At 49.3% G+C, this 101,291-nt stretch overlaps 1 protein-coding gene across 11 annotated transcripts; it reads left to right on the top strand.

Annotated features, from left to right (window-relative positions):
- Window positions 1-4,254: 4,254 nt before the first annotated feature.
- LOC149332447 (uncharacterized) lies at window positions 4,255-86,772 on the top strand. Of its 11 annotated transcripts, XM_089558054.1 has the most exons (17): window positions 4,260-4,536; window positions 8,318-8,616; window positions 27,701-27,847; window positions 28,951-29,150; window positions 31,245-31,303; window positions 33,559-33,758; window positions 37,041-37,192; window positions 42,548-42,647; window positions 46,908-47,584; window positions 47,722-47,778; window positions 64,482-64,779; window positions 68,148-68,319; window positions 70,733-70,907; window positions 76,645-76,843; window positions 80,254-80,402; window positions 84,927-84,983; window positions 86,614-86,772. In XM_089558054.1, the coding sequence occupies exons 2-6, from the start codon at window positions 8,515-8,517 to the stop codon at window positions 33,567-33,569; spliced, it is 519 nt and encodes a 172-aa protein (XP_089414180.1). In that variant the 5' UTR covers window positions 4,260-4,536; window positions 8,318-8,514; the 3' UTR covers window positions 33,570-33,758; window positions 37,041-37,192; window positions 42,548-42,647; window positions 46,908-47,584; window positions 47,722-47,778; window positions 64,482-64,779; window positions 68,148-68,319; window positions 70,733-70,907; window positions 76,645-76,843; window positions 80,254-80,402; window positions 84,927-84,983; window positions 86,614-86,772. The 11 variants fall into 11 exon arrangements, with proteins under 11 accessions (XP_089414172.1, XP_089414171.1, XP_089414173.1 ...); XM_089558046.1 differs by having other exon boundaries at window positions 4,255-4,536; window positions 31,245-33,758; window positions 47,491-47,584; XM_089558045.1 differs by having other exon boundaries at window positions 4,255-4,536; window positions 31,245-33,758.
- The last annotated feature ends 14,519 nt before the right edge of the window (window positions 86,773-101,291 follow it).

Below are 101,291 nucleotides of genomic sequence, written 5' to 3'. Positions count from 1 at the left end.
ACTGTATTCGGCGAAGAATGCGAGCTTCACGGATGGATAAAAACGGGTGTGGTGGTGGTAAATCAGCTGAGTTCAATTTTTGCTGCGTGTAGTATTCGTCGACAGTCTGTCTGTAAGCCCTGACCGCCTGCTCCGTCGGTGGGCTCGTCCATGCGATCCCCGGCGCCCGGTGTATAGTATCGCAGGCAACCTGGTGAGCCAGCTCATTGCCTTGGATGCCCATGGGACTAGGGATCCACCGAAGGGTCACCGGTCGTGGGCTTAATGCTATGGGGGTGGCGTCTAAGCCCGATCGGGTAGGGAAAGGAAGGGCTTTTTCATGGAAGGCACGCAGAGCTGCCTGCGGGTCTGTATAGACAACATATGCGGGGGCGGGGGATAGGGTGGCAAAGTGTGTGATGGCATCGGCAATCTCGTGTATTTATAGGGCGAGCGTGGAGGGTGGGGAGGTGTATAGACCGGTGTTGTGAGTGCTGGTTGTAGAGAGGCAAGGGTGGAGGAAGAAGGCTGCTGTGGAGCCTGCGGTTTCCGTGAGACAGGCGTCTGTGTAGGCCACCGCCGCAGAGTCCAAGGGTGGCTTGTGGTTGTATGCGTGTGCTTGGCGGCGGCCTGCGTGTGTGTGGGCGGACATGTTGCGTGGAATGGGTGCGAGGCGGAGGTTAGGGGGGTAGATGTCTTTCTACAACCCCTAACCTCCGCCTCGGACTCATTGCACGCAACATGTCAGCGCACACACGCAGTCCGCCGCCAAGCACACGCATACAACCACAAGCCACCCTTGGACGCTGCGGCGGTGGCCGACACAGACGCCTGTCTCACGGAAACCGCGGGCTCCACAGCAGCCTTCTTCCCCCACCCTTGCCTCTCTACAACCACCACTGACACAACCGGTCCATACACATCCCCACCCTCCACCCAGAATATCTTAGCACGCAGGTTAGTCCTGGCAGCGCGATGAGCTATCAGTTTTTCAGCCAAAATCTTCTCTCAGACCGTTTCGCATGCGTGGTCGTATTTGGATGGAGGCAAAATGCTAGAGGCCTGTGTACTGTGCGATTTCAGAGCACGTCGAAAAACCGCTGGCGGTGGAACATTCCGGAGCACTTCAGTACGGCGACCCTCTAAGTCTGAGTCGCTTTGGCACGTTGAACCCCACAAAACCAAAACTTTTGAATGTGAGTGCACGTTAAAGATTCACAGGTGGTCGAAATTATTCCGAAGACCTCCACTACGGCACCTCTTTCTTCGAGAGACGTGTGTATTGGTTGGTCAAGTGAGCTTCCCGGAGCTCCCGAAATGTGTTCACCATGCCCAGCCCCAGGAGGCGCTTGTTGGAGGTGGTCACGGGGAGGTCCAGAGCCCGCTTAATAATTTTGCGGAGGATGACTTCGAGTGAATCCTCGTCTTGCTTCCGCAGGTGGAGGTATGGAGTCGAATATAGAATTCGACTGGTTACAAATGCATGCGCCAGCCGCAAGGTGTCCTTACATCGTAACCCCCCGCGCTTGTTAGAAACCCGGCGGACTAAGCGGCCCACCTGGTCCCCCACCTGACGGAGTTTGGCCAATGTTGTTCCTGACCGTCTGTCTTGATGTATAAAGAGCCCCAGTACCCGGACTTCGATTTTTTCAGGGATTGGACCTGTCTTAAGAGACAATGAAATTTTGGCTGTGCACTTTGGTGAGGGGCGTATGTGCACAAATTCAGACTTTTGGGTGGAGCATTGGAGGCCGCAGCGGCGAGCATAACGGTCCACTATGGTCGCCGCCTCCTGCAGGTTGGCCTCAATGTCTCCAAGGCAACCCTGTGTGGCCCACAGGGTGATGTCATCGGCGTACAGCGCATGCTGTACACCGTTGACAGCGCGCATCTGGGCCGGTAGGCGCATCATAGCCAGATTGAATAAAAAGGGAGAGAGCACCGCGCCCTGTGGTGTACCCCTGGTTCCTAAATGAAAAGGGCCATGTTCCTTATCCTGGATTCGAATGTAAGAGTGTCTGTCTGTCAAAAATTGCCGAATGTATTGAAAGGCGTTTCTGCCGCAGTTAGTTTGAGAGAGGTGGGTGAGAATGATCTTGTGGGTAACGTTGTCGAATGCTCCCATCAAATCCAAGGCGAGTACGACCTTGTCATTGTGAGCCCATTCGACGGGGTCAAGGACAGCCCGATTGAGTTGTAGCAGGACATCCTGTGCAGATCTCTGTGGGCGAAACCCGAACATGGTGTCTGCGAAAAGATGTTTGGATTCCATGAACTCGGACAGCCTGTCGCGTACCATCGTCTCCATGAGTTTGCCCACACAAGAAGTCAGAGAGATGGGGCGGAGGTTGTCCGTGTTGATGGCCTTTCCAGGTTTAGGAATGAAAGTGACCAGGGCGGTCTTCCAGTCGATGGGGAGTGGTACTTCCCCAAGCCAGATTGAGTTAATGTAATTCAGTAAAGACAAGTATGTCGGGTCGGGGAGGTTGGCTAACAATTTGACTGTAATTTTGTCCCGACCCGGAGCGGTGCCACGTTTCATTTTTGCCAGGGCCGCCCTCAGGTCATGGAGCTGGAAAGGTTGATCCAGCTCAATGTTCTCAGAACCTGCATAAGAGTACGCCGGCCCGCGGGGGTCCTGGGTGGTGCACAAGTACTGGTCCCGGAGCTTGTGTGCCAACTGAGTTTGTTGCCCTGAAAGCTGTGTATGGCTCTTTGGAGGTGTTTTTGAGTTTCCGTGCGTGTTTGCGTGGGGTCAATTAGTGCGCGAAAAAGTCGACGGTCGCCGCCTTCTTGCCCGACTATACATCCAACCCACCACTCTCATGGAAGAGCGCGTACGTATTCCATCCCAGTGGAGATGCGCCCTCCACGTGCGCCCTCTTCCCGCGAACATGAACCGTGAGGACCATAATGGCCGGCGCCTGGCGCGGGCGGAAGCCCTGGCCCGCCACTATGGATCGAAACCCGGCGTATTCTACGTGGATGCCTCCGGCCCCCACCATGGGGGATGGTTCACGGCCGCAGTCGTCCACGAATCCAAAACAGTAAACGGCCTTACTTTCCGAGCCCGTGACATAACACACGCGGAGGAGGTCGCCATTGCTTTGGCTGCATCTCATTCCAATTCAAAAACAATTATTTCCGACTCGCGAGGGGCATGTCGGAACGTCGAGCAGGGCTGGGTACCGTATCTAGCCTACCGCATTCTCCAAAACAGCGTCTATACCGGGGACCCCGCTCACCGGCGTATAGTTTGGGCTCCTGCTCACATGAGCCTTGAGGGAAATGAGGCAGCTGACGCCGCCGCCCGCGCGCTCTCTCACCGGACATTCCCCTCCGACCCCGACGATCAGCAACTCGAATTCACTCCAGCTTACTCGTTTAGACATTTCTTTATCAATCTGGCCATAGTCTTTATCCCCGCCCGTGTAAAGGTCTCTCAAAGGCGGAGGAGCGGCTTCTGCTTCGCCTATATACAAATACTTTGCTGTGCCCGGCAGCTCTAAAACACTTTGACCCTTCTTTCTCTGGCAGCTGTCCGCACTGTGCGGAGAAGTCTTCGGACATCTACCACATGGTGTGGGCCTGCCCCTCCAACCCTGCTATCCCCCCTCACCCCAACCCAACCCGGGAGGACTGGGAGGCGACCCTGCTCGCCTGCTCTGACCTGCAGGCCCAACGGGCCTTGGTCGCGCGAGCCCGGGCAGCGGCCGACGCCACTGGGGTCCCGAACTAGGGACCTCCACCTAGTACTTGTGAGGGCTGGCCCCCTTTGGGTCAGCTCATACCTCACCTCCCGAAGTTTATCTGTAAATAAATGTTTTCCACCACCACCACCACCTCTTTCTTCCTTTCTTCTTTCACTCGCTCCTTTATTCCCTCCCTTACGGCGCGATTCGGGTGTCCATCGAGATGTGAGACAGTTACTGCGTAATTTCCTTTCCTCAAAAAAAAAAAAAAATCCGCTCCGCATCTAGTAGCGGACACGTGCTGTTACAAAGCCTTCCCCTCTGCATTCAATGTCCATCGGGTTCTCATTAATAGACATGCTCTTTGTGCGAAGTACGTCCGTTAGGGCGTCGGTGTTCGTTGGGTTGGGTGGTTTTTGAGGACAGGAAATGGCGCAGTATCACGCATCTCAATGGACACCTGAACCACGCCGTAAGGGAAGGAAGGAAGGTGGGAGTGAAAAAAGAAAGAGACTCTTTCAGTGAAAAACGGATCTGCTTTGCACCCTGGCCATTAAGCCTGAGGACATCATCATCATCAAAAAACGGATGCTTTCATCAGCGCTATGTTAGCAGCTTCCTAGCACCCTCTACAGGCAGAATCTTGTGGGTGTGTGCCAGTGAAATGCCTGGAGGGTACTTAGGGCTTTGCTGGAAGCAATAAAAACGCAGTTGGTTGCGAGCGGCATTGTCGTGCAGCCGCGTTTCTGTATCGTTCTTCCGACAAGCGTTGCAAGTTGGTGACGAGGGCGGAGAAATACCGACTTTCGGACGCATCGAGGCCTTCGAAGGAGATGGCGAAGGGCGGCCTGCTTTTGTGGGACAGGTGAGAGAATTTTTGGTGCGTAGCACTTGCAGCTGCAATCACGGATTTCTTCGATGTCAGTCCGAAGCCGGGGCTGCGCAATCTAAAACCTCTCTCGGTTTTGAGATAAGGAAAAGAGCATAGCTAGGTCCACGTCAAGCGAACCATGAACGCTGACTAAAAGTTTGGTAACAGTGTTTCATGGCTTATGGAGGTTAGGCGTCCCAAAACGACTCTAGCTATGAGGGACGCTGTAGTGAAGGGCTCCGGAAATTTCGACCACCTGGGGTTCTTTAATGCGCACTGACATCGCACAGTACACGGGCCTCTAGAATTTCGCCCCCATCGAAATTCTTCTGCTACGGCCGGGATCGAACCCGCGTCTTTCGGGGTAACAGTGTTTTAGTCGGCGTTCGTGGTGCACTTGAGGCGTTCACGGACAATGTGAACTAGCTCTGGGCATTTCCTTTTCCCAAAACCGAGATAGGTGTTTTACACCGTGACTATTAGACTGGGTTTTGCGAAAAGGAAAGGCGCGTAGCTAGTTCACTTTGTCGGTGGACACCTCAATCGCTCCACGAACGCCGACCGAAAGCTTGGTAACCCAGCGTTTTAGTCGGCGTTCGCGACGCGCTTGAGGCGTCCACCGGCAAAATAGCTATGCGCCTTCCGTCCCAAAGCGACTCTGGCTATGAGGGACGCCGTAGTGAAGGGCTCCAGAAATTTCGACCACCTGGGGTTGTTTAACGTGCACTGACATCGCAAAGTACGCGGGCCTCCAGAATTTCGCCTCCATCGAAATACGACAGCCGCGGCCGTGATCGAGCCCGCGTCTTTCGGGGGTAACGGTGTTTTAGACGGTGTTCGTGGTGCGCTTGAAGCGTTCACCGACAAAGTGAACTAGTCCATTTCTCAAAACCGAGATAGGGGTTTTAAACGGCGACTATTAGAGTGGGTTTAGCGAAAAAGAAAGGCGTATAGATCACTTTGTCGGTGGACACCTCAAGCGCTCCACGAACGCCGACTGGAAGCTTCGTAACAGTGTTTAGTCGGCGCTCGCGACGCGCTTTAGGCGTCCGCCGACAAACTAGCTATGCGCCTTCTCTGTTCTCAAAACCGAGAGATGGTTTACTGTTCATGGGGTTTAACGTTCCAAAGCGACTCTGGCTATGAGGGACGCCGTAGTGAAGGGCTCCAGAACTTTCGACCACCTGGGGTTCTAACGTGCAATCGCAAAGTGCGCGGGCCTCTAGAATTTCGCCTCCATGGAAATACAGCCGCCACGGCCGTGATCGAACCCGCGTCTTTCGGGGGTAACAATGTTTAAGACGGCGTTCGTGGTGCGCCTGAGGCGTTCACCGACAAAGGGAACTAGTCTATTTCTGTTTTACACCGTGACTGTTACACTGGGTTTTGCGAAAAGGAAAGGCGCATAGCTAGTTCTAACGGTAGACACCTCAAGTGCACCATGAACGCCGACTGCAAGCTTGGTAGCCCAGCGTTTTAGTCGGCGTTCGCGACACGCTTGAGGCGTCCACCGACCAACTAGCTATGTACCTTCCCTTTTATCAAAACCGTGAGGTTTATTGTTTAGGGGCGTTTAACGTCATAAAGCGACTCCGCTATGAGTGAAGGGCTCCGAAAATTTCGACCCTGGGTCTTTTTACGAGCACTGACATCGCAGAGTAGGCGGGCCCCTAGAATTTCGCCTCCATCGAAATACGACCGCCACGGCCGTGGTCGAGCCCGCATCTCTCGGCGGTAACAGTGTTTTAGGCGGCGTTCGTGGTGCGCTTGAGGCGTTCACCGACAAAGTGAACTAGTCTATTTCTCAAAAACGAGATGTTTTACACCGCGGCTATTAGAATGAGTTTAGCGATGAGGAAAGGCGTATAGCTTGTTCACTTTGTCAGTGGACACCTCAAGCGCTCCACGAACGCCGACTGAATGCTTGGTAACAGTGTTTTAGTCGGTGTTCGCGACGCGCTTGAGGCGTCCGCCGACAAACTAGCTATGCCCCTTTTTCTTTTCTCAAAATCGAGATATGGTTTGTTTATGGGGGTATAAATTTCTAAAGCGACTCCGGCTATGAGGGACGCCGTACTGAAGGGTTCCAGTAATTTCGACCACCTGGGGTTCTTTAACGTGCACTGTCATCGCACAGTACGCGGGTCACTAGAATTTATGGCGTTCCAGATCACCGTGGGCCTCTTCGGAAAGCCGACAACGATGGAGATTCACAGGAGCAAGCGTTTCAGTAATTTCGTTCGCAAGTTTCAGGCTGCGTTTTCGGACGCGAGTCTCGAACCATCAAGCGTTTCCTTAAGCTTTTCGAGTGACGAGTCAGTGAAACGAAAAGCAAACGTAGCAGTACAGTACCGAGGCCGCAAGGAGGACCTACTACTATTATTTACTTCATGAGCTGCGCCAACGCTTTTCGGACGCAATTGGTGTCATGCGTTGTGCATGGGACTGTCCACAATGTAGTCGACTGCTGCTGTCACGATTTGGAGGCCAGATAAGTCTTGAAGGAATTTTAGGAGCGTGATAAGAATGACAGACGCGGGTTCGATCCCGGCCGTGGCGGTCGAATTTATTCCAGCGACCCTCCGCGGTGGCTCAGTGGTTGTAAGGTGTTTTCTACTGGGTCGGAATACCCGGGTTCGAACCCGACTGCGACGGCGGCGTTTCGATGGCGGCGAAACGCAAAAAGCGCGAGGCGCCCATGTGCTGTGCGATGTCAGGCTTTTACTCCCTCCTCTATCCCTTCTGTTACGGAGCGTTTCGGGTGTCCACCGAGATAGGCAGTTGCTGCATCATTTCTTTATGTTAAAGAACCCCAGGTGGTCAAAATTCCCGGAGCCCTCCACTACGGCGTCTCACATAGCCTTAGTCGCTTTGGGACGTTAAACCCCATAAACCAAACTAAACCATTTCTTTTCCTTTCCTCAGAACACATTTTTCATTTTTTTTTCAGAGGCCCGTGTACTAGAACCGTGTGTAGAACCGCAGGTGGTCGAAATTTCCGGAGCGCTTCACTACGGCGTCCATCGTGGCCTCGGTCGCTTTGGGATATTAGACCCCCATAAAACAGCATTCACCTTCGCAGCTTAGGTATTCCCGTATGCCCACAATTTGGCGATCACGTGCACCGGCCGTTAACACTAACGAAAACGAAGCTGGTCGCGTCGCAGGAGAGCGGATAATGCACGCGGTCCAATCAATTTTTTTTTGCTCCCAATCCATTTTTCATTATTTTTTTAAAATCTATAATTCCATCTTTAATTCCTCGGAATTCTTACACAAAGTTAAATCATTAGTTTGGCAGCAAAGGTTAATAAATTAGCTTGGCACCAATTTACCTTCTTTGGGCTCTCCTCACTCTACCCTGGCCAATCCCGCGTCGTGGGTATGTGCCATGCCACCAAGGCAACAACAACAACAGCAATGCACGCGGCGTTCCGAATGTGGCTTGGTTTAGTTAGGTTTATGGAGTTTAACGTCCCAAAGCGACTCAAGCTATGGTAGACGCCGTAGTGAAGGGCTCCAGAAATTTCGACCACCTGGGGTTCTTGAACGTGCACTGGCATCGCACACAACACGGGCCTCTATAATTTCCTCCAAAGCAATTCTGCCGCCGCGGCCGGTATCGAACCCGCATCTTTTGGGCCGAATGTGGCATGCGACACCGCCGCAGCGGCAGCAATGGCGCGCGCGAACCGGGCGTGCAGACCGGGCAGCAGCAGCCGAAGCTTCAGAAGCAGCTCAGTCGTGATCTCTCACTCGGGCACTTTCACCACAGCTCCACAGCGATGGCCGTACCTGCCGACGGCGTGGTCAGAGACGGGAACGCAGGGGCGGCCGAGGTGAGCCCTTCCTGCCGCAGCACCACGAGCAGAACCTCCCATCCGGATCTCTCCGAGCGTGCCAGCGACGGCAGGCGCGTTGCCTACCCACCAAGGCGTCCCGGTTTTCAAATGACTGCGCGGCTTCAGCGAGATGTCCGAGCTACGCGAGATGAGGCGTGCAGCTCAGCGGGCATTCGCTGCCAGGGACGTGACCACGACGACGGAGCTGCCAGAAGTGGGAACGGGGCCACAGGTATGTGGCCGCACGGCCGATGTTCCTCGTGCACTTGAAGCATGCAATGGTCTCTGTCGAGACACTCATGGAAGCGTCGCGAGAACGCTGCACTAATAGTTCTTGTTCATGGGGTTTAGCGTCCCAATGTGACTCGGGCTGTGAGGGGCGCTGTAGTGGAGGGCTCCGGCAGTTTTGACTAAGTCTGGGACGAACTTACCGAGAGGTTTGTGTCCGGGTCTTGATAATAAGGCGGAAGCCTTTAATGCCTCATCGTTGTGAGCAGGAGTGTCGACAGAAATGTCACGCTTTTTAATTGGTCGAAATGGTCGTGACGTCACAGTGCGCGAATTTCGAACGGGGCCAATTGCACTTTGGCTAGTAACCATGCAACCAATTAAAGGGATGGTATAGTCATGCTCGAAGTGAAATAAATAAATAAAACCGAGTAGCAAACTGGTGGAGTTGGGAAATCGAACCAGGGTCTACGCAATGCGAGACGAGCACGCTAACCACTCCGTCATGCATGCTCGATGGTTTCGAATGAACAAACGCGCGTCTAGTGCGTACGGTGTCTTCGTTCAGTCTCATATTCCTCGCTTCCCTGACGTGAAGTTAAAAAAAAATCAAAATGAAGAAAACATAAAAGACGAAAAAAACGTCAATGCAAACCAGTGCGCAAGGAAAGGCTTTCGCCTTGCAGCACTTTAGGGAGCCAAAATGCCCCTTGAATTTTTTTTTTGTCCTCCTAGAGGTATTCTCAATCGGCCGAGGTCAACTTGGGTCTACTCCGGTTTTGTGGTACAGCATAGACGTACACAGATCGAGGGGGGGCGGGGGGGGGGGGGGGGTTGGGGGAGGGCAGAGGTCTCCCTGATAGACATGAAGGGGTGTGCAGTTTTGTACCACACTGTTCTTTGCTGCACAGAAGAAGTAAATGGGCGCTGCCATTGTGCTCCCTCCCCCTTATAGACAGGCCTGTGCACGCTTGTGGCACTAACAACTCCTTTAGCTTTGTCTCTCTGTCTGTTGATGCAGAATAGGGCAGGCCTTATTGCTTATACTTCGTGTTTGACCCGCTGCAGTGGCTCAGCGGTTGAGGCGCTCGTCTACCCAGCCGGACTACACGGGTTCGAACCCGGCCGCGGTGGCCGCGTTTCGATGGAAGCGGAACGCAAACGGCGCCCGGGTGCTGTGCGATGTTAGTGCAGGTTAAAGATCGCCAGTGGGAGTGAAATTGGATTGTAAAACATTTATTGCGTCGAGAGCAGGTTGCGGAGGCACGTACTAGATGGCCGCTGCTAGCCCATGGCTAGCGGCGACCTCGTTGGCCCGCTCGATTGCCCGCACTTGGAGCTTGGGGTCCGAGCTGACCAGCACGGCCTCCCACCGCTCGGGAGAAGGGAGCTGTATCAACTCCGCCGGAGGCGGATCATCTGCGCAATTCCACAGAATGTGGTCGTAGGTGGCCCTTTCACCACATTTATGGCAGTTTGGATCGTACTGGCCAGGGTACATGAGGGCAAGCAGAGCCGGATTGAGAAGGGAGCGTGTTTGAAGACGGCGCCAGGTGACTTCCTGCGCTTTTGTTAACGACTTGTGGGGAGGGGGATATGCGCGCCTCTCCAGCCTAAAGTGATGGGTGATGTCATGAAATGAGATTAGCCCGTCCCTCGTGAAATTCGGGTATTTATGTTTACAATGAGTAATTACTCACTGGCATCCACCCGAGCGCAGCCAATGGATGCCAATGAGTAATTACTCCCTTATTACAAATCTACTCCACCTTGGGGGATTCCCCTAAACATTTGACCAACACTGTTCCCACTTCGAGATATTGATCAATTCGATCTCGCCCTACTATAAGCTTGCCGTCCCGGTTAGCTCAATTGGTAGAGCGACTGCTCCGGTGTAGCGGTGGTCCCGGGTTCCGACCCCGGACCAGGACGAATTTTTCTTTAACTACGAAGTTTCTGAGAAAGCTGTACAGCTTTCCTTTGTGGCCGTATGGCTGCGCTCGGGTGGATGTCAATGAGTAATTACTCCCTTATTATAAGTGCAAGGTTAAAGAGGAAAGGCGAGAGCACCGAGCCTTGTGGCGTGCCTCGGCTGCCAAGAGGTATGGGCTCCGATTTGAGGCCACCTAACACAAGCTCTGCGGTCCGCTCGGATAGGAATGAGCGGACGTAATTGAATGTCCGTTCTCCCGGGTCTATTTTAGAGAGGTTCGTGAGAATGGCCTCATGCGAAACGTTATCGAAGGCCTTGTTCAGGTGTAGCCCGAGCACTGCCTTCGTCCCAGTTCCGCGTGGAGGGTCTAGCACCTCGCCATCTTAAGCTGGAGCATCACGTCCTGCGTGGATAAGCTAGCCCTAAAGCCAAACATTGTGGGAGGAAGTAGGTCGCGATCTTCCGCGTAATTTTGCAGTCGGTTAAGGATGACATGCTCCATAAATTTTCCGATGCAAGACGTGAGGGAGATGGGCCGCAGATTCTCGATCGAGAGTTTCTTTCCCGGTTTGGGGATGAAGGTCACCCGTGCATGCCTCCATTCCTGGGGGATCTCGCCTTCCCTCCAGTAGGTGTTCATTAGGTCTGTCAGAGCCGCGACAGACTTAGGGTCCAGGTTTCTGAGCGTCTTGTTCGACACTCCGTCCGGTCCCGCTGCGGAGGTGGTACGGAGCTTACCCAGAGCAAACCAGACCTCGGCGTCCACTATGTCTGCGTCCAGGGTCTCATTGGGGAGGCCCTCGTATGCGGGTAGGGGGTCCGTATGCGACGTGTTCAGGTAGCGTTTTTGCAGTTCGGCGAATAGCTCTGTGTCTGTACCCTGATACTGGTGAATTAGTTTCGTGAGGTGGTCTCGCGTTGTGGGTTTTGTGTGTGTTGGGTCGAGCAGGTGGCGGAGCAAGAGCCATATCCTTTTGCATCCCATCTTCCCATTCATATTATCACAAATTTGGCCCCATTCTTGTTCTTGTAGTTCTAATGTGTATTTTTCGATTTGGCGCTCGAGTTGCGCAATACGCTTCCGTAAGTTTGGAGCAAAATGGTGGTTTGAGCTAGTTGGTACATCTTTAAAATTTCACCAGCGCTGCGACTAAAAACAAGAACAGAGAAGGAAGACAAGGACAGCGCTAGCGCTTGTCCTTGTCTTCCTTCTCTGTTCTTGTTCCTAGTCGGAGCGCTGGTGAAATTTTAAAAATTCCGTAAGTTTCTGTTGTGTCTCTGTTTCTTCCAGCGATTCAGCAGGCTGGCGTGCGCTTCCCACATGTGTAGGAGTTTAGAGTCGGTCGTTTGATGCGGCTCGTCTATAGGCGTCTCGACCGTAGTGGTCTTGACATCGTCTTTGAGTGCAGCGATCCACTCCCTTAGGTTGTTGATCTGGCCGGGGGCAGTCTGCTCTCGTAAGCGCCTGAACCTATCCCAGTCGGTAATGCGAGTGCGCATGAGGTGCAGTTTGTGCAGTTTCGTGTCAAATGTCGTGGATATTATATAATGGTCGCTTCCCAGCGTTTGTTTCGTGTTCGACCAGCGGGCGTCGCGAATGTTTTTGGATAGTGTGAGATCCGGCGAGGTATCTACGCTAACGCTATTTCCGACCCGCGTGTTTTCTTGGGGATCGTTAAGAATTGTGAGGCCCAGGTTTTGGATCGTTTGCCACAGCTTGGTGCCCTTGGGGTTGTTTTTGCGATAGCCCCAAGCCGAATGTTGGGCGTTAAAGTCGCCTACCACAAGGAGTTGTGTCCTGGCGGCCAGGCGCGTGGCTTTAAGCAGTAGGTCTAGAATTCCTGACCCTTTGTCTTTTGGGGAACTGTATAACTTCAGAATAAAGAGATTGGCGTCTCCCTTTTTCCTCGGCACAATTTCTAGTAACGTGTATTGTTCGTTACAACTGTCTATAGTGTGTTGTATAGCCGTAATGTTGCGTTGCACAAAGGTAGCGGTAAACGGGGTCGTCGTCATCGTCACTGAGTTTGAGGGTGGAATGAATGATTTATAGCCTGGTAATTTCGCCGGGCCGCTAGCTTCTTTAAGGGCTATCACGTCCGGTTGTCTACCTAGGTTTTGGATGTGAAACTGCAGGTTTCCCCGTTTGTTGCGGAATCCCCTGCAGTTCCATTGCCATACCTCAATTTGTTGGCGAGGGGCCATGGTGGGATATCGGAGGGATTATTACGGGCAAGGTCGCGGCTGGTGGCATAACGTTACGGCTTGCCTCCAAGGCCGCGAGGCGCTACTTGATGGAAAAATGCAGCGATGTTTGTACCCAGGTGGGCTACTTCCCTCGTAAGATGGTTAACTTTTTCCTCGAGACCGCTAAATTTGTTCTCGAGGGCATTCACTTCGGCTCTTATCTTGTCTGAAGCCTTAGGTTTGATTGTCGGTTGCCGGTTGTCCTCTTTGGACGCTTCCGCAGCGCGTTTCGATTCGGAGCCCTCGTCTGAAGGAGCTGGCCTTTTGAGGTTAATGCGGAGGTTAATGCGGCTATCCGTCTCCATCGCATTACTGGTGGAAGGTGTAGCGCTGAGCGCGGGAGAGGGGGGCGTGCGAGATGCGTTCGGCATGGCTGTTGCGGGGGGCTGTATCGATTTAAACAGCCTTTTCATTTCGGCCATCTCTCGCTGCATTTGCGCAATGGTTTCGTCTCTGGACGGTATTTTAGCTATGAGCTCCTTCTCGCGAGCGGTGTAGTTATGGGAGGTCGTATCCGGCCAGCTCACCTGCTTTGTCGAGCAGCTTCCTCTCCTGCTCCTGCTCGCACTCCTCCGTCTGTCCTTGCTCCCCTGCCTCGAACTGGCACCCTGGCTCGACGACAGTGGTGGGAAGGAGGTGGATCTGTCGCGGGAATTGCTGCCACGACACTGGCTGGACGATCGGCTGCCGGCCTTGTCTCTGGAACGCGACTTGTGTCCGGACTGCTGGTCGCTTTCTTCGCTGGTCGCTTTCTTTTGTTGTTGGTTGTATCGGGGGCGGCGGTCGATGAAGCGATGCTTGCAGTTCCTGCTGCCGGTGTTATGGGCGCCTTTGCACACAATGCACTTTGGCGTGCAGGTGTGCTCTTCCCCCTCGGCTGGGGGAGGGTGTTCTTCGCAGCATCTGCGGCACAGCTGGTTCCTGGGTCTGTAGCAGACGTCTGCCCGATGACCGACTCTTCTGCAGTTGAAACAGGTTTCGACCTGCTCCCTGTACGGGTGCACACGGAAAGGACTCTCCCAATAGTAGATGGTGTCTGGAGCCTTCTTGCCGGCGAAAGTCACCAGGATAGACATTGATTGTCCGAGGCGGCGAGCATCCACCACCGGAATCCCGTGGTTGCGCTTCAGGAATCCCTGTCGGACCTCATCAGGTGTCCCGCCATCGTATGCATAATAAATGACGCCTCGCGTGGAGTCGTCCGGCGCTGACACGTACGATGACACTTCGTACTCTTTGTCGCCCATCTTGAGCAGTCTCAGATTGCTGTACACCGAAGCCCTGAGCTTGTTCGGTGTGCTAATAGTGAATGTGTTGTTAATGGTGTTAACACGAAGGCTGTCTTCAGTCACCACCTCTTCAAGCGGTAGGTCGAACGCTACGCAGGTAACTCTGAGAATGCGCCGCGGCGCGACGGTGCGCAAGTCCATGCCTCGCGGCCTGACGACGACTTCGTAGTCGTTTGCTGGTAGACGTGGCAGCGGTGCCTGCCTACGTCGGGCGGGTGGTTTTTTCCGAAGAGCGGAGTTGGACTTGCCTTCGTTACGGGGAACGCCGGTAGCGGTGCCGTGTTCCTTCCCCGGCGTCGCCGGCGCGTTCGTCGGGTCTGCGTTCCCATGAATGGCGTTCTTCGCTCCGGGGCGCCGGTAGCGTTCTTGCAGGTTGAGAACGGTCTTCCATCCTCCTTCGGCAAGCTTAGCCGGAGTAATGTCTTCGCCTTCTACGGCATATTCCATGATGCGATCGTTATGGGTGGTCCGCGTGGCGAGCGGGTCCCACCGGCACGGCACCGGCGTTCGGCCTAGCGTTAGGCCAAACGCGGTTCACCAAGTGTTGACACTTGCACTTGAAGTCCCGCAAAATGGGCAAGCAGTGGTCGTACCTGGCGAAATCCGGTATCGGCTGGCATGGAGGACCTTTCCGAATCCTTTGCACAATTCACGGGAACAGCAGTCAATGAAATTTGCCAAAAAATGGACACGAGGCCAGAGGCCATGCGGAGCACGTCCGCAGTGCTCGGAACCTCAGGTGGAATCCGGAGTGAGATTTCTTTCTTTCACTCCCACCTTCCTCCCTTCCCTTACGGCGCGGTTCAGGTGTCCACCGTGATGTGTGAGACAGATACTGCGCCATTTCCGTTTCAGTTAAATCTTCCTATTGCGCCCTCTGCAGGCAGAAGAGAATGTGCAGCAGTGAACAGCCTGGGGACTGCCTTGATTTCTGACGGAAGCAATAAAGCGCGCAGTTGGTTGTGAGTGGCTTTGACGTGCAGTTGCGTCTCTGCTTCCTTCTTCCAACAAGAATTGTGACACTCTTTCGCCCTTGCTGCCTTTGTATGTGCTACTCTTCCTCTCCTTCATTTATAGTTTTTACCTTGATCTCTCAGACGAATTAAAAGCTCTTTCGAAGAGACGAGAATGCGACCAATGAGAAGTGTTCAGCTTTGGTATAATGTCTTTAAACCAAACAAGATTTATTTGAGGCGGGCAGCTGAAAACTTGCGGTGCAGTTAAAAGGCCAAAATCTCTTATAATTGGGGGTCAATTCTTTTTATCGTTTGGGATATTCAGGGGTGCCATAGAGTGCCTGATACACGACCGGAAAGCAGACCGTTTGGCGTGATGAATTTGGACCAATGCTGTGCTTAAGTTTTGGCGCATTAACATTGTTTTCTGGACAGTTATCTTTCTGAGGATATAGGCGCGATTCACAAACCTTCGTCTGTTGCTGTCAATTCCTTCGTACGTTGTACATCGGCTAGTACGATCTGCGACGTACTCGTATGTCAGCTAGCAAAATAACAGTCTCATCTTTGAGAACCGATTAGCGAATTTTGTGGCAGACGTGATGAGGGGTCTCGGAGGAGGAATAATGGACTGTGTGGTTAGCGTTGCCTTTTATTAACCTACGTCGGCCAAGCAACGACAATAGCTTGTAAACTGAAGAGCTGCTTGTGAGCGAATCCATAAATAACACGTGGTCGCATTCACTGCTTCGGGGACTTCGGCAGCACAGCCGGAAAAATTCATGAAGTTCGACGTATACGCGGTATTTTTCCTTTTATCGAGAATTGCGTGTTGTGTTAAAGCAGCCAAGCAGAACTACTTTGCTTCTATTTACGGCGAGGCGTCCAGGAACCTACCGTCTGTCTCTCGCTCCCTCACAGGCTGCAGGTTCTCTAGTGCTGGAAGCTGCTCTCGAAGTGCAGCGATAGCCCAGGTGCGGCTAAGCGATTTGGGAGCACCTGCTCATTCAACACGCCTCCGACGCACCCCTTCGTCATCGTATCGGGGGATATGGCATTTATGAGGCGTTGGAGTTTTCGCAAGAATGTAAGGTGAGTTGGCGACATTTTAAGCAACACAGCGTCGAGCCCGGCGCCGACAGTGCGCGGATGCTCACACGGGTCCAGTTGCTGGTCAGCAAGTCAAGGGTGGGATGAGAGACCTGGGGGCAAAAAAACTGGGCCTGTAACTTGTGATTCGATTGATTACGCCAATGATATTGGGATACGGCAGCAGACTGACTCGACAGTGACAGCAACGCTGACACTGTCTCCAGCTCCTACTAAACGCGGTCTTAAAGACGTCGGGTTAACAAGGCTATAATTTATGCAACTCAGGAACCGTGCCATAAGGAAAGGGAGGAAGGTGGGAGTGAATGAAGAGAGAAAGGGGGTCCTAACCAAGGAACTCAAAATTAGATTTGAGAAAAGGAAATGACGCAGTAACTGTCTCACACATCGTCCCCCCCCCCTCCCTTTGTTTATAAGTCACTAGTTGGAATTCCTGCTGTTAGGTATTCTAACTTGACTAGTACGTTTATGCTGCACAAAGCGCTGAATCGTATGACAGCATCGAGATCATTGTGCGGCAGACGGTTGGCATGATAAATTTCTTCCGACGCGCGGCGCCGAACTACAACTACGACGCCGACGGCTGAATACTTCACTCCGGCATTGCACAGAGGCCTGCTGTGTGCACGGTGTCTTAATGCGAATACAGCGAAGTTTTCGTGCCATTCCTAGTGGATAAGTCATGTTGCCCTCTTAAATCGCTCGTTCTGACCTGGGATGCAGAAAAGCTTACTTTAATGCAACTGTACAAGTCACAGCCCTAAAGACTCTTTTGAGAGAGAGAGAGAACAACTTTTATTTAGAAAGCCTGCAGAGTCGGTTAGGCTCCCTCCAAGCAGGGAGGACAAGCTTTTACCGCGACGCGGCCACTACGTCAATCTCGTGCGTTGTGCTCCTTGAGGTCTTGTTACGTCCCTCGCTACTTCCGCGGGTTCGAGAGGGCCGCCGCCCCCTTCCTGGGGGTGCCGCCCCCCTCTCCTCGGTTTCGCTCGGTCGCTGCCTCTCGAGAGCTGCCGAGACCTGCTGGACGGCCTTGAGTTGTGTCTTATGATCACAGCTCCTCGTTGCAGCCTCTAGCTTCTTCTTCTTCTTCTTCACCTCATTATAATGGCACATACCCACGTGGGGGGATTGGCCAAGGTGTAGTGGTATACATAAGAAAATTTTCATAGGATTAAACGTGAAATTTGAAAAATGTATTCATGAAAAACGACAGAAGAATAATTGAAGTGAAATAACAAAACATTTTGGCGAGAATAATAATAATTAAAAAAAAACAAAAAAAAAACTCCGAGATTTTTAAAGGAGTTAGCAAACCAACCTACCAGTTGCAATTATGTAATCATGTAGATTCCCACAAATTGAACTCAAAGCTATGGGGTCACCCGCGAGCAGCCGGCCGGGAAGGCGCGCTTCCGTGCCAGCTATGCGCGGGCGTTCTCGTGTCCCCAACCCGTGGGGCAAAGTCACAGCCACGGCGGGTTCGGACGAAGTAGGCAACGAACAGAGTACGCTAGGAAACCGTTTATTAACCTAGCGCAAGGCAAAGCACACTGCGGAAGAATGTTCTATCCGATAATATATGGTTCAGCAGCTTACCAGGTCGTCGTCGACCGGCGTTGAATAATCCGGGAGGGCGCGGGCAGGAGACGGGGTCGGCGGGGCAATCGGGCAGTCACCACCGCGAGAGGAGAGACTAGACAGCCTTTGTTCCCGCGTGAGCTCTCCTTAAACCCCTACGACATTGCACCCCCTTGAGCAACCGGTTGCAACCAAGAGGGGTCGTTCACCCCGTTCCTAAGACGCCAGAGCGTAGGCGTGACGTCACGTCCAAGCTGGGGGGTGAGGAGAGTGGCCGCGTGGCCCCCCTCTCCCCACGCCCGGCGGCGGCGCTTCGTCGCGTGACTCAGCGCGGGGCGGCGAGGGATATTTGTATATCCCACATCCTCCCCTCCTTAAGAAGCCTCCCGGACAGAGAAGCAGGCGCCACGTTACTTAATCTTCTCCGTCATCCAGGGATCGAAGTTCTTCGGCTCCCGCTGGTACACTTGTTGATGTCCGCGCCACGCCCGCACCGATCAGCTGGTCCGAAGGCTTGACCACCCGCGAGATGATGACGTTGAAAGGCAACTTGCTGCCGGTTGCAAGTCTTCCGAGCGCGCGCGGCTGCGCCGCTCCGGTGAAGGTTGTTGACCGCCTCCGTGGCACCGGCTTGGATTGCTTGGAGGCCAGGTCCGTGGCCGCGCCACCCTCAGAGACTGGGTCAGGTGGCTTCAGAGGCGAGGGCCGCGGCGCTTCCATGGTAGAGACCGGGCGGTTAGGCTGCCCTGGCGTGCCCGGTTAGCTGGCGAGGGCTCAGGGTTGAGGTGGTAAACGGGCCACGGCTGCGATCTCTGTGTTTTGACCAGCTTGTTCTTGGGTAGGCGGGTGCAGCGGCGTACAGTCGGCAGGCGGCCAGCTCCGACGCGATATGGCAGGTGGCAGGGGCGCCTGGCTGCAGCAGGGAGGCGGTTTCAGGTCGCGGGCTGGGCGTAGCGGCGGGCCATGGGCGCGGCGCGTTGCCGAAGCTGGATGGTGGCTTCTAGATGGTTGGTGGTAGTGGCGAACGATGTCGTTCTGATGCGCCCTGCTTCTTTTCCATCTGCGCTGAAAAGGTCAACACAGAAGTAACCAACTCCCGCAGCGCGTGCTACGTAGCTGTTCGGCCCTCACGAGAGTCATGAGGGCTAACGCAAGTAAGTCTCACGTAACATTGATCGGCATGAGCGGCCCGTACGTTCATGCATTTAACGAGACTGCTTGTCGGCCTGCGCCCTCGCTCTAGTCCGCGCAGGCAGATTTTATTTCTGCCTACGGCGCAAGTTATAGCGGGACGCGGAGTTCGCCGGCTGATCGCAGCGCTCGTTCTCCGACTGCGGCGCGGGTCGGGCTGTGTCCTGGACCCACTCATCTCGCTGCACGTAACGTTTCAGGTCGCATACGTGCACCGGTCCGCCTGTCGGTTTCGACCGCAAGTCCTCGAGCCTGTAAACGAGCGAGGAAAGCTTCTCTCGCACGCGAAGCGGCCCGATCCATTTCGGCGCCAACGAGGCCGCGAACTGTCTGCTAGCATCGCTGAGAACGTGTTGGCGCCGAAGCACCAGATCGCCCACTTCGTAGCGAACATCCCGGTGCGAGCGGTCGTACTGTGCTTTCTGCTGCGCCCTAGCAGTGCTCAGGTTTCGGCGAGCCTTGTGTAAGGCCTCCGTCATCTTAGCGCGCAGCTGCGTCGCGTATTCAGCTCGTGCTGACGAAGCGACTGGCGTCTTCCTGCTGTCCGTTAGAACCCGGTCCATCGGATTTAGCAGCTCTCTACCCAGATTGAGAGAAGACGGCGCATACCCAGTCGAGCGGTTAACGGTCGAACGCAAAGCGAACGCGATCTCAGGCAGATGGGAGTCCCAATCTTTGTGCCTCTCAGAGTACGCGACAAGCATGTGCTTGATGTTGCGGTTGACTCGTTCCGTGGGGTTCGACTGAGCATGATAGGTGGTCGTTTTCTTGTGCTTAATGCCGAGTGCAGCGCACGAATCTACGAACACCTTCGCAGTGAAGTAGGACGCGTTGTCCGTTATCAGCTGCTCTGGGAAACCGAACCTGGTGAATACGTCCATCAGCTTCTCCATGATCACTCGTGCCGTCAGCTTTCTCAGGGGGAAAAGTTCAACCCACTTGCTGAAGTGATCCGTGACCACCAGCAGGAACTTGTTCCTACTCGGTGTCGTGGGATACGGTCCCAAGATGTCACACGCCGCGATTTGCCAGGGAGTCTGGCTGTTAATCGGCTGCATGAGGCCGGGCGGTCGTCCACCCCGGGGCTTCACACTTTGGCACACATGACATGAGCGGGCGTAGCGTGTTACGTCCCTTTTCATGCCAAGCCAGGTAGCAAAGCGACACAACTTAATGTAAGTCTTGGGGCCGCTTGCGTGCCCAGCGATGCACGAGTCGTGAAAGTAGCGCAACAGTGCCGCTCTCAACACCCGCGGTATCACCACCTTGAACGCCTCACTTGTGTCGTTCTCGGATGGGATATACCTCAGCAGGACGCCGTCGGAATCCAGCAGATAGGAATCCAGCGCGCTCACAGCACTACCAGCTGTTTCCAAGCGCTCCGCACCGACAGCAAAACCAGCTGTCCCCGTGTGCGCGGCGGCCCGGCTCCCTGAGCCCGTCGAACACTTTTCGACAAAATGAATCCATCTGCTGAGCTTCGAGCAACTCCTTTCTGCTGAACGCGATCCCCACGGAACTCGCGTAGTCCACGTGGTTCACGCTCTCGCCTGGGGTCAACGGTCGGTCCGTGTCCCTTACATCGGCTACGGCTGGCGACAATCCCTCACTCTCTCTCTCTGTCCGGCGGTCGGTCGCGTGACCTTCCTCGCCCTGGACAGGCGCTCGCGAGAGTGCGTCAGCCACGGCGTTGTTCTTCCCCTTGCGGTAGCGTACGGTAAAGTCGTAACGCTGCAGCAACAGGGCCCAACGCGCCAGGCGGCCGCTCGGCTCGCTGAGGCGTCTCAGCCAGGTGAGCGCCATGTGATCCGTCTCGATCACAAATGCCACCCCGTCGACTTAGTAGTCGAACTTCCGCAGAGCAAAAACTATCGCGAGACATTCCTTCTCAGTCACCGAATAGTTTTTCTCTGCCGGCGTCAGTGAACGGCTCGCGAACGCTACCGGTCGGAGGACGCCTTCATGCTCCTGAAGCAACACTGCTCCTAAGCCCAGGTCGCTTGCGTCGGTTTGAATCACAAACTCCCTGTTTAGGTCAGGTAGCTGCAACTCAGCCGTGTCCGCGAGCACCTTAACGAGGTTGCGCAGTGCAGCCTCTTGCTCGGGACCCCAACTCCAGCGCTCGCCCTTCTTCAAAAGCTTTGTCAAAGGTGCCTGCAGCGCTGCGCAATCTGGGATGAACTGGCGATAAAAGTTCGCCATTCCCAGGAAGCGTCTGAGACCAGCTAGATCTGACGGCGACGGAAACTTAAGCAAAGCCTCGAGTTTATCCTCGCACGGCAGGATGCGGCCTTTGTCGATCGTGAACCCCAACAGTGTTATTCGGGTCGCGGCGATCTGCGCCTTCTTCGGGTTCAAAGTGATTCCCGCGGACCTCAGCCTCTCTAGGATGTCCCTCAAGTGGCGCAGGTGTTCCTCGAACGTTTTCGAGTACACCACGATGTCGTCTAGGTATGCGAGCGCGTGGTGCCACTTCGCATCTCCCAGAACACGGTCCATTAGGCGCTGATAAGTAGCGGGTGCTCCTACCAAGCCAAAAGACATTCTCTTGAATTGGAAAAGACCTCTGTGACAAGTGAAAGCAGTCTTCTCTTTATCACGCTCATCCATTTCAACCTGAAAGTATCCGCGGCTAGCATCGAGCGTAGTAAAGTACTTCGCCCCACCTAGGTTGGACACTAGGGAAGAAATGGTTGGTAGAGGGTACGCATCCTTTCTCGTAACCTCATTCAGTCTGCGGTAGTCCACGCAAAGCCGATATGTATCGTCTTTCTTTGGAACTAAGACTACCGGGAAGCCCCAAGGGCTGTTAGACCTCTCAACAACGCCAGTATCGATAAGTTCGTCTAAGGCGCCGTCCAGTGCTTTTCTCTTAGCCAAGCTAATTGATCTAGGATTGCACTTCCAAGGCAATGCATCACCCGTGTCTATTCTGTGCCTTACTAGTGTAGTGAGGCCAGGCCGGTCCGTGAATGTCGCGTTGAATTTGTAGAGGAGAGACGACAAGCGTGCCTTCTCCCTCTCCGATACGCTGTTCACCTCCGACAACAAAGGGTGCATTGCCCTCACTGGCACGGTAGAACAGCTTTCTACCGCGACAACATTCTCTGTGGGCCCTCTCTCAGCGGCGACTGTCCGCCCGCATGCTTGTTTCCGGGCCGGCGGGGGTGATTTTCCACGGTCACTCCCCGCTAGCTCCGCGTTCGGAGCCGTAATTGACTGCGAGGCCGCGGGCGCTTTTGCAAAAAGCTTCAAGGCGCCGGTGGTGCGCTCTCGATAGCCTCCGCTGGCTATGTCTATCACAATGCCTGTCTTGGCTAGGAAGTCTCGCCCAAGAATTACAGGAACGGATAAACAGGGAAGATGAACGAGGCGTTGTCGCCGCACGCGTCTTTCCCAGCGAACCACTATCCTAGCTGCACCGCTGGATTGCGCTGTGCCGCTCGCGAGGCGAAAAGTGGTATCGCACTCTCTCAACCGGATTTTGTTCTGGCGGAGATGGTTTAGCACTTCGTCACCGAACAAAGAAGCGCTTGCCCCTGTGTCGAGTAACGCGGTGAATTTCTTTCGAGCTATCGTTAGCTCGATGAACGGCGCTGGCAAGTCAACAGAATTCATAGTGATGGTTCAACAGCGCAAACACACACAGACCAAGAAGGAGACAAGACACACAGTCTCCTTCTTGGTCTGTGTGTGTTTGCGCTGTTGAACCATCACTATGAATCGACACCAACTAGCCCAATCTGCAGTTCTTCTAAAGTCAACAGAACTTCCTACGCGACATGCCAAAGGCGCTAATAAACCGGGGTTCTCTGTGTAAGCCGCGCGGGATCGAAGGTCGATCACCGGCGGCTGTAGCCGTTTCCCGACTGTGTTTGGTCACGGGCGGGGAGGCGGCCACAGTCGCGGGCGAAGTGCCCCGGTTGGTCACACCTGTAGCAGCGGTTGCTCGGGCTCCGACGGGCTAGGCGCTGGTCGCCACGCTCCGGTCGGTCGTTTCGATCTCGATCTCGCGGTGCGGACGGTGGGGGCCGCTCGTGCGGCCGCGTGTCGGCCTCGCGATCTCGGCTACAGGTGTTCCGCTCTGCGGCAGCGTGTGCTGTTCGCAGCGCGTAGCTGAATGGGTCCAAAGCGCGGTCGGACAATTCCCAACCCCTCGGGACACGCTCGTCAGCAAACTGTGCTGTCGCTTCAGCTCTAGACGGACTACGCGCTGAGCTGCCATTCCACGCGCAGCGCGGCTCAAGTGACTGCGATGCAGGTGGCGGCGGCCGATACGCTCGCGCAGAGAGGATGTCTCCCTGAATGCGCTTCGCCTCAGCTGCTAGCTCGTCCAGGTCTCTAAACCTGCCTCCTCTCAGGTAGGCCGCGAAAGTCGGGTGCGCTTGCCGTGTGACACGCTCAACTTTCTCCGTGTTTGTGGCGCGAGGGTCAGCGAGGCGATACAGTTCGTCCATCGCCCGGACGTACTCTAACAAAGACTCGTCAGGGTGCTGGGTGCGGAGTTCCAGCTCCCTCCTCAAACGCCACTCGTAGTTAGCGGGGAGGAATTCGTCGCGGAAGCTTGCGCTAAACTCCTCCATTGTCCTCGCTCGGTTACCGGTTAGTCGGTACCAGCGGGCCGCTTGCTCCGTCAGAGACAGGCACAACACGCGCGAGCAGTTCGGCGTCTGCAATTCCTGTCGCTTGCTGATAATGCAGCAGACGGTCGAGGTACTCATTAGCCCCTGTTCTGTCGTGGTACCCCGTGTAGGTAGGTACGTCTATCCTAAGACGGGGTGCCTGGGCCGGGGCTTGCAAATTGTTTTGCAACATACCCGCTAAGCTCTGCATAACTTGCATCGCGTTCTGCAAGAGCACCTCGGATGACTGCGGACTAACGCCCCCGGAGTTGGGCGCAGCCGCTGATGGCGTCGAACAATGAGGCGTAGGTGCCCTATTGTTCGCACCACGGAGCGGCAAGGTGCCCGATGTGGTGCCCTCCGTACCAGGCCTAAGTCCTGCCGACTCGCCCGGGAATGCAACTCGGCTATTCCGCGTGGAACACTCAAGATTTACGCCTTCCAAAGGCAAGTCAAGTAGGGAGCCCTGGCTCTGTGCCGCTAGCTCTGACAGCATGAACAAAGACTGGAAGTCAGGCCTATCAGCTGCCATCCTTTGTTAGCGCGTCGACAGTCGTTCGCTCCAACAAAGTACACTGCTCAATGCCTAGTTCGCCCCACGTTCGGGTGCCAAGATATGGGGTCACCCGCGAGCAGCCGGCCGGGAGGGCGAGCTTCCGTGTCAGCTATGCGCGGGCGTTCTCGTGTCCCCAACCCGTGGAGCAAAGTCACAGCCACGGCGGGTTCGGACGAAGTAGGCAACGAACAGAGTACGCTAGGAAACCGTTTATTTACCTAGCGCAAGGCAAAGCACACTGCGGAAGAATATTCTATCCGATAATAGATGGTTCAGCAGCTTCCCAGGTCGTCGTCGACCGGCGTTGAATAATGCGGGAGGGCGCGGGCAGGAGACGGGGTCGGCGGGGCAATCGGGCAGTCACCGCCGCGAGAGGAGAGACTAGACAGCCTTTGTTCCCGCGTGAGCTCTCCTTAAACCCCTACGACATTGCACCCCCTTGAGCAACCGGTTGCAACCAAGAGGGGTCGTTCACCCCGTTCCTAAGACGCCAGAGCGTAGGCGTGACGTCACGTCCAAGCTGGGGGGTGAGGAGAGTGGCCGCGTGGCCCCCCTCTCCCCACGCCCGGCGGCGGCGCTTCGTCGCGTGACTCAGAGCGGGGCGGCGAGGGATATTTGTATATCACACAAAGCAAATCCTTTGGCGCTCGCTCCGAACGATAACAACACTGGCATAGATAACGGGAGCCCTAACCTGGAGAGAGGGACCTCCAGGTAAATCTTTCTCTGAAGTGCGAACTTTGGACAGTAGAGCAGGAAATGGTCCACAGATTCAACGACCCCGCATGAGTCACATAGGTTTGTTGGAGACCAGCCACATCTGCATAGGTATAAATTTAAACTGGGAATCCTGCACCGCAGTCGCGTCATTGATACCTCACACTGCCTGGTGTTACACGAACGGACGTTCCATTTATAGGCTAAGTGCTGATAATCAGCAGTATTTAGTAGGGGATCGCGTAACCTGGCTGATATGTGTTGGAACCGCTGAAACCTGGAGAACGCCAGCAGACTGAAATTCGGGACGGGATGCGTTACTGGCCCGTCAAGAGCTGACCTTGCTAAATAATCAGCCACCTCGTTGGAATGAATGCCTGCATGACCAGGAATCCAGACAAAACGGACCTCCTTTAAAGTGGACGGGACAAAAAATCGCAGGAAGCGGCACAAAAAATATTTTTGGGAAGTTTCAAGGGATACTAAAACTGACAAGCAATCAGCCAGGATGATCACGTGAGATACATGACACGGAATTTTGTGCAGGGCCATTCCAAGAGCCAAAAATTCCGCAAAGAATATGGGGATATAATCTGGGATGCGGACAGAATAGCTCCATGCCAAATCCTGCGAAAAGATGCCAACTGCAGCTTTTTGGCCGCTGACGGAGGCATCAGTAGAAAGCACCACATGATGGGGGAATTGCGCTATATGACCAGAAAGAATGCCGTTTAAAATGTTTGTGGGCATTTGTTTCGCATGAGATGGGAAGATGTGGTCAAAATGGAATTCCACTGCTGCCGGCGTGTCGTCAACCCACTGCAAGGAACTGAGATCAACACCAATCGGGGTGAAAAGTTTCTGCGTTAAGGTAGTTTGTGGCATTTTATATCGTGGCCAATGATGGTAAAAAAATAAGGCCTGCTGAGACACAAAAATAGGAGTACTGACATTAGTCATCGGGTCCAACGACCTGAGGAAAGTTCGCACCGTGAGTATTTGAAAGCGGGAAATTAAATCGGGCATACTGGCTTCGAGATAAAGCAGAGCGTTTGAAACTGATTTTGGCAGACCAAGGCAGAGACGTAGAGCACGCCTTTCCAGTAAGATTAAGGGTTGGACCTTGTAATTTGCGCTACCAGAGAACAAAACGCAACCAAATTCAAGTATAGGTCTTACATAAGCTTTGTAAAGTAACAATAATGTGTCGCGTCCTCTAGCCTCTAGCTGCGGCGGGATCGTCGTCTTCTCGCTGGCTTCGCGCGGATTTACGCTACAGTCCCAAAGGATGTGAGCCGCGGTGGCTCTCTCCTTCGCGCACAGTCTGCATATGTCGCTCGCGTGCACACTCGGACACACGTGCTTAGCTAGCACCGGGGTGAGCAGGGACCCCGTCTGTAACTGTCTGTATAACACTGCCTCCTTCCGGGTAAGCCCCGGGTGAGGTGGCGGCATAGTCTGTCTGTTCAGTCTGTACCATTTCACTATTTCGTTGAAGGTGGTCATCTTGTCCTTGGCACTGCGCCACGACCAGGACTCCGAGTCGGCCGTGCTTTCAGCCGCGCGGTTGGTTAGTCCTCGCGCGGCCGAGTTGGCCGTCTCGTTGTGGTTCACGTTTCCGCGTTCCGACACGTCACTGCCCAGGCGGGCCGGAAACCACTTGATCACCACAGGACTGTTGCGTCCGATGTCTTCGGCCTTGCGCAGTATGCGCGCGGCCTCACTACATACCCTACCCTTGGCGTAGTTCTTCACTGCCGTTCTAGAGTCACACAACACTGTAGTACATCCGGGGTCGGAAACGGCCAAGGCGATGGCCACCTCCTCCGCCCGGTGCGCTTCTCGAGTCCGGACGCTCACCGCGGTCTTCGTTGCACCCGTCGATGCCCCGACAACCACCGCCGCGTATGCGTCGGTGCTCCCTTGATACTCTGCCGCGTCCACGTAGGCGGCGCCTTCTTCTCTGGCGTGGAGGTCCACGAGAGCCCTGGCCCTCGCCAACCTCCGCTCCCTGTTGTGCTCGGGGTTCACGTTCTTCGGGATCGGTAAGACCCTGAGCTTTCTGTTGATGCTGTCTGGTATAGGTACGTATTTCTGCTGCTTGCCTTCCCTCGGTTCGAGGCCAAGGTCCCGCAGTATCTGTTTTAAGGCGAAAGCCTTCAATGGCTCATAGCGTCGTGACCAAGACGTGTTAGCAAATTTGTCCGCGTTTCAGATTGGTCGGAATGGTCGTGACGTCACTGCGCGCGAATTTTGACCGGTGTTCTCCGAAATATGTGAGACAGTTACTGCGTAATTTCCTTTCCTCAAATACAATTTTCGACTGGTGTCCCCCGATATATGCGAGACAGTTACTGCGTAATTTGCTTTCTTCAAATACAATTTGCATTTTCTCTCATTAGGGCCCCTCTTTCTCCCTCTTCTTTCACTCCACTTCTTCCCTTCCTGTACGGTGCGGTTCAGGTGTCCACCGAGGTGACAGAGAATTACAGGGCCATTTCCTTTCCTCAAAAAGCGTTGCTCTCATCGCGAGCGGCGCTACAACACGCTGTCGCGATCCACTCCTAAAGGCAAAGATGAAGCGTTATTAATTGGCAGTTAATTAATGCACGTGCAGAATGTGAAGTGAACAATCGCGTAGCAGAGTGCAACACTCAGGATTGTGCCTTTCACCACTTTAGCCGCTAAAGTTCCTCGTAATTTTTTAATTTTAATGAGCAGCAGCAAATATTCCTTACCAGATCGAGCCAAAAGTTATCGTGACTCCTTAGCCACCCTTGGAGTGGCTTTTTTTCTGAACTTGATTTTAGCACACGTTTCGCATCGTTCAGGGAACTCCTGATCTGCGTTGTTTTCATTGTGCCGCGCTTCCTTCTGATGACGCAGATTGACAGCCTAGGGAGGCTGTGCGGAAAAGTGCTCAAGGAGAACCTTTATGACGACGCATGCATCGGCGCCTACCACCACCTTGCCGTTAAGAAGGCGACAATGCTTTCGCTGAAGATGCAGCTAGGTACTTTAGAACTAGATCAGGTAAGAACCTCATCGGGCAGGGCAGAGGGACCGGATGGGCCCTGGCAGACGGCAGCGGGCGAACAGTGCGGCCGAAGGACAATCGTAATCGACGAAATCCGAGCATAGAAGCTTCAGGGACTGCACCTGGAGTTTGTCTTGTAAGCAAGCCTCCTGCGGAGGATTAGCTCTAGAACCAACATAACCAGTTCTATTTCTAGTGACTTCGCTTGCTACAAACTCCCCAGCAAATATTCTTTACCAGATTGAGCCAAAAGTGATCATGACTCCTTAGCCACCCGTGGAGTGGCTTTTTTTCTGAAGTTGATTTCCCCAGGAATTCATTTTTGTACCCTCAGTCATGGCCTGAGGGCATTACAGAGAATAGTGGGGATACATATAAAAATACAATATAAACAACTAAAAGAGAAAGGAAAGTACAAGTACGCAGAAATAGGCGAAAAACACAAGGAAGAAAATGACGTTTATATTTGCAGCGGGGATGCATTAAAACAATTTGTTGATACAGTAAGAGCAGAGTTTAGACAGTAAAAATCATATGCACATTCAGAAAAAAAATGGGATTATTAAAAGCGTCATTTAGTATCTGTTATGAAAGCGATTTCAAGTGGGAGGCGATTCCAGCTAACACAAGTTCTAGGTATGAATGAATGAGTTATGAAAACATTTTGTGTGGCAAAATGGAATCCCACCTTTATAGCAGTGATCATACCCCCTGAGAAACGTGCCTACTGGGAACGTTTATATGAAGGGACGCTTAACTTCCCGAGGATTTCATTTTGTCAGTGCATGAAAACTTCTGGACCAATGGCAATCTTTTTTTCCTGCATTTCCGCAGCGAAAACAGTTCCCTTTTGCTGAGGACTTTGTCCTAAAAACCAACGATTTCGTATTTCATGCCACACGAGTCCTGCTTTGTACCAAATCACCATTTTTGTTGCGGAGGGGGCAGAGTTGATCGCAGGCGGCAATGCCTTGCACGAATTATTCACTCCTTCACTTCACCCGCCAGACAGTAGACGCCTCATGTAGCTGACGGCTTTCTCTTTCGACATAACTGTGCCGTTTAGATGAAGAAGCCAGCTTTTCTCCTCTTTGCCCAGGTGTCGAATGACGACGACGATTTCAATACTCTGACCGCTCAGGAGATGCGGAGAGTAATACTTCAAGATCACCTGCACACAGCGAGGGATACGAACGTAATGCAGTCGATCCTGCAGTGCTTATGGGCTGGCATTACTGACAGAAGAAAGCATCTGGCAGAGCTTTGCCTCCGGTCTCTTTTTGCCGGAGGTCAAGACGAGTGAGTATTCATCAAGCTCACCCTTCTATGCCATATGGCAGCTTTTACTGTTGTCAGTGCCGAAGATAAGGGCTGCTTCCGAAAGAGCCGGCGGCGTATCGCGGTTCCGGTAGTGTAAGTTGCGGAGTTTTAAGGCGAAAGCCTTTAACTGTCTTTAGCAGCCGTGTCGGCAGCCATGTCGGCAGATGTGTCCGCGTTTCGCCCTCACTGCTTAAAAAAAGGCAATTGGCATTTGAAGCCATTTACTCATTTGGCATTTGAACTAGTCATTAATCACTCATGACTAGTTATGATTGGTTAGTCATGTCTAGTTAGCCATTAACCAGTCATGACTAACCATGACTGGTTAGTTATTAGTCATTAATCATGGGTAACCATGACTAATGACTGATTAGTCATTACTGAGAATACTGAACAAATAAAGATGTTTTTAATCAATCAATCAATCATTACTAGCTATTAACCAGTGATGACTAGTTATGACTGGTTAGTCATGCCTAGGCATGACTGGTTTGTCATGACTGGTTAGCCATGACTAGCCAGTCATTAACGAGTCAATGACTAGTTCGTCATTGACCAATCATGACTAGCTAGCATGACCAAATTAGTCATGGCTAGCCAAACCAAGTTGCCCCATAGCCGCCTCGTGTGTCCCAACGGCCGTGTGGCCAAAGTTGCGTGTAAAGGCTTTCGCCTCGCGCACTTTAGATCGTCAAAGCGGCCCCTGCAGTTCTGTTTAGTGCTCTAGCACTTATGATGGCCATTCCCCACATTTAGCCGTTGTGTGTCTGTCTGTCCGCCTGTCTGTTTCCCTTAAAGGGAAACTGCATAGGTTTTAGAAATCAACGAGCTTAACAGGGTCGAATGAGTGAAACTTGCAGGTAAAGCATGCGAAGTCTTTTTGGGCTGGCACTTGATATTGTGAAGTAATCGCCGATTAAAATCCGGACGCTCTTCAAGCTTCTCCGCAGCGCAAATCGCCAAGTGGGGGGGTGCATGATGACGTCATCGAAGGTATCGGCACATTTCCAACGCACAAACTCCTGCTTTGAAGGAAAAAAAACCAACGCCACAGAAGGAAAACCCTGCCAAGAGGTGTTTGGCAGCGTCTAAGAAGTCGGGGCAGGGTGTGGCTGATGACAGTGGTAATTTGAATTCATGCCTTCCGAGACGTCACGCTGAATTTCTCTGCACCGCTTTGGTGCTTTGATAAGAAGCGCAAAATTCAATCGTCGATTACGTCACTATTTTAAATGCTAGTGCAAAAATATTTGGCACACTTTACCTACAGTCTATATAGATTTGAATCTTTGAATATCGCGAAATTCTCAGAGAAGTGCTGCAGTTGTCCTTTAAGCCAGTTTGTGGCAGGCAAGTGAGCAGCCTGGCCACTGTGAGAGGCGGAAGCTCGATTAATCGGGAGAGGCTGCTCTGGGTGAGCAACCTGGAACGCAACCAAACCCAAGCGATCCAAGTCCCAACGATGCCAGCACCTGCCATAGAAGGGCAGTGGTGCATCGCTTGACCGTGGCACCACTCCACCAGGAATGGTACGAAGACTCCCAGGGATCTACGAATGTAGATAATGGCCAATTCCGCATAAGCGGACATTAACCCGTTATCGCTGACCATACAACTCCAATCCGTAAACAATGGATCTGAACACCCAGATCGAAGTGAAAACAGGCCTGCTAGCGCATATAGTTCGCATTGTGCCTAGCAACGCAAATCGACCAGCTCTATCACAAGGATAAGGGCATGGAGACAAAACGAAAAGACAGCTTCTACAGAATACAAGGGCTTTAAGGGTAAATCGATGTGAACTGCATTCTAAAGCTGTTACACCTTTTGTTTAGCGTGCGTGCCTGAATCGAATATTTGTCAGCTCTATACTGCTTGCAGTAAAATGATGTGACGACAAAGCCTCACAGACGCTTTTCGATGGCTCATTATACTGGCGCTACCTCCAATGAGCACAATCTGCAGAATGAAAAGCAGCATCCCGTTTCGCAGGCGTGATTTCTTAATACGCCTTTGCCGTTGCGTCGATCCCTATCTGACCCACAATTCGTTTTTTTTTTCTCTCTCAAACAGGGCTCTGGTGGACCTCGACGACTTTATACAGGCGGAAGGGGGAATACACCGCTATGATGGTGCTGAACAGCATTATCCAGGTTGGTTACTGCTCTGCGTGAAGGTAATATTTCCGAGGCTTAAGAAACAACGTAAATATAAGGCACTTCTTCGGTATCTTTGGCCTTCGGCACATTCTGGTATTCATTGCGCTAACAAAGTGAAAGCGACATCTGTGCCGTCGGCTTCCCCGCTATTTATTTATTTATTTATTTATTTAAAAATACTGCAGGCCTATGTGGCCCAAGCAGGAGGGGTAAACAACCTAACAACACAGAAAAGAAACGAAAAAACAACACACATCGTCATTCGGCGATAACAAAGGGAAGATAAAAACAACAGCATTAAAAAATACAAAATGAGACAACTTAACCAAGGAAATGTTCTTCCAATGCGTTGCTAAAATTGCTACTTTGAAAACGGGATTCTGGGAGCATGTTCCAATCGGAGATGGTTCGGGGGAAGAAGCTATACTTAAATGAATTTGTTCGTGCAAAGATAAGCTGCAGTGTGTGTTCCTTAGTGTGTCGTGTACGTCTGGTGGTAGAAGGTTGAACATAGTTAGGTATTGGAATGTTTACCTCGCGTGAAAGAATCTTACGGAGGAACAAAATTCGGTTTATTTTGCGGCGGTCTGAAGGAAGTGGGATATTTTTTTCTGCCATTAGCTTTGTGGGAGAATCAACTCTGATGTATTTGTGGAAAATAAACCTGACTGCTTTCCTTTGAATGATTTCAAGGGAGTTAATGTTCTTTTTCGTATGCGGATCCCAAATGATAGATGCGTATACGAGCTTCGTCCGAAGAAAAGTGTTATATGCGAAAAGCCTAATACTAGAGGGAGCGGAACTGAGTTTTCGTTTTAGGAAACCCAATGTTGTAGAATGAACACAATGAACACGTGCTCACATAATCGCTCACATACCCCTTAGCATGAGGACATCCTGGATAACTATGTGACTAGGAAAGGCTAGGAAACTAGAGAATAAGAAATAAGACTAGGAAATGGATCTCACTCAGACTAGGTATGAGAGTAGGAAATGTGCAATGGCTGGCGACCGCGTATCCTTTCATGCACTGCTCAGTGGAGATCAGCGTAATAGTCCGTTGTTCATTGCTGGACGCAACCTGATTAATGGAAAGATGATGTGGAGCAAGATGGACACATGCGGGAATCACTATATATGCACTGTATGCCTTATGCTTTACTCTCCGGTACGCGTCAGTCTCTTATGATTGATGAACCTGAGGGCTCCTGCGCGCGAGGACGATTACTAACGAGCTCGGGATCTGAGCGCAAACGTCATCTGAGCCGGCCAAGACGCTGACCTCCTCGAAGGCTGTTGGGAGGTCGGCGCGCTCGCAGTGTTCGGCGAGGGGGTTGGATTCCGAATTCATTAGCCGGATGTCATTTTTGTGTTGCATTATTCTTTGATGGAGGTTTTTTTTTGTTTCGCCGACTTTTGAAGCCGGGCACTTGGAGCACCGGATTTTGTAAACGACAAGGTCTTTTGGTCATGGTAAATGTTCGGAATGAATTCGAAATCCAACCCCCTCGCAGAACACTACGAGCGCGCCGACCACCCAATTGTCTTCGAGGAGGTGAGCGTCCCGTGGAGCCAAACCTGTTCAAGAGGTGACATGTGGAGTCATGGCACATCCGGCTCACAAAGGCGGCGATGAATAGAACTCCAGGAACGCTCCCCTCTGCGTACGTTAGCGGAGTGCACCACGTGCTGACAAAGGGAGAGAGGAGGCAGCACCCCGCTGCTGCTGGCACACTTTAGTCGCCCCTGAAGAAGGGACCGAGTTGGTCCCGAAAGGTTGGGAAAAGTTGAAATATTGGTTGGCGACAGTTTTCTCTCAACTAGCCCGAGATGTACGCGACGCCACATTCTCCGTGCAGAGTTTCAACGATCCAGCTATTCTTACGGGGTCCGTTGGACCAGTCGACCTGTCTCCCCCTATGCCTAGCTTATTTTTTTTTCGGGGGATGGACACTGGGCCCACCACGAAACCTGGAAGTACTGAGGACCTGGTCGGAAAACCAGCGAATTCGGATTTCACGCCACACCAGTGCTGTTTTGTACCAAATTGCAACTTTTGTTCTAATTTGAGCAGAGTGGCTCGCAGACGGCAATGCCGTCCACGAATTATCCGCTCCTCCACTGCATCCGCGGGACAGTAGACGCCACATGTAGCTGACGATTTACTCCTTCGACATAATCGTGCCTTTGAGATGAAGAAGCCAGATTTGTTTTTTCCTTTTGCCCAGATGTCGAATAACGACGACGATTTCAATACTCTGACCGCTCAGGAGATGCGGAGAGTAATACTTCAAGATCACCTGCACACAGCGAGGGATATGAACGTAATGCAGTCGATCGTGCAGTGGTTATGGACTGGCATTACTGACAGAAGAAAGCATCTGGCAGAGCTTGGCCAATGGTCTCTTTTTTACGGAGGTCGAGACGAGTGAGTATGCGTCATGCTCATCCCTATTATGCCATGCGGCAGCTTTGACTGTGTGTCGATGTGGAAGATAGGGACTGCTCCCGAAAGCACCAACGGTGAAGGGTGGTTCCGGTATTGTAAAGCCTGAGTTTTATAGTGCGCTAGCATTTATAGTGGCCGTACCCAGAATTTAGCCGTTGTGTGTTTGTCGGCCCGTCTGCCTGCTTGTCTGAAGTCTTTTTTTGTGGCAGGCAGGTGAGCAGCCTGACCACCGCGTGAGGCGGCCGCTCACTTAATAATGAGAGGCTGCTCTGGAAGAACAACCTGGATCTCAGCCGAATCCAGACAACCCAAGTACCGCCGATGGCAGCAGTTGCCATAGAAGAGCAGTGGCGGATCGCTTACCGCTGCATCACTGCGCGAGGAGTGGTAGGCGGACTAACAGGGATCTATGATTATAGTAGAATGACCAGTTCCGCATATACGGACATTAACCCCTTATCGCTATCCGAACAACTCCGTTCCGTGAACGCTGGATCTGAACACTGGAACAGAAGTGAAAAATTCAGAGGGCACTTTGACGATCTAAATTGCGGGAGGCGAGAGCCTTTGTGCGCCACTTTGGCTGCTTTTGTTGCTGATTGAATGCTGTTTACGAATGAGAGGAGACGTCTGACTCGGTTGGCTGAAATGTCAGTGCCACGCGACGGTGGCGCCGCCAAGGCGCCAAGCGCATGCGCAGTAAGGAGCGGCGCGAGCGCCACCAAAGATATGATGATCCAACTACCAGTTACTGACTGATTACTGCATTGCTAATTACTGAATACTAGTGAACCACGAATTACTAATTAAATATTATCAAAGACTAACTAGTTACTTATTACTAATACATGTCTAATTACTAATAAGTAATTAAATACTAGATAAAGTACTAATTAATGTCTAATTAGTAATTAATGATTTCGACTACAATACAGCAATGAATTCAGTGATTTCTGGTTACGACGTATTACATCACTGATGACGTAATCGGGATGACTGACACCTGTAGTGTGGCTGACGGACGGAATGGTGAGCCATTAAAGGCTTTCGCCTTAAAACTGACCGGCTAGCATAACTAATTCGCATTTGGCCGAACTGCGTAAATCGATCATATTTTCATCAGAGTATTTTCCTAAGGTGAGCTAGACCTCCTATCTGGAGGGTTCTACTATGGAGTCCTTCACATGCCCAGTCGCTTTGGGACGTTACTCCATAAATCTAACCAAACATGTAGTCAGCCATTTTAGTAGGTACTGTGGCGAGCGAAATTTTGCAGGGGTAGAAATGCGTTTTCGGCCGCCTAACAGAGCATTCCTGCCCTTACATCCTTTGCGCAAATCTCTCTGTACCCTCACTCCTACCTTACGTGCGCCGTACGTAGATCGGAACCGCCGCTTCAATATCCAGCTAGCGTGCGCCCTCGTCGCTTCCATGTCGAAAATTCTTGGACAGAAATTTTTAACATCGGAAAACTGTAAGGCACTGGTATAGAAATATTCTTGGTATACGGGTGCATTCTTCGAATACGTAGCAAAATCTTTCTTTTAAAGCGTTTCCATCGCTGGCATCGAGCAGTTAAGGCTGCAATACAAAACCAATGGGAAACTCTTTTGACGATAGCAGAAACTGTTAATAGCAAAAAAAAATGCGAGACTGCCGACAAGGGAGTAGTTAATTCATTGTAGTGAAAACTTACAATGTATGAAAAAATTGCGCTCCAAAACTCATTTTCCCGTTCTTAAATGCTTTTGTCCAGAATTGTTCGGTGTCGATGGACAACTCTGCATGAGAGGGGGAGCTTGTGCCATCATATATTTTTCTGTTCTACTGCGTTAAAAGTCCTCTTTCGGCCACAAAGCAGCGGTGTCCGTGCATGCGTGGGTGTATCTGGAGCGCCCTCCGGGGCCGGAAGATTTATTCTCAGGATGACCCTCATGCATCCCCCCCTCCCCTCCCCCCGTCCTCAGAAGCCTGCACTCGCAAGAAGCTCGAGCAGTGGCGGAACAACAAATCGAGGACAAATGAAATTCAAAGACTACATTGGGAGGTGGTGACCAGTATAAAAGTGAATATCTAACCTATACAGCTAAAGTAGATTTATAGCATAGCATCGCATCATCGCCTGTGCTGGCATACAGGCCACGGATTTTCGCCGAGAGAGGATTAGACTGGTAACGCTCCACGATACGGAAGAGAAAGGAGAGAAGAGACCTTTATTTATAGTCGGGATAGTTATTGCCCTACTAGATGGCCAGCTGGTCAAGCCTACTGGCAGCCTCATAGGCGCACTTTAGGATCCGGTCTTGTGTGTCCGGATCCAAGCTGCGCAGCAGGGTCTCCCAGTCGTCTGGAAGCAGGATTTCTCCTAATTCTGAAGAGGGGGGAGAGTGGGTTCTGCTTGTATCCCCAGAGTATAAGATGAGGGGAGCTCTCTCATCGCAGAGGGTGCATTGGGGAGAAAATTGATTTGGGAACATATGGAAGAAAACTACCGGGTTACGGAAGGAGTTTGAAGTCTCCTTAAGGTGATTTCCTTCTCTTTAATGAGATTTTGTGCGGGAGCTGAAATTTCCTTAGTTCAAGGAGTGATTAGATCATGAAATGAGAGGATTAGCCGCGGCGGCTGAATTTCGATGAAGGACTGTAGCCTGTGTTCCCCTAATCTCTGTGACTGCAAATGCTCTGTCGGGAGCTGGATACTCAGCCGCATTTGAAGTAGACGACACCTGTTGGTTGCTTATGTCTCCGATTGAGAGCCAGTGCCCTGGTTGTCCTCCTACCCTTGTGGTGCACAGGATGCATGTTTTTGGAAACAGTTTCATGCATTAAAACATAAAGATACATTGTTGAACTCCCCCCTCGCCTCGTGAAGAGTCGCCGAACGATGAAAGGCCACCGGCACGCTATATGCTTCCGCATCACAGCGGCTAGGGTGTAATCTAGGATATCGAAGCGGGGTCTGGCGCTGGTTCCGATCCACGACGGCGCCCGTGACGTAGTGCGTAAGCGCGCCATACCCTTAAGGCGGAGCTGGATATCGTTAATGGTTAACGCCCATATATACGAAACTGGTCATTCCGTACTTTACATCCATAGGTCCCTGCGATCGGTTGAGCTTGTGAAGACCCAGGCTGCTCCTCTCGAGCAGCCCCTCGCGATATGCATGTTAACTGCCACCTGCCGCATTAAGCAATTTGTTCGCAGTCCGGTGGACTGATTATGATGACGGCACGAGGTCACGTGACTTGGGTTGAAATGCAGGGGTTCCGACCTGCTCTTGATGCACACACCCGTGACTGACCGTCGTCGGGAAGTGGTGCGCAATGCGGCGGAGCCCTCCACTGCCTTCCCTGTGCAACCTCCGGAGGGCGTGACCATTACCGCCACTTTCGGCGCGACGGCTACAGTGGCAGGTGAGTCTAGCGGGCCCCGCCACTATCGGGGCGTCCTTAGTGAGAGAGTTCACATGAATTTCGCATATAACCTTGATATTTTCATTTTTATGACTTCTTGGAACACGATAGATATAGATATAGACCTTTTTAATTAAAGGGCAACTGAAGCGGTTTTAGAATTCCATGAGTTTAAAGTTGCTGAATGTGCGAAATCTGCTGGTAAAGCCTGCGAAACTGTTTCGCTCTAGCATTTTAAATGGTGGCGTAATCGCTGAGTAAAGTCGTCGTCGGCGTTCAGGCTTCTCTGAAGTGCACAGCGACGAGCAGAGGCCCCGATAATGACGTCACGTATGACGGTACTACGTTTCCAGCGAAGGGTTATTTCATGGAAGAAAACCGACGCCATCGAAGGTGAAGCTCACAATGCATTGTTTGGCGCCTTCTGACGACGCACAGCAGCATGCATGCGTAAGCAGCGGGCATCTGAAGTTTCGGCGATAATGACGTCACTGCCGAGTTTCCTCGCACTCCTCCAGCGTAGTGAGGAGAAGCCTGAACATCGTCGCGGATTTAATCGATGATTATGCCACCATTTTAAATGCTAGTGCAAAAATACTTTGCATGGTTTATCTAGAAGCTTGATAGATTCGAATTCTTGAATAATCTCGAATTCTCAAAAAACTGTTTCAGCTGCCCTTTAAAGAATATAACTTGTCAGCAGGCGCTGTCACATCTGTTGAATTCAGAAGATAAACTCGTATTCCAACACAGCCCTGCTTTTCGTGAATGTAAATGCAGTCTGAGGTTTTCCACTAGTCTTAGGTGCTAACACTGTGGAGACGGGTGATCATTCGAACTGTAATCTGTAGATGGAAGCGCGTAAGGATTGGCTCAGTTTTTTTTTAAATCCCTAATTTTTTTGTAGGACATGTTGTATGAATGCTCTTCTATGTAGAGGTCTGTGGGCAGCCCCAGGCAACCGGAATTTTATTTACCTGAGTGGAGCGCAGTTCGAACGGCGTTTAATTGCTCCTGAACCACAGTTAGGGATGATATAAGGCTGTCTGTCGCAGAATTCTTGTTTCACAGCAGAGCCGGCAAGTCTTGTGGCAGCGCTATTCAACGCCTTCAATTCAAGCGCCGCAGGGAAAGGCAAATTGGCACGCGACCTGACTCGACCCCCAAAGTTGTCCCTTTAAGGCCTTATGTCGAGGCCATTTAAAAGTTTCACCGTTACTGTACCGCTCTTAGAGGTGTTCGTTTTGTACTCCCCCTATTGCAGCCTTAAAAAAAAATCTGCTTGCACGTCATTGGCTGACCTGCATTCCGAGCTCCTATGACCGTCTCGCTCCCATGTTCTTGCCGTATTTTACCCTCATATTATTCTTCGCTAGAAGGAGCCTGCGCGCTATAAAAGACCTGTCCCATGGGGTCGAACTGTTTGTTTGTTTGTTTGTTTATTGATACTGTTAACCCTTTGAAGGGTCATTACAGGAGTGGTAGGGAAAAAAAAGACAGCAAAAATACCAACAAATCTGTCATCAAGCGCATTGTACACGTAACAAGTCATTAAAGAGGACGAAAGAAGTATACACAGTGCCCTATTACATTGTAGAAGAGAGCAACAAAAAACATAATCACGCACACTCAAGAGCATCTACACAGTAAAACACTATATAAAGACACGAAACACAATACACGGACTTAACTCAGTCATGTTAGCACACCGCGCTCCCGGAATAAATAGAAGAGTCTAAATTAACCAAAAATGCACTGAGCGAAGATTGAACTACGGAATCGGGAAGCATGTTCCATTCTTTTATTGCTCTGGGGAAGAAACTATATTTAAATGCATCGTTACGAGTTACTGGAGGCGGAATATACATGCTATGGCGATGTCTAGATGATTCATTAGAACGAATGTCGAAATAATCGGTCCTATTGATTTTAATTGCGTTACTGATAATAAGGAATAGAAACTTGAGCCTGTCGAATTTGGTCCTTAATTCTAACTTGGGAAGGTCTGCAAGGTGACACAGCTCTGAGGGGGAGTGAACTCGGCGATATTTATTAAATATGAATCGAGAGGCTAACCTCTGAATCCTTTCTAGTTTGTTACAGTTTTTTTGCGTGTGAGGATCCCAGACAATTTTAGCGTATTCAATTATAGGTCTGACCAGTGTTCTATAAGCCAAGTTTTTAATTTCAGGAGTTGTACTATGTAAGTTGCGCCTCAGACTCCACAGCACTTTATTAACTGTTGATGTTCAGCGCATTGAAGTGAGCTCTTGGAATGGGCATTAGTTGTCCGTTGCCAGTTTCTTAGCTTCAAGAAGCGTGCTTTTCAACCGTGAGTCTTTGCCTTCTTGGGCTGTACCTTCAATGGAATAAAAAATTGTGCCATTGTCAAAATGGAGCAGAAAACTCAGGGTGCACTTTGACTGTCTAAAGTGCGTAGAGGCGAAAGCGTTTTCCGCACCACTTTCGCTGCTTCTGAGGCACTGGTGGCGTCACATATAACTGAGTACTAAGTACTAAGAGATGACAAATCACTAATTAATGGTTAATTATTGATTAATGCCTGAATGCTGATTAACTGCTAATTAATGACGCTTAAGCTTCGCCTTTAGGAGTGGAACGCGACAGCGTGTTGTAGCGCTGCCAGGGAGTCCACGGAACGCCACCACTCGTTCGGCGCGATGCCTTGCCCTTTGAACGCAACGCTTTTTGAGGAAAGGAAATGGCGCAGTAATTCTCTGTCATCTCGGTGATCACCTGAACCGCACCGTAGAGGAAGGGAGGAAGTGGGAGTGAAAGAAGACAAAGAGGGCCCGTAATGAAGAAAATGAAAATTGTATTTGAGGAAGGGAAATTACGCAGTAACTGTGTCACATATCTCGGTGGACACCCGTCAAAATTCAGGGGGCACTTTTTTGACGTAAAGTGTGCTCACTGATGTGTGGTTAAGATGTTAAGCTTCGCCTCTAGAGTGGAACGCGACAGCGTCTTGCAACGCTGCCGGGGAGTCCATAGAACGCCACTGCCCATTCGGTTCTACGCCTTGCTCATCGGTAAATTGGTTTTTGAGGAAAGGAAATGTATCTGTCTCGCATATCTCGGCGGACACCTAAACCTCGCCGGAAGGGAAGGGAGGAGGATGGGAATGAGTGAAGACACCGTATTCACTAGACGCGCCTTTGTTCATTTCAAACCATCGAGCTTGCATGGCGGAGTGGATAGCATGCTCGTCTCGCACGCCGAAGACCGGGGTTCAATTCCCGAGCTCGACCAATTTCCTAGTCTGTTTTATTTATTTATATGGCCTGACTAGTAAAGTAAATTAGGCTAATTGGGTAATTAAGCAATTAGCTAAGCTCAGTCCCACTTACTTGGAGCATCACTATATACGATCCCTTCAATTGGTTGCATGGTTGCTAGCCAAAGTACAATTGGCCCCATTTGAAATTCGCGCACTGTGACGTCACGACCGTTTCGACCAACTGAAAAGCGTGACATTTCTGTCGACAACTGCTGCTTACAACGATAAGACATTAAAGGCTTCCGCCTTAAAATGCTGTTGTATTTTCTGTTGTAAATTTTGAATCGGGGGCCTGGAATGTGGCGGACTATGACTAGTGTTGCAATTTTTCTGAACATTTTGGTCCCCAATTATTATTGTGTCGTGAATCTCTGTCTGGAAACTCAGAATTTCTGTTTTGTAAAACTTACTTTCCATGAGTGCTGAGATGCAAATGCGACATGCTTCCTTCCTATTCTCTTCTCGATCCCGGCCGCGACGGCTGAATTTCTTTGGAGAAATGCGAGGCCCGAGTACTGCGCGATGTCAAGGCACGTTAAAGAACCCCAGGTGGTCGAAATTTCCGGAGCCCTCCTGTGATAAAATGCTCAAATGGCGTCTTGTCTCTGTGGTGTGAGAAATGCAAGCGAGACCATTTTGTGGGTGTGTGGTGCGGGGGTGGGGGCAACTCAGTGTTCGATAATTGGAGCCACATTGCCGATAAAGAAGGTTGGGGATCTGCGCTCGCCATCAATGTTGGTGGCCTTCATTTTCGTAATGTGGTCATGCCCCATGAAATCAAGAATAAAAAGTTTGATTCTAGTTAAGAAATCGTCTAATTATTGAGCTCTGTAGCATGCATGGTGTCCACCTTCCTGAGCAATTCACCTGCGCAGATCGCACTAATGTATCTCTGACAGTGTTGGAAATGAAATCTTTGAATTGTTAAATTCGCCCCGTCGAATTTCTTTGGAGGAGAAATTCCAGAGGCCCGTGTACTGTGCGATGTCAGTGCACGTTAAAGAACACCAGGTGGTCGAAATCTCCGGAGCCCTCCACTACGGCCTCTCATAGCCTTAGTCACTTTGGGACGTTAAACCCCATAAACCAACCAAACCAACCAAATTCGCCCCGTATAGATCCTATTCACAATCCGATTTGGTGTGTGTCAGGAGGCGATTGGCAACCTTGTTACTACCAGCTGCCATACTGTTGCAAGGTTCGAAAGTAAAAGCCCTCAACTGAGGGATGCTTTTGGGCCCAAAAGATGCTGCACAAAGGGAGGTGGGTAGAGGGCAGCGCACCCAGCTTCTCTAATAGATGTGTGAAAGGGCGCCGACAAAAGTCCCGTCCGCCATGGCTCTGAGGTTGGGGTCATTATTGGGTTTGTCAGACGACACGATTGTCTCGCTCATGTGCCCATGATGTGATGTGACTTCCATTTTGTTGTGCGGCATGGTTGCCTGCATAGGCGTGCCGCGCTAGTGATGCCATTTTAATAACCTTTTTACATGTGTGTGTGTGTGTGTGTGTGTGTGTGTGTGTGTGTGTGTGTGTGTGTGTGTGTGTGTGTGTGTGTGTGTGTGTGTGTGTGTGTGTGTGTGTGTGTGTGTGTGTGGCTTGGCTGATCAAACCACTTCTTTAGTGTCTGCACAAAATTAAGAAGGATGTGAAGAAACTTTTACTACGTACAGTCAGTTGCAAAGAAACAAGAGCTGACATCTTTCTGGAGTTGGCAAAACTACAAGAAATTCATATGGTTGCCGTGACATTGTTTATGTGTCAGACTTGCTCACTGTGAAATCAGGAACTGATACCACTGATTTCAATTATCTATTTGAACAGCAGGGCAAGAAAAGAACTGAACTGGCTCTGAGCTGCTCAGTATTGTTCTATTTGATGTCTAGTGGGTCATGCTATTGCTGTGACTGCAGGGACTATGCAGTAATCTTGTGGTCTCTCACTTTTGCAGATTGCACATCTCTCATTTTTGCAGATTTCTTCATGCATGTTGATAGGACTTTCTGTGTTGGACACTGTGATTAGTCTCGTTTATTTTGTTCATTCTGCTTTAGGTGAGCTGAAACGTGTCTATGGTGTGCTACTGGAGAATTCTGCGGGCCTTTCCTCGGACACTAATTCTTGAGTATGAACGACTGCTTCGAAAGCCTAAAGGTAAGAGACGTTTATTAACATGTGCAAATGAAACTAAATGTCTGAGTAACCATCCTAGTTAAAATTGAAGATGGGTACGATGGTGGAGTTATCCAACTAATGCAAAATGTTGCCTCACCATTGCCTGTAACAAGTGCCATGCAACTTTGCGCAACAAAATGGGATGTTACTGCAACAGTGCCCGAGGTACGTTATGATGTTTCAGAATTACGTCACATTAACTTCACTCCGGTGGTGTGTGTCACTGGCTCTAAACTGAAGGCATTATGAGGGGAGTCATGAAGGCATCGTGAAGCGCACTGAAAGTCGCTCTCATTTTTGTGTGTGCGCAGCGTGATGACATTTTCAGGTCCTTAATGTTTCTGTGTGATTGCTCGTACATGATTGATTGTTGATTTTATCGCCATGGAAATGCTTGATGTGGTAATTGCGTGTATTAATGCACTGTCAAAAAATTGGCACTTTGATATCTATTGCTTTGAAAGTTTCTTTTCGCTTCCTTCACCTTTGCAGAACATGCAAACGCTCCCTTTTTTTTCGCGTAGGGTGTGCGTATGTTTTGCCTGACTGCTGACACAGATTAAGCGGCAACATTACTTTGTGCACTTTTTGTCAATCTATTGTCAGGATAATGTCACTGACATTTGAAACTATTTTGCATTGCTTGGGTAGCAACTGAATGATAAAGGATTATCTTCTTGGATAGCAGTACAAGGCTTTGCTGCTAGACACAGAATGGGACATGCTTACATGAATTTCTCCCCCAGGTAATGTGGATCTCAAACCAGAAATTAGTGAAATCTTGATATGATCACAGCTTATCAGATTCATTCAAAGTGGATTACGAATACTGTGTTAAGCTTTGAGATGAAGCAATCGGTTTTTCAAGGTGGGACAGATGATAAAAATGGGTGAACCATTGGCACCCCCCACCTGCAGACGGGACAACCTGTTGAAGTAGAGTGTGCTCCATTCACATACTGAAAATGCTCATTGCTCATCCTTTGTTCCCCTACCACCTCGATTCCTTCTTCCATTTCTTGTTCATGAGCCGGAAAGGTCACAAGGTGGCAGTCGTGTCCCTGATAAGCCTCTATATTACTTCTCGAAGCTCATTGGCGTATGAAAAGGAACTGCTGCTGCTATCATTTGTTTGTACACCACTTGGTCACTCGCATAGAATTAAAATGCAATTTGATAGTGTGCAACCAACTTTATTTGCATGTGCACTGAAAAATTGCATTGCTTGCAATTGGCATATACAGGGTGTTTCACGCAACTTGAACCTAGAATTTAAAAACAGCGGTAAACCGCAGCCCGCAGAAACACACGATACATTGTTTGCCATCATGTGGCGCTCCTCAGAATATTTTTAATTGCGCTTAATTAGTTAATTAACTAAGATGAATTATGCAAATTATCAAATATTCATTTTAGTGCCATGACCGTTACGTTAGGTTGTTGAACAGGTTTATAAACAACCGATCCAGTTTATTGCAGCATCGCATCTCCTACGGGGTCCTTTTTTCCGGCGTGTCCCACATGCCGTGGCGAAGTGAACGGCCGCCGCGCCGCTGGGGAAAGTGCTGACGCACTATCAAGCCGCTGCTAAGAGCGGCGGCCGTTCACTTCGCCACGGTTAGCGGGCACGCTCGGTTTGCTCGAAACGCCGTTGAGAGCGCTGCAATTTGGTAGCGCACAAGCGTAGTCACGTGGTATTTTTTCATATTTCGCGAGCTTTCTTTAGATGCTGGAAAAAATGACCCCGTAGGAGATGCGATGCTGCAATAAACTGGATCGGTTGTTTATAAACCTGCTCTTCAACCTAACGTAACAGTCTTGGCACTAAAGTGAATATATGAAAATTTGCATAGTTCATCTTAGTTAATTAACTAATTAAGCGCAATTAAAATATTATGAGGAGCGCCACATGATGGCAAACAATGTATCGTTGGTTTCAGCGGGCTGCGGTTTGCCGCTTTTTTTAAATGCTTGGTTCAAGTTACGTGAAACACCCTGTATGTCTTGAACGTGGAAAGCTGAAACCCTGACAATGGTAACCTAGTGGTAAGCGATGGTATGCAAATTGGCATGAGAACGGTGAGACTGCTTCTAAAAAGAAAAAGAAATGTTGAGCGATGCGCCATTCATTGTCTGAAAGTGGCCCGCAGCGTGGTTTGAACAGCTGGCGAATTGCAGGCCCATAGCTGCCGTCGCCGTGGGCTGGCGGCGAAACTTGGGAACCACAACTATGAGGTGACCCTGTTTATTGGCTTAGCAACAGGGACCTTCGTGTTGTCGTCATGCCTTCCGTTAGGTGCACATGAGAGGTGCACAGTCTAGAATGCACAATGTAATTGGCAGGATATTTGCATGGTCGCTTGCCCTGCTGGTGACACCTCAACTCAGCTTCGCTTCAGAAGCCTCATGTGCCTCATGTGAAATTCTCCAAGCAGACTCTCTCCTATATCAGTTGACCGAAGATGGCAACGCTAACACTAGGAGAGCTTTGAAGGCCCCAGGACAAGTGCCATGGGTGTGGGCTTTAAGCATCTAACACATTATGGAAGCATAAAAGAAAAAACCGCGCGCTTTCATCATCATCATCATCATCATCATTGTGATATTTTGAAGCGGGTGGTTGGCCATCTTGCTTTCATCAAATATGGTATGTGGGAGGACTTAGGACTTGCTTGAGGTACAAAACTATACTTCATGATGAATTTTTCTGGCAGTGGAGCGGATGGTGCGGAGCCGAAACACGCCTTCTCGTCCTATGCAGCGGAATATAGTCCCCGCTTGCAGTTGTTAGTTTTTTTCTTGAAACATAGCGTATTGTCAGTGGATTTCTTAAAGGCATATTTCCAGCACAACTACCAACTTTCAACGTTAGAAAATCAAGGTAAAAGTAGCTTTCTAGATTACGACTTGGTTAGGCTTGTTTTGTTACAAGAAGCTTCCACAGGTGGTGCCAGCTACACTAGCGACAGACTGAAGCTACCGCAGAGAGAGCAACGTGTCAGGTGGCCAGGTGCACTGTCATGGAGCTGAACTATTTGACAGAATGACACAGTTGGACATTTAGCCCCTGTAGCCTTCTCTTGATGCGATACATGTTTCAAGTTGCCAGAAGACACAAAGAAGCTAAATACACTTAATTTAACTTGTTTTGACAATTTGCAGTGCCTTGTAGCAATGTGTGCTGTGTTGGTTCTTATGGTACATAAGCAACTCAGTCTGTCGTGCGCCAGGCACGATAGTAATGTGAAAGAAAAAACAGTACAGCCGTGCCAGTGTATTAAAGCACCGTGCAGTATTAAATAATACTGGAAAGTATTCAGAAACTGCCGCCTTGAGTACGTGCAAGTCTGGCAGGGTATGCCACTAGTAAGATATGACAGTGAGTGAAGAAACTTTATTTCCGCCAGAAGAAGACCCGTGCCCCTCCGGGTCCGCACGCAGGCGTCCGGGGAGGGGCAGCGTCGCAGCTGGAAGACTAGCAACGGTATAGTCGCGCAGCTTCTGCTGCCAGGCGGGTAGCGTATCGTTGTATGCTAAGGTCGGAACTTCTGACTATGGTCTCCCATTCCTCTGCATTATTGATTCTGCCGTATCCTGGGGCACTGGGGCATCTCCATAGTATGTGTTCGAGTGTAGCGGTATGCCCGCAGAACTCGCACAACTCCGCATCCTCCCTCGTGTCACCTCCTGTCCAGCTCCTCCAGAGCGGGGATGCGAAGTTTCTAGCTTGGAGTCTTCTCCAGTCATAGGCCTCAGCCGAGCTAAGCGATCTATCCGGAGGATGATAGATCCTTTTGTTCTTTTTCGGAATGTCTGTGATGCTATTAAAGGTATTGGTTTCCTCTTTAGTGCTCAATTCGTATGAGGTGTCCACGGCTCCCCGGGGTAAAGAGGAGCGGGCGAGCCTGTGGGCGGCCTCGTTTCCAACCAGACCCGAGTGGGCTGGGGTCCAGATAATTAGAATATCGTGGGCTGGGATAAAGTCTTTTAGATATTTAGCCGCCATTTCGTGGATGCGTCCCTCATAGCCTTGTCATTCAAGCTTTTCCTGTCTTGCATTCATGCTATGTTGTGGCATAGCATGAATCGACTAAGTGATTATATGTGTGGTTAATGAGCTGTGCTAATGCAAGACCCACGGCAAAAACAGTGACGAGTGATGGAAGTGTTGTGGTAAATTGGATGTCGCAAGAGCAAGCACTTTTCTGCTAAGGTCCTTCACTAATGCCCTTATTGCAGCCCATCCAGGGGGCCAACATGTGACGTCACAGTTACAGTGGCTTCTTTCAAAGACCACATTGAAGAACTGGACCTTGTGTTATCCAAGCAGTCCAAAGGGCATTTGGCAGCTACGCGAAGCAACTTGGTGACGGGGAAAAAAGAACCATTAGGATTCTCATTGTGTGATGTAGCACCTTTTCTTTTCTTGGAGATACTTGGCATTGTATAGGTTTTCAGCAGCCTGCGAACTCGTCTGCATCCTGTGCGCCATTGTTGCAGCTGTAGGAGCATGTCCTGAATACGTGACAATTGCTTCTGTACAGAACATTGTGTGATCATAGTATATGCATCACCTTTACCATTCATTAAGAAAACCGACAATGCTACACAGGGTTTATATGTGCATCATTCCATGCTATAGTCATCATCCTACTGCCCATTACCCCGAAGAAAAAACTGCGCTCATATCTGCCACATGGCAAGGGAAATTTTTTGTGTGCAGTACTTTGGGGTGCTGTAGTCGCAAACCGTTGTTCTTTAATGTGAAAACTTAGTCCCAAATTAAATCTGGACTGATTGTTTTGCGGATGGTCGAATGCAGCAGGAAAAAGGACCAGACATCTGCAAGCTACGACAGGAGACCGACAGACACTGCACGAAGAACCGTCATAGCTGACCTGCAAGAGTGGCAGCAGGTGAGAATCAAACTCGAATGCAGGCAAAGCTATGTTGAAGGAAGTGCACGACAGTGATGGAGTGTAGCTGTGTCGTACTGCATTCGCGAGTGTTTTTTTTTAACATGCCTGTCTAACTCTTTGCTCGTTCTCTGCAGTTCATCTCCTGAGTGACTTAGGAAGACAGTGCGATCAACGAAGCACAGATTACTAAGGTATTCTTCATTCAATCTTATCCCCAGCTGTTGCAATCCAGGCCTCTGCATACCTCCGGTAAAAAGGCGGTGAATAGCATTGGCGAGATTGTGTCTGCCTGCCTTATGCTCTTCCTTGTTGGAATTTTATTGGCTTTATGGAGGACTATGGCAGCTGCGCATTCGTTTATATATAATTTTACATAAGGCTCTTCTACGCCCTGATTCCGCAGTGTCTGCATTACTGCGGAGGTTTCGATTGAGTCGAATGCTCTCTGGTAATTTATGAAGGCTATATATATAGTGTTTGGTTATGCTCTGCACATTTCTCTTTTCACTTGATTGATGGTCTGAATATGTCCTATGCTCGAGTCTCCTTTACGAAAGCCCGCCTCATCATTTGAATGGTCTATGGTTGTCCTGACTGTATTAGTCCTTGCCTTAGTAAAGAACCCCAAATTTCTCGAATCTCAGGTCGAAATATCTGAAGCCTTTCACTACGGCGTTCCTCATAGCCTGAGTGCTTTGGGACTTTAAACCACCATAAACCACAAATACTTTATAGGCAATGGACAGTAAGCTGATCGCTGTGTAATTTGTATCATTTACGTCTCCTTTCATAGGGATCATGGCGTTAGCTTTCTCCCAAGCATCTGGTACGCCCGATGTCATTAGGCATTTGGTATACAGTGTGCCTAGTTTTTCTCGCACAATCTCCCCTTCGCCGTTCAAAATATGTGCTGTTAATTGGTGCACACCAGCTGCTTTCAAACCCTTGGCGTTGCTCCTAGGCTTTTTCATCATCAAGCGGCGAGGAAAGCGTTTCCGTTTGAAATGTAATCTTCTCAGAAGGGAAATACTCCTTTGCTGCCGAACCCGCCTCGGTGGCTCAGTGGTTATGGCACTCGGCTGCTGGCCCGAAAGGCGCGGGTTCGATCCCGGCCGCGGCGGGTGAATTTCGATGGAGGCGAAATGCCAGGGACCCGTGTACTGTGCGATGTCAGTGCACGTTAAAGAACCCCAGGTGGTCGAAATTTCCGGAGCCCTTCACTACGGCGTCCCTCATAGCCTGAGTCTCTTTGGGACGTTGAACCCTAATAAACCAAACGAATCCTTTACTGCCGAACGAACGTTAACAAAACCATGCAGGGCCACTAAATTCAGTTTTACTAACAAAAATCACACGTCTCAATCAGTATCTTTTTTTGAAGGACTGCTCTGAGGAATTACTGCAGTTTGCACTGTAAACATGACAGGTCGCTGTTTTACTTTTCTGTAAAATGCAGAACTAATAAAAAAATAAAAAATAAAAAAATAAAAAAGACAGAGAAAAAAACAAAAAAGAGGAAAAAATGGACGGCTGAGCATGGTGGCGGTTGCCACCGCTCCGTTTCAAAGGAGGCGCTCCTATCCATCCATACATCCATACGTCACGGAGGAAAAGCTGCTGAGAAAATCGAGTGCCGCCAAGCAATACCTCGCGCAAAAAGACCGCTCAATATGCAACGCATTTTTGGCTTAACCAAGCTAAGCCTGGGCATCTTTCTTTTTTATCCGTTTCAAGAGCCGCAATATGGCGCTGCTTTAAATTTGTGATCTAACGGCTTGTATTGCTTTTTTTATTTCCAACCACTTATGTGCGCGAAGGCGTTGCTCATTATCGTCTTTTTCCTTCTATTTTCTAATATGTCTGATATTTTTTTTTCACGCAGCAGAATTGCGGCTGTGACCATGCGACCGCAACCAGTCGCAACCAGGTGGACACTGTCGTTGGCCGCTCCCTGCATCACCCTCAACCGTCAGCCCCACAATGCCCGTGCCTAATTAAGCAATAAAATAAAATAAAAACCTGACAAACGGCTACCAAACTTGCGTAACGCGAGATTAAACGATAGCAATTTGCAGTGCTGAATGCGCCTTCTGCAGCCCAATCGATTTCGTATCATTCATACAAAACGAAGAATTTGTACCGGAAATAGCGAAGGTGTGTAATGACGCAATATTCATTCGATATTGCTAACGCTCGATACTGGTATGCTGTCTCAGTGTTTTGCTCTTTTATTGTGACGCACGGAAAGCGTCCGTGAGAACACGGTTCTCCTTTAATTATTTCTAAACAACGTGTCTTTAAAACAACGCTCTTTTTGTTCACATCTCCATCTTTCACGTTGCACTGTCCTGTTGCACACAGACAGCTGCTGCACATAAGCAACTCGCAAAAAGCAGCCGCTTTTTTTCCGTCAGTTTTTCCCCTCGCTGGCTCTGCCTCATCCTTTGTTTCGAGGTGAGCTGCAGCCACCAACACCACATGAAACTTGCGTTTTCACTTCAGGCTCATAGTAGTCGCAACGGCAATACCTGCGAATGCTGCGACAACGAGTATACGCTAACCACAACAAACTTCTCGCCGCAAACTGCCGCCAACACAGCGTCGCTGATTTGGCTAGCGCTGCATTTAGCTGCGCAGTGTTGCCAGACGTCAGCTTCCTACAGATGTCTGTGGAATATTTGGCGCCTCCCAACGCACATACACACATCAATGAGCATAGAAAATGCCCGTGTAGCACTGGAGGCTTCGATCGTGCTCGAAAACTCCGATGCAGATAGAGTTCGGAAACGCCCGTTTGACAAAGGCGTCATACTCGCAGGTCGCAGCAAATATCAACGGACACTGAACGCCTCCGTCCCGCTCACCCTGGTCGTAGAGCGCATCCACCGTGTCGACTCTTGCCCCGTTCTAGCGATGCCGCTTACCTCCGACACTTCAACCATCCATCAGGCCATATACACATGCACCCCATCACGCACGCACTTCGCTACGTAGTCATATGCTGGCGCCTCCGAAAAACATGCCAGTCGCCATTCTCAAGTGCTCACGCTAAACAAAGTCTCATACGTTCTTTACTCCCCCTCCACAGGCACAAAACAACTCTATAGGACTAGCCCCCTTAGGTGTTTACAGACACCTTGTAGAGAACAGGCCTCTTCCGTACCCTCCAATCCCCCAGCAGCCAACATCAGGAAGAACGGGGCCCTTCACTACTGCGTCCCTCGTAGCCTGAGTTGCTTTGGGACGTTAAACCCCAACAGAACAATAAAACGAACAAATCATCCGGCTGTCCTACTCGCTGGCTGGCTGGTGGACATTCTCACACCGCTTACGAACCCATTGCTTTCCTGACCTTCTGCAGTCTCGCATCTGTATCACTAGCATGTGCCTCGCAGCCATTCCACGCAACACGACCACATATACGCAGGCCCCTGCCGTAGAACCGAAAACTACGCAGGGACACAGTGGCAGTGACCTACAAAGGCGTCTACCTCACGGAAAACGCTGGTTTCACTCCAGCCTTGCTCCTCTAACCGTTTATCCCTGCATCCGGCAGGAACTCGCACGACTGTTCCGTATTCCTCCCTGCTCAGCTTATAGCCAAAGAAGTCCACGGAGTCGCTGAGGCCACCAAACACTTCACCACCATAACACCCCCTCCCTGACCACGCAGGCAGCTCTGCGTACACTTCATAACACGGCTTTCCCCTCTCCTAGTAGATCTGCCGAAGATGCCGCCCTTAACACCGGACGCCGGGAATTTGATGGACGAGCCCATCGGTTCTGGACGCGGTCAGGGCTCACATACTGGGCACGAATATTTCACACACTAATAATGTTTAGCTGATAGTCCCGTCTCAAATGTACCTATCAATCCGTGAAGCCCACATCTTTCATCTGAAAGATTTCTTATGGCAGCCAAACCTTTTTGGTGCCGGTAAACTCGTATCCCAGTGTTCCAACACGCACGCAAGCACGCACGCCCGCGCGCGCACACACGCCCGCCCGCGCGCGCACGCGCACACGCGCGCACGCACGCGCGCGCACACACACCCACACACACACACACACACACACACACACACACACACACACACACACACACACACACACACACACACACACACACACACACACACACACACACACACACACACACACACACACACACACACACACACACACACACACACACACACACACACACACACACACACACACACACACACACACACACACACACACACACACACACACACACACACACACACACACACACACACACACACACACACACACACACACACACACACACACACACACACACACACACACACACACACACACACACACACACACACACACACACACACACACACACACACACACACACACACACACACACACACACACACACACACACACACACACACACACACACACACACACACACACACACACACACACACACACACACACACACACACACACACACACACACACACACACACACACACACAGAGAGAGATTACAAAAACTGACACAATACCACAGCACCCCCCCCCCTTTCTGCGGCCTATCTGGCTTGCGTATCGGGACCTGAGTCAGGGTGTCGAACCGGAATTTTTTCGGGTTCGGTTCAGGTTCGGGTTCACACCTTTCGGGTTCAGTTCCGGGTTCGGCTCCGGAGCGACATTCCGTTCCGGTTCGAACCGCTCCGGATAGCGTCGAACCGGTTCGAACGGGTTCAAACGGGTTCAGACTATAAAAACTTCTGAGCGTAGGCTTTTATTCAACCTTGTTTTGCTGTTTACTTTTCTTTGTGATATCAGCGTATAAAACAGCACTGCAAAATTTGCTCAGTGCGAGATGGTTTACTGTCCGCGGCAAAAAGATTTAAATTTACGCAAGAGCCCCGAAATCAAATGAACCCAGAATTAGTGTACACCGGCTATGTATACTAGACTCTATCTGATGAGATATATAAAAAGAAAAGTTGATGGATTTTTCATCGACAAAACCCTTCAGCTTCAGCAGTTTCGGAGTCCCTGTCAGGCGAGTAATAGGACTCTCTTGACGCTCGTGTCAATGGGGAATTTCTCCGGCGCAAAATGCAGTGGTTCGGGCACTTCGTGTCTGTACGGACACAAACTTGCGACGTCTTCGATGCGACGTTGCGTTGTGACAATGCTGCAATTGGTGCATTGCAAGAGGAGGACCGTAAATTCGTTAAATAAAATTTTTGTGACTTTTCTGGGACGCTTTTAAAGAGAGCCCATGCGTGGACAGAATTTCATGCTACCTTGATACGGTATAAGGAGTCTTTCGTGCAGTTTTTGTCCACTAACCTGTTTCATGATTTTTAGTTTTCGAAATCGAAAACCACCGCTTCTTGGCAGCTGTGCTTATTGGGCGACTAAATGCTCACCTGTCTTTTATGTACATAGTCGTAAGGGAATTTTGTGCTGACACACTCGGTTTCCTAAATATTCGCTTTTCCTTTGAATTCCTGTACGGCTTCTCCAGAAGGCAGCTGACAAAGGTTCTGATCGGTGATTACTTCCTTTACGTGCAGCCTTACCTAGCCTTTCTTGACGGCCTTATATTAAGGCGAGTTCAGAGGATGTACAGTCTTTGTCAAAAGTAACCAGGCTCCATGGTTTGCTTCTCATTCGCGTAACAGAGCCCTCACGGCTTCCCTAAAGATCAAAAAGTTATTTGAAAATGAGAACAGGGGTTCTCCTTGCTCATACAGAGATTTAGAGCTTGAGGGCTGGCATAATAGCTTTAATATAAGACTGAGAAGAAAAGCGTGCAGCCTGGTTACTTTTGACAAAGACTGAATATTCAATAGGCCCCAAAACCTTTCTTAGACTTAAAACGTCGACCTTACGTGTTAGGACATGCCATCGAGCCAAGGGGACGTTTGTGTCATGATCAGTGAATTGTTACATCTGCAAGCAAGGAGGAACTATTGAACAACGAACTTATTTGTGACGCTATGTTCGTTTGAGACATGGCTCACTTCAGCAGTCTCTTAAAAAGGGCATTGAGGTCATGCGTTACACATAAGATTTGTGCCAGTAATGAAAGACACCGGACTTCCGTGGGAACTTTTCCTGTTAATAAGACTGCATAGCGCGTGAAGAAGCTGTATGCTTGATAAACACGCACAATCGCCACTTTCGGCGAGGTCACTGTTCAAAGAAGAGTTCATTTTAGCTCAGAACGTACATGCTGCGAAAGTTCAACCTCATGACTGATCGCCCTTTTTTGACGTGTGCGCCTTCAGGAATTTTTATGCGCGGGCAGAGCAAGGGAGTGATAGTGACATGAGGCCGTATGCCTAGGTCGCGGAATTCGACCTAGTCCAGGCAAGACGAGGTCAGGGAGGTTCAGATATTCCATGCGGCAACAATAAAAAGAATCTTCGAAGATGGTCGAGTAGCCTAAGGCATCAGTAAACGAAGCTTCTCTGTTGCGCCCGCCGCCACTGGCTCGATTCCCACTCAGGGTTAGAGTATCGTAGTTGGTTTCTTTACTGTGTGGGCAGTTTAGTCTCCTTTCTCAAAAATTCAAAAATTTCTGTGTGTGCGCGCGCGTGTGCGTGCGTGCGTGTGTGTGTGTGTGTGCGCGCGCGCGCGTGCGTGCGTGTGTCCATGCATGCGTGCGATTAAGCATGTGTATGCACACACGTGCACAATTCGGTGGGCGTACATCCGGGCACTTACTGGCAAAAAATTGGCAGACGGTTGCAATTGTCGGTAACGCGAAGTTTAAGCGCAACTCATCATACGCTACCTGGCATGTGACGTATTATGCTGCTAGCCACTCTTGGGGTCTTCCCGTGGCAGCCACCTTCCAGGTGGCGCTTACTTCGCTCTGCTACTTGGACAGCCGGTTACGCCGGCTACGCCGACTACGACGCGGAACGTGGGAATGGGCGCATAATAGCTGCGGTCTAAAATGCCCCATCTACTTGCAGCCGATCTACCTGAGGTGGAATACTGTGAATGCTGCACGTGTGCTGTTGCAAAGCGTTCCACAAAAGAACGCGAAAACGCCAGCGAATCTTGCCACCGCGGTGCAAAAACTTGTTTTTGAGTCGTCGCGCTGGTGAGCGGCGAGGTTCCAACAAGTTGGAAATTTTCCCTGGGACGCGCCGCTCAGTCGCCCATTTGCTTGCATATGAACCAACCTTAAGCCTCTCGCCTCAGACACAAAAACCCGAAGCAAGGGTTCTCGCACAGCTTCCGCCCTCACCGCAGTGTTGCCACGGCACATAAAAAATAGTAGATTTTTTCGCGAAAAATCAGTAGAAATCAGTAGATTTTTAATTTAAATTTTTGTACTCAGTTTATGAGCCCACGAATTCAGCGCTTATATTAGTACTCTGCTGTTGTATTGTAGCTTCTAAGAAATTGTACAAAAATTGGCCACGAGATTCTTGGCGATACTTTTGAAAAACCCGGGGATCCAGAGAGCCATTGTCAAGCACGAAGTAAAAAACAATGAAGCCCTCTGATGGCATATTCAAAGGCGTGAGATGGTAGTTAGTACCTGAAATCTTACAGTATAGTATCTTCCAGACATGGGTGATTGGGAGATCGCTGGGAGAGGCCTCCGTGCTGCAGTGGACATAAATATAGGTTGATCACGATGATGACGATCCAGAAATAAGAAAACATGAGTCCTTTATAGCTTACGCAAATAAACTTTATTGCGCGTGAACAGGCAACTTCAAAATGGCCATGTATATGACTAGATATGCTGTGAAATTCCACAAGTGGCTGCGCCAGCAAAGCCTCATTAAATACACTCATGCTTATCTTTGGGCCAGTCGTCCATTCTCCTTATCAGTGGCCTGTCAATGTTGAAGCTGTGACATGCTGAAGACGTCATCAGACGTTTCGTGTGCAGAAGGCCACAGATAGCCCCCGTGCTAAGCTTGTTCCGCAGTTTTGTCTTCAGGTTGTTTACAGCAGAAAATACCCGCTCAACTGCTGCACTGGAATGCGGTAAGCACAGTATAGCCGTCACAAACTCGGTCAATGCAGGAAAAGCGGCGCTTAAATCACAGTGTTTTTGAGAAAGCACGACTGCCCAGAACTCGTGCAACGAGGTATCTTCGCTTGTAGGGATATCAGCGTTTCTTAAATATCGCCATTCGGTATCCAAAGATTGCAAGGCTTTGTCGGAGACTAAATTCGGAAAGGCTTGCACCAGTGGTGCAAGAGACGCTGCCTTCCCCGTCATGAATACAGTAGGATCTAGGAGTTCGAGATGTTTTAAAACCGGCTCTTGAAAAGGGATACGCTTCAGAATTTGGTCGGCACTCTGAATGTAAAAATCAAGGCACCTTAAGCGGGAGAACTGACGTTGATCAGTGGTAACTGAACATTCTCCGAAAAGGTAGCAGCTTTTGCTTTCGTTTCAGTAGAAAAGCAAGAAAATCAGTAGATTCAAGCGCTTTATCACTGAATCAGCAGGAAATTTTAAAAATCAGTAGATCTACTGATAAATCAGCAGCCGTGGCATCACTGCCTCACCGTTCGACCACGATTTTGATGTGGCACTCTTGGTGAAAGAAGACTCATTACGTTCGCTGCTACTGACGAGGGTGGCGCTGGTGAACACTCTGATCGTTCGGTTGCACTACACATAAGTACCCCGAAAGCCAAAAAGATTAAACAGTCGTCGCCGCAGCGCGGAAGTAGCGGACACCTTAAATTTTCTCAATGTGCGCTTTTCTTTAGACTACCAGTATAGCCTCTCCAGAAGGCAGACGACTCATGTACTTACAGCGTATTTGTTTTCTTTACTGTTGTATCGGCAACCTTTTCTGTAGTTGCTTAACACCAGTGCTTTAGAACGTGTTAAGCGAATGTACGTACATTTATTTCTTCTGCTGCAAAAACGTTCTTCTCTAAACTTCACACACCGACGCTGCCTGTCAAGGCATTACTTCGTGCTGAGGAGATGTTTGTGTCATGGGAAACTGCCGCCTGCGCAATGCGCCAAAGACCATTGACCATTGTTTTATTCTGTGCAATGATGCTACGTTCTTCTGGGATATAATTACGGCGAACGTACACTTGAGAAGGACATTGGTTTGGTTTATGGGGTTTAACGCCCCAAAGTGACTAAGGCTATGAGAGGCGCCGTAGTGGAGGGCTCCGGAAATTTCGACCACCTGGGGTTCTTTAACGTGCACTGACATCGCACAGTACACGGGCCTCTGGAATTTCTCCTCCAAAGAAATTCAACCGCCGCGGCCGAGATCAAACCCGCGTCTTTCGGGTCAGCAGCCGAGCACCATAACCACTGAGCCACCGCGGCGGCTTGAGAAGGACATTGAAATCACACGGATTAGTACCCGTTTTTTGCTAGTGGAGAAAAACTGTGTTGTGGCGTGTGATCTATTTATGTTGCTGTGACTGTTTAGTCTCAAGAGCCGTATGATGGACCGCCGCCGAATCACCGCGGTCATCTAAATCTTTGTTCCGTGAGCAGTGCGCTTTGGTGAGGGGAGTATACGTTGCCCTGGAAGGGCCGCCTTGCTGGCTCCCCTAACTAGATGCATGGGTGTGCCTCTCAGACTTCTGATGTTTACGAAGGTGGGGACGTGCAGGGGTATGGTGGGCTCGTATTACACAGCCTGGTGTTTTGTGGCATGGGCTTACTCTGATTTTCCTTTTCGGCACTATTTCCATGTAATAAAGAAAAAAATCGTTGCCGTAGCTCAGTTGGTAGAGCATCGAAAGCAAAATTTGGAGGTCAGGGTTCAGATTCTATTGGCGGCATGTGTTTTTTTTCTGTTTAATCAATTATTGTTAAAAGTAATTATTCTTTAAGCACCAATTGATGAACACCACAAATTATTTTTAAAAAAGAACAACACCTATGCTCCTTGGTTTCGGTGACTGCTGGCTTCCGTCATGTGCGGCAGCGAGAGGCAGATATAAGCCGCCCGTTAGCGAATTCAAGATACAGCAGTCCGAGAACAGCATGACGAAGCTGCCCGCTAGCGATTGGCACTTGTTTTTTTATATATATATATAAGCAGAACAATTTCAATGCATCGACATAACACAAAATCACTTCATCACAGTAACATTTCATTTCAGTAGCACTTTTCTAGGCGTTTATCATATCTCAGGGAGAGAATGTATTTCCGCATTGCCTCTTTGTGTAATCACTATTTTTTTTCTAAGTATCGCACCGCTGCTACATGCCCGCATTTCATTGCTTATTTCCGTCGCGTGCAACAAAGAATGTTCGGATTCTGAAAAAAGAAAACATGCATATTTCTTTGTTTTGTAATAATAGTATTATGTGTTTTTTAACGCGTCAAAGCGGGGCGGAGTCTATCAGGAACGCTGTAGTGAAGGACTCGAGATCAGCGTTGAACAGCTGGGGTTCCTCAGAGTGCACTTACATTGCACAGCACACACGCATTTTTGCATTTCGTCGCTATCGGAATGCGACCTCGCCACCGGTATCGAACCCGCGACCTTGGTATTAGCAGCCGAGCACCACAGCCACTTAGACATCGTGAGGGGTCTTATTCATTATCTGCTATCTGAGTCGAGGAATGTCTCAGAAAGTAAACGTTGCACAACGTGATTGGATCATTGCGCCTATGCTTCACATATTTATGGTACTCGACACAAATAAAAGGAAACCATTCTCATTCAGTCCTTTACGAGTTAAAACAGTGCTAACAATTCGAGTAAAGCTGTACGTAAGCATGCCAAATGGGGATACTATGAAATCCAACATTTCACGTCAATCTGGCGTAAAATACTTTAGAATTACCAAAAGCACATTGCGGAAACGCCAATTATCTTTCTTCCTAGACACGAGACTTCTTTCAGTTTTGTTGTTCAACTAGATGCCATTTCGACTGGATGCCATTTTCGCACTCCATAGCGCCGATAGCTTTTGCTGGGTAAATCTACGCGCTGGCATATGCCATTTGGTCTGAAAAAAAAAGAAAAAAGTATGCCGTGTTGCACAAAATTTGCATCTGAACTGAGTCCCGAACCGGTTCGGAACGGTTCCTTTGAATCGTTCCGGTTCGGGTTCAGCTCCAAGATGGCGAAAAAAATTTGGGTTCGGTTCGGTTCCAGTTCCGGGCAAAAATTCGGGTTCGGTTCCGGTTTCGGGTTCAGGTTCGGTTCCGGTTCGACACCCTGACCTGAGTATCGGGACCGCAGAGTCCAAGGGTGGCTTGTGGTTGTATGCGTGTGCTTGGCGGCGACCTCCGTGTGTGTGGGCGGACATGTTGCGTGGAATGAGTGCGAGGCGGAGGTTAGGTGGGTAGAAAGACATCTACCCCCCTAACCTCCGCCTCGCACCCATTCCACGCAACATGTCCGCCCACACACACGCAGGTCGCCGCCAAGCACACGCATACAACCACAAGCCACCTTTGGACTCTGCGGCGGTGGCCTACACAGACGCCTGTCTCACGGAAACCGCGGGCTTCTTTCTTCTTTACCTCTTTATAATGGCACATACCCACGCGGAGGGATTGGCCAAGGTATAGTGGTATACATGTTCCACAGCAGCCTTCTTCCTCCACCCTTGGCTCCCTACAACCACCCCTAACACAACCGGTCCATACACCTCCCCACCCTCCACTCAGAATATCTTAGCACGCTGGTTAGTCCTGGCAGCGCGGTGAGCTATCTGTTTTTCAGCCAAAATCTCTCAGACCGTTTCGCATGCGTGGTCGTATTTCGATGGAGGCAAAATGCTAGAGGCCTGTGTACTGTGCGATTTCAGAGCACGTTGAAAAACCGCTGGCGGTGGAACATTCGGGAGCCCTTCAGTACGGCGTCCGTCAAAGCCTGAGTCGCTTTGGCACGTTGAACCCCACAAAACCAAAACTTTTGAATGTGAGTGCACGTTAAAGATTTACAGGTGGTCGAAATTATTCCGGTGACCTCCACTATGGCACCTCTTTCTTCCTTTCTGCTTTCATTCCCTCCTTTATTCCTTCCCTTACGGCGCGATTCGGGTGTCCATCGAGATGTGAGACAGTTACTGCGTAATTTCCTTCCTTCCTTCAAAAAAAAAAAAAAAATCCGCTCCGCATCTAGTAGCGGACACGTGCTGTTTACAAAGCCTTCACCTCTGCATTCAATGTCCATCGGGTTCGCATTGATGGACATGCTCTTTGTGCGAAGTACGTCCGTTAGGGCGTCGGTGTTCGTTGGGTTGGGCAGTTTTTGAGGACAGTAAATGGCGCAGTATCTTTCACGCATCTCAATGGACACCTTTACTACGCCGTAAGGGAAGGCAGGAAGGTGGGAGTGAAAGAAGAAACAGACTCTTTCAATGAAAAACGTATCTGCTATGCACCCTAGCCATTAAGCCTGAGGACATCATCATCACCATAAAACGGATGCTTTCATCAGGGCTACGTTAGCAGCTTCCTAGCACCCTCTACAGGCAGAATCTTGTGGGTGTGTGCCAGTGAAATGCCTGGAGGGTACCTAGGGCTTTGCTGGAAGCAATAAAAACGCAGTTGGTTGCGAGCGGCCTTGTCGTGCAGCCGCGTATCTGTTTCGTTCTTCCGACAAGCGTTGGTGACGAGGGCGGAGAAATACCGACTTTCGGACGCATCGAGGCCTTCGAAGGAGATGGCGAAGGGCGGCCTGCCTTTGTGGGACAGGTGAGAGAATTTTCGGTGCGTAGCACTTGCAGCTGCAATCATGGATTTCTTCGATGTCAGTCCGAAGCCGGTTCTGCGCACTCTAAAACCTCTCTCGGTTTTGAAATAAGGAAAAGAGCATAGCTAGGTCCACGTCAAGCGCACCATGAACGCTGACTAAATGTTTGGTAACAGTGTTTCATGGCTTATGGAGGTTAGGCGTCCCAAAACGACTCAGGCTATGAGGGACACTGTAGTGAAGGGCTCCGGAAATTTCGACCACCTGGGGTTCTTTAACGTGCACTGACATCGCACTGTACACGGGCCTCTAGAATTTCGCCTCCATCGAAATTCAGCCGCTGCGGCCGGGATCGAACCCGCGTCTTTCGGGGTAACAGTGTTTTACTCGGCGTTCGTGGTGCGCTTGAGGCGTTCACGGACAAAGTGAACTAGCTGTGGGCATTTCCTTTTCCCAAAACCGAGATAGGTGTTTTACACCGTGAAGGAAAGGCTAGTTCATTTTGTCGGTGGACACCTCAATCGCTCCACGAACGCCGACTGAAAGCTTGGTAACCCAGCGTTTTAGTCGGCGTTCGCGACGCGCTTGAGGCGTCCACCGGCAAAATAGCTATGCGCCTTCCCTTTTATCGAAACCGAGAGATGGTTTATTGTTTATGGGGTTTAACGTCCCAAAGTGACTCTGGCTATGAGGGACGCCGTAGTGAAGGGCTCCAGAAATTTCGACCACCTGGGGTTCTTTAACGTGCACTGACATCGCAAAGTACACGGGCCTCCAGAATTTCGCCTCCATCGAAATACGACCGCCGCGGCCGTGATCGAACCCGCGTCTTTCGGGGGTAACGGTGTTTAAGACGGCGTTCGTGGTGCGCTTGAGGCGTTCACCGACAAAGGGAACTAGTCTATTTCTGTTTTACACCGTGACTGTTACACTGGGTTTTGCGAAAAGGAAAGGCGCATAGCTAGTTCTTACGGTAGACACCTTAAGTGCACCGCGAACTCCGACTGCAAGCTTGGTAACCCAGCGTTTTAGTCGGCGTTCGCGACGCGCTTGAGGCGTCCACCGACAAACTAGCTATGTCCCTTCCCTTTTATCAAAAGGGAACCGCCGCGGTGGCTCAGTGGCTATGGTGCTCGGCTGCTGTCCCGAAAGACGCGGGTTCGATCCCGGCCGCGGTGGTTGAATTTCTTTGGAGGAGAAATTCGAGGCCCGTGTACTGTGCGATGTCAGTGCACGTTAAAGAACCCCAGGTGGTCGAAATTTCCGGAGCCCTCCACTACGGCGTCTCTCATAGCCTCAGTCGCTTTGGGACGTTAAACCCCATAAACCAACCAACCTTTTATCAAAACCGTGAGGTTTATTGTTTAGGGGCGTTTAACGTCCTAAAGCGAGTCCGCTATGAGTGAAGGGCTCCGGAAATTTCGACCACCTGGTTCTCTTTACGAGCACTGACATCACAGAGTACGCGGGCCTCTAGAATTTCGCCTCCATTGAAATACGACCGCCACGGCCGTGATCGAACCCGTATCTCTCGGCGGTAACAGTGTTTTAGGCGGCTTTCGTGGTGCGCTTGAGGCGTTCACCGATAAAGTGAACTATAGTCTATTTCTCAAAACCGAGATGTTTTACACCGCGGCTATTAGAATGGGTTTAGCGATAAGGAAATGCGTATAGCTAGTTCACTTTGTCGGTGGACACCTCAAGCGCACCACAAACGCCGACTGAAAGCTTGGTAACTCAGTGTTTTAGTCGGCGTTCGCGACGCGCTTGAGGCGTGCGCCGACAAACTAGCTATGCCCCTTCTCTTTTCTCAAAACCGAGATATGGTGTGTTTATGGGGGTATAACTTTCTAGAGCGACTCCGGCTATGAGGGACGCCGTAGTGAAGGGCTCCAGTAATTTAGACCACCTGGGGTTCTTTAACGTGCACTGACATCGCACCGTACACGGGTCACTAGAATTTACGGCGTTCCTGATCACCGTGGGCCTCTTCGGAAAGCCGACAACGATGGAGATTCACAGGAGCAAGCGATTCAGTAATTTCGTTCGCAAGTTTCAGGCTGTGTTTTTGGACGCGAGTCCCGAACCATGAAGCGTTCTCTTGAGAAGCTTTTCGAGTGACGAGTCAGTGAAAGGAAAAGCAAACGTAGCAAGTGCAGTACCGAGGCCGCGAGGAAGACCTACTGCTTTTATTTACTTCACTAGGCCAACGCTTTTCGGACGCAATTGGTTTCATGCATTGTGCATGAGGCTGTCCACAATGTAGTCGATTGCTGCTGTCACGATTTGGAGTCCAGATAAGTCTTGAAGGAATTTTAGGAGCGTGATAAGAATGACAGACGCGGGTTCGATCCCGGCCGCGACGGTCGAATTTATTCCAGCGACCTTCCGCGGTGGCTCAGTGGTTACAAGGTGTTGTTCTACTGGGTCGAAGTACCCGGGCTCGAACCCGACCGCTACGGTAGCGTTTCGATGGCGGTGTAACGCAAAAAGCGCAAGGCGCCTTTGTGCTGTGCGATGTCAGGTTTTTAAGGCGAAAGCTTTTAATGCCTCATACTGTCGTTAGCAGACGCGTCGGCAGCCGTGTCGACAGACGCGTCGGCAGGAGTGTGGACAGACGCGTCGGCAGCCGTGTCGACAGACGCGTCGGCAGATTCAGCGTCACTGCATAAAAGGCTCAAGGTTCCAGCATGAATAAAGGCGCATCTAGTGAATGCATGGGCTTCATAAATAAAATAAAATGAGTAAACTGGAGAAAAGGAAAATAAAAATAATAATAAAAAATAAAAATAAAACAATAAAAATAAGATGTGAAAATAAAAATAAAATTAAGAAAAGGAACAAAAAAAATAAATAAAAACAATATGAAAAATAAAAAAGTAGATAAAAACAAACAGGGGCCAGAAAACGCTTTCGCCTTGCAGCCCTTTAGAGAGCCAAAGTGCCCCCTGAATTTTTACTCCCTCCTCTATACCTTCTCTTACGGCGCGTTTCGGGTGTCCACCGAGATATGTGAGGCAGTTACTGCATCATTTCCTTTCCTTTCAGAACAATTTTTTCATTTTTTTTGAGAGGCCCATGTACTGTGCTATGTCAGTGCACGTTAAAGAACCGCAGGTGGTCGAAATTTCCGGAACCCTTCACTGCGGCGTCCATCGTGGCCTGGGTCGCTTTGGACTGTTAAAACCCCCATAAAACAGCATTCACCTTCGCAGCTTCGGTATTCCCGTATGCCCACAATGTGGCCATCACGTGCATCGGCCGTTAACACTAACGAACGAACACGAAGCTGGTCGCGTTGCAGGAGGGCGGGTAATGCACGCGGTCCAATCCATTCATTTGCTCCCAATCTACCCGTGTACTATGCGATGTCAGTGCATGTTAAAGAACCCCAGGTGGTCGAAATTTCCGGAGCCTTCACTACGGCGTCCCTCATAGCCTTAGTTTCTTTGGGACGTTAAACTCGAATAAAGCAAACCAAACCATTTTTTTCATTATTTTTTAAATCTATAATTCCATCTTTAATTCCTCGGAACTCTTACCAAAGTTAAATCATTAGCTTGGCAACAAGAGTTAATCCTTCAGCTTGGCACCAATTTACCTTCTTTGGGCTCTCCTCGCTGTACCCTGGCCAATCCCCCCTGGTGGGTATGTGCCATGCCACCAAGGCAACAACAACAATAACAATGCACGCGGCGTTCCGAATGTGGCTTGGTTTGGTTTATGGGGTTTAACGTCCCATAGCGACTCAGGCTAATATGAGAGACGGCGTAGTGAAGGGCTGCGGAAATTTCGACCACCTGGGGTTCTTTAACGTGCACTGACATCGTACAGAACACGGGCCTCTAGAATTTCGCCTCCATCCAAATTCGGCCGCCGCGGCCGGGATCGAACCCGCGTCTTTTGGGCCGAATGTGGCATGCGACACCGCCGCAGCAGCAGCAACGGCGTGCGCAAACCGAGCGTGCAGACCGGCAGCAGCCGCGGCCAAAGCTTCAGAAGATGGAGGCGAAATTCTAGAGGCCTGTGTACTGTGCGATGTCAGTGCACGTTAAAGAAGCCCAGGTGGTCGAAATTTCCGGAGCCCTTCACTACGGCGTCCCTCATAGCCTGAGTTGCTTTGGGACGTTAAACCCCAATAAACCAATAAACCAATAAACCATAAACTTCAGAAGCAGCTCAATCGCTCTCTAACTCGGGTACTTTGACCACAGGTCCACAGCGATGGCCGTACCTGCCGACGGCGCGGTGAGAGACCGGAACGCAGTGACAGCCGAGGTGAGCCCTTCCTGCCGCAGCACCATGAGCAGGTGCTCCCATTCGGATCTCTCCGAGCGTGCCAGCGGCGGCAAGCGCGTTGCCTACCCACCAAGGCGTCCCGGTTTTCAACTAACTGCTCGGCTTCAGCGAGATGTCCGAGCTACGCGAGATGAGGCGTGCAGCTCAGCGGGCATTCGCTGCCAGGGCCGTCACACGACGACGGAGCTGCCAGAACTGGGAACGGGGCCACAGGTATGGGCCGCACGGCCGATGTTCCTCGTGCTCTTGAAGCATGCAATGGTCTCTGTCAAGACATTCACGGAAGCGGCGCGAGAACGCTGCACTAATAGTTCTGATTAATGGGGTTTAGCGTCCCAAGGTGACTCGGGCTGTGAGGGGCGCCGTAGTGGAGGGCTCCGGAAGTTTTGACTTCGTCTGGGACGAACTTACCGAGAGGTTTGGGTCAGGGTCTTGATATTAAGACGGAAACCTTTAATGCCTCATCATTGTGAGCAGGAGTTGTCGACAGAAATGTCCCGCTTTTCAATTGGTCGAAATGGTCGTGACGTCACAATGCGCGAAGTTCAAACAGGGCCAATTTTACTTTGGCTAGTAACCATGCGACCAATTAAAGGGATGGTATAGTGATGCTCCAAGTGAAATAAATAAAACCAGGTAGGAAAGTGGTCGAGTTATGAAATCTAGCCAGGTTCTCTGCAGTGCGAGACGAGCAGGCTAACCACTCCGCCATGCCAGCTCGATGGTTTGCACTGAGGAAAGGCGCGTCTGTGCATACGGCGTCTTCGTTCAGTCTCATCTTCCTCCATTCCCTGACGTGAAGTTAAAATAAAAACAAATTAAAAAAATAAAAAAAAACACAAAAGAAAGTCAATGCAAACCAATGCGCAAGGAAAGGCTTTCGCCTAGCAGCACTTGAGAGCCATAGTGCCCCCTGAGTTTTTTTATCTCCTAGAGGTATTCTCAATCGGCCGAGGTCAACTTGGGCACACTCTGGTTTTGTGGCACAGTATAGACGTACACAGATCAAGGGGGTGGGGGGGGGGGGTGGCTGGGGGAGGGTGGGCAGAGGTCTCCTTGATAGACATGAAGGGGTGCGCAGTTTTGTACCACATTGTTACATTGTTCTTTGCTGCCCAGAAGACGTGAATGGGTGGTACCATTAACTTGTGCTCCCTCCCCCTTATGGACAGGCCTGTGCACGCTTATGGCACTAACAACTCCTTTAGCTTTGTCTCTCTGTCTGTTTATGCAGAGTAGGGCAGGCCTTATTGCTTTTAGCACGCATAAATTGCAGACCACACTTCGTGTTTGACCCGGCGCAGTGGCTCAGCGGTTGAGGCGCTCGTATACCGAGCCGGACAACCCAGGTTCGAACCCGACCGCGGCGGCCGTGTTTCGATGGAAGCGGAACGCAAAAGGCGCCTGGGTGCTGTGCGATGTCAGTGCAGGTTAAAGTTCGACAGGTGGTCGAAATTATTCGGAGCCCTCCACTATGGCGCCTTTTTTTCTCTCTTTCACTCCCACCTTCCTCCCTTCCCTTAGGGAGTGGTTCAGGTGTCCACCGAGATATGTGAGACAGATACTGCGCCATTTCAGTTTCAGTTAAAGCTTCCTATTGCACCCTCTACATTCAGAAGAGAAACTTACGGGTGTGCGTCAGTGAACAGCCTGGGGGCTGCCCTGATTACTGACGAAAGCAATAAAGCGCGCAATTGGTTGTGAGTGGCTTTGACGTGCAGTTGCGTCTCTGCTTCGTTCTTCCAACAAGAATTGTAACACTCTTTCGCCGTTGCTGCCTTTGTCTCTGCTACTCTTCCTCCCCTTCATTAATTGTTTTTACCTTGATAGAGCTCTGAGACGAATTAAAAGTCCTTCGAAGAGACGTGAATGCGACAAATGAGAAGTGTACAGCGTTGGTATATAGTCTAAGCCAAACGTTTTTTATTTGAGGCGGGCACCTAAAGACTTGCGGTGCAGTTAAAAGGCCAAAATCTCTTATATTTGAGGGTGAATTCTTTTTATCGTTTGGGATATTCAGAGGTGCCATAGGGTGCCTGATACACGACTGAAAAACAAACCGTTTGGCATGATGAATTTGGACCAATGCTGTGCTTAAGCTTTGACGCATTAAAATTGTTTTCTCGACAGTTAACTTTCTGAGAATATAGGCTCGATTCACGGAGGTTCGTTTTGTTCGTGCCGTTCGTCTATTGCTGTCAATTCCTTCGTACGTTGTACGTCGGCTAGTACGTTGTAAGACGTACTCGTACGTCAGCTAGCAAAATCCGAGTCTCATAATTCGGATCCAATTAGCGAATTTTGTGGCAGTCGTGATGGGTCTTGGAGGAGGAATAACGTACAATGTGTGGTTAGCGTAGCCTTTTGTTAGCCTTCGTCGGCGAAGCAACGACTATAGCTTGTAAACTGAAGAGCTGCTTGTGGGCGCATCCATATTAACACGTGGTAGCATTCTTTTCGTCGGGGACTTCTGCAGCACAGCCGGAAAAATGCATGAAGTTCGATGTGTACTACCTGTAGCAATTAAGAAAGTGATACACCATGCATTATTTCACTCTCAAATTAACTACTGCCACTTAGTCTGGGGGACCGCAGCCCGCACACATGTTAACCTCATTCTTATCTTGCAGAAAAAGGTCGTCCGTGTCATTTCCTCCACCGATTATATGACACATACACCACCTTTATTTATCCTACACAGTATTCTACCAGTAAGCAAAATGTTAGAGTACAAAGTCCTGCTTCTTATGAAATCCACGACCTCCCACCGCAGTAAATTCCTCCTGAAACTTGCATCCTTACAAAAAAGAGACCCACCCAGATATACACGTCAAAGAAACAAATGGCCGGTACCGCAGGCTCGCACAAAGTATAGGAGGCAAATGATGCAAATGCAATTCCTAGTTCCTAGCACACTTAATTCAAATGAATGATGGTGTGGGAATGCCGGCTGTAAAAGAAATGTTTTTATGAGAAATTTTGTCAGTCGTATGGAGGATGAGAGTTTTTTCACTTAACTATTGTTTGTGTACATGCTTATACATCCTCACTGTGTCTTCTCATAAACGGAAAATTTTGCCTCCCTATCTCTATTACCTCATAGTGAACATCTTATTTTGTACTTATGCCTGTCGCTTAGAACTATTTAGTAGCGTTGTGGTCTAGATGTCTGATTATGATTTCATTTATTGTTCTTCTTGCCTGTCATATTGTGTCATGTTCAATTTGATTTAATTGATAAAAAAAAACTTTACCTGTTTCGTCTCTCTTGTGTTAGAAATTGCAGTGTTTATTCAAATTGACCCTGTGCTTTATTATGTCTGAATTCTGTACGCCCTGCTGCCTTGTAATGGGCCCCGGGCCTAGTCAAGCTACTCTGAAGTAGCTTTTTGCTTAGGGGCCTTTCTCTCTTTTAGAGAGAAATAAAGAATATGTGTATGCATATGTATGTATACGCGGTATTCTTTACTTTCTTTTATCGAGAATTGTATGTTGTGTCAAAGCAGACAAGCAGATCTAATTTGCTTCTATTTACGGCGAGGCGTCCTAAAACCTACCGTTTGTCTCTCGCTTCCTCACAGGCTGCAGGTTCTCCTAGTGCTGGAAGCTGCTCTCGAAGTGCAGCGATAGCCCAGGTGCGGCTAAGCGATTTGGGGGCACCTGCTCATTGAACACGCCTCCGACGCACCCCTTCATCATCGTATCGGGGGCTATGGCGTTTATGAGGCGTTGGAGTTGTCGGAAAAATGTAAGGTGAGTTGGCGACAGTTTAAGCAACACTGAGTCCAGCCCGGCGCCGACAGCGCGCGGCTGCTTACACGGGTCTAGTTGCTGGTCAGCAAGTAAAGGGTCTGAGGAGAGACCCGGGGAAAAAAAAATGTCTGAGGCTTAACTTGGTTAAGCCTGGAGAATGCGAAGCATCATCGTGTCGCGTAATTTGGAGGCGCACAACCACAGCGACGGCGCGAGGTGGGCCCCCGTTTCTCCACTGTCGTGACGTCATCGTGTCACGTGGTGTGACGTCATGTATCACGTGATTTGGCGGCGCACAACCACAGCGACGGCGCGAGGTGGGCCCCCGTTTCTCCACTGTCGTGACGTCATAGTGTCACGTGGTGTGACGTCATGTATCACGTGATTTGGAGGCGCACAACCACAGCGACGGCGCGAGGTGGGCCCCCGTTTCTCCACTGTCGTGACGTCATCGTGTCACGTGGTGTGACGTCATGTATCACGTGATTTGGAGGCGCACAACCACAGCGACGGCGCCAGGTGGGCCCCCGTTTCTCTACTGTCATGACGTCATCGTGTCACTGTCACGTGGTGTGACGTCATGTATCACGTGATTTGGAGGCGCACAACCACGGTGAAGGGCTGAAGTGGTAGCTAAAGTAGCATGCTTCGCATAAAAACTGGGCCTGTAACTTGTGATTCGGTTGCTTACGCCAATGAGAGTGGGAAACGGCAGCAGACGGACACGACAGTGACAGCAACGCTGACACTGTCTCTAGTTCCTACTAAACGCGGTGTTAAAAGACGTCGGGATAACAGGGCTATAGTTTATGCAACTCAAGAACCGTGCCATAAGGAAAGGCGGGAAGGTGTGACATTTTTATTGGAACATCCTTTCTATTAGGCTTTCAGTACGTCCTGGGCCAAGGCGACCAGGGCACGTTGCAGCCTCAGATCCAGGGAAGCAAGCCAGATGGGCCACGGTGGAGGTGGGGGGAAAGGATAGGCGGGGGACTGGAAGGCTGCGTGGCACTGTGTAAGGCAGTGTTATATGTCTGCATATGTGTGTGGACAGTTTGGGCACTGAGGTGTGGAAGTGTACCGGTATAGATAAAGTTTGGCTGGTGTACTCAGGAGATTAGACTGTATTCGGCGAAGAATGCGAGCTTCACGGATCGATAAGGATGGGTGTGGAGGTGGTAAATCAGCTAAATCCAATTTTTGCTGCGCGTAGTATTCGTCGACAGTGCGTTTGTAAGCCCTGACCGCATGCTCCGTCGGTGGGCTCGTCCATGGGATCCCCGGCGCCCCCTGTATAGTTTCGCAGGCAAGCTGCTGAGCCAGCTCATTGCCGGGGATGCCCATGTGACCAGAAGGGTCACCGGTCGTGGGCTTTATGCTAAGAGGGCGGCATCTAAGGTGGGAGTGAAAGAAGAGAGAAAGGGGTGCCCTAACCAAGGAAATGAAAATTGGATTTGAGAAAAGGAAATGACGCAGTAACTGTCTCTTAAATCTTGGTGGCCACCCGTAGACCTCCCCCGATTATGTCACCAGTTGAAATTCCTGCTGCAAGGTATTCTAATTTGACTAGTACGTTTAAGCTGCCCGAAGCGCTGAGTCGTATGCCAGCATCCGGATCATTGTGCGGCAGACGGTTGGCATGATAAGTTTCTTCCGACGCGCGGTGCCGACTACAACAACTTCGACATCGACGGCTGAATACTTCACTCCGGCATTGCACGCAGGCACACAGGCCTGCGGTGTGCACGGTGTCTTAATGCGAATACAGCGAAGTTTTCGTACCATTCCTAGTGGATAAGTCATGTTGCCCTCTGAAATCGCTCGTTCTGAGCTGGGATGCAGAGAAGCTTACTTTAATGCAACAGTACAAGTCACAGCCCTGAAGACTCTTAATTTTAATGAGCAGCAGCAAGTACTCCTTACCAGATTGAGCCAAAAGGTGATCACGACTCCTTAGCCATTCTTGGAGTGGGTTTTTTTTTCTTGGTCAAATGTTTAGTGGAATCCCCCAAGGTGGAGTAGGTTTGTAATAAGGGAGTAATTACTCATCGACATCCACCCGAGCGCAGCCATACGGCTACAAATGAAAGCTATATAAAACTTTACCAGAAACTTCGTAGTTGAAGAAAAATTCGTCGTGGTCCGGGGTTCGAACCCGGGACCACCGCTACACCGGAGCAGTCGCTCTACCAATTGAGCTAACTGGGACGGCAAGCTTATGGTAGGGCGAGAGCGAATTAATCAATAACTCTAAGTGGGAACTGTGGTGGTCAAATGTTTAGGGGAATCCCCCAAGGTGGAGTAGATTTCTAATAAGGGAGTAAAGTTGATTTTTAGCACACGTTTCGCATCGTGCAGGGAGCTCCTGAACTGCGTTGATTTCATTGTGCCTCGCTTTCTTCTGATGACGCAGATTGACAACCTTGGCAAGCTGTGCGGAAAGGTGCTCAAGGAGGAAGCTGTACGGAAAGGTGCTCAAGGAGAACCTTTCTGGCGACGCATGCATCGGCGCCTACCACCACCTCGCCGTTAAGAAGGCGACAGTGCTGTCGCTGAAGATGCAGCTAGGTACTTGAGGACTAGATCAGGTAAGAACCTCATCGGACAGGGCAGAGGGACCGGATGGGCCCTGGCAGACGGCAGCGGGCGTATAGTGCGGCAGGAGGACAATCGTAATCGACGAAATCTGCGCATAGAAGCTTCAGGGACTGCACCTGAAGTGGTCTCGTGAGCAAGCCTCCTGCGAAGGATTAGCTCTTCAACCAACATTACTAATACTATTTCTAGTGACGTCGCTTGCTACAAACTCACCAGCAATTCATTTTTGTACCCTCAGGGCCTGAGGGCATTACAGAGAATAGTGGGGATACACTAAAATACAATATAAATAACAACCAAAAAGAGAGGAAAGTACAAGTACACAGAAATAGGCGAAAAACACAAAGGAAGAAAATGATCTTTATATCTGTAGCGGGGATGCATTAAAACAATTTGTTCATACAGTAAGAGCAGAATTTAGACTGAAAATCATATGCACATTCAGGAAAAAAAAATGTGTTTATGAAATGCATTATTTAGTATCTCTTATAAAAACGATGTCATGGGGAAGGTGATTTCAGCTGGCACAAGTTCTAGATATAAATGATCGAGTTATGAAAACATTTTGTGTGGCAAAACGGAATCCCACCTTTCTGGCAGTGATCATACCCCCTGAGAAACATGCCCACTGAGAACGCTTACATGAAGGGACGCTTGACTTCCCGGGGATTCCATTTCGTCAGTGCATGAAAACTTCTGGACCGATGTTTTCTGTATTTCTGCAGCGAAACCGGTTCCTTTTTGCTTAGGACTTTTCCCTAAAAACCAGCGAATTCGTGTTCGTGCCACACGAATCCTGCTTTGTACCAAGCCGCCATTTTTGTTGCAGAGGAGGCAGAGTCGATCGCAGGCGGCAATGCCTTCCACGAATTATTCACTCCTTCACCTCATCCGCCAGACAGTAGACGCCTCATGTAGCTGACGGCTTTCTCTTTCGACATAATTGTGCCGTTTAGATGAAGAAGCCAGTTTTTTTTTTCTTTTGCCCAGGTATCAAATAACGACGACGATTTCAATACTCTGACCGCTCAGGAGATGCGGAGAGTAATACTTCAAGATCACCTGCACACAGCGAAGGATATGAACGTAATGTAGTCGTCGATCCTGCAGTGCTTATGGGCTGGCATTACTGACAGAAGAAAGCATCTGGCAGAGCTTTGCCTCCGGTCTCTTTTTGCCGGAGGTCAAGACGAGTGAGTATGCATCAAGCTCATCCCTACTATGCCATATGGCAGCTTTTACTGTTGTCAGTGCCGAAGATAAGGGCTGCTTCCGAAAGAGCCGACGGCGTATCGCGGTTCCGGTAGTGTAAGTTGCGGAGTTTTAAGACGACAGCCTTTAACTGTCTTTAGCAGCCGTGTCGGCAGCCATATCGGCAGATGTGTCCGCGTTTCGCCCTCACTGCTTAAAAAAGGTCTTTGGCATTTGAAGCCATTTACTCATTTGGCATTTGAACTAGTCATTAATCACTCATGACTAGTTAGTCATGATTGGTTAATGACTAACTAGTGATGAATAACCAGTCATGACTGGCTTGTCATTAGTTAGTCATTAATCACTCATGACTAGTTATGATTGGTTAGTCATGTCTAGTTAGCCATTAATTAGTCATTACTAATCATGACTGGTTAGTTATTAGTCATTAATAATGGGTAACCGTGACTAATGACTGATTAGTCATTACTGAGAATACTGAACAAATAAAGATGTTTTTAATCAATCAGTGAATCATTACTAGTTAGTCATTAACCAGTGATGACTAGTTATGACTGGTTAATGACTGGTTAGTCATGCCTAGGCATGACTGGTTTGTCATGACTGGTTAGTCATGACTAGCCAGTCATTAACCAGTGATGACTAGTTCGTCATTGACCAATAATGACTAGTTAGCATGACCAAATTAGTCATGGCTAGCTAAACCAAATTGGCCCATAGCTGCCTCCTGTGTGCCAACGGCCGTGTGGCCAAAGTTGCGTGTAAAGGCTTTCGCCTCGCGCACTTTAGATCGTCAAAGCGGCCCCTGCAGTTCTGTTTAGTGCTCTAGCACTTATGGTGGCCATTCCCCACATTTAGCCGTTGTGTGTCTGTCTGTCCGCCTGTCTGTTTCCCTTAAAGGGAAACTGCATAGGTTTTAGAAATCAACGAGCTTAAGAGGGTCGAATGAGTGAAACTTGCAGGTAAAGCATGCGAAGTCTTTTTGGGCTGGCTCTTGATATTGTGAAGTAATCGCCGATTAAAATCCGGACGCTATTCAAGCTTCTCCGCAGCGCAAATCGCCAAATGGGGTGGGGGATGCGGGTGCATGATAACGTCATCGAAGGTATTGGTACATTTCCAACGCACAAACTCCTGCTTTGAAGGAAAAAAACCAACGCCACAGAAGGAAAACCCTGCCAAGAGTTGTTTGGCAGCGTCTAACGAGTCAGGGCAGGGTGTGGCTGACGACAGTGGTAATTTGAATTCATGCCTCCCGTGACGTCACGCTGAATTTCTCTGCACCGCTTTGGTGCTTTAAGAAGAAGCGCAAAATTCAATCGTCGATTACGTCACTATTTTAAATGATAGTGCAAAAATATTTGGCACACTTTACCTACAGCCTATATAGATTTGAATCTTTGAATATCGCGAAATTCTCAGAAAAGTGCTGCAGTTGTCCTTTAAGCCAGTTTTGTGGCAGGAAGTGAGCAGCCTGGCCACTGTGAGAGGCGGAAGCTCGATTAATCGGGAGAGGCTGCTCTGGGTGAGCAACCTGGAACGCAACCAAACCCAAGCGATCCAAGTCCCAACGATGCCAGCACCTGCCTTAGAGGGGCAGTGGCGCATCGCTTGACCGTGGCACCACTCCACCAGGAATGGTACGAAGACTCCTGCAGGGATCTACCAATGTAGAGAATGGCGAATTGCGCATATGCGGACATTAACCCGTTATCGCTGACCATACAACTCCAATCCGTAAACAGTGGATCTGAACACCCAGATCGAAGTGGAAACCGGCCTGCTAGCGCATATAGTTCGCATTGTGCCTAGCAACTCAAATCGACCAAAGTATTTTTCATCGTTAGTATTCTCGTAAGGCCAGCTCTATCACAAGGATAAGGGCATGGAGACAAAGAACGAAAAGACAGCTTCTACAGAATACAAGGGCTTTAAGGGTAAATCGATGTGAACTGCATTCTAAAGCTGTTACACCTTGTGTTTAGCGTGCGTGCCTAAATCGAATATTTGTCAGCTCTATACTGCTTGCAGTGAAATGATGTGACCACAGACTCTGACAGACGCTTTTCGATGGCTCATTATACTGGCGCTACCTCCAATAAGCACAATCTGCAGAATGAAAAGCAGCATCCCGTTTCGCAGGCGTGATTTCTTAATACGCCTTTGCCGTTGCGTCGATCCCTATCTGACCCACAATTCGTTTTTTTTTCTCTCTCAAACAGGGCTCTGGTGGACCTCGAGGACTTTATACAGGCGGAAGGGGGAATACACCGCTATGATGGTAGGTTGGTTACTCCTCTGCGTGAAGGTAATATTTCCGAGGCTTAAGAAACAACGTAAATATAAGGCACTTCTTCGGTATCTTTGGCCTTCGGCACATTCTGGTATTCATTGCGCTAACAAAGTGAAAGCGACATCTGTGCCGTCGGCTTCCCCGCTATTTATTTATTTATTTATTTCAAAATACTGCAGGCCTATGTGGCCCAAGCAGGAGGGGCAAACAACCTAACAACACAGAAAAGAAACGAAAAATAACACACATCGTCATTCGGCGATAACAAAGGGAAGATAAAAACAACAGCATTAAAAAATACAAAATGAGACAACTTAACCAAGGAAATGTTCTTCCATTGCGTTGCTAAAATTGCTATTTTGAAAACGGGATTCTGGGAGCATGTTCCAATCGGAGATGGTTCGGGGGAAGAAGCAATACTTAAATGAATCTGTTCGTACAAAGATAAGCTGCAGTGTGTGTTCCTTAGTGTGTCGTGTACGTCTGGTGGTAGAAGGTTGAACATAGTTAGGTATTGGAATGTTTACCTCGCGTGAAAGAATCTTACGGAGGAACAAAGTTCGGTTTATTTTGCGGCGGTCTGAAGGAAGTGGGATATTTTTTTCTGCCATTAGCTTTGTGGGAGAATCAACTCTGCTGTATTTGTGGAAAATAAACCTGACTGCTTTCCTTTGAATGATTTCAAGGGAGTTAATGTTCTTTTTCGTATGTGGATCCCAAATGATAGATGCGTATTCGAGCTTCGTCCGAAGAAAAGTGTTATATGCGAAAAGCCTAATATTAGAGGGAGCGGAACTGAGTTTTCGTTTTAGGAAACACAATGTTGAGAATGAACACAATGAACACGTGCTCACATAATCACTCACATACCCCTTAGCATGAGGACATCCTGGATAACTATGTGACTAGGAAAGGCTAGGAAATTAGAGAATAAGAAATAAGACTAGGAAATGGATCTCACTCAGACTAGGTATGAGAGTAGGAAATGTGCAATGGCTGGTGACTGCGTATCCTTTCATGCACTGCTCAGTGGAGATCAGCGTAATAGTCCGTTGTTCATTACTGGACGCAACCTGATTAATGGAAAGATAATGTGGAGCAAGATGGACACATCCGGGAATCACTATATATGCACTGTATGCCTTATGCTTTACGCTCCGGTACGCGTCAGTCTCGTATGATAGATGAACCTGAGTGCTCCTGCGCGCGAGGACGATTACTAACGAGCTCGGGATCTGAGCGAACACGTCATCTGAGCCGGCCAAGACGCTGACCTCCTCGAAGGCTGTTGGGTGGTCGGCGCGCTCGCAGTGTTCGGCGAGGGGGTTGGATTCCGAATTCATTAGCCGGATGTCATTTTTGTGTTGCATTATTTTTTGATGGAGGTTTTTTTTTTCGCCGACTTTGAAGCCGGGCACTTGGAGCACCGGATTTTGTAAACGACAAGGTCTTTTGGTCATGGTAAGAATTCGGAATGAATTAGGAATCCAACCCCCTCGCAGAACACTGCGAGCGCGCCGACCACCCAGTAGCCTTCGAGGAGGTGAGCGTCCCGTGGAGTCATATCTGTTCAAAAGGCGACATCTGGAGTCATGGCACATCCGGCTCACAAATGCGGTGATGAATAGAACTCCAGGAACGCTCCCCTCTGCGTTCGTTAGTGGACTGCACCACGTGCTGACAAAGGGAGAGCGAAGGCAACACCCCACTGCTGCTGGCACACTTTAGTCACCCCTGAAGAAGGGACCGAGTTGGTCCCGAAACGTTGGGCAAAATTCAAGTATTGGTTGGCGTCAGTTTTCTCTCCACTAGCTCGAGATCTACGCGACGCCACATTCTCCGTGCAGAGTTTCAACGATCCAGCTATTCCTATGGGGTTCGTTGGACCAGTCGGCCTGTCTCCCAATACCTGGCTTGCTTGGTTTTTCTGTTTGGGAGATGGACGCTGGGCCCACCACGAAACCTCGAAGTACTGAGGACCTGGTCGTGAAACCAGCGAATTCGTAGTTCATTCCACACGAGTCCTGCTTTGTACCAAATCGCCATTTTTGTTGCCGAGGGCGCAGAGTTGCTCGCAGACGGCAATGCCTTCCACGAATTATCCGCTCCTCCACTGCATCCGCGGGACAGTAGACGCCTCATGTAGCTGACGATTTTCTCCTTCGACATAATTGTGCCTTTGAGATGAAGAAGCCAGATTTTTTTTTCCTTTTGCCCAGGTGTCAAATAACGACGACGATTTCAATACTCTGACCGCTCAGGAGATGCGGAGAGTAATGCTTCAAGATCACCTGCACACAGCGTGGGATATGAACGTAATGCAGTCAATCTTGCAGTGGTTATGGACTGGCATTACTGGCAGAAGAAAGCATCTGGCGGAGCTTGGCCTATGGTCTCTTTTTGCCGGAGGTCGAGACAGTGAGTATGCGTCATGCTCATCCCTACTATGCCATGCGGCAGCTTTGACTATGTGTCGATGTTGAAGATGAGGGCTGCTCCCGAAATCACCAACGGTGAAGGCTGGTTCCGGTATTGTAATGCCTGAGTTTTATAGTGCGCTAGCATTTATAGTGGCCATACCCAGAATTTAGCCGTTGTGTGATTGTCGGCCCGTCTGCCTGTTTGTCTGAAGTCTGTTTTTGTGGCAGGCAGGTGAGCAGCCTGACCACCGCGTGAGGCGGCCGCTCACTTAATCATGAGAGGCTGCTCTGGTAGAGCAACCTGGGTCTCAGCCCAATCCAGACAACCCAAGTCCCGCCGATGGGAGCAGTTGCCATAGAAGAGCAGTGGCGGATCGCTTGACCGCTGCATCACTGCTCCAGGAGTGGTAGGAAGACTACCAGGGATCTATGATTATAGTAGAATGACCAGTTCCGCATATAGGAACATTCGCTATCCGAACAACTACGATCCGTGAGCGCTGGATCTGAACACTGGAACAGAAGTGAAAATCAATTTGGAACTTTGACGATGTAAATTGCGGAAGGCGAGAGCCTTTGTGAGCCCCTTTGGCTGCTTCTGTTGCTGATTGAGACTGAATGCTGTTTACGAATGAAAGGAGTCGTCTGACTCGGTTGGCTGAAATGTCAGCGCCACCATGGTGCCAAGCGCATGCGCAGTAAGGAGCGACGCGAGCGCCACCAAAGATATGATGATCCAACTACCAATTACTGACTGATACCAAAGATATGATGATCTAATACCAATTACTGGCTGATTACTAAATTACTAATTACTGAATACTAGTCAACTACGAATTACTAATCAATCAATGACTAATAACTAATTACTTATTACTAATACAGGTCTAATTACTAATAAGTAATTAATAGCTAGATAATAGTACCAATTAATAGATAATTACTAAATAATGATTTCGACTACTATGACACAATGTATTCAGGGATTTCTGGTTACTGTCGCCAGAGGAATTTTGCGGGATTTGGAAAAAAAGGGGCAGAAATGCGTTCTCGGCCGCCTAACAGAGCATTTTTGCCCTTTCGTCCTTCTCGCAAACATCTCTGTACCCTCACTCCTACCTTACGTGCGCCGTACGTAGTTCGGTACCGCCGCTTCGATATCCAGCTAGCGTGTGCCCTAGTCGCTTCCATGTCGAACATTCTTGGACAGAAATTTTTAACATCGGAAAACTGTAAGGCACTGGTATAGAAATATTCGTGGTATACGGGTGCATTCTCCGAATACGTAGCAAAATCTTTCTTTTAAAGCGTTTCCATCGCTGGCATCGAGCAGTTAAGGCTGCAATACAAAACCTTCGGGAGACGCTTTTGACGATAGCAGAAACGTTAATAGCAAAAAAAAAAACGAAATTGCCGACAAGGGAGTTAAATCATTGTAGCGAAAACTTACAATGTGCGAAAAAATTGCGCTAAAAACTCCTTTTGCTGTTCTTAAATGCTTTTGTCCAGAATTGTTGGGTATGGATGGACAAGTCTGCATGAGAGTGGGAGCTAGCGTCATCATATATGTTTCTGTTATACTGCGGTAACGCTCCTCTTTCGGCCACAAAGCCGCGGTGTCCGTACGTGCGTGGGTGGATCGGGGGCGCCCTCCAAGGGCGGAAAGATTTATTTTTAGGATGGCCCTCAAGAATGCCCCTCCCGTCCTCAGAAGCCTGCACTCGCAAGAAGCTCACGCAGTGGCGTAACGACAAATCAAGCACAAAATGAAATTCAAAGACTGCACTGGGAAGGTGGGGACCAGTGTGAAAGCGAATATCTAACCTATACAGCTAGAGTAGATTTATAGCATAGCATCGCATCATTGCCTGTGCTGGCATATTGGCCACGGATTTTCGTCGAGAGAGGACTAGTCTGGTAACGATCTCCGAGACGGAAGAGAAAGGAGGCAATAAACCTTTATTTATAGTTGGGATAGTTATCGGCCTACTAGATGGCCAGCTGGTCAAGCCTACTGGCAGCCTCATAGGCGCACTTAAGGACCCGGTCTCGTATGTCCGGGTCCAAGCTGCGCAGCAGGGTCTCCGAGTCGTCTGGAAGCAGGATTTCCCCTAATTCTGAAGGTGGGGGTTCTGCTTGCATCCTCAGAGCACAAGTTGAGGGGAGCTCTCTCATCGCAGAGGGTGCATTGAGGAGAAAATTTATTTGGGAACATATGGGAGAAAACTATCGGGTTAGGGAAGGTGTTTGATTCTCCTCCAGGTGATTTCCTGCTCTCTATTGAGCTTTTGTACTGGAACTGAAATTTTCTTAGTCCAATGAGTGGATTGGATCGTGAAATGAGATTAGGCTATCCTTTGCTGTCCCCAGAGAGGAAGTTGTCACTGCCCGACCGACTAAACCTCGGGCTGTTTGGCGAGCGCCATCGTATCCAGCGTTGCCAGTCAGCCGGCATCCACATAAATTCATTGTCCCTATTTGGGGAAGGGGGGGAATCTCATTAAGGATATTTTAGAGGGAACTGTGCGATTCTGCCCCGAGCGAAATTGTGTATGGCAGTCTCTTAGTCACTAATGAGATTATCTGCCGGTGAATCTATAATGGCTAAAGCTAATGGCTGTCTCCGCAGCCATTGCGGATATACGTGAAAACATGGAGGCTGAGAGGTCTGTGGCGTGTGTTCCCGTAATCCCTGCCACTGCAAGTGCTCTGTCGGGAGCTGAATACTCAGTTGCATTTACGTAGACGACACCTGTCGGGAGCTGAATACTCAGTCGCATTTACGTAGACGACACCTGTCGGGAGCTGAATACTCAGTCGCATTTACGTAGACGACACCTGTCGGGAGCTGAATACTCGGTCGCATTTACATTGACGACACCTGATGGCTTCTTATATCTCCGATGTAGAGCCAGTGCCCTGGTTGTCCTCCTACCCTTGGGGTGCACAGGGTGCATGTTTTTGGGAACAGGTTAATGCATTAAAACCTATACATTGTTGAACTCCCCCCTCGCCTCTTGAAGAGTCGCCGAACGATGAAAGGCCACCGGCACGCTATATGCTTCCGCATCACAGCGGCTAGGGTATAATCTAGGATATCGAAGCGGGGTTTGGCGCTGGTTCCGATCCACGACGGCGCCCGTGACGTAGGACGTAAGCGCGCCGTACCCTTAAGCTGGAGCTGGATATCGTTAATGGCTAACGCCCATATATACGAAACTGGTCATTCCGTACTTTACATTCATAGGTCCCTGCGATCGGTTGAGCTTGTGAAGACCCAGGCTGCTCCTCTCGAGCAACCCCTCGCGGCATGTTAACGGCCACCTGCCGGAGTAAGCAATTTGATCGCAGTCCGGTGGGCTGATTATGATGACGGCACGAGGTCACGTGAATTGGGGTGAAATGCAGGAGTTCCCACCAGCTCTTGATGGCGCACCCGTGACTGACCGTCGTCGGGAAGTGGTGCGCAATGCGGCGGAGCCCTCCACTGCCTTCCTTGTGCAACCTCCGGAGGGCGTTGAAATCCGGCACTTTCGGCCCGGCGGCTACAGTGGCAGGTGAGTCTAGCGGTCCCCGCCACTATCGGGGCATCCTTAGTGAGAGAATTAACGCGAATTTCGCATATAACCTTGATCTTCTCATTTTTATGAATTCTTGGAACACGATACCGTAGCAGTGTTTAATAGAAATAAAAAAAATTGGCAGAGGCTTAGCTTGCTTTAGCCCGGAAGGTTGCGAAAGCAAATTAGGAGCAACTTTAGCGACTAAAGTAGTGAAAGGCAGAAGCCTGAGTGCTGCACGGAACGCCGGAATTAGCTTAAAGTGCTATTGAGGTGTCCTCTAGACCACTGAGTTGGTTAAGCGCATTTCCTTTCCTCCAAATCAATGCAGTCCCCTTTCTTAAGCCTCTGGAACTGCGGCGCTTCGTGGCTACCGCTCGGACCGTGCCGACGAACAGACTTGGTAGCTCAGATTTCACCTCTGTATGACGTCACGGACGCGAGCGCCTCCACGCGTCATCAAACTGGAGGCCGTCTAAAGGTCAAACGTCACTACCGCCGGAACCCCGCTGAAGGCCCAAAACCTAGCGTGGTATTGCTTTCGCAATAAAAATTGGGTTTTGAGGAATGGAAATAGCTCAGTATCTGTCTCGCATATCTCGGCGGACACCTGAACCGCGGCGCCGTAAGGGAAGGGATGCAGAAGGGAGTGAAAGAAGAGAGAGAGAGGTGCCGTAGTGGAGGTCTCCGGAATAATTTCGATCACCTGGGGATCTTTAATGTGCCCCGACATCACACAGCACACGGGCGCCTCTTATAGAACTTTTGAAGAATATTGTCACGTTGTAGTGATGGCAGTCCAGCGGTCAGGAAGACACGAACCAGTCTTAGAAACGAAGCTCTTTATTTCGGCTGACTTGCGCCCGCAAAAGAACTGAATCACTCGGCGGCGGCGTAAGCAACAAACGTGCTAGTCGGTCGTCGAACTGCGAATGTCCGCCACTCGCGACATCGCTCAATTTAAAGCCGGCAAGGAAACTTCCAGATAACAGGATAAGATCATGTACAGTAATCTGGAAAAACCTAGATGCAGCCCTTCATGGCTGCGATCAATCGAGATTAGTCTGGTCGCTTCTCGCGTCACGAACAAAAGTGATAACAACCCTTTTCTGCAGCCTTGATCATGAACGAACAAACACTAGAATGATACGCGGCAATATGACTCTCCAGCATGCGCTGTCACGTCTGTTGGGTTCAGAAGATAAACTCGTATTCCAGTACAGCCCTGCCTTTCATGAATGCAAATGCAGTCGGAGGTTTTCCACAAGTCTTAGGTGCTTACACTGTGGAGACGGGTGATGATTCGAACTGTAATCCGTAGATGGATGCGCGTAAGGATTGGCTAAGTTTCTTTTAAATCCCTAATTTTTTGTAGGACATATTGTATGAATGCTCTCCTATGCACAGGTCTGTGGGCAACCCCAGGCAACCGGAATTTTTTTTACCTGAGTGGAGCGCAGTTTGAACGGCGTTTAATTGCTCCTGAACCACAGTTGGGGATGATGTAAGGCTGTCGGTCGCAGATTTCATGCTTCACAGCAGAGCCGGCAAGCCTAAATATCGTAGAAGCTGTCCTACAAGACTGCAGAAGAGTGTGCATGTGTAAATCCCCAAAACTTTTTTTATAATTTCATTTCCTTTTAAGCTGATTTGACGTTTACCTTATAAGCTTAAGTTTTTCCATTAATTGTGTATTATTTAGCGTTTCGCTGCCGCGGTGGCTCAGTGGTTGTGGTGCTCGGCTGCTGACACGAAAGACGCTGGTTCGATTCCGGCCGAGGCGGTCCAATTTCGATGAGGGTGAAATTCCAGAGGCCCGTGTGCTGTGCGATGTCACTGCACGTTAAAGAACCCCAGGTGGTCGAAATTTCCGGAGCCCTCCACTACGGCGTCCCTCATAGCCTAAGTCGCTTTGGGACGTTAAACCCCCATAAACCACGTCGTGACAAGGTCATGCGTCCGGCCCATTATGCGACCATGGTGGGTTGCGCGAGGGAGAGGAGAATCTTGATCCCCAGGTTGGCAATAGGCTGGGTCACGTGAGCCACCCGACCTCGGGTCGATTTTTCCCTCAACGCCGACGACGACGTTGACAACGCTGAATTTTCTGCGGAACGGGGACTTAATTCTATCGCGTCAGAACAGTGCATTTCTCATCAAAGTGGAATAAATCTTAAAAGGACGAATACTTATCAACTAATCGATTTACTATGATTGGCGTGACCCACTTCGCGATTGTTTCGATCGGTTTCGAGCTCGTGTGGTGCTGGGTGAAATGATTTTCAAGAACTGGAATCGTGAAAAAATATAAGGGATGCTCACCTACTATCACTATCCTTTGCAGCCTCGCCTATTCACCGACTCCGTGTGTGGTCAACAGTTGAGCGTTATGATTTCGAGGAAAATGAATGGCACCACCAGGGAGATATAGTCAAGGTTGCGGCTTCGACCGCATGCAACGTGCATAATAATGTGCAGACTAGAGAGAGAAGCATGACATCTATTTGCACGCTAATGGCTGTTGACGTAATCCAGACGATGCACGGATGTCGCGAAGCGAATCGCTTCAGTGATGCTCGATGCACTAGAGATGAACCCGAAAAAACACATCTCACCCGAAAGACGCGGGTTCGATCCCGGCCACGGCGGACGAATTTCGATGGAGGTGAAATTGTACAACGACGTGTACTCTGCGATGCCAGCGCACGTTTAAGAACCCAAAGTGGTCGAAATTTCCAGAGCCCTTCTCTACGCCGTCTCTCATAGCCTGAGTCGCTTTGGGACGTTAAACTCCGTATACCAAATCAAATATCATGGGCTAGTTAATTGTTCACATGATGTGTTCTTGAGGTTCATTTCTAGTGCATCGAGCATCACTTCTTTCGTCTTGTATGATCCGCACCGCCTTGTGCCTATCACTTCAGTGACTTCACGGCAGTAAGTTTTCGTTATGACATCGCACAGTAGAATCTACTATATGCTAAAAAGCGCAAATGCTGTTAAACTTTGCCAAAGATCTGAAGACTGAAAATGGTCCAATGAAATGTGGTAGAATGATTCGTCGCCAGCAGCCTGTCAACGCCCCGTGCAGGGCAGAGGCCTCTCCCGTGTGTCTCCTATTAACTAGGGGTGTGCGAATATTCGAAATTTTCGAATATATTTCGAAAATTATATTTTTAGTATTCGTATTCGATTCGAGATCCAAGTAATCGTGTTCTTTCGAATATTCGACCCGACGCGAATATTCGTATCTAGCCGAGTATTCATTGTGAGCACCGGCGTTCATTTCGGTCCGCAAGCCCTACCGACAGAGACATAGCAGCATGGCGGCGCCCAGAGCAATGTGCATGGATGAAGGAAAATTTTTCGGTCGAATTTTTCATTCGAGGAAGGAAAATTTTTCCTTCCAAGGGCCAGCCGTAGCTGACTGCGCTGGTGAGCTTTTTTGTGGCTATACCTGCGAAGCTGCTATAGTCAGAGCTGTGCACGAAGTACCTCGCAATACGTGCCAGGTCAGTGCCAAGTGAGAGGGCATTTTCGGTTGCTCGAGGAGTCGTTTCAGCAAGAAGGGAACTACTTACTGCCTGACCATGTGGAGCAGCTGGTTTTCCTTCACGACAACCTTTTATGTTCATCCCAGCAACGTGCTTTTGTGCTGATGGTACGCTAGCCTTAATCAATGCGGTGTACCAGCCATCCTCTCTGATATTTCCTCTTCTCAGACACACAACACCTTTTGTGTTCATTTAATCACTGATAGTTGAACTGTGATGTTCTTGGGTGCTCAAATAAATGTTTTGAAGTGGTTAAATGCGTCTGTCCTTGATTATTCGATATTCGATTCGATATTCGGGATCAAGTATTCGTATTCGATTCGTATTCGAAAAATTTGATATTCGCACACCCCTACTATTAACCCTTTCCCTTGCCATCTGCGGCCACCGCATCCCTGCTAACTTAATCTCACTGCTACTGCTACGCTCGCCTTTTCTTGGAATCCTGTTTGTTACCCCTCTTGACCATCGGTTATCTTGCCTTCGCATTACATGCCCTGCCCAAGCCCGTTTCTTTCTTTTGATTTCGACTAATATGTCATTCATCCGCGTTTGTTCCCTCACTCACCCTGCCCACTTGATGTCTCTCTTAACGTTACACCTATCATTTTCCTTTCCATAACTCGTTGCGTTGTCCTTAACTTAAGCTGAACCCTCTGTTAGCCTCCACGTTTCTGCCCCATAGGTGAGTACCGATAAGATGCAGCTGTTATATACTTTTCTCTTGAGGCATACTGCTAAACTGTTATTCATGATCATAAGGAACCTGCTGAATGCGCTCCTGTCTATTCGTCTAGTTATTCCGGATCCTACCTGCCCTAAGTAGACGCATTCCCTTACACTTCAACCAACTCGCCACAAATTGTACATTGCTGTTTCCTTCCCAGACTGTTGAAGATTACTTTGGTTTTCTGCATATTAATTTTTAGACCCTCTGCCTGTCTAACTCTTTGCTCGTTCTGTGCAGTTCATCTCCTGAGTGACTTAGGAAGACAGTGCCATCAACGAATCACAGATTACTAAGGTATTCTTCATTCACTCTTATCCCCAACTGTTCCCCATCCAGGCCTCTGCATACCTCCTGTAAACAGGCGGTGCACACCATTTGCGAGATTTTGTGTGCCTGCTTTACGAAATTTCGTATTGGAATTTTATTGACTTTATGGAGGACTATGGCAGCTGCGCATGACATGTTAAATTCTTTTTACATAACCCTTCGCCCTGATTCTGCAGTGTCTGCATTACTGTGGAGGTTTCGAGTCAAATGCTTTCGTAATTTATGAGGGCTATGTATAGCGGTTGGTTATTTTCTGCACATTTTTCTATCACCTGATTGATGGTCTGAATATGGCCTATTCTCGAGTGTTCTTTACGAAAGGCCACCTCATCATTTGAATGAAGTCTAAGGCTGTCCTGACTCTGGAGAGGTTGTCAAGGAGAGGTTGTCAAGGACATACTCTCCTTTGCCTAAAAAGTATTTATGGCTTATGGGGGTTACAGCCCGAAGAACTCTGGCTGGGAGGGACGCCGTAGTGGAGGGCTTCGGAAATTTCGACCACCTGGGGTTGTTTACCAAGGCAAGGGTTGTTTACCAAGGCCCTTGCCTTGGTAAACAACCCCAGGTGGTCGAAATTTCCGAAGCCCTCCACTGCGGCGTCCCTCCCAGCCGGAGTTCTTCGGGTGGTTAAACCCCCATAAGCCATAAATACTTTTTAGGCAAATTAGAGTATGTCCTTGACGTCTCTTCTTAGGGATTATGATGTTAGCTTTCTTCCAGGCTTCTGGTACGCTCGGGGTCATTAGGCATTGGGTACACAGAGTGCCTAGTTTCTCTTGCACAATCTTTCCTGCGCTCTTCAACATATCTGCTGTTAATTGGTCCTCACCAGCTGCTTTCCCCTTTGCGTTTCTCTTAGGCTTTCTCATTATCAAGTGGTGGGAAAAGTGTCTCCGTTTGAAATGCAATCTCCGCAGCAGTGAAATACTTTGGCTGCCGAGCGAACGTTAACAAAACTACAGAGAGCCACAGCATTCAGTTTTACTAAACAAAAATAACTCGTGTTAATATCTTTTTTGAAGGGCTGCTTAGAGTAATTTAATTATTCCAGAAATAGAGAATACATCGGGCGATTCACGCCAAGTGTTGCATGAACTAGTAGTGCCTGTGACGTTTCATATCAGAGGGGAACTATCGCATGGGGAAGGCGATGCATTCGTAGCCGTAACTTGGTGACAGCATACCATGCTGTCATCTGCCGGCAAAGGTCGCCGGCACAGCGGAGGCCGAAGAGATTGCCGTTGCGCTGGCGGCAGCAGAAGGCTACAGAACGGGCCGATCTCTCAACATACTGACGGACTCCAAGGAGACGTGCAGGAACTACACGAGGGGCAGGATCAGCAGAACAGCCCTTAAAATACTCAGCGGGGTAACCTCCGCCATAACCCAGGCATAACCTAATCTGTTTCGAGACAAAAAAAAATGAATGACAGAAATAGAGCCGCTCTTTAGGACTGCTTTGATTAAATTGGTACTCTAACTGCTTATATTGCGTTTTTTTTGCGACCACTCATATGCTTGAAGAAGGCGTGGCTCATTATCTCCTTTTTCTTTTCCTTTTTTTTGTTTTCTAATATTGGTCATTTCTTTCTCTCAGAATTGTGACTGTGACCATGCGACCGACCGCAACCGAGGTGGACACTCATCTGCCGCTCCCCGGGGCCCCTCAACCGTCAACACCCCAATGCCCATGCCTTGCCTAATTAAGCAATAAAAAAAAAACGGCCAACGGCAATAAAAATTGTGTAATACTAGATTAAGCGAGAGAAATTCGCAGTGCTGAATGCGCCTTCCGCAGCGCCATCAATGCTTGCGTTTCAGGACACTCGTATATCACCTCGTTCCTCGTTCATGTTACGCCGACATTGCGGAAGCCGCGGAACCGGGAAACATGCCCTTGACAGTTGTCGCTGCAAAATTCCCTCCGAGGTTACTTGAAGGGAGGCTTATCTCTCATATTCCGTTAGAGACGATAATTTGTGAGCGGCTTGTGGATAACGTATTTGTAGATCATCCTAAGGGCACTTGGGTTCCGGGAAGCAACTGTTAAGCATATCATCAGGTCGACTACGCGCACTGCAGGGAAAAGGCACCTCTCGAGTGTCCAATTAACCCTGTCTCTTGTAGGGCAAAGACACGTCCCATGTCTCTCCAATTAGCTGCGTCCGTCGCACCCCCGCAAACGTAATCTCATCAGCTCAAGTAATTTTCTGCCACCCCCTGCTATGCTTGCCTTCTCTTGGAATTCATTCCGTTACCATTAAGGACCAGCGGTTGTCTTCCCTTCTTATTACACGATCTGCCCAAGCCCATTTCTTTTGTTTTGGACTAGAATGTTGTTAATCCGCGTTTGTTTCCGCACCCACTATGCCCGCTTCCGATCTCTCAACGCTCGACATCAAATATGGCTCGACTGCACCGCGCCTTGGTTTCGAATTTACGGTGGCGCGAACTGATCGCCTCTCGTGTTGTGCATTGCATGTCGGCGTCTTCATCAACTAACATCCGTGTGCAATGGATCCACAGCGCACCGTAGTCACAGTGCCCTTTTAAGGTGCATTAAGCAGTCCCAGAATTTCATAGTTCGCTACCACTATAAAGTCGCGACGTCGCCTTCTTCCTTCTTGATCACTTCGTCGTGCGTCACGGCGCTCCGCGAGAACTCCTCAGTGACCGCGGCCGTGTTTTCTTGTCTGAAGTTGTTCGCGAGCTTCTCGATGCGTGCCACTCAGTCCACCGCACCGCTACCGCTTACCACCCCCAAACCAACGGCCTCACCGAACGATTCAACCGTACTCTTGGGGACATGATCGCCATGTACATTAGCTCCGACAGCTCTAATTGGGATCAAGTCCTCCCGTTCGTGACCTATGCGTATAACACCGCATCTCAAGCAACCACCTGATTTTCCCCATTCTTTCTTTTATTTGGGCGCGAGCCTCCCTGTCTGCTAGACACAATCCTTCCCTACAACCCCGACAGCTCAGAATATACTTCCCTTTCTGACATTACCCGCCATGCTGAGCAGTGCCGCCAGTTGGCTCGCTCCTATCACCGCCGAACGTCAAGGGCTCCGGAAACATGAGTCGGACCAAGACACGCCCGCTACACACTTCTCCACTGGATCATTGGTCTGGCTCTCTGTTCCGGCTGCGTACAAATTTTCGGCCAAGCACATTGGTCCTTACCGCATCTTAGAGCGTACGTCACCAGTGAACTATATCATCGAACCGGTGACACCTTCTTTGGACCATCGCCGCCGTGGTCGCGACGTCGTTCATGTCAGCCGCTTGAAGCCTTATTACAGTCCCCTCGTCGTCTCCTCGCCTTGAGTCGCCAGGATGGCTCCCTCTTTCCGCCGGGGCAGTTGGAATGAAGATGATTCAGCACCGCCACCAACGACGACGAAGCGCTAGCGCCGCCCGTGTAAAACCAGGCAGTGTGAGGTATCAATGACGCGACTGCGGTGCAGGATTCCCAGTTTAAATTTATACCTATGCAGATGTGGGTGGTCTCCAACAAACCTATGTGATTCATGCGGGGTCGTTGAATCTGTGGACCATTTCCTGCTCTACTGTCCAAAGTTCGCACTTCAGAGAAAGATTTACCTGGAGGTCCCTCTCTCCAGGTTAGGGCTCCCGTTATCTATGCCAGTGCTGTTATCGTTCGGAGCGAGCGCCAAAGGATTTGCTTTGAGTTCAATTTGTGGGAATCTGCATGATTACATAATTGCAACTGGTAGGTTGATTTGCTAACTCCTTTAAAAGTCTCGGAGTTTTTTTTTGTTATTTTTTTTAATTATTATTATTCTCGCCAAAATGTTCTTTGTTATTTCACTTCAAATATTCTTCTGTCGTTTTTCATGAATACATTTTTCAAAATTCACGTTTAATCCCATGAAAATTTTCTTATGTATACCACTACTCCTTGGCCAATCCCCCCACGTGGGTATGTGCCATTATAAAGAGGTGAAGAAGAAGAAGAAGCCCGTGAAAGGCTCGATCGTGCTGGATAACTGCCGCTTGTGTGCCGGGCTCTCGCCTCGCTGGTTCCTAGACGACTTGCGCCCGGGTCTTCATTGCCAGCGCTTCAACGTGCCAATAAACCACTCTACACCCCAATCCCCGATGCCACGGATCTTTGTCTTACCATGAAACCCTAGCCTCGAACCGAAAGGAAACTCTACACGTTAGCGCACATATTTTACATTTGGCCAAGTTCGCTTAATCGGCTGTAATTTTTAGAGCGTTGGCCCATACACTAACATTATTCATGGTCGCGTTAGTATGAAACACAAGGTCATCAAAGTGGTACCATTGGTACACAGATTGTGTACCATTTAATTGGCGTAGGTCGTTCGGAGTGGTATCAAACGATTCAGCGCATTACGGAGCATAAGGTTACTGCCGAATCAAAGCGTAGCTTATCATAGCGATTCGCACCGACCACATTTGGTTCCACAAACCGTGACTTCTTGAAACTTCAAACGTCTACTACGGCCAAACTAATTGACGTAGGACATTCGAAGTGGCGTAAAAAGATTTTGCCATCTTGCACTGTATACATTGGCATTAAAAAAGTACATATCCGAATATAACGAGAAATTTGTGCCGGTAATATCGATGATTCTAATGACGCAATATTCGGTGGATATTAGACACCTTTAGCATACCGTGTGCCGTGTTACCGTTACCGGTACCGGAGTACCGGGAGCCCGCGCGCAGCCAATGCGCATGCGCAGATCGCCTTGTCGGCGCAAGATGGCGCCACGTACCCGGCAGCTGCGCGCGCGCGTGTAGCATCGGGACCAATCAGCGCGGGCTCAGCGGCGGTGGGCGGGCACCCGGTACTCCGGTAACGGTTACGGTAGGGGCCGTTTCACATGCATGCGATTCTCGCCTGCGACGCTGCGAATTCGGTCGGTCTGCGACTGCGGAGGGCCGTCGGTCTAGCCGCAGACGGACTGCGACCAAGTTCCGTCCGGTTGGAATCCAGTCGCAGCGTCGGTGTGGTCGCTCTGCGACTGGCCAATGGGCAGCGCCGAGTCGGCACGTGACGTGACGTCACGCGGGAGCAGCTGCCGCGGCCACGACCGGTCTCCAGGCGCGCGAGCGAGAGCGCACGTGCGTCGAGACCTGCCGCGGCAACAACTCGCACGTGACGTGACGTCACGCGCCGTCTCGGCGTGGGGTCACGTGGGAGCTGTTCCCGCGGCGTAAGCAAAACTGCTTATTCTGATCAAAACATACGAAATATTGCCTTGCATCTAAAAACAAGCTGGTCATTACATCATCAACACATTCCGTGCAGTGTTTCTGTCGGGTTTAATCGTGGGTTGCCTATGCGAACATCGAGCAACCTTGCGTGTCCCTCCGACCGAATTCGCTGGGTACGCGTTGCATGTGAAAGCACTGTGCGAAAATCGCACTGCGGCGTCACCGACTAGGCCGACTATTTTCGTTCTAGTCGCAGCATGTGAAACGGCCCTAACACGGTACACGGTATGCTAAAGGTGTCTATTGCTAACGTTCGATACTCATACGCTGCCTCAGTGTTTTGCTCTTTTGTTTGTGGCGCCCGGAAAGCATCCGTGAGAGCAAGGTTCTCCTTTAATTTTTTCTAAACAACGTGTCTTTAAACCAACGCTCTTTTCGTTCATACCTCCATCTTTCACGTTGCACTGACCTATCGTTAAAGCCACAGCTTCTGCACATAAACAACTCGTAAAAAGCAGCCGCGTTTTACCGTTGTCAGTTTCTCCCTTCGCTGCCTTATGTCTTGGTTTCGAGGTCAACAGCAGCCACCATAATTATATCAAACTTGCGTCTCCTCTTCAGACTGTACTCGCAGATGTAATACCTGTGAATGCTTGTGAGCAGCCTAACCACAGCGTCTCGCTAATGATATGGAGCCGCCGCGGTGGCTCAGTGGATATAGCATGGCGCTCGGCTGCTGGCCGAAAAGACGCGGGTTCGATTCCGGCCGCGGCGGTCGAATTTCGATGGAGGCGAAATTCTAGAGGCCCGTGTACTCTGCGGTGTCAGTGCACGTTAAAGAACCCCAGGTGGTCGAAATTTCCGAAGCCCTTCATTACGGCGTCCCTCATAGCCTGAGCCGCTTTGGGACGTTAAACTCCCATAAACTAAACCAAACTAAACCAAACCAATGATTTGGCTAGCGCTGGATTTGGCTGCACGGTGTTGCCGGACATCAGCATCTTACGATTGTCGGCGCAATATTTGGTGCCTCGCAACGCACATGAACACATCTCAATGAGCGTAGAAAATGCCCGTGTAGCACTGGACGCATCCATCATGCTCGAAAACATGATGCAGATGGAGTTTATGAGGATCGAAAGCGCCCGTGTGACAAAAGCATTATACTAGCATTTTGAAGCAAATATCAACGGACACTGAACACCTCCATCTCACTCACCCCATATTTTTATATTTTTATTTTATTTCTCTTTGCTTAAGCAGAATATATAACAGTTTCAAGATAGGGCTCGCATGTATTTTTGCAATCGTCCTCTTCTGAGAACCTGTTATATTGAGGGCCGATGTCCGGTTGTCGGAACGATTTCTTCTCTTCACACTTCATTTTATTTATGTTGAATACGAAAGAGGTTCGCCACGGAATCCACCCTCTATGCTTCTTAGGAGTTCTTAGACATTTTGAAGTGGCTGGAAATTGAAAATAGGTTAAGCAAAATTTCCCTGTTCAGCTGTGGACTCTTGAAAAAAAGAAAGCACAAAAATTAACAGGTGAGCACCAAAGATGCAGTCAATTTTTGAGCACTAGCTGCTGGCTACACCACTCCTCGTTTTGATATTTATCAGGAATGCATCTCCCTAGCTTGAAATTCTAGCACCCTCCGGAGTTTATCGCTGGCCGACCCGGAAAACCCGATCAAGCTGTATGTGAACTCCCGCTCAAATCTTTATTTGGCCCCAAAGGGGTTCGCCAGTCTAAAGCATGCAGCGGCTTTGGCTTGGCGGCCGCACACTCCCTCAGCGAGAACTAATACGTTTGGAATATACGCTGGGGTATTTATATTGTATTTTAAACATGTTTTCTACTCATGAATGCTATAGAAGTATGTAGAAAATAGGTTCAATTCAATTGTAGAAATCTATAAAAATTAAAAAAAAATCGTGATGCAAATCAAGTCACTTTTATACTATTCAGAGCCATTTGTGAGGTGCTTACCCATCAAACAAAGGAGAGCGAAAAGTGTGAGGAGCTGCATTTCGACCCGCTGGAGGTTGTCTGCGATCCACCATTCGCGGTCTTCCTTACAAGTACGCTCTGCCGTCATGGACTGTGTGAAGACATTTACAAGGGGAAGCCTGCTGTACATTATAAAAATAAACCATTTGCTCCCGTTGAAATATATTTGGTTGTTTTCAACACACCTTTACCACGAAAGTTTACAGAACCTATTCAATCCTGGGGAACGCAGCTACGGTCACATGACTGGTGTCCCGAGCTCTCCGAGAAATTTTCAAAACGACAGGTCAAATCTTTTTTCGACTCCTAAAGGAGTAGAGACATATCTTTTAGTTATCATTCTCATTTTTTACGTGGTAAACTTCTTGAGGCATAGGTAGCTATGGGTCACGGTAGTTTATTCACCTATGAGTCTTAGGTAATTTATGTCCTCCAACTTTCCTGCAGTTTTTTCGTTTCGACACCTGCGGGTTGGGGCGAGATGAAACGTCACAGCTGGGATGGATGACGATGCAGTTGTTCACGTAGCGGCAAAAACACCCACGGACTATCGCGGACAAAAGTCTCTGTACACGTGAAAAGTGATCTCAGGTTCAGTTACCACACTTTTAATTGATTAATTTATTTTAACTGTCAAATCCTTCAGCTCGCGAATGCAACTTTTGTCTATTGATTAACAACGGTCTCTGTTCTGGCAGCATAAATACCCCCAAAAGAAGAAGTTTGGCTGCTGGGCACGAATAGATTCAAATGATAAAGTATTGCAGCTAAGTAATGGTAGTGGCCTCAGAGTAAACCGCTTATTGTTACGTCTTATTGTTACGTCTTGATTGCAAGAAGGAACAATAAGGAAAAGCCTTTGCCACCTCGGATGCAGCTCTCGACGCGTACCACGCGCAGGTGCTGTGCTTCGAAGCTGCTGTGTCGGAAACAGTAATCATCCGGGCGCTTTGCGCGCTCAGTGCGAAAGTGCTCTTCACCGCAAGGCGAGGTTCACCCGGCGATGCTGGCGCGCTGTAGCAGACGACGCGGCGAAAGCCACGCCTATCATAGAGTTTCTTACTATTACCTAGAGGGAAAGCTGGCAAGCCGTCTATGGGAGTTTGCATGGAGACCCCACGTGACCACCTCAGCCACCATGGGCGCTCAAAGCATCATGGGGCGGTGAGCTACTTGTTGCGGAACTGTAACTTTTGGCCAAAAAATAATAAAAAAACAAAGCTGTTTGATAGCTACAAACGTCCTAACATTCAATATCTTGTCTAATGATTGCAACAACCGAGCAGAAAAGCATTTAAGTGCAAAGTTTGCCTAAAATAAGAGATGACTAGCTTTCCTATTGGCCAAGTAATGAACACTAAAAAAACTAATATTTCGTAATTAACAGGCGCACTTTTAAAAGTAAATATGTTTTAAAAAAAAATGTTGTTGTTTAGATACTTTAAGAGGTTTTTTAATGGCATTTCGGAAGAGTAAAACCTTTTATTGGCGTCGTGTGTCGTCGCGTCTTCACTACTATGGCTTTTGCACACTGCGTTCGCGCGAAAGTCGTCTACGCACACACGAACTACGTTTTCGGAATGAAACGCCTTAGTACTGCCACTCTGTGTTCCCGAAAAACTACGACTGTTCCGCAACAAGTAGCTCACCGCCCCATGATGCTTTGAGCGTCCATGTTGGCTGAAGTGCAGCGCCGCCAGCTTTCCCTCTAGGTAGTAGTAAGAAACTCTATGACGCCTATGGATTCCACTGCGTCTGCGCGCTAGTAACCCAGGCGCCCGAGAGAGGCGCTGCGCGGAGCGCCGGCTGCCCGGAGCCATGTTCAAACTAGAAGTGGACGACCCCGTAACATGTGACCTATTTTTAGCATTCATTCCAGTCCCTTGATACAATGTGAAAGGGCTCACATCTGCATACTGCTGAGGAATTTCCTGCTTTAATCTTAGTATCATGTCTCTTCCAGGAGATGAGAATAATCCGAGGGTCAAAGGAAGGATGCTTGTGCTTCTTTTGAGCAGTTTTATTTACGTCAAGTTCCAACCTTTAGGTGTAGGTCTAAGGTATAGCTGCACCCTACGCATAGATCCCTCGTTTCAGATTCAGAATCAGGAGCAGAATCTGCATATTTATTCCTCTGAAAATAATACACAAGACGCTGAATGATTGATCCATCACAAACATTTAAAAATTATTAAAAAAAATCTGTCGGTTTGGGTAATTAGGCCAAATGCGGATATGTGTGCTAGCATGACGTCCGTTGTCGGTTGGAGATACGACCCACTAGGTGGTACCAGGGTGCAATCTAATTACCGCATCAACTTCTTCTGTTTAGAAACTGTGCAAGCGTCACTCCAATCCCGTTCTGCTCGTAACCACTGCTGCTCATTCCGCTTATCTCGGCTTCCTTAGGGGCGGTGTCGCCTAATCAACGCCCCAGGTTATCGCCTGGCTACCGCCGGTTATACCTTGGCAATAAGCCACCCAGTTGGCAGGTGAGGAGTAGCGGAGTGGCACAAGGTAGGTACTGTGGCAGGTGAGGTGCTTGGGTTGGTTGCGACCCACTTTGCCCTTCTCGAATAACCTCTCACGATTAAATGGGCTGCCACCTGACACGGTAGGCAGGTTTCCCACCACACGGTGGGCAGGTCAGCAGCCTGCCACAGAACCGGCTTCACAGAGACAAACACACAACGCGCAGAGGCGGGGAATGGCCACTATAAGTGCTAGGACACTGAAAAAAAAAAAAAAACTTTTCAGAGGAAATTATGCGAACAGCGGTATTTAGTTCTTGTGCTCTGGGGTGGGTGTTAGGTTACACTAAATGTTTGTCTATATTTTGCCCGGATGAATGATTATAAGCGCTGCCCGTTTATGTTACGAAATAAGGGTAAGCTGAAATTATTTTGTTGTGCCTGCCTACTGTCAAGTTTGGGAAAGATGAATATAGATGAAAGGTGCAGATTGTTTGTACTAATCAATCGGGGTTCTGTAGTTTATGGTTTATGGAGGTTTAACGACCCAAAGCGACTCAGGATATGGTTGGCGCCGTTGTGAAGGGTTCCGGAAATTTCGGCCGAGGTTTTTTAACGTGCACTGACATCGCACAGCACACGGACCTCTAGAATTTCACCTCCATCGAAATTCTACCGCCGCTGCCTGGATTGAACCCGCATTTTCCGGGTCAGCAGGCGAGTGCCATAACCTCTGAGCCACCGCGGTGGCAATTGGTGTTCTAAAATGACGGTCTTGTAGTCACGAAAAACGGTGGAAGGCATTGTGTTTAATTGATTAAACAGCAGTGTTTAAGGGTTACTCAAGGTACAGATTACGTTATTCCGGCTAGCCTTTTGTGAAAGATTCTACTTTTATCAGGTGTGATGCGAAGTTGAAATCCGAAGATTCCATGCAATATATTCAGTGAGTAAAGAAAATGCGGAAGTATACCATGCGTAACATGTTATTGTCGAAATCGTTTTGCTCTTTGCATGCTGCGTAGCTGTCAGAGGTTACCTTCTTGCATAGGTCATCTATGTGAGGCGCCCAGTGAAGAGTTTTATCAAGGGCTGTCTCCAAGCAGTTACAGTTTTGTAGTGTTTCAATAGGTTTTCCACCAAGATGCTGGTATCATATTGCTGGAGTGGTTTTTCGAGGGAACGCAAAAACGATAAACATTGGTTTGTTTTTCACATTCAGTGCTCGTTTATTAGTATCGAACCAGGTTCCTATTTTACGCAGGCTTTTTATTATTCGCGAGTGCTTCGGCCTCTTCAGCTCACTGGGGTTGTATTGGTTAGCCGCGTCATCCGCATAAGACTAATTATCCATGCTTAAGGTTACTGAGAAATTCATTCATAAATAGAGAAAAAATTGCTAGGGATTTAGTTTCTGCAATTAGCTGTAGGCAGACTTCTAGACCGCTATTCGTTATTTCTTCACAGTTCTCGACATCTTTGAATGAGCACCAAAAGCACTTCGCCAACAAAATTGTAATAATATTCAAAAAAAAAAAACGGTTAAAAGATTTAAACTTCATGTACAGATGAAAGGAAGATCTTACAGCCTTAATTTTCTCACCGATTGAGACATTACGGCCTCAGGGTGTAGAACAACCTTATGTAAAAACACTGGAAGATACGGTGGAACAACAGCGCAAACTTAAACACAGAACAAGAGGGAAGACAGCGCTTGTAGTGTCTTCCCTCTTGTTCTGTGTTCTGTGTCTATGTTTGCGCTGTTGTTCCACCATGAATTCACATCAGCTAGACCAAATGTCTGCTCTGCTGCTGGAAGATATCCACAACAACGGCCCAGCTACCACAGTCCTCCATAAAGTGATCAATAAAATTCCATAAAGGAAGGGTGTCAGGCAGGGAGACACGATCTCGCCATGCTGTTCACCGCCTGTTTACAAGAGGTAACGGCTGGGGATAAGAGCTACAGAATACCTTAGTAATCTGCGATTCACTGATGACAGTGCCTTGCTAACCCTCAGGAGAACTACTGCAAAGCATTCTCAATCAGTTAGGCAGAGCAGAACGGTGGGCCTAAAAATTAATATGCAGAAAATCAAAGTAATACAGAATAATCTCGGAAGGGAACATCAGTTTAGAATTGGTAACGAGGTGCTGCAAAGTGGAAAGGGAATACGTCTACTTAGGGCAGATAGTGATTGCTGATCCGGCTCATGTGAACGCAATAACTGGAAGAATGAGAGTGCGGTGGGGCGCATGTGGCAGGTTCTCTCAGATCATGGATGGCTGTTTAGCGATTTCCTTCAAAAGAAAAGTATGCAACAGCTATATCTTACCGCTACTCACCTATGGGGCAGAAACGTGGAGGCTAACGAAAAATGTTTAGCTTAAGCCAAGGACAACGCAGCGAGCTATGGAAATAAATATGTTACGTGTAATGTTAAGAGACAGGAAGAGGGCAGAGTGGGTGAGGGATCAAACACGGCTGAATGACATCCTAGTCTGTCATCCTAGGCTTGGGCAGTGCTTGTAATGCGAAGGCAAGGTAACCGCTGGTCCTTAAGGGTAACGGAGTGGATTCCAAGAGAAGGCAAGCGTAGCAGGGGGCGGCAGAAAGTTAGTTGGGCGGACGAGATTAAGAAGTTTGCGGGTATACGGTGGCCGCAACTGGCACAGGACAGGATTAATTTTAGAGGTACGGGAGGTACGGGCGAATTTAACGACACAGCTCTCCCCTCTCCTACACGTTCTGCCAGAGATGCCGTACTGGCAGCCTTGAGCCCGCTGCCACCACGCTGTAACCCTTCTGGGGATACCAGCTCACAATAGAATTCGTGATTACTTGATCTACCCCCGTCTCAAACGTCCCTATCAATCCGTGAAGCTCGCATCCTTTGCCGAATACGATTCAGTTTCCTTCTTATACAATCCGAACTTTGTTTCTAACAGTGCACTCCTATATCCCAGTCCTCCGACTCGTCACACACATGCGCTCATATTGAACACTGCCTAACAAAAAATGCCACACGGTCTCAAGACCTCTGCTTACGTTTTCCCCATTCCCACCGCGGCCCATCTGGCTTGCCTCTCGAGACCTGATCCTGGAACGAGCCCACGCCACCGTGACCAAGGCCCTGCCGAACACCTGATCTATAGGATGTTTAATAAAAGGGCCGAACCACCTCCCTGCAGCGTCGCTACTTTGCTTTAACTTTATGTTCCTGGTGGCGGAAAAAAATGCAACGTGAAACACGCAGTGCGCAGAAGATGGCGCTGAAGAAAACGTTTAATTGGAACTAGAACTGTTGGTCGGTTTGCGTATTCCGGGAGTCCATTGAGCCTTGCCGTCGCTCTGGCCCCTTCGCTCAGCTCCAACTGGACTTTCAGGTCTTAGCTGGACAGCATTTCCTCAAGATTGCGCTCCTGCTCGATCAGCCGTTGCTGGTCTTGTGTGTCTGTGCTGAACAGAGCAGCCTCGCTAGAGCAAAAATGGAAGGTGGGTGGGTGGTGGGTGCCCCGGTGGGTCAGAACATTCACATAGGGATTGGAAGAGTGTAGGTGTAGGGCAGCTGCAAGTTGTGCAGCATCCAGGATATTGGGTGGGGAAGGTATTTGTTGTAGAGGCTTGGGGAAGTGTACCTCTGAAGCGGGCGCCAGGGTTGTTGAAGGATTTGTGTGTGTGTGTGTGTGTGTGTGTGTGTGTGTGTGTGTGTGTGTGTGTGTGTGTGTGTGTGTGTGTGTGTGTGTGTGTGTGTGTGTGTGTGTGTGTGTGTGTGTGTGTGTGTGTGTGTGTGTGTGTGTGTGTGTGTGTGTGTGTGTGTGTGTGTGTGTGTGTGTGTGTGTGTGTGTGTGTGTGTGTGTGTGTGGGTGGGGCGGGGGGGGACGGGTGTGGGCTTCTCTGGTGTCTGTAGTGTCTAAGGTCGAGTGTGTATGTTAAAGGTTTTCTGGGTGGTGGTGTTGTTACGTTGTTCTCTTCGCCTGTAAATCCCCTGCCAGAGAAACGTAAGCAATATTTGCTTGCCAGCTCAAAGAAAGAAGAGGAAGTTGCACATTGATTTCCAGTGGCAGCAAACAGCCAGGCCAGTAAGCGCCGTTATTTTGAGGGCAACAACAACAACACACGAGCGTGCAGGTAGAAGGGAGGAAGAGGGTGAAAGACGACCGTCACCCTACGCTACGAGGGTGGCTGAGGCAGACAGAATCACCGCGCACGCCTAGAGGAGTGTGACGGTTGCATCGGGGGTGAGCTGGAAACGAGGGTGCCATATATTCTAGGACAATACAATAATATCTTAGAATAGCTGCCCTCAAAAACAAGAAACGATTCGAAGCGACAACAGCATCGCCTTCTAATTAAATGGCCGGCAAAGGAGAAAGGAGGAACGTGTTGTAGAGAGGCGTCTCCAGCAAGGACTGCAGACAGACCTTCACGGCGCCCTTGGGCTTTCTGCGGCTAAGGAAGCTTCACAGGTGGGTGACGTATTGCTTGATGTTCACTTTGGCGACTTGGTCGTTGTTCTAGTCTATGAAATAAAAAAGCTCTACAAAACGGGTGCATAAAGGTTTGTTTACTTAACACTGTTTTGGCTGTGTATAGCAAAAGAACACGGTGCAGTACAAGAGCATTCTTGCAGTGGAGTAGCACGGACCGCAAATTTTTTACGGGATATAATTTAAGCAGAATGCTCTGAAAGTTAATTTTATTTTGCTTTTCTTAACCTCTTACATATTCAACAAGATCCGGCTCACATTTTTCTTCGCAAACTTCCTTTCTTTTGAATCTGTTATACTGACGGCCGGTGCTCGGTGACAGGGACGATTTCTGCTCTATACACTTCATTTTACCTAAGTCGAACACATAGGAGGTTGAAAACCACCACCATTTTGGTTTGGCAGGAGTTATCAGGCATCGTGAAGAAGCTGTAAAGTGAAAATAGGTTACATGAAATTTAGTCTTTGAGCTGTAGATCTTTGAAAGTAGTGGAACACACACACACAAAATTAGGTGAACATCAAAGACGCTGTGAATTTTTGAGCTGTAGCTTGTCGCTTCATCACACCTATATTTTATATTAATGAGGAATGAGTTCACCAAGCGTGAACTTCGCAGCGGCAGCGGGCCTTTGTCGCACCACGACCAGGAAAATCTGATCAACCTATATGCGAACTTTCAATCAAACTCTTCACTGGCCTGATAGGCCAATGCGTGCCGCGGCTTTGGTTTGGCGGCTGCGAATTCCTTTGCTCATGGCGGCATTGTCTCATCTCTGCGTCGCGAGTTTCAATGTAAGAAGCCTTTTAATCAGGACGGTTTAGATTGGCTTCACGGGCGCGCTAGTCCGAATCTTCACGAAGTTGTTTGCACTCGTATTCGCGGTGACGTTTTCAAAGTTATTTCTAGCACTTTTTCGGTTGACTTATCTCCTGTGCCAAGGTAGAGACAAACTGGGTGAGGACATGCTCGCAACCCACGCACCACTAACCACGATACAAGCAACACTAACCCCGAGCAATGAACTACGACGTGCCTCAAGTGAGCTGGCGTCGTAAAAGGGGACAGTTTACATCTCGCTGACAGCTATCGCTATCGCTGAAAGAGATTCTAAGTAACGGAATAAGAAATAAGTCGAGTATCGTATTTAGCCTGTTCCGCAGTACCTGAGTTATATTTGTTTTTACAAAGGTATTTTCTAAATACATACACCAAGGTACAGACTTTATCTACGAGCCTATAGTGCGAATCAGCTTCGTATAGGAAAAAAAAAATGACAGACGATTACGATAGTTCGTAGTGCTGAATCTGAGCGCCGCTCTTCAGACGTTACCTGCCACCGCATTGGTGGTTTCGCGCTTGTAAAGTGCACGCTTCGTTGTTATTTGTGGTTCTTTTTTTAATCGAAATTTAAGTATTGAAGCCTCTTTCACAGCTGAGTCTTGTCGGCCCAGCTCTTCTGATTTTACAGATTTTACAGATTGATATTGTGACGGACTAGAAGACGATGAAGCGGGCAGTGGCATGGGCAGGAGCGATCGTGCTAGGCTCGCAGCCATTAAACCATATCATCGCCATCAGTCATGTAGTCCTGTCTTCATCGCTTGCCGTCACGTAAGAATATTGACGATGGCTGCTCAACCATTGTGCACAGAAGGCACGTTCGCGATTACGGTCACCGAGCATCGTGAGATTAGGGCAACTATTAAGTAATTACGCATTACAGAGTACGTTAGCCACACTACCATTTTTTAGCAAATTGTGGGGTTTAACCTCACGAAGTGCCACAGGGGCTATGAGAGAAGCCTTAGTGAAGGGCATCGTATTGATTTAGGCCGCCTGGGCGTTCTTCAAATCTGCTGTCAACACTTAGGACGCTGGTGGTTTTGCATTTCGCCTCCATCTGAATACAGTTTTCGTGGCAAGGGTCGAACCGGTAACCTTGGAATCAGCAGTCGAACACCAAAGCCAATGAAACATCGCCGCGGGAAATCAACGCCGCGTGAAATATGGCAGCACCGGCTTGTTTCTACGCGGCTGGTAGGCCCAGCATATGTGATGAGCGTGAAAGGTGAAATTAAT

Source organism: Amblyomma mixtum, chromosome 8 (assembly GCF_055824585.1).
Source record: "Amblyomma mixtum isolate Tamu chromosome 8, ASM5582458v1, whole genome shotgun sequence".
NCBI lineage: Eukaryota > Metazoa > Arthropoda > Arachnida > Ixodida > Ixodidae > Amblyomma > Amblyomma mixtum.
This window is presented reverse-complemented; position numbering and strand designations above follow the sequence as displayed.

What these genes read in the sequence shown, in the direction of transcription:
- LOC149332447 (XM_089558046.1), top strand. Translation starts at nt 8,515, where the DNA reads ATGTCCGAGCTACGCGAGATGAGGCGTGCAGCTCAGCGGGCATTCGCT. An exon ending in AAGTGGGAACGGGGCCACAG is followed by an intron (nt 8,617 to 27,700) that starts GTATGTGGCCGC and finishes CTGATGACGCAG; the next exon opens with ATTGACAGCCTAGGGAGGCT. An exon ending in TTTGCCGGAGGTCAAGACGA is followed by an intron (nt 29,151 to 31,244) that starts GTGAGTATTCAT and finishes TCTCTCAAACAG; the next exon opens with GGCTCTGGTGGACCTCGACG.